The sequence below is a fragment of the Trichomycterus rosablanca genome, chromosome 9 (genome assembly GCF_030014385.1).
Source record: "Trichomycterus rosablanca isolate fTriRos1 chromosome 9, fTriRos1.hap1, whole genome shotgun sequence".
In the NCBI taxonomy this organism is placed as follows: domain Eukaryota; kingdom Metazoa; phylum Chordata; class Actinopteri; order Siluriformes; family Trichomycteridae; genus Trichomycterus; species Trichomycterus rosablanca.
Window position 1 is genome coordinate 27,546,871 of NC_085996.1, and position 144,179 is coordinate 27,691,049.

General features: G+C 39.7%; 3 protein-coding genes and 1 long non-coding RNA gene across 4 annotated transcripts in view; 1 reads left to right on the plus strand and 3 right to left on the minus strand.

Moving 5' to 3' along the window:
• Positions 1 to 9,988: 9,988 nt before the first annotated feature.
• LOC134320029 (desmoglein-2.1-like) lies at positions 9,989 to 50,312 on the minus strand. The gene is made up of 14 exons (XM_063001315.1): positions 50,256 to 50,312; positions 44,200 to 44,304; positions 33,668 to 33,826; positions 33,391 to 33,529; positions 32,934 to 33,103; positions 29,277 to 29,411; positions 25,827 to 26,012; positions 25,178 to 25,707; positions 21,875 to 22,017; positions 20,763 to 20,984; positions 14,919 to 15,158; positions 12,924 to 13,048; positions 11,126 to 11,458; positions 9,989 to 11,014 (listed from the first exon to the last, which is right to left on the minus strand). The coding sequence occupies exons 1-14, from the start codon at positions 50,310 to 50,312 to the stop codon at positions 9,989 to 9,991; spliced, it is 3,570 nt and encodes a 1,189-aa protein (XP_062857385.1).
• Positions 50,313 to 74,728: 24,416 nt separating this feature from the next.
• Positions 74,729 to 95,113, minus strand: dsg2.1 (desmoglein 2, tandem duplicate 1). The gene is made up of 14 exons (XM_063001317.1): positions 94,969 to 95,113; positions 91,221 to 91,349; positions 89,581 to 89,742; positions 89,322 to 89,463; positions 87,503 to 87,666; positions 86,838 to 86,972; positions 86,270 to 86,455; positions 82,491 to 82,924; positions 82,255 to 82,397; positions 80,092 to 80,313; positions 79,248 to 79,481; positions 78,089 to 78,213; positions 76,457 to 76,753; positions 74,729 to 76,345 (listed from the first exon to the last, which is right to left on the minus strand). The coding sequence occupies exons 1-14, from the start codon at positions 95,017 to 95,019 to the stop codon at positions 75,308 to 75,310; spliced, it is 3,462 nt and encodes a 1,153-aa protein (XP_062857387.1). The 5' UTR covers positions 95,020 to 95,113; the 3' UTR covers positions 74,729 to 75,307.
• Positions 95,114 to 107,656: 12,543 nt separating this feature from the next.
• On the minus strand, positions 107,657 to 131,049 carry LOC134320665 (uncharacterized). Its single transcript, XR_010013728.1, has 3 exons — positions 130,985 to 131,049; positions 130,787 to 130,880; positions 107,657 to 107,889 (listed from the first exon to the last, which is right to left on the minus strand). It is a non-coding gene; the product is annotated as an uncharacterized LOC134320665 (long non-coding RNA).
• The window catches only part of dsc2l (desmocollin 2 like), a 38,348-nt gene continuing 24,704 nt past the window's right edge, over positions 130,536 to 144,179 (plus strand). The window contains exons 1-2 of the mRNA XM_063002186.1: positions 130,536 to 130,729; positions 144,156 to 144,179. The exon at positions 144,156 to 144,179 is cut by the window's right edge and continues 67 nt beyond it. Of these exons, the coding sequence (XP_062858256.1) occupies positions 130,688 to 130,729; positions 144,156 to 144,179 (66 nt within the window). The 5' untranslated portion in view covers positions 130,536 to 130,687. The remainder of the gene's footprint in view (positions 130,730 to 144,155) is intronic.

Genomic DNA, 144,179 nt, shown 5'->3' on the forward strand with positions numbered 1-144,179 from the left:
AGAAAGTAGACCTATTTATATTCCACCTGCTTTAGAAAGCAATATATTTTTTTTTTACATTTTAAGCTGCCAAAATTTGTCCACCTGCCAAAGTGTGTTTTTCCCTGCCAATTTCCAACAAAATCTGCCCATCTGGCAACACTGATTGTGATACTGACCGCCCGTGAGTGCTTTGGGACGGCGGAAGGGCTCACGGCAGGACCCGCTGCTCGTTGAGGACAGTAACTGCAGAACAATATGTGTTTTCACAGTCTCCAATAACACCACAAAAAAGCCACTAGAGGGGTCTGAAAACTCACTACATATAGCAACAAAGTCACTAAGTTGGCAACACTGGGACGACTCACTTCACCTCACCTCGTCGGCTCCAGTTCGTGCTCCCAGAAACCCGGAGACACATTATCAATTTTCAAAATTAACCAGCTGTGTAGATCTCTCCAAAACCGACTGGTATAAATACAATGAAAAAACAGGTGTACAGTTGACTCCACAGCAGAAGTACAAAAGGCTCAGATTCAAATTTAAATCTCTTCTGAAATAACTTGTTAATGATATATGTTAAACATACTGTAACTTTGTAATGTGTCTCTTTAACCTTAGGAGCAACTGGCAAAGACTGATAAAAATAAAAAGCTTTGTCTCTCAATGTCACCTCAACTTCATAGGAAGTAGGAGAGTAAAAATCACCAAAAAAGAAACGTTTAAACTCTTTACTTATCAGTTTGTTATTACATTTTGTATCAAACAAATCAACATTAGAGACTTTTAAGGTAGGTAAATACATATTGGATTGCAGTAAGGAGTTTTGAAGATAACTTCTGCTCTGCAGATCTTCTCGAAGCCTTTACGAGTAGTTTTTACACCATATTTTACTACAAAACAGTTGTAAGATAAAAAACATCCATCTCTGTCCAGTAAGTCTTGGACAAAGAAGATACCTCTTTCGAACCATTCAGCTTTAAAAAGAGATTTACTATTTATTGTGATAAACCTGTTTTTCCAAAGTAAAGACTTATGTGGAGAGAAATTATGGGTAAATATCATTTTCCAGAAAAGGAGCATCTGCTTATGTGCTAATTTTAAAGGGACTCTTGACAATTGATAGTCACATTTAACAAGAAATTCAAGGCCACCCACCCACCTGAATATGTTCTACCAATCTGTTGTAGCCAGTGTTCTTTTTTATGCGGTGCTGTGCTGGGGTGGCAGCATTAAAAAGAAAGACGAAGCAAGACTGGACAAACTGATTAGACGAGCTGGTGCAGTGGTAGGCATTGAACTGGAACCACTGGTAACAGTGGCAGAAAAGAGGACACTGTGTAAACTCTATTCTATCATGGACAATGTCAGTCACCCACTGTATACAGTGATTATTAAACAGAGGAGCATGTTTAGTGACAGGCTGCTGTCTCAGAGCTGCTCCACGGACAGGCTTAGAAAGTCATTCGTACCCAGAGCCATTAGGCTCTACAACTCCACCAGGTAGGGACGGCTGACTGTAGCTAAAGACTGAGGGTTTCTAGTGTAGCCATGTTTGTACGTACTCGTATGCACTTGTATGCACTTGTGTGCATGTGCAGGTGTATATATATATATATATATATATATATATATGTATGTATATATGTGTGTAGGTATTTGCATATGTGTACATGAGTATATATGTGTATGTATTTGCATGTGTGAATATGTATGTATATGGGTGTATATGTGTATGTATATATTTGGCTATATTGGCCTCATTGTGCAATATTGTCACATGTCACTTTACTATTTAATAATTTAATAATTTAATTACTATTCAATTTTTACACTAGCAATATACCTCATGCATCATTACAGTTACCAGTTATTCATTTTATGTTAATCACAAGAAAGACTCTGTTCTATTTTTACTTTTCTGTTTGCTTTTGTTTTGTTTTGTACTGTTAATTATTTGTTGTATTATGCTACTGGGGCTTTAATTTCCTTCGGGATCAATAAAGTATCTATCTATCTATCTATCTATCTATCTATCTATCTATCTATCTATCTATCTATCTATCTATCTATCTATCTATCTATCTATCTATCTATCTATCTATCTATCTATCTATCTTTCAAACAATTTGTTTGGAATATGAAATCAAAGAGACTGTGGTTTAAGAATACAATCTTTCAGCCATTTAATCCTGAGCATCCTGAGAAAAGATTCAAACTCTAAGGCATTTAAACCTCCCTGCACATAATCTTTAATTATTTAAGATTTCCGCAAGTAATGAGTTTTATTCTTCCACAAAAAATTTAAGATAATAGAGTTGGCTGATTTAATTACTTTTAGAGAAATAAATAAGGAATGACATGTATAAATAAGTCTTGACATTCCCTCCATTTTAGACAAAAGAATACGACCAAAAATAGACAGGTCTCTAGTTAACCACTGATTCAGCAAACTTTTCATTTTTGCTAATCTGGGAATTAAATTTAACTCCTCTCTTTTATCAACATTTTTAGTTAAAATAACACCTAGATATTTAACCTCTGACCTTACTGGAATATTAGCAATTTCCTTTAATGTACAACTATGAATTACCAGTATTTCACATTTTTTCAGGTTTAGAGACAGTTTATTTTATCAATAACTAAGGGAACCATATCACTATTCTTCAAAAATAATGCTGTATCATCAGCAAACTGACTTATAACAAATTCTCTACCAAGGATGTCTATACCGTGAACAACTTCAGACTTTTTGATATGTATAGCCATTAACTCTACTGCTAAAATAAATAATAAAGGAGCGATAGGACACCCTTGACGAATTCCCCTATTAATTTTGAATTTTGGTGATGAACCCTGGGTAAGAGATATACTACTGTAAATGTCATTATAAAACATAAAAATTACTTTGCAAAAATGTACCGAGGACCGAATCCTAATAATTCCAGGGTTTTAAACAAGAACTTATGTTCCAACGTATCAAAAGCTTTAAAGAAGTCTAAGAATAAAATTAAACTTTGTTGAGGTATCAAAAAATCGTAGTCAAGCATATCAAGCGCTAGACGAATATGATTGTGAATATGTCTACCTTTATTGAAAGCAGACTGGGTTTCGTCAATTAACCTATTCAGCCCCCTTTTCAGTCTGTTTGCATATACATGTGAAAGCAACTTATAGTCGCAAGAAAGGAGTGTTATGGGTCTCCAGTTATCAAGATGTAATTTATCTTTGTTTGGCTTTGGGAGGAGAGTGATTAAACCATGTTTCATGGTAGGAGACATGGTAGAACTACCTATACAATCTTTAAAGGCTTCAAAAACTACGTATTTTATACCAGGCCAAAAGTGTTTTAAGAATTCTACTGTAATGCCATCAAGGCCAGGAGATTTTCCATTAGGCATCCTGGAAATCGCATCGTCAAGTTCAGGAATCGTAAGATCCGCCTCTGTAGTACCAATTATATCATCATCTACTTTAGAGATGTTATCCTTGAGTAAATTAAAGAATAAGTCACAATCAATTGAAGACACCCTTTCCCCCCTTCCCTGCTTTTTTCGCCTCCCATTAAAGTCCCTTTTAAATTAAAAAATCCCCGCACAGCACACGCCTCCCGTACGCTGATTGGATAATCACTAATGCAAGGCTTGATGTCATAGGCTATCCTGCAGCGGGTCATCAGACACTAATCCAAAACTAAAGATAACAGAAAAATATGGAGCTAATTTAGTGCCAAAACTTCGCAAACAAACAGAACGTATTCTGTAAATATGATTCGATTTGTAAACAAACACAACACGATCTACAAATAAAAACACGACTATCTAACGCACAGTGTGATTTACAAAAACAAAACACTACTGTTGCAAATGCATATGTGACTTTCAAATAAATGCACAGCTGTTTTTCTAATACACTGCACTTCACAAACAAATAGAACACGTTTTACAAATACAAACGCTGTTCCGCAAATGACGTTTGTGAATCACGTGACTTTTGGCACTGTTCTGGCGCCGTGTGTCATTTAAGCTGCGTCCGGAATCGCATACTTAGAGAGTATGTACTAGATTGGAGGAAGTATGCACTACTCTGCCGGTAAAAAAGTGCATACTTCCAGTACAGAAGTATGCAGTATGCACACAACACTGCTACGCACTACATCCGCCATCTTTCCAATGTCAAGTGATGACGTGGGACGTGATGACGTAATATCACCATGGTTACAGACTCATTACAAACCCCACTCGCCAAATTTTTGGATATTTATCGTGTTTTTGTTATTAATTCGTCTTTAAAATGTTTTATTTTATTTATCTTACTTACACTTGTAAACAGAGGACCGCTATCTTTCTTGTTTCTTATTACGCTTCGAACGCCTACGCAGCTCCAGTTGCATTATGGGATACATTAACGGACCGCAAGTGTGCATCGCTTGCATACTCAAATATGGCTGCCCAATAAGTAGGTCATCCGGGTACTGCTCGCGTACCTCTTTGTGTATACTATGTATTCGGACATACTAACCGCCCTCGCGTCCTCATTTCGCGTACTATTGAGTATGGAAGTATGCGAATCCGGACGCAGCCTTAGTGTCAGATTTTCTCGCAAATGCATCCCGACTCGTACAAATGCGTCGCACCTGAGCAGTAGGGGGCGCTGTGGTACACTTTTCAGCATTTACTGGAGCGGTCAAGCAAGCCTCCACTTCCAAATGCTCAATCAAATCAGCCCCCACATTGTTTGTGAAGATGTGCGCATACTAAACATTACGGTAAAGGCAAGGCAAGTTTATTTGTATAGCACCTTTCATACACAGTGGCAATTCAAAGTGTTTTACATAAGGAAAAAAAAATAAAAGCATTAAAACATTCCTGAGATCTAGAACCTCAGAAAGACTTCTAAAAGCGTCTGGCGATACTGGTTAAAAAAAATCACGACGTGAACGTGACTATATCAGTATCAGTATAAATATATCAGTTAAAATAATGTACATATATCAGTTAAAATAATATATAAATATATCAGTTAAAATAATATATAAATATATCAGTTAAAAAATGAATACATTAATAAACCCATATCTTCCTGCAAATTGTATTTGAGATACAACTTCAGACTTTGAAACAAAGGGTTGGTAATAACTGCATATAATGATTTTACTTTAAATTTAAAGTCAACTAAAGCTCTTCTGTTTTAATTTAGATTTTTATTAGTTATTAAATGGAATAATCTTGATTACATAAAGTGTTATTGTCATTAAAATGAATTCCACTTCATAATGATAGTACACCACCTGTAGTTTACACTCAGTATCAGGGCAGCATGCTGGCTAAGTGAGTAGCACTGTCGCCTCACAGCAAGAAGGTCCTGGGTTCGATCCCCAGGTGGGGCGGTCCGGGTCCTTTCTGTGTGGAGTTTGCATGTTCTCCCTGTGTCTGTGTGGGTTTCCTCCGGGTGCTCCGGTTTCCTCCCACAGTCCAAAAACATGCAAGTGAGATTAATTGGATACACTAAATTGTCCAAGACTGTTCGATATGACCTTGAGAACTGAAGAACTTTGTGTAATGAGTAACTACTGTTCCTGTCATGAATGTAACCAAAGTGTAAACCATAACATTAAAATCCTAATAAACAAACAAAAGAAAAAACACTCAGTATCAGACCATTCTGATGTATCATTTCTAAATAAAGACTTTTTTTGTCACATTTCTATTATTTTCACTCTAAACTGTTATTGAAATTCTCTCATTATTATTAGAGATTATATGCGCACATCTTCACAAACAATGTGGGGGCTGATTTGATTGAGCATTTGGAAGTGGAGGCTTGCTTGACCGCTCCAGTAAATGCTGAAAAGTGTACCACAGCGCCCCCTACTGCTCAGGTGCGACGCATTTGTACGAGTCGGGATGCATTTGCGAGAAAATCTGACACTAAATGACACACGGCGCCAGAACAGTGCCAAAAGTCACGTGATTCACAAACGTCATTTGCGGAACAGCGTTTGTATTTGTAAAACGTGTTCTATTTGTTTGTGAAGTGCAGTGTATTAGAAAACAGCTGTGCATTTATTTGAAAGTCACATATGCATTTGCAACAGTAGTGTTTTGTATTTGTAAATCACACTGTGTGCGTTAGATAGTCGTGTTTTTATTTGTAGATCGTGTTGTGTTTGTTTACAAATCGAATCATATTTACAGAATACGTTCTGTTTGTTTGCGAAGTTTTGGCACTAAATTAGTTCCATAAAACACCGCACCACAAAATAAATACACATCACAACAACCCATACACCAATAAAACTCAAAATACATAAATACATCGCACACCACAATGTACACTGCAAAAAAAAAATAAAACAATAAACCCAACCAATTTTTTTGACCCGTCTAACACTAACAGACACATTTAGCGTGCTGTTGTTCGCTGTGGCTTTTTCCATTCTAAGGTTGGTTATTCACTTTGTCTCTGTGAACTTTAAGGAAGCTTTTTTTTCTTAATGTGATTGTTACTTGTTACATAAATAATACCCAACAAATGATTTTTTCTTCGTATGACTTCTATATTAGTTTTATAATGCATTTTGCCCCAGTTCTTAAAAGCATTAATATCTTACTCAAAACTACTAAAAATCAGCACTATTTTTTTTTGTTTCCAAACTCCACCAGACCAAGTCTATAAGCCTAAAGGATTTAAATATACATTAAAACCACCTCCTTGTTTTTACACTCACTGTCCATTTTATCAACTCCACTTACCATACAGAAGCACTTTGTAATCCTACAATTACTGACTGTAGTCCATCTGTTTCTCTACATACTTTTTAAGCCTGCTTTCACCCAATTCTTCAATGGTCAGGACCCCCACAGGACCACTACAGAGTAGGTATTATTTGGGTGGTGGATCATTCTCAGCACTGCAGAGACACTGACATGGTGGTGGTGTGTTAGTGTGTGTTGTGCTGGTATGAGTGGATCAGACACAGCAGCGCTGATAGAGTTTTTAAACACCTCAGTGTCACTGCTGGACTGAGAATAGTCCACCAACCAAAAATATATTCAGCTACAGCGCCCCGTGGGCAGCGTCCTGTGACCACTGATGAAGGTCTAGAAGATGACCAACTCAAACAGCAGCAATAGATGAGCGATCATCTCTGACTTTACATCTACAAGGTGGACCAACTAGGTAGGAGTGTCTAATAGAGTGGACAGTGAGTGGACACGATATTTAAAAACTCCAGCAGCGCTGCTTTGTCTCATCCACTCATACCAGCACAACACACACTAACACACCACCACCATGTCAGTGTCACTGCAGTGCTAAGAATGATCCACCACCTAAATAATACCTACTCTGTAGTGGTCCTGTGGGGGTCCTGACCATTGAAGAACAGCTTGAAAGGGGGCTAACAAAGCATGCAGAGAAACAGATGGACTACAGTCAGTAATTGTAGAACTACAAAGTGCTTCTATATGATAAGTGGAGCTGATAAAATGAACAGTGAGTGTAGAAACAAGGAGGTGATTTTAATGTTATGGCTGATCGGTGTAAATTTATCATTATAATTTTATATTTAAAATTTAGGGTTATTTTACTAATTAAATATTTATTGTAAGCTTAATTGAAATGACCACAAAGACTTTTCCCATTACTATAGTGCCTTTTCCAGTCTTTAATTACAAATAAGACAGAATGCACACTTAGTATTCTTAGTAACCCAGGCCTCCCCACCTGGGGATCAAACCCAGGACCTTCTTGCTGTGAGGCAACAGTGCTACTCCATGAGTCAGATAAAACAACAAGATTCTGAATGAAAGGCTTTATAGTGACTTTATTTTCCTCAACATGTTGCTTATTTAAGTACATTTTATTGTTTTTGTATTACAAACTACAGAAAGTGAGACACCAATTTCTCAGTGGTTGCAGTTTAATACCTGGTAAAGAAAATGGAAGTTTCAGCAGAGCACTTCACCACAGTGTGTTTGCTACTCAACTCATTTTATCAGAAACAAGTACAGGTTATAGATTTAATAAAGACTCCGAGATATACATCTGTACAGCAATATACACTAATCATTCACACAGTGTATTTAACTCTTTCCAACTTCATACATTTGAGGTTTCTTAATCCCCAAAAATCCCCAAAAACCCTGTAAAGCCTCAAAGACATTGTGTTAGCGTTTCACAGTAAGCATCCCAGAAATTTAAGCTTGGTTATTAATCTTGCATTGATCATGATCTGACCTTGAGCTCTGCATTACTTTGATTTAAACAACAACGAACACAATGCAACAAAAATAATAAACAACTTAAAAAAGTTCTAAAAAAAAGAAATGTACATGAAAACAACTCAGTACTTCTACATGTTAAATGACTTAAAATGATTGTCTCATCAAGAATAAGACGTCAGATTAGTGATTGTACTTGTGGATTATGGTTCATGCATCATGTACTGTAGTAACAATGATAAAAAGGCAGACTGGCTGTGGGTTCCACAGATACACTAGAAATCAGCGTTTTAATTACATATGCTCAAAAATGGTAGAAAATGCACATCACAACGTTTGGGTAACAGGCTGAGTACTTATTGGCCTCAATAAAAGTAATTATCCTTTAAAGATTAACGTGATGCATTCAGACTCTCTTTAAAGCAATATTTATGAAAAACCTGCTTTTCCTACCTACCATTTCCTCCTTTTCTCCCAATCTAGTCTATGGGTGTGTTCGAAAAGCTAGTGTGCTGTCTACATAGGCAGCATTTTACGTCATCCTGTGCGCGCTCCCGAGAAGGAGGCTGTTCGAAATCCTAGATGCCTTAAAATCCTCACTTCTGAGGCATCTTATTATTTCAATGTTATTTTGGCTCAAGAACGAGTGAGCTCCGACGCTGCCTTAGTGATCAAGACAATCCCAGCATTCATGGCTGACGGGGCGGAGAAATGAATGGAGTTATTTTCAAACGTAAATAAAATTTTGATTTTTAACTTGTATAAACTTGTACCGAGTGTTTTTATTTGCAAGTTCGGGCTTGTCAGGAAATTTAACCGTTATCGGTACATGAAGGGAGATGTTATTGACGTTAGCGTGCTGTGCTACCTCAGTTTATTGGTTTTAATGGCGAGATGCTAAATGCTAAACGTGAAATGCTAAACCCGATGTTATCGCTATCTAAGTAGTGCGTTCGAATAACCTGCCTTTTAAGTCACTGACTTATTAGAATACTCTCTACTAAGTCAGCTGCCTATGTAGACAGTAAGACAGCAAGGCAGCTCCCTAGGTTTTCGAACACACCCTATATCTCTCCTCTACTGGTCCAGACCCCTACCCTGCTCGAGAAGGGCCGTACCTAGTACACGCCTTCAACACATGTGCAGTAGCCAACCACTTCTTTTTGCCTGTATGAGGTGGGTTCACACACCAATCACACACACACACTGCATCTCCATAATTCCTCATCTCAGAACTGTATGCAGTAAAACTGAGATAAAAAAAGGTTTTAAAACATTGGTAATGCATTGTTAGTGCTGTGAGGACGTTACCTCAGACTGCTGGTGTTGAATTCACTTTTAGGTGATCATTTATAAGAATCAAACTAATTTGTTTAAGTTTTATCATTAGTATAAAATTAGCTTCAAGATTCAGTGTAATGAGGACTGATTTACAGTAGTGCACTAGGAAAACAGGGGCGAGTGAAAAACATCAGGCTGTAGCAAAAGTCCTTTGTTAATCCACCGAGTTACATGAGCAAGTAGGTTCAAAGTCAAATACAAAAACTGCATTGTTTTTTTCCATATGACATCCATTTCATGTAGTATTTATTATATTATAGTTGCATAGTGATACTAAATTCCAAAGAAAAATGACCCCAACCAGCATTTTTTTAAATGTCCACATGCAGTAAAATTGAGATAAAAAAGGTTAAAAATCATTGGTAATGCATTGTTAATGCTGTGAGGACGTTACCTCAGACTGCTGGTGTTGAATTCAGTTTTAGGTGATTATTTACCCATCGTTACAGAGCTCTCTTCTGAGATGACACAACTTCCTTTTCCTGCATTACAACTTTTTGTGCGCTGGAATATTCATTTACAGAGCTCATGCTAATTCCAAAAGTGCCATTCTGAAACCCCGCACTGGGGACCATGCCCGGCGGCAAGGACCCATGGGTGATTACTGACGGGCCTCTCTGCTGCCTCTCTACAACATGCACAGACCCTGCGGGGGCAGTAATGCTGCTTTTCAGCGATCCGCCACCTTGCCCATCAATCAGAAACATGCCTTGAGATCCGGCGATGCCCCCTTTTGGCAGCGTTCCATGGAAGACCTGGCCGCCCTGGGCGCCTCTATCCACCAGCAACAGCTGCGATCCGGACAACTGAGTCGACTGAAGCATGCCTGTGTTTATAGCCTGGCCGGGTCCTCCATGTGTTTCCACCAACATCACTCTATCTCCTCCAGCGATCGTACTATGAGCAGGAACGGTACCCTGAACCAGAACGGTTTCAGCCATCGGAGCTCCGTTCAGCACGTACATCCCCCCCTGGGTGAGTCCCACCGCGGGCCTCTCGGCCAGAAGCACAGTGTTAGAGACCTGTGGCTCCAACATGTAATACATAGGCTGCTGTTGCTGCACCATCAGTGTCTGGGCAGGCATGACGTCGACACGAGTCTGAGCATGGTTGTTTGTAACTAGCATGTTCTCCTCTGTGTGCAGAGAGGTGGAGGACGATACAGCTTGGGCAGCATGGTTGACAACGTTGCTGGTGCTGGCTTGGATGGACATCGATTCAGAGTTCATGAGGAGTTCATCAGGTTTTGGAGGAGGAGGAAGAGGTGTCGAGGCAGCCGTGGTGATCCTTGTGCCACCGCAGATCTCAGCCAGGGTGGTAAACTTTGGCCCCAGGTCTTTGAGAAACTCCAGATCGTTTTCGGATTCCAGCATACTGCAGCAGCCCACAGATCCAGCAGGCGAGCCTTGGCCTTCATATTCATATTGCAAATTATAGTTATCGGCGGTGCCATCCACCATCTGGCTCTTCTGCAACAGACAAGAACAGTGTATTCAGAAGTATTCAGACCCCTTGACTTTTTGCCATTCTACCCAGAAATTCAAAAGACTTTGAGGCCCAGTCATTTAGACTCCACATACCTCTGAGTAGTAGTGATACAAGAAGTCATCTGAAAGGGCTATTCCGCTGTCATACTCCCCTCTCATCATTCCAAGGCCACCAGCCATCCCCTGATCCATAGAAATCATTTCCATTTGACCACCGCCCCAGGTTTGACCACCGCCCCAGGTTTGACCACCCCCGTTTATGCCGTTCATGGATGCCATGTAACTAGCGCCCATTCCAGCCATGGTACCTCCATAAGTAGCTGCCCCATAGCCAGCTCCTGCTTCATAGCCAGCTCCTGCCCCAAAGCCACCTCCTTTTGTACTATAGTTCATCATCCCATCCATATCAGAGAGCATGGGCACATCCTGTCAAAGCAATAACAAAAAACATTCAGGAAAGGAATTTTGTGCTAGAAGTTGATCTCAGAAAACCCAGTGCTCTAGTTTATCTTAGATTTGTGTTGCTCCAGTTAACCTTGGCTATGCAGTGTCACAGAATAAAGGTTTTACTGCAGAACGAGGCATATATACCGATCAGGCATAACATTGTGACCACCTCCTTGTTTCTACACTCACTGTCCATTTTATCAACTCCACTTACCATATAAAAGCACTTTGTAGTTCTACAATTACTGACTGTAGTTCATCTGTTTCTCTACATACTTTTTTAGCCTGCTTTTACCCTGTTCTTCAATAGTCAGACCCCCACAGTACCACTACAGGTATTATTTAGGTGGTGGATCATTCTTAGCACTGCAGTGACACTGACATGGTGGTGGTGTGTTAGTGTGTGTTGTGCTGGTATGAGTGGAAAAGACACAGCAGCGCTGCTGGAGTTTTTAAACACCTCACTGTCAGTGCTGGACTGAGAATAGTCCCCCAACCTAAAATATCCAGCCAACAGCGCTCCATGGGCAGCGTCCTGTGACCACAGCAGAAATAGATGAGCAATCGTCTCTGACTTTACATCTACAAGGTGGACCAGCTAGGTAGGGGTGTCTAATAGAATGGACAGTGAGTGGACAGCACTCCAGCAGCGCTGCTGTGTCTGATCCACTCACACCAGCACAACACACACTAACACACCACCACCATGTCAGTATCACTGCAGTGCTGAGAATGACCCACCACCTTAATAATACCTGCTCTGTGGTGGTCCTGTGGGGGTGCTGACCATTAAAGAACAGGGTGAAAGCAGGCTAAAAAAGTATGTAGGGAAATAGATGGACTACAGTCAGTAATTGTAGAACTACAAAGTTCTTCTATATGGTAAGTGGAGCTGATAAAATGACAGTGTGTAAAGAAACCAGGAGGTGGTTTTATTGTGATGGCTGATCGGTGTATAGCGGAACGATACTTTGGCACAGAATCAGGCAAAATTTCAGGCGTGAGTTTTGATTCATACGGAGCCCCTGAAGGGACATGATGTATTTTTTAAGTAAAAAAGTGGTGAGCACCAGTTACTATGTGGTTACATGCACCACTTTGTATCTGGTGCTCACCACTTTTTTACTTAAATTGTTTTTTACTTAAAAAAAAAAAAAACATGTCCCTTCAGGGGCTCCGTAGATTCAACTGTTCTTGTATTTTTATTTCTTTTTTTGGTCAGAAGAAACTGCACATTTTTCAAGTTATCCTTAACAAATATTTTAACACACACATGTCAAATACTGCATATATTTTGCCCTTAAGCCGGCCAACCTGTAGTTTAAAAAAATATTTCGCTACGTACAGTCCCTGTTACCATCACACAGCAGCTAAACGTTTTCATTAACTAAATAAAATGAAGCATTAAATGACAATAAATAAATGGAGAAGTTTTTGATTGTACCCGGTCTTCTCCCTGCCCTTCTGTATTATATGCCATCAGGTGCTCTTTAGTATCAACGTTCATCTCGGCAAAACCCCCCATGCCTCCAGCTCCACACGAACAGGCCATCAGCAAGAGTGGGATAACTGTGAAAACAAGTGGAATGATCATTTTATTCTAAAATGTAATGGGAAAAAAACAACTATGTTAGATATCTTCAAAATTATACATTGTATATACAGTATCTCACAAAAGTGAGTACACCCCTCACGTTAGTGGGACAACACTACAGAAATGAAACTTGGATGTAACTTAGAGTAGTCAGTGTACAGCTTGTATAGCAGTATAGATTTACTGTCTTATGAAAATAACTTAACACACAGCCATTAATGTCTAAATAGCTGGCAACATAAGTGAGTACACCCCATAGTGAACATGTCCAAATTGTGCCCAAATGTGTCGTTGTCCCTCCCTGGTGTCATGTGTCAAGATCCCAGGTGTGAATGGGGAGCAGGGCTGTTAAATTTGGTGTTTTGGGTACAATTCTCTCATACTGGCCACTGGATATTCAACATGGCACCTCATGGCAAAGAACTCTCTGAGGATCTGAAAAAGAAAATATCAGAAAATATCCCTGTCTATTTATCCTCAACTTGACTTATGAATTATTAATCATTCAGAGTTGCCTGTCTCCTGTAGGTGCGCAGCTGCTCTTTAAAACCCACAGTTTTTCCTGGTCGTTTTTCTCCTTGCTATTTTATTTGTCCAATCATCTCCCAGGCATATCTCTGTAATTGCTCCACTGGGCTTTCTACAGCGGTGCTCTTTTTGACATGAAAACCTTTTGCCTCCATACCCCTCTCGGCTTCTTCAATTGTGTTGTATAACCGTGTCCCATCTTTAAAAAGAAGTAGGGGATAGGGGGTCTGTAACCTTATTTTCCTGTCCTTTAGGACCCACTTCACCTCTGAGTATTCCTGTCTTTTTTTCATTACTTCCGGGGGGTAATCGTGATCAAAGTAAATTCTCTGTCCATTTACATGAATTTTTTTTTTTCAACCAAGCTTTTCGAATGACCTCTTCCTTCATTCTAAACGTAGCGAATCTCACTATGATAGATCTCGGCTTGTCGTGCCCCACCGGCTGCGACATAAGCGCTCTGTGTGCACGTTCAATCTTCAATTCAGCGATAGGAATGCTGAGTCTATAGTGTAAAAGTTGTTCCACAAAAGTGCAAACATTACCTGCCTCGGCGTTCTCAGTAATGTTATAGATTTGTATATTCTCCCTTCTTGAGCGTCCTTCCTAATCCATCATTTTTCTTTCCCGTTGAGGCTGTAGTTTAATCATTCGGTGTAACACATAGTCCATGTTTAGTACTTGTGTTTCTGAAGTTTTGATACGTTCCTCCGCTTTACCAATTCTCTGATTTGTTTTGTTTAACTCCGCTTTAATGTCACCCAGTTGGTGGTTGTTCTCCTTTCAAAAGCTTTGAATCTCTCCCAGGATCGTTTTTAAATTAACTTCACTATTTTCTGGCTCAGCTAGTTGTTGTTGGCCACCATGCTGTTCCTGTGCTGCCATGTCAGCCGCATCTTTCGGTTCCCCTTTAGACATCTCCGTGGAACCTTTATTTCTGGTTCTCTCTCTGGTCATTGTTGCCCCACTATTGCCGCTATTTTCATTCAAAATCTACTTTAATAATCAACTTTAAGTAGGGCAAAATGAAAAAAATGTTGGAATGTTCTTAAACAACATCGGCACCCAGCCATACAAATGCTCTTTCACCTGAATGTGCACAAATTCCCATAAACATATTTCAAAGTGTTGTGAGAATCCTCAAAAAAGTGGCTGTTGTTATAGCTAAAGGATCACATAAAGGTCATTCTATTGTAATACTATTTTTTTTAGAAATGGAATGCCCAACAAGCTCATGGTTAGGTGTCCAAATACTTTTGTCCATAATATGTATATAATCTTCTAGGGATTCACAAAAATAGACTTGGTTACACTCACATGTCAACAGAAGCAGGCCTCCTATCATTGCCCCAATTGCTGAAACCCCAAATCTAGCTGAAGATTTAGGTAGTTTGGCTGCTCTGACAGCACAAGTGCTACCATCCTGACAGGTGCACACCTCCACTTTAAGTTTCTGACTGTCCGTACAGCCCAAACCGTCCGCATCAAAAATCTCCATTGTTAGCTCATACACCCCTGGCCACAGAGGCTCCATGGCATGGAAGCTTACAGATGTTCCTTAAAAAGAGAAACAACAGGTTAATATGTAGAAATCAGAGGTGGAACGAGTACTAAAATAATGTACTCAAGTAAAAGTAATATTACTTTAATGATTTTTTACTTAAGTACAAGTAAAGTTACTAGTCTAAAAATCTAACTCATTAAAAGTAAAAAGTAACTCATTTAAAAATTTACTTAGAGTAAACATTACTTAGTTACTTTTTTAACAGAAGGAGGGTGTGTCTCTTCTGTGTAATGCAAACAGGACAAGTGGATATAAATCTCACAATAGTTGTTTTTCATTAAAATGTAATAGAAAAAAACATGTTGATACAACATTTAAAACATTTAGGGACGTGTAATGTGTCATTTTAGTACAGACCATCCCATAAAACGTCAAACTGATTCTATTGAACGGCTCTTTAAAATGAACAAAAGGAACAGAGTTGTGCCTCTGGGAGTCGTTATACTGTATATACAGTATCTCACAAAAGTGAGTACACCCCTCACATTTTCTTAAATATTTTATTATATATTTTCATGGGACAACACAGAAGATATGACACTTTGATACAATGTAAAATAGTCAGTGTACAGCTTGAATAACAGTGTAAATTTGCTGTGCCCTCAAAATAACTCAACACACAGCCATTAATGTCTAAATAGCTGGCAATGACAGTGAGTACACTCCTATGTGAAAATGGCCATTTTATTTATTTTATTAGGATTTTATTTATTTATTAGGATTTTATTTATTTATTAGGATTTTAATGTCATGTTTTACACACTTTGGTTACATTCATGACAGGACAGGTAGTTACTGGTTACACAAGGTTCATCAGTTCAAGTTTTTAATGTCAAACAGTCATGGACAATTTTGTATCTCCAATTCACCTCACTTGCACGTCTTTGGACTGTGGGAGGAAACCGGAGCTCCCGGAGGAAACCCACGCAGACACGGGGAGAACATGCAAACTCCACACAGAAAGGACCAGGACCGCTCCACCTAGGAATCGAACCCAGGACCTTTTGGCTGTGAGGCGACAGTGCTACCCACTGCGCCGTCATGCCGTCCATTATCCATTTAAAAAAGTTTAAATATACAATTAAAAATTATAAAATAATATTAAAACAGGAATGTACACACAATATTTCACATGCGATCTGTGAATTTACTTTAAACTGTATTTAAACACAAAACATACAAAAATGTACCTACTAACTTTAATAATTATAATTGTTTCATTTCTGTATATTTCTGTATTCTCCCAATTTAGTCATATCCAATGACCAAGTTGCATCTCTACTGCTGCAGACCGCTCCCCTGATCGAGGAGCGCTGTACCTAACATATGCCACCTCTGACCTATATGTAGTAGCCAGCCACTGCTTTTCACCTGCACGAGGCGGGTTCAGACAAGGATCAGTATCATGTACAGTGTATCACAAAAGTGAGTACACCCCTCACATTTCTGCAAATATTTTATTATATCTTTTCATGGGACAACACTATAGAAATAAAACTTGGATATAACTTAGAGTAGTCAGTGTACAACTTGTATAGCAGTGTAGATTTACTGTCTTCTGAAAATAACTCAACACACAGCCATTAATGTCTTAATGGCTGGCAACATAAGTGAGTACACCCCACAGTGAACATGTCCAAATTGTGCCCAAAGTGTCAATATTTTGTGTGACCACCATTATTATCCAGCACTGCCTTAACCCTCCTGGGCATGGAATTCACCAGCGCAGCACAGGTTGCTACTGGAATCCTCTTCCACTCCTCCATGATGACATCACGGAGCTGGTGGATGTTAGACACCTTGAACTCCTCCACCTTCCACTTTAGGATGCGCCACAGGTGCTCAATTGGGTTTAGTCCATCACCTTTACCTTCAGCTTCCTCAGCAAGGCAGTTGTCATCTTGGAGGTTGTGTTTGGGGTCGTTATCCTGTTGGAAAACTGCCATGAGGCCCAGTTTTCGAAGGGAGGGGATCATGCTCTGTTTCAGAATGTCACAGTACATGTTGGAATTCATGTTTCCCTCAATGAACTGCAGCTCCCCAGTGCCAGCAACACTCATGCAGCCCAAGACCATGATGCTACCACCACCATGCTTGACTGTAGGCAAGATACAGTTGTCTTGGTACTTCTTACCAGGGCGCCGCCACACATGCTGGACACCATCTGAGCCAAACAAGTTTATCTTGGTCTCGTCAGACCACAGGGCATTCCAGTAATCCATGTTCTTGGACTGCTTGTCTTCAGCAAACTGTTTGCGGGCTTTCTTGTGCGTCAGCTTCCTTCTGGGATGACGACCATGCAGACCGAGTTGATGCAGTGTGCGGCGTATGGTCTGAGCACTGACAGGCTGACCTCCCACGTCTTCAACCTCTGCAGCAATGCTGGCAGCACTCATGTGTCTATTTTTTAAAGCCAACCTCTGGATATGACGCCGAACACGTGGACTCAACTTCTTTGGTCGACCCTGGCGAAGCCTGTTCCGAGTGGAACCTGTCCTGGAAAACCGCTGTATGACCTTGGCCACCATGCTGTAGCTCAGTTTCAGGGTGTTAGCAATCTTCTTATAGCCCAGGCCATCTTTGTGGAGAGCAACAATTCTATTTCTCACATCCTCAGAGAGTTCTTTGCCATGAGGTGCCATGTTGAATATCCAGTGGCCAGTATGAGAGAATTGTACCCAAAACACCAAATTTAACACACCTGCTCCCCATTCACACCTGGGACCTTGACACATGACACCAGGGAGGGACAACGACACATTTGGGCACAATTTGGACATGTTCACTGTGGGGTGTACTCACTTATGTTGCCAGCTATTTAGACATTAATGGCTGTGTGTTGAGTTATTTTCAGAAGACAGTAAATCTACACTGCTATACAAGCTGTACACTGACTACTCTAAGTTATATCCAAGTTTCATGTCTATAGTGTTGTCCCATGAAAAGATATAATGAAATATTTGCAGAAATGTGAGGGGTGTACTCACTTTTGTGATACACTGTATGTGGAGTCATGCACTGATCTCTATTATCCTCCGTCTCCGTGCAGGTGCCATAAAAATCGCAAGGCAAAAAATGGGTTGCAAAAAAAATTATTATACTTACATTTTAACAGGCACACAAACACGAAATTACTCCTCACCAGGGCACCGCCACACATGCTGGACATCATCTGAGCCAAACAAGTTTATCTTGGTCTCGTCAGACCACAGGGCATTCCAGTAATCCATGTTCTTGGACTGCTTGTCTTCAGCAAACTGTTTGCGGGCTTTCTCGTGCGTCAGCTTCCTTCTGGGATAACGACCATGCAGACCGAGTTGATGCAGTGTTTGGCGTATGGTCTGAGCACTGACAGGCTGACCTCCCACTTCTTTAACCTCTGCAGCAATGCTGGCAGCACTCATGTGTCTATTTTTTGAAGCCAACCTCTGGATATGATGCTGAACACGTGGACTGAACTTCTTTGGTCAACCATGGCGAAGCCTGTTCTGAGTGGAACCTGTCCTGGAAAACCGCTGTATGACCTTGGCCACCATGCTGTAGCTCAGTTTCAGGGTGTTGGCAATCTTCTTATAGCCCAGGCCATCTTTGTGGAGAGCAACAATTCTATTTCTCACATCCTCAGAGAGTTCTTTGCCATGAGGTGCCATGTTGAATATCCAGTGGCCAGTATGAGAGAATTGTACCCAAAACACCAAATTTAACAGCCCTGCTCCCCATTCACACCTGGGATCTTGACACATGACACCAGGGAGGGACAACGACACAATTAGGCACAATTTGGACATGTTCACTGTGGGGTGTACTCACTTATGTTGCCAGCTATTTAGACATTAATGGCTGTGTTTTGAGTTATTTTCTGAAGATATTAAATCTATACTGCTATACAAGCTGTACACTGACTATGTGAGGGGTGTACTCACTTTTGTGAGATACTGTATATATATACCGAGCCAAAAGATCCGACTCCCCATCGCCGAATTCACTGCAGCAGTTTCTCAGACGCAATTTTTTAGCGTTTATTTTACCCAGTAACAGATGTTATTTAAAATGTAGCGAATTACAATTCCTAATACAAAACATACTTAAGTTAAAGTAAAATTACTGGTTGTAAAATCTACTTTAAAAAGTACAAGTACACAAAAAAAAACTACTCAATTACAGTAATATGAATAAATGTAATTCATTACTTTCCACCTCTGGTAGAAATGCAAACTAAAAGTGTACATTTGACAATAGAACAATTATAATGGGTAATATTGGATATAATTTGGGTAATATTGGGTATCATTTTATAGATTTCTGCATTAATTATTAATTAAAATGTAGACAGAAATGTTTTTAAAAACATTTAATGATTTTATTAAACACAATGATTGTCCACTGACATTCAATAGCTGGTAGAACCTTTATAGCATCATTATGTATATAAATATATACAAAATGCTTTTTTCCCATTTTCTCCCAGTTTAGCATAAACAGTTTGTCTTCCACTGCTGGGGGATCCTCGATTTTTTTGCAGTTGAGCAGGGTATATTGCTGCTCACGCCTCCTCCGACCTGCACACAGCCCTTAAAAGAAACCCTTTTCCACCCATGCTCAGATGCCTCTATCCATCAATCAGGGTCCTCACACAGCGTTTAAAGACCCTGCCCACATATTCCAATCAGCCCTCCCTGCAGGCACTGCCAATTATGCTTGCTAGATGGGGCCCAGTCGACCGGAGGCAATGCCGAGTTTCAAACCAAGGAGTTCAGAATCCCTTAATGAGATTACATCCTTCTCTTTGTCAAAGTACTTTACTCCATTTATGTTTTTTTTATAATGAGTAATACCCCAGTACTGTTTGATGATACAGTAGAAATTCCCTTAGCTAAATTGTTACCACCATTGTTCTGATCTGTCTAAATACTTGTGTGTACATTGAAGGCTTTCAGATGTGCTTCTTTCAGGTGTGATGTAGCGTATGATGAGTGGAGCAGTGTATGCTTATTCTTCACTGTAAAACTGTTGTTCCTACTCCTTTCATGTCATCCTTCAATTTAAATGACTCCTAGCTTCTCTATTATCTTCATTATTAGTAGTCTGAGGGCAAATTGTCTGGTGCACCTGTTTTATTTAAAAATATATTTTAAACATTTTTCTTTATCTATGTTTTATAATAATGAATACAAAGTCAAACAACAAAACTGGAAATCACTTGTGTTCTCCTTCACTGTATGTACATATGATGGGCAGCACAGTGGCTAAGTGGGTAGCACTGTCGCCTCAGAGCAAGAAGGTCCTGGGTTCAATCCCCAGGTGGGGCGGTCCGGGTCCTTTCTGTGTGGAGTTTGCATGTTCTCCCTGTGTCTGCGTGGGTTTCCTCCGGGTGCTCCAGTTTCCTCCCACAGTCCATGACTGTGTTCGATATAACCTTGTGTGAACTGATGAATCTTGTGTAATGAGTAACTACCAATCATGTCATGAATGTAACCATAGTGTAAAACATGACGTTAAAATCCTAATTAATAAACAAACATGTACATTATGATTGTATAATGGAAATGAATGAATATTGTACAGTAATAGTTGAAGTGTTATTCTGTTTGCTTTACCATTAACAGGAACCATTTCCCACTTTCCTTTACGCTTCTCCTCTATAAACTTAAATGTATAAGGGTCTCCAAACGGATGCATATCCACATCATGTGCAGTCACGTTTATCACTGTAACATCTGAACACACATTTTGATAGGTGCTGGTCAGTTCCGGACAGTGGTCATTTGCATCTTGCACCTTTATGGCTATCGTTCCAGTAGCTGTCTTGGGTGGCACATCTAAAAAAAATAATGAATTGAAATAGATTGCAAACCGTAGAACACCGATCAGCCATAACATTATGACCACCTCCTTGTTTCTACACTCACTGTCTATTTTATCAGCTCCACTAACCATATAGAAGCACTTTGTAGTCCTAAAATTACTGACTGTAGTCCATCTGTTTCTCTACATACTTTTTTAGCCTTCTTTCACCCTGTTCTTCAATGGTCAGGACCACTACAGAGTAGGTATTATTTGGGTGGTGGATGATTCTCAGTATTGCAGTGACACTGACATGGTGGTGGTGTGTTAGTGTGTGTTGTGGTGGTATGAGTGGATCAGACACAGCAGCGCTGCTGGAGTTTTTAAATACTGTGTCCACTCACTGTCCACTCGATTAGACACTCCTACCTAATTGCTCGTCTATTGCTGCTGTTTGTGTTGGTCATCTTCTAGACCTTCATCAGTGATCACAGGACGCTGCCCACGGGGTGCTGTTGGCTGGATAGTTTTGGTTGGTGGACTATTCTCAGTCCAGCAGTGACAGTGAGGTGTTTAAAAACTTTGATCCACTCATACCAGCACAATACACACTAACACACCACCACCATGTCAGTGTCACTGCAGTGCTGAGAATGATCCACCACCCAAATAATACCTGCTATGTGGTGGTCCTGTGGGGGTCCCGACCATTAAAAAGTGAAAGCAGGCTAAAAAAGTATGTAAGAAAACAGATGGACTACAGTCAGTAATTGTAGAACTACAAAGTGCTTCTATATGGTAAGTGGAGCTGATAAAATTGACAGTGAGTGTAGAAAAAAGGAGGTGGTCATAATGTTATGGTTGATCGGTGTATATTTCATTTAAGTTTATATGAAAAACCATGCAATAACTCAGGTTGTTTTACCCTTGTTTAAACAGAGTATTTTTGCTGTGTAAGTTCCATTGACCAGATATGGAGACTCTCGATCTGGAATCTTTGTCAGTTTAATTTCTGAAGTTTCCTCATCAATGGACAGCCAGTTGTCTGGATCAAATCCTTTGGCATACCTGTATTTGCAATTAAATTATAATATGTCATCATTATAAATTAATATATTGGATTAACTCTGTATGTACAGAAATATTACAAATATTTAAATGGATTACGTGCATTTAAGTCATTTTATACTGAAAAATGTCATATAGGTTAGTAAGTAATCAGATTTCTTTTATTAGCATTTCTAAAAAATTAAACTACACTACATGCAGTTAATTTTAAAGTTGTTTGAATGTTGTTTTTGACCTGTATTAAACTTGATGCAGATATTTTTTTAATTCCCAGCATTGCCCCCAAGATTTTGTCATTGCCACTTTTCTCAAGGCTATTTTTTTTATTATCTCTGAACCAATCATAAAAACGTGTTTTGCTGTTCAGTGTGAAGTTATTTCCTGGCTTATTTCTGATCGGCTCTTTGAGTCATATAAAAAAGGCAGACTTGCCTCGAGCAGCTCGGTAACGCAGACAGGTTCTGTCAGTGTGAACAGGAGAGGTGATTACATAGGGCAGTTTAAAACACTTTTTCAAGTTTAAACTCACTTCCACATGGTACCGTTTGCTTAACAGGGTGATTCATTGCTTAATATTACTTACTTTTAATATATTATATATAAATATATTTTGTGCAATTGCACCTACAAAATACAACGCTATTAAAATAAAGAAGGAAATAATAGAGATATATGAGAGTTATTGTTGTTTCTGCTAGATACATTTTTAAAAAAAGAAGGAAATGTATTATGGTGTTTGGTACAGAACACGTACTGTACTGAAATGTGATGTGTGTTTTATGTACAGTACTACTGTGTATTGTAATTTATTATTGTTTATTACAGGAATGTCTATTCTATTACTATTAAGATTTAAGGGAAAATATACTTGTATTTATAACAAAAAAGACCTTTTAAGACATTAGAAAGGTTAGGTAAGGGGTTTGGGAGGTCTGGCACAGATTAATTTTATTTACATTATTCCTTATGGGACAAATAGGTTTAACTCACGTACTTAAGAACAGCCCTTCGGAACCAATCAAATTCATAAGTCAAGGGTCTACTGTAGTTTGTTAGCAGTTAGCTGCTAATTAGTAGCAGCTAATCTGTCAGACTTTACTTGATACAAAGCAGTCCAGAACCTGATTCCCAGTATCTTTTGATAAAATGCACTGTTTGGGGTAAATACCTAAAATCCTTGCAACTGCTCGCTAAGAAACGTCTTCTTAAATTACTAGGTTATTTGCTAACACGTTTTTAGCTGTTACAAGTCTCATTAAATCTTGATAAATAAACATTAACATTCCACAATGCTACAAATCCTCAATTACCCTTGTCCAAGAATTTCTGAACAATGCAGCTGTTTAGTATGTATACAGCTATTAATTTTTAATGTGTATTTATTAGTTTATACCAGACCTGGGCATTGTACGGCCCAACCGGCCCGCATGAGGTTCGTGGCAATAAAAAATTAGATGTAAATAAATGTACATCAAACATGCAGTATAACAGGATTGATTTTGACGGGAGCGCTGTGTCTTTAAATATCCATACGTTTCGATTTGCGTATGCGCGTGTGTGCGCGAGTGTATCAGCTTCACTGTAATGCGAACAGAACTGAGAGTGATTGACGGTGAAGTTTTTAACAAGACACGAACTTCTGAATTGTTTATTTACTAAAGTCAGATGTAACGCTGGTTAAGGATCAGAATTTAGGCTCTAAATCGCTGTTGCGGTACTAAACAGAAATACAAGAACATGAACGATGCGGAGCGTCACACCTGAAGCTTCACTAACTAAACTGCACAAGCAACAAAGACTTTTTATAAAGTTTAACACATCCAGAACTGAAGCAGTCAGGACCAGCTCTGTGATTTTAAAAAGAATATTAAACAATAACAAAGGACTGAAAAACAAATGAGATAATTAGACTCCAAACAAAATAGTGTAAAGTTTAAAAACCTGCACATTTTGTTCACATTTGTTTTTTTGCATTTGTTTGTTTAAATAGTAAAATAATGTTGATGTTTTTACTCTGCATACTTCTAATTTTCTAAATGTAACATCAAAACATTAACAGCTTATTAGAACTGCACAATTTACTGCTTTTCATAAAGAGTGGACAGTCGTAGCCTAGTGGTTAAGGTACTGGACTAGTAATCAGAAGGTTGCTGGTTCAAGCCCCAACACTGCCAGGTTGCTGCTGTTGGGCTCTTGAGCAAGGCCCTTAACCCTCAATTGCTCAGACTGTATACTGTAATTGTATTGTAAATCGCTTTGGATAAAGGCTAAATGCTGAAAATGTAATGTAAATGTAAATGAAAAGATCAAATTAATATTGAGCAGAATTAAGTTCACCTTATTAGTCCGGCCCTCCACAACAGTCCGAGTTTCTTATGTGGCCGCTTGGAAAATTTAATTGCCCTCCCCTGGTTTATATGGTAAAACATTAAACCAAGTTTACTGTAAATACTTGTTAAAGTTACAAATCACTGCTTTGTTAATAAATATGATTGTGATCATTGCTAACACATGTAGCTTGCATTAATTTAAGTTATGATTGCTTGTGTAGCTTGTAATGTAGCAGCTAGATTTCATCAAAAATAAATAAATAATAAAGCTAAAAACAATATATCTTGTGGCTCAATTTTCTCCCCTAATCTAGTCGTATCCAATTACCCTGATTGCGTTACAGTACTCATCATCTCTAGCGATACAACCCTCCACTGCTAACTGAGGAGCTTTACAACTGACACACGCCCCCTCCGACATGTGGGCAGTACCGACTGCATCTTTTCACCTGCACGTGCACGAGTTCATATGCGGATCAGCTTTGTGCACAAAGAGCCACACCCTGATTAGCATTATTCCTTAACTCTGTGCAGGCGCCATCAATCAGCCAGCAAAGGTCGAAATTGCACCACTTATGAGGAACCCTGGTCCGGCTTGTCCCACCCTGTGAACAACAGCCAATCGTTGTTGTGTATGTATTCGAAATCCCAGCTCTGGTGTGCTAGCGCATTTTAACGCTGTGCCACCTGAGTGGCTTACCTGGCTGTGTTTTAATGTGCTTGCGTAAAACTGTTGTCATTGTTGAAAAATAAAAATAAAATTTGCATTTAAAGACAAATTAGTTAGTATTAGCCACCTTTGTATAAAATAAAATGTATTTACAACTTACCTTACATTTTCAGCAAGCTCTCCAGTATCACCATCCAAAGCAGGAAAGGACCCAATGACCACAGGAACTTTAACTTCCTTTGGGTTCTCTGACACAGGAAAGTCCTTCACTGGTGGTGAAAACACTGGACCTTCAGGTAAGTTGTTCACAGCTATTTTTACCGGATAGCTCTTTCCACCTGGAGGTGGCTTTTTGTTACCAGGTTTAGTCCCTGGTTTAGTTCCTGATTGAGAACTGACACCAGGGTTACCTCCGGCACCGGCACCAGCGCCTGCACCTGCACCAGCGCCTGCACCAGCGCCTGCACCAGCACCAGCACCTGCACCTGCACCTGCATATGCACTTGCATCCACCGCAGAATTCATACCTGTTCCCATCCCAGTTCCAGCTGCTGTCCCATCCGGGAATCCTGAAGCTCCAGGCTTGTTTAGATTAATGCCCAGTGCTAAAGCAGTTCCATTTATAAAAGGAGCTACGTTTGAAATGGATAAACCAAGGTCCAGATTTTTCACCTTTTCAAAATCCACAGGCTTCACACAGCAGTCATGGTTGGAGAGTCGACAAACAAAAGATAGAGAGAACAGAGAACATGAGTAAAAAATGCTGAGTAATAGTTAAAGTGTATGAGGAATTAACTGAGGTTATGTACCTTGACAAGCTTTAAAATGCCTTCGTTGGTTTTAGGGTCCGTCTCTATAGTAAACATTTCGTTTTCATTACCACTGATAATATCAAAGACAGCCAGCCAATTATCAGAGTTCTTCAAGTCTTTATCCGAAGCTTTGATTTTCATTACAACCACATCAACTGTATCTTCATCAACAGAACCGGTGAACTAATTTGGGGAATAGAAAGATCATTATTACAGATACTTCAAAAGCATTACCAAGTTTTAAAATAAACAAACACCTGTGTACGATTATATGTGTAAATAACAAAAAAAAAGGTTATTCTGAATAAATTACTCATAAAACATGGTTTAATATTCACAAATACACCGATCAGCCATAACATTAAAACCACCTCCTTGTTTCTACACTCACTGTCCATGTTATCAGCTCCGCTTACCATATAGAAGCACTTTGTAGTTCTACAATTACTGACTGTAGTCCATCTGTTTCTCTGCATGCTTTGTTAGCCCCCTTTCATGCTGTTCTTGAAAGGGACCACCAGAGAGAAGGTATTATTTAGGTGGTGGGTGATTCTCAGCACTGCAGTGACACTGACATGGTGGTGGTGTGTTAGTGTGTGTTGTGCTGGTATGAGTGGATCAGTCACAGCAATGCTGATGGAGTTTTTAAACACCTCACTGTCACTGCTGGACTGAGAATAGTCCACCAACCAAAAATATATCCAGCCAACAGCGCCCTGTGGGCATCGTCCTGTGACCACTGATGAAGGTCTAGAAGATGACCAACTCAAACAGCAGCAATAGATGAGAGATCGTCTCTGACTTTACATCTACAAGGTGGACCAATTAGGTAGGAGTGTCTAATAGAGTGGACAGTGAGTGGACACGGTATTTAAAAACTCCAGCAGCGCTGCTGTGTCTGATCCACTCATACCAGCACAACATACACTAACACACCACCACCATGTCAGTGCAGTGCTGAGAATGATCCACCAACTAAATAATACCTGCTCTGTGATGGTCCTGTGGGGCTGATCATTGAATAACAGAGTGAAAACAGGCTAAAAAAGCATGCAGAGAAACAGATGGACTACAGTCAGTAATTGTAGAACTTTAAAGTGCTTCTATATGGTAAGTGGAGCTGATAAAATGGACAGCGAGTGTAGAAACAGGGAGGTGTTTTTCATGTTATGGCTGATTCGTATCTATATATAAAGTATCTCACAAAAGTGACTACACCACTCACATTTTTGCAAATATTTTATCATATCTTTTTATGGGACAACACTATAGAAATGAAACTTGGATATAACTTAGAGTAGTCAGTGTACTGCTTGTTATTTTCAGTGTCTCCTGAAAATAACTCAACACACAGTCATTAATGTCTAAATGGTTGGCAACATAAGTGAGTACACCCCACAGTGAACATGTCCAAATTTACATTTACAGCATTTAGCAGACGCTTTCATCCAAAGCGACTTACACAGTGAGCGGAACACAATGAGCAATTGAGGGTTAAGGGCCTTGCTCGGGGACCCAACAGTGGCAACTTGGTGGTGGCGGGGCTTGGCCAGTACCTTAACCACTAAGCTATCACTGGCCCAAATTGTACCCAAATGTGTTGTTGTCCCTCCTTGGTGTCATGTGTCAAGGTCCCAGGTGTAAATGGGGAGCAGGGCTGTTAAATTTGGTGTTTTGGGTACAATTCTCTCATACTGGCCACTGGATATTCAACATGGCACCTCATGACAAGGAACTCTCTGAGGATGTAAGAAATAGAATTGTTGCTCTCCACAAAGGCTATAAGAAGATTGCCAACACCCTGAAACTAAGCTACAGCACAGTGGCCAAGGTCATACAGCGGTTTTCCAGGACAGGTTCCACTCGGAACAGGCCTCGCCAGGGTCGACCAAAGAAGTTAAGTCCACGTGTTCAGCGTCATATCCAGAGGTTAGCTTTAAAAAATAGACACATGAGTGCTGCCAGCATTGCTGCAAAGGTTGAAGACGTGGGAGGTCAGCCTGTCAGTGCTCAGACCATACGCCAAACACTGCATCAACTCGGTCTGCATGGTCGTCATCCCAGAAGGAAGCTGATGCACAAGAAAGCCAGCAAACAGTTTGCTGAAGACAAGCAGTCCAAGAACATGGATTACTGGAATGCCCTGTGGTCTGATGAGACCAAGATAAACTCATTTGGCTCAGATGATGTCCAACATGTGTGGCGGCGCCCTGGTGAGAAGTACCAAGACAACTGTCTCTTGCGTACAGTCAAGCATGGTGGTGGTAGCATCATGGTCTTGGGCTGCATGTGTGTTGCCGGCACTGGGGAGCTGCAGTTCATTGAGGGAAACATGAATTCCAACATGTACTGTGACATTCTGAAACAGAGCATGATCCCCTCCCTTCGGAAACTGGGCCGCATGGCGGTTTTCCAACATGATAACAACCCCAAACACAACCTCCAAGATGACAACTGCCTTGTTGAGGAAGCTGAAGGTAAAGGTGATGGACTAAACTCAATTGAGCACCTGTGGGGCATCCTCAAGTGGAAGGTGGAGGAGTTCAAGGTGTCTAACATCCACCATCTCTGTGATGTCATCATGGAGGAGTGGTAGAGGATTACAGTAACCTTTGCAGCTCTGGTGAATTCCATGCCCAGGAGGGTTAAGGCAGTGCTAGATAATCATGGTGGTCACACAAAATATTGACACTTTGGGCACAATTTGGACATGTTCACTGTGGGGTGTACTCACTTATGTTGCCAGCCATTTAGACATTATTGGCTGTGTGAGTTATTTCCAAGTTTCATTCCTATAGTGTTGTCCCATGAAAAGATATAATAAAATATTTGCAGAAATGTGAGGGGTGTACTCACTTTTGTGAGATACTGTATATCCACAAACAAAGAATCAAGCACCCCTCTCCATTATTCTTCCTCTATGTGCAGACCAGCCAGCAGAGGCTGCAATTGCAGCAGTAATGAGTCACTGCACCAACAGATTATTCCAATCGTGTCTGTGAACATGCCCTGCTGGTCAACAGCACAGGTGAATTTTAAACACAGATCTTATTAGTGGTGGGTGAGCCAACTGGCCACTGTGTCACCCAAATGTCTTACAAACATCTCTACCAACTGCAACTTAAAGCTTTTAAAACTTTTGTCTTATCTTTTTACTAAACCAATGCATTATGTTACATCCAGATGGTCTTTTGCAAACTTAAAATGTTTTAAGAAGAGTAGTACTGTGTGTGTATAGTAAATTATAGGGATTGCTACACCTATGTAACTGATGGATGTTTAGTATCACTGTGTTTAGTAGAGACATGAACACTACACTTGTTTATGTATTATTAGTTCAGGTATAATTAGTTTGTACAGTAATCAGATAAGGACAAAACAAGTTTTATGAGTAATTTATACAGAAATCTGAGTCATTCTGAACTTATTCACAAATTATTTTGTTACCTCGTCTTTTTCAAGAGTAGGAACATTGTCATTGATGTCCGTCACCGCAATCTCTACTGTACCAGTTCCTGTTTTGCCGTCTGGGGCACCAGCCATATCCACACCTTGTACTATTAAGGTGTAGTGATCGAGAGTCTGAACAAAATAAATAAGAAGAGATGACGTGTACTGCCGTCAGATCCTTTTTGTTTTAATAATAATGCATTTGTCATTTACATATACAGTGTATCACAAAAGTGAGTACACCCCTCACATTTCTGCAGATATTTAAGTATATCTTTTCATGGGACAACACTGACAAAATGACACTTTGACACAATGAAAAGTAGTCTGTGTGCAGCTTATATAACAGTGTCAATTTATTCTTCCCTCAAAATAACTCAATATACAGCCATTAATGTCTAAACCACCGGCAACAAAAGTGAGTACACCCCTAAGAGACTACACCCCTAAATGTCCAAATTGAGCACTGCTTGTCATTTTCCCTCCAAAATGTCATGTGATTTGTTAGTGTTACTAGGTCTCAGGTGTGCATAGGGAGCAGGTGTGTTCAATTTAGTAGTACAGCTCTCACACTCTCTCATACTGGTCACTGAAAGTTCCAACTTGACACCTCATGGCAAAGAACTCTCTGAGGATCTTAAAAGACGAATTGTTGCGCTACATGAAGATGGCCAAGGCTACAAGAAGATTGCCAACACCCTGAAACTGAGCTGCAGCACAGTGGCCAAGATCATCCAGCGTTTTAAAAGAGCAGGGTCCGCTCAGAACAGACCTCGCGTTGGTCGTCCAAAGAAGCTGAGTGCACGTGCTCAGCGTCACATCCAACTGCTGTCTTTGAAAGATAGGCGCAGGAGTGCTGTCAGCATTGCTGCAGAGATTGAAAAGGTTGGGGGTCAGCCTGTCAGTGCTCAGACCATACGCCGCACACTACATCAAATTGGTCTGCATGGCTGTCACCCCAGAAGGAAGCCTCTTCTGAAGTCTCTACACAAGAAAGCCCACAAACAGTTTGCTGAAGACATGTCAACAAAGGACATGGATTACTGGAACCATGTCCTATGGTCTGATGAGACCAAGATTAATTTGTTTGGTTCAGATGGTCTCAAGCATGTGTGGCGGCAATCAGGTGAGGAGTACAAAGATAAGTGTGTCATGCCTACAGTCAAGCATGGTGGTGGGAATGCCATGGTCTGGGGCTGCATGGGTGCAGCAGGTGTTGGGGAGTTACATTTCATTGAGGGACACATGAACTCCAATATGTACTGTGAAATACTGAAGCAGAGCATGATCCCCTCTCTCCGGAAACTGGGTCGCAGGGCAGTGTTCCAGCATGATAATGACCCCAAACACACCTCTAAGACGACCACTGCTTTATTGAAGAGGCTGAGGGTAAAGGTGATGGACTGGCCAAGCATGTCTCCAGACCTAAACCCAATAGAACATCTTTGGGGCATCCTCAAGCGGAAGGTGGAGGAGTGCAAAGTCTCAAATATCCGCCAGCTCCGTGATGTCGTCATGGAGGAGTGGAAAAGCATTCCAGTGGCAACCTGTGAAGCTCTGGTAAACTCCATGCCCAGGAGAGTTAAGGCAGTTCTGGGAAATAATGGTGGCCACACAAAATATTGACACTTCAGGAACTTTCACTAAGGGGTGTACTCACTTTTGTTGCCGGTGGTTTAGACATTAATGGCTGTATATTGAGTTATTTTGAGGGAAGAATAAATTGACACTGTTATATAAGCTGCACACAGACTACTTTTCATTGTGTCAAAGTGTCATTTTGTCAGTGTTGTCCCATGAAAAGATATACTTAAATATCTGCAGAAATGTGAGGGGTGTACTCACTTTTGTGATACACTGTATAATCCACACAATAACAGCATTTGCAATGCTGCTGAATTGGTTAAGTCTTTAAAGGGTTATGTTGCAGGCTTCCTTGATGCTTTCGAACATTTTTAAAGTGAGAGGTTTAGGACTACAGTTTTCATTCGTCATAGACCAACTCATTGCAGAAATGCAATCGGAGGGAGAGTCTAAAACTCTTAATGTAAAAAAAAGCTTAACGTAGCTTAATGTACACATCATCTGATCAAGTTCTTTACACCGTGTTCCAAAAAGAAAGAATACGTTTTACATTTAGCTTTTTTGTTACTAATTAAACATATTTCAGTGGTAGCTTGAAACTCAACGTCAATTGGAGGCGTTGAATTTAAAAGGTGTTGAGTTTCAAGATAATTTTTCCCCATAAGGATGTATGTGAAACCTGTTAATGCGTTCCATGGTCCTGTGGAACTGCATATATTTTAGGCATATGTAAAAAATAGAGTTGTTTTTGACACTTATACACTGAAAATAACACAAATATAACATAAAATCACTGAAATAAAAAGCTGATCTTTACCATTTCTCAGAACCCTGAGCTATAACACAAGTTTAAAAGTAAAACAGTAGGAAAATCCAGCTGAACACAGATACATGTGGAGCATTCAGAGTGAATTTGACTGTTTTTCCACGCAAATGCCGATTCATCTCATATCTGCACTTTGATGACGTTTTATTATGCATTTTCTCCCCTTTTTGTCCCCCTTTTAGCGTGTCCAATTGCCCAATTTGCATCATGCTTCCTCTCTGTCTATGCTGATCTTTGCCCTGAAGGAGATCGAAGGAGATCGAAGCTAACACGATCAACACGATCTACACGTGAGCAGCAAGCCATATGCATTTTGCTACCCATACATTGACGAGTGTTGCGCCACCTAAAGTTGCATGCGGAGAGACACACCCTAAGAGCACTCCTTTCTCATCTCTGTGTAGGCGCCTCAAGGCCAATCATTGTTCATATAGCCGCTCAGCCTCGGTCGGTAAGGCAGAGCTGGATTCGATACGACGTACTCGAGATCCAGCTCCGGTTACAGCGTGTGTTTTTACCGCTGCGCCACCTGAGCGGCCTTTGATGACGTTTTAATGCACTGCTCAAGCCGTGCGATGAACGACTGTTCATTGTTAATTTGAAATGAAATAAATACATTTTTAAAAACAAACTGAACACTTTGAGTTTAAGGGAAACGTTGAGTCTAAGGGTACAAGTTTCTCGACAAAGGGCGTTGAGATTCAAAGTACCACTGTATATGAAAAAGCTTAACATTACTTAATGTACTAAAGTTTGTTTGTTTTTTTGGATTTTAACGTCATGTTTTACACCCATGGGCCACATCCATGACAGAAACGGCAGTCACTCGTCACACAAGATTTACCTCACTTGCATGTCTTTGGGCTGTGGGAGAAAACCTGAGCACCCAGAGTAAACTCACTCAGACATGGAGAGAACATGCAAAATCTGCACAGAAAGGTCCCGGACCACCCCACCTGGCAATCAAACCCAGGACCTTCCTGCTGCCCGGCGACAGTGACACCCACCAAGCCACCATGCCTGACTGTGCTTTTTAAATAAGCATCAAAATGCGAAGTCTAAAAAATTGTGTATAGTAAATAATAGATTTTTACAAGTCATTGAAGAAATGAAACAAGAAGATTTTATAGAATCACACACCAAGATTATTTGAACGACTTGTAACTTGTTCGTTCATATAAATAAGGCTAGTTAGAAGGCAAACATTCAGAGCAAAAAGGCTTTAAAGCTTTACCAGCACTTACCTCTCTATCCAGTGAGCGCTGTTTAACATATATCATTCCACTGTCTTTGTCAATGCCAAACATGGGTTTGGAACCTTCTGGAAATTGCTTTACTATGCTATATGCAATTTTTGCATTGAGTGTTCCACTTTGGTCTGCATCATCAGCAGTTATCTTCATCACAGGGGTTCCTGCAGTTTCATTAGAGGCATATTAGTATTTAGATAGATAAATAGCTTATTTTACATTGTTTGTGAGCAATATTACTCTATATTATTAAATAATATTAAATTGTCCCTTCCCCGTCGGTCTGTAAAATTATATCTTATATGAAACCGGTCCGTGGTGCAAAAAAGGTTGGAACCAATGTGCTAGTGTGTTTAACCGCTGTGCCACCTGAGCACCCTTGTTTTTGCACTTTTTAATATTTAACAATAAGCTAAAATGTACAAACTGCATAATGGTTTATAGTTCATACCTGCTGGTCTACATTCTGGCACAGACCCTCTGAATCTTTTGAACGTTGGGGGATTGTCATTTTGATCCTCAACCACTATTTTTATCTCGATTTGTGTCTCGGCCATAGTTCCATCATTGTACCTCGCAATCCCGGTCAGCTACAAACAAACAGTACACATGTAATACAACAGTTTTGAGGATTAGACATGATGCTTAAAGACATGAATCACAAATCACATATACTGTAAGAGTGTACTGTAAAGCACTTGAAAAAGAGAATAATAATTGTAACTCACGTTGTACTCTGATATTTCCTCTCTGTCCAGAGGATGTGCGAGAGTGATAAAGCCAGTTTTGGGGTTGACAATAAAAACGTTGTACGGCTCCTTGTCAGCACCGTGCCCTTTAAGGTCATATGAAAATGGCTTGACTTCATCTTCTTTATCAGATCTAATCTGCAAGTGAGTAATTACTAAATCAAAACTTTGTTTTCCAGGATAGCCTTGTATAGATATATAAAGATATATACATTTACTGTAAATGAGTGCTGTTGTTTACACATATTTGTATGAAATCTGGAAAATGAGGCACTCAGGTGGTGCAGTGGTACAACATGCTAGCACACCAGGGCTGACATCTCAAACATCTCACTAGTCTCACTAATCTCAGCTCACCTACTTGCAGGCTGGGTGCCTATACAGACAGTGAATAGTAGAGGGAATTCCTTATAACTGCTGTAATTATCACCTCAGCTGGGTGACTGATGGCAATAATGCATATCGGTGTGTGAACCTGCCTAATGGAGGTGAATATATATATATAGTATATATATATATATATATATATATATATATATATATATATACATACAGTGTATCACAAAAGTGAGTACACCCCTCACATTTCTGCAAATATTTTATTATATATTTTCATGGGACAACACTATAGACATGAAACTTGGATATAACTTAGAGTAGTCAGTGTACAGTAGGGCTGAAACGATTCCTCGAGTAACTCGAGTAAATCGATTACTAAAAATCATCGATTCAAATTTTTTGCATCGAGGAATCGTTTAATCCGCACAACCATATACAGCTCACGGTGTTTTACACGGACGACTTTCACTTTTGCGCAGCGTGTTTAACGCTGTGTGCAGGTGACGTGAAGAATCTGAGGGCTGCGTCCCAAATATCTTAAACATAAACAGAACTTAACAGGACTTAATCCGGGTTCTTTTTGCGGACAGTTTAATGAACACTACGTATTTGGACACGTTCGCCGCTCCTGCGAACTGAACGTATCAGTTTAGGACGCAGCCGAGATTTGATAGCGCGGACTGCAAAATATAGAGAGAAAATAGCGAACAGGAGGAGACTGGACAGAGAAAACCACAGAAAGTTTGAGATCATTTTAAGCTGATAAAACTAAAACTCAGTATAACATCCACACCATCAGAGCGTCGTGTTTACTTTACTCATGTTTACTGACTTTACTTCGTTTCAACCACCACAGGCTTTTATGAAGATTTAGGCAAACACACACATACATACACACACACACACACCAGATCTACCTCATCTAGAGACACAATCCTGACAGATTTTTATCCCCCTACAAACACCACAAAACCTCCCAACAAAATATTAAAGCTCTATGTTCTGCGTGAGCTGTAGCTGAAACTTTGAGTTTTGAAAGTTGCACAAATTACAGGCTTATGTTTTTGTTTATTATTATTTATGACTTGATGACCTGATGTTTCAGGTTGCCTGTTTACATTTTAAAAGTAAATTGATTTATTTTTGATTTATTTATTTTTGCATTTAAAAAATGTTAAACTGTCCTGTATGCAATAAATACAAATGTACAGTTTGGTTTAAGAAACATGTCTTATTTAATCTAATATGTATTTGTTTTTGCTCTTTGTTAAAGCAAAAGTATTTCTTATCTGATTACTCGATTAATCGCTGGAATAATCGATAGAATACTCGATGACAAAAATAATCGATAGTTGCAGCCCTAGTGTACAGCTTGTATAGCAGTGTAGATTTACTGTCTTCTGAAAATAACTCAACACACAGCCATTAATGTCTAAATAGCTGGCAACATATGTGAGTACACCCCACAGTGAACATGTCCAAATTGTGCCCAAATGTGTCGTTGTCCCTCCCTGGTGTCATGTGTCAAGGTCCCAGGTGTAAATGGGGAGCAGGGATGTTAAATTTGGTGTTTTGGGTACAATTCTCTCATACTGGCCACTGGATATTCAACATGGCACCTCATGGCAAAAAACTCTCTGAGGATGTGAGAAATAGAATTGTTGCTCTCCACAAAGATGGCCTGGGCTATAAGAAGATTGCTAACACCCTGAAACTGAGCTACAGCATGGTGGCCAAGGTCATACAGCGGTTTTCCAGGACAGGTTCCACTCGGAACAGGCTTCGCCAGGGTCGACCAAAGAAGTTGAGTCCACGTGTTTGGCGTCATATCCAGAGGTTGGCTTTAAAAAATAGACACATGAGTGCTGCCAGCATTGCTGCAGAGGTTGAAGACGTGGGAGGTCAGCCTGTCAGTGCTCAGACCATACGCACACTGCATCAACTCGGTCTGAATGGTCGTCATCCCAGAAGGAAGCTGACGCACAAGAAAGCCCGCAAACAGTTTGCTGAAAACAAGCAGTCCAAGAACATGGATTACTGGAATGCCCTGTGGTCTGACGAGACCAAGATAAACTTGTTTGGCTCAGATGGTGTCCAGCATGTGTGGCGGCACCCTGGTGAGAAGTACCAAGACAACTGTATCTTGCCTACAGTCAAGCATGGTGGTGGTAGCATCATGGTCTTGGGCTGCATGAGTGTTGCTGGCACTGGGGAGCTGCAATTCATTGAGGGAAACATGAATTCCAACATATACTGTGACATTCTGAAACAGAGCATGATCCCCTCCCTTCGAAAACTGGGCCTCATGGCAGTTTTCCAACAGGATAACGACCCCAAACACAACCTCCAAGATGACAACTGCCTTGCTGAGGAAGCTGAAGGTAAAGGTGATGGACTAAACCCAATTGAGCACCTGTGGCGCATCCTCAAGTGGATGGTGGAGGAGTTCAAGGTGTCTAACATCCACCAGCTCCGTGATGTCATCATGGAGGAGTGGAAGAGGATTCCAGTAGCAACCTGTGCAGCTCTGGTGAATTCCATGCACAAGAGGGTTAAGGCAGTGCTGGATAATAATGGTGGTCACACAAAATATTGACACTTTGGGCACAATTTGGACATGTTCACTGTGGGGTGTACTCACTTATGTTGCCAGCCATTTAGACATTAATGGCTGTGTGTTGAGTTATTTTCAGAAGACAGTAAATCAACACTGCTATAGAAGTTGTACACTGACTACTCTAAGTTATATCCAAGTTTCATGTCTATAGTGTTGTCCCATGAAAAGATATAATAAAATATTTGCAGAAATGTGAGGGGTGTACTCACTTTTGTGATACACTGTATATAGGCATGTGCACAGACATTTTTGGGGGCAGGTGCTCAAGCTAAAAAAAAGGGCACCTATCGCCACAATTATTAATAAAAATACACATTTAATCAAATAACTCAATTATCAAATTGCATAAATAAATAAAAAACAGGCAAAACAAGGCCATATTGTGCTTTTTAATAACCAAACAACTGATACTGATACATCTCCCTCATTTGCTTTACTGGTAGATGGCCTAATCCAGGATAAAAGAGAGCTGCTACCCTGAGCTGCTTGCTGTAGTTCCTTTTCTTTCTGCTTTTGTAACCTTTCTTTTCTTGGCATTATGCTGCAAAATTTGTAAATAAGATAAATCACTGTTGTGCATAATAATCAAGAGTGACTTACTGAATCTCCATAAAGGGGAGAACACAGTATACATCATTATACTGTTTTCTGACAGAGTTGAAGCATATATAATAATATACCATTACTATTCTCAATGGGCCTATTATTATGCCAATAGAATCAAACAGACAGCTAAATTACATTTTCCTATTTATTCATCATTTTTTTGTATGCTGTTATTTTATTAATTATTCCTCATTTGTAAACCTCAACTGTTGAAGTATAAATGCTTGCATGAAAATAACTCCTTGACTAAAGGTGACTTTTCCTACACAGCGTTTTGGCCAGGATGCTGTAATTATAAAATATTGTATGTTTGTATCTATTTTCAACACTTTACTGTGAAAGCTACTTGACTTCCTTCTGCAAAATGTTTGTGCTCATGCTTTTTTTTTCAGGCTTTCACATCAAAATAAGTAAGATTTTAAATGAAACAAAACTAGTGAACTTGTTTAATTTGTAAAACAGTTAAACGGTCTTTAAATTCTCTGTCTGTCTGCTGCAGTTTGCCCCCCTCCCCCTTCAATAAACATGACAAACGTTGGCCTGGAGGAGGAGGGAGAGGCAAGGCGGGAGCTTGTGCGCGCCTCGGATCAGATCGGGGCAGAATTGTCACAAGAACTCAAATAAATACTCGACAGATATCAAAACACTTTTGGGGGGAATTGATGACAGAGGGGGTCATTTTTATTTTTAAATATTGATGAATGTAAAAAAAAATTGGGCTCCAGCTGAAAGGGCACTTTTCTCATCCAGGGCAAAAGGGCAGGTGCTTGAGCACCACTAGGGGTCTATCTGTGCACGTGCCATATACATGGGTATATACTGTATATATATATATATACACACACACACACTAATCAGCCATAACATTAAAACCACCTCCTTGTTTCTACACTCACTGTCAATTGTCCATTTTATCAGCTCCCCTTACCATATAGAAGCACTTTGTACAATTACTGACTGTAGTCCAACTGTTTCTCTCCATACCTTTTTAACCTGCTTTCATACATACCTGCTATCTCTCTCTCTCTGTGAGCGGAAGTGAGTGCGTGAGCGAGTGAAGCGAGCGGAGGAACGCGTGAGCGGCGTTTTGGCAAAAGTTTTGTGGTTGCGCTATTTTGTTTCGTTCCGTTTTAACATCTACGGATTTATTTGTTTTATTCCCCAGGTGTGAGCGCGGCGCTGCGGGTCTCTCCTACCCCGGAGGAGAGGAGCTGCTGATATAATGGCGGCTTCAAACAGCAGCGTGTTAAAGTTTGACACGCAGACATGGAGTGAAGGTGGCGAGCAGGTGCAGCGTGGAAGACAGCAGTCTGGCTGCCGGGAATGTCAGTCTGAATGCCGGGACATAGCAACATTGTTTCAGCATCACGTATGAACAATGCCATTGTACTCTTCCTAAACACTGTGGAAAGAGCTCATGAACTGATACAAACTGGGATCGTATTACACAACCAGTTTACACCTGTGTACCCCCTTGGTACCCCGACAAAAAAAATCATCTTGTCTAATGTCCCCCCGTTTATTACTGATGAACAATTAATTCAAGAACTCTCCCGATTTGGTAAACTGGTATCATCTATTAAGAAAATCCCCCTGGGGTGTAAGTCCCCCCTAGTGAAACACCTGGTGTCTTTTCGGAGGCTGGTGTACATGGTGCTGAGGGACGGAGCTGAGCACCTGGACCTGGCTTTGAAGCTCAGGGTGGAGGGGTTTGAATACATGATCTTCGCATCGTCGGATGCTGAAATGAAGTGTTTTGGGTGCGGGCAGACTGGTCACCTCGTCCGTGCCTGTCCTGAGAAAAGGTCCGAGGCCAACGTGAGTGACTGAGCCGGAAGACTGGAACCTGACGCGCCCCCAACCGCTGAAACTGGCACCCCTGCGGCTGAGGCGGATCCAGAGGGTGTGCCGGCTACCAGGACACCGGCCCCGGTCGTGGAAGCAGACCTGGAGCGAGGTGAGCTGACGGAGGCTAGATCTGATGGAGGAAGACAACCTACAGTGGACCTAAACCAGGAGGAACCCAGTGCTGTGGTGGAGGTGACAATCTTACAGGCTGAGATACCCGTGGAGGATGCGCAGACTGATGCGCAGCGCCGATACAACCCAAGCAAGATGATCACAGCCAGGAGGTACAGTGTGGCAACCCTGACTTAACACCTGTGGGAACACTAGAGCCGGAGGAGGGGGCTGACATGGATTTGGACCCTGTGTTTAAAACCCCTGCCAAAAGGAAGAAGAGAGCCCAAAGTACTGTAAGTAAGATAAAAAAGAATGTGCTGGCTGTAGACAATGATGCCTCTGATAGTGATGATGGTCACTCTGATTCAGGTTGGTCAGTAGGTTCACAGGAAGACCCCTCCCCCCGGTATACTCAGCTGGTGACATCCGAGTGTTCTTACAGCGTACTAAAGGGCACAGGAATGTCCAACTGACAAAGTTTTTTCCAGATGTAAAATATTTCAGAAGAGAAGGGGCTTTTACTGAAGTAGAGCTGTACCGGTTAAACAAATTACTGACCAAACTGAAAAAAGAATGTAATGATGATGATGGCAGTGTTGTGGTTTAGGTTGTTTTTACTCATCTTGGTCTCGTTTGGGGCTTGTTTTTGTTTTAACTATCATTTAATGGATGGTTTTAAGATTGCCACTTTAAATGTGAATGGTGCGAGGGACAGTGAAAAGAGAGCTAAACTATTTGAATTACTTAAACAAAAACAGCTGGATGTGACGTTTCTCCAGGAAACACACAGTGATGCTGGAAATGGGGTAGATTGGATAAAAGAGTATGATGGACTCATTATTATGAGCCATAAGAACAGTCTGAGTTCTGGTGTTGCTATTCTGTTCTCACCGGGTTTTATTCCTCACTCCTATGAAGTGGAGGAAATAGTCAGTGGAAGGCTTTTAAAAGTGAGAGCGTTTTTTGAGAATGAGGTGTTTGTTTTTATTTGTGTTTATGCAACGACTGTGGGTGTGGAGAGGATGTGTTTTTTTAGATAATTTAAATGAGGTGCTCGTACAATGTAACTCAAATGAGTTTTTAATTGTGGGTGGGGATTTTAACTGTACTGCTGACAGTATGGACAGAAACGTCTGTGCGAGATAGTGGAGACTCATGAACTGTGTGATGTCTGGAGGACTTTTCATAAAACACAGAGGCAGTACACTTGGACTCATGTGAAAGATAACATGCTCTCTTTGGCCAGGCTGGACCTGTTGGTTTTACAGATCATTTTATGGTTCAGTGCAACGTAAGAAAATCTCGTGTGAAGCCTCGGACTGCCTATTGGCATTTTAATACCGCACTTTTAGATGATGCTAATTTTAGAGAATCTTTTACCTTTTTTTTGGAATACTTTTAAAATGCAGAAATCCTCTTTTAATTCTATACAACAGTGGTGGGACATTGCTAAAATACAGATTAAGGTATTTTGCCAACAGTACACTTTCAATGTCACTAGGGATGTCACCAGATCACTTACAGCTCTGGAGGACGAAATAGTGGAGATGCAGAGTTTAGAAGCCTCCACAGGAGTTGGAGAGCATATTGAAGCTATTAAAAGAAAAAAAGCCACACTAGCTGACCTGCTGGGTGCTACGGTGCAGAGGGCGCTGGTCCGCTCACGCTTTATGGGTGTGACTGAAATGGATGCTCCGTCCAAGTTCTTTTGTGGTCTTGAGCAGAAGAATGGACAGAAAAGGTTTATGCATGCTGTGCGAACAGACTCGGGGGATCTCCTCTCGGAGCCTGGTGAAGTTCGTAAGCAGACAGTCAGCTTTTTCTCTAAACTGTATTGTAGTGAGCAAGCAGATGCACAACAGGTGGAGGAAAGTTTTATCCATCACTTGCCGAAACTGACACAACAGGTTGCAACCCTGTTGGACAGGGAACTGAAGCTGGGAGAACTGCACACGGCTCTCCAGGGCATGGACAACGGAAGGGCTCCTGGCATTGATGGTTTGCCTGTTGAGTTTTATAAGTCGTTCTGGTCAGTTTTGGGGGAGGATGTGCTGGATATGCTCAGGAGTAGCGTGACTGAGGGGAAGCTTCCTTTGAGCTGCCGACGAGCTGTCCTCACTCTTCTTCCTAAGAAGGGAGACCTCACTGAACTGAAGAACTGGCGTCCTGTGTCCCTGTTGTGCACTGACTGCAAATTGCTCTCAAAAGCATTAGCTGCAAGAATGAAAGAGGTGATGGAGCAGATCATTCATATTGACCAGACGTACTGTGTGCCTGGCAGGTCAATATTTGACAATATTCATCTAATTCGGGGTATTTTGGACGTCGCCAAGCTATTGGGACTGAAGACTGGTCTGTTAATTTTGGATCAGGAAAAAGCCTTTGACCGAGTTGAACATAGATACCTGTGGAAAGTTATGGAAAACTTTGGGTTCAACTCTGGTTTTATGGCTATGATCAGGGTGTTGTACAATGACATTGAGAGTGTGCTGAATTGTTCCCAAAATGTCCTACAGGGGTCGAGCTCTAGTTGTAAATAACCTGGCTGCCTCTTCATTGTGGCATAAACTGGCATGTGCTGATCCTCCACCGAATCTGCTTGCAAACATCCAAGCAATTCTGGTGAATTTTTTCTGGGATCAACTACACTGGGTTCCACAAGCAGTTCTGTATCTGCCCAAAGAGGAGGGTGGGCAAGGCCTAGTCCACCTGGCTAGCAGAACTGCGGCTTTTCGGCTACAGTTCATCCCATTTTTTAACAATTTAAAACTAATTTAATCATTTAAAACCAGCTTCAGACTGTGTTTTATGTCGTCATTTCGAAACACCTGTTTGCAGGTCATAGCCTAAGGCTTGAGGTTGTGCTGAAGAATTTTGGGTTAGTCTTTCTTCTTTATTACTCTGTAAACGTTCTTGAAATACAACCATTTCCAACTGTAGCAAAACAGCTCAGAACACAATACAACCATCAGCATTTTTGACAACAGGGACATCGTTGTTGGGTTTGCATGCCTCACCTTTGTACCACCAAGCATACCTCATTATGGTTAAATAACTTCATCTTTGTTTTATCTGATCACAATACTTTCTTTTAGTAAGATATTTCTTTGTCTGTGTCATTAGCAATAAACTTGATTCTAACTTTAAGGTGCATATTTGAAGAATGGACAACTTTTATAATCTTTTAAGCCCATGGTGGTGTTATTCCCTTTAATTCCCGAAGGGCAAGTCTTTGTCTTTAATCTTTAACGTATTCCAGCTGGGGTCTCTTAGACTCCAAACATATGTTTATGAATGATGGGGTGTTTGGAACACAATATCAATATAAAATTTTTGTTTATTTGCATTTTCCATAAAATTAGAAAAAATTAATAAGGAATCACGTTGATTGAAAAAGGCTAGGGATGTTTTGTGAGGGCTATGGGGTCTCAGGGACAGAATATCAGATTTAGGGTAATAGTAAAAATACCCTTACACTCTTACATTTAAATTGTACTTGACACTGGACATGATTTGTTTGTACAGATGATCTTGGGACCTGCAGATTTCAGATGCCTATAAATAGATTCTTGTATATAAAATATGAACGCTTCTGAAATCCGTTCAGCTCTTCCTTGACTTCCACATTTTAATGCCTATTGCATTCTACACCACCATATTAATAATGATTAAATTGCTGTATGTACATTATTCAACCATGCAGATTTTATAACATTTTCAAATAACAGTATACTAATACTAATCAATAAACACAATAAAGAGTTAAATGTAGTTGTGATCTAAATTGTACACACATCTTTGCTTTCAAAAATAGTATTTAAATTTTGTTCATACTGATTATTCACATTAATGTTAAAAATGTACACAGTCAAATAATATTTTATTGTATTTTTAATTATATTTTTAAAACTAAATTAAAAAAAATTAAGTCAACTTGAGTGCCTCATTTTAATTAAGTGCAAAAGAAACAATGACTATAATATATTAAGCTTCTGACAAGTTGATTAAATCCATTTGCTCAAAGTCGACTGAGCATGAGTTTTAATGGAAATAATAATCTGAATCAATGATTTGTTAAATAAAAAAATATACATTTAAAAAAAGGCAATAAAGCTGAACAAAGTTTTTACCTGTAGTGTCAAACTTTTATAAAACTTTTCTCTAATCATTTTTTTTTTATTTTTTAAAGTTTACTTGTTCTTATATGTAATTACAAATGCTATTATAAGTGTACATTTGAAAAAATATATATATGCACTGAAATCACAAATTTTAATTAAAAAAAGTTGAAACATTATGTGAATTAATAATTAATAAGAATAAAACATGAAGATATGATTTTAAACTTTTCCTATACAGCAACTGTTAATTTTACAAACATTTTAAAGATACTTTGAGCTGACTGTTTGTGTCCAGTAAGATACTACTAATTTCATGAGGTTCTTATACAGTGTTCTGCATACAAACACACACAACAATCCTTAAATCTGGGGAAACACTAGTTGTAAACATTGTGTAATGTGAGTAAGAAATGGGTTTGGTGTCTGAAACACAACACTATAATGCAGTGCTATAAATATGTGCAACTGATCTACAATATTAGACAGAATCCGGCTTTAACATTAATTTGAATTAAAACTAAAGTCATCAACCATTCCAACTTATACTTTCCCCCTAGAATGAATATATATTCAGTCTGTACATGTAGAATGTCCTTGAGAATGCTTTTGATTCACGACACACGAGCTGTTAAAATGTCTATGTTTTAAAACATGTAATTCAGGTTTACCCCCCTAATTTCTCAAGGCCAAGTTTGTATCTAATATATTTTCTCTGAAGTTTAATTTCACACTAAATGACAATTTTTAAGTAATTTATAAAATATTTCAGAGTAACTTAAAACTTAAGACTTCTTCTTGGAGAAATTTAAAATGTCAGTAATTACAAAACACAGGTGTAGTAAATGTATTAAATAAGGAGTGCTTACTTTTGAAATGGGAGAGGTTCCTAAATCAACGTTTTCTGATATTCTGACTGGTGGAATAATCCACTCGCGCTTTGGTCTCTTGGATCCATCTGCAGTTTTTATTGCCTAAGAAATGAGAACAAGTACCTTTAATGAAATACAGAATTAGTATAAACATCGTAGATGCTTATGATATGTTTATTGTTGTGTTTGGTCTATTGGACTATCTGTTGATAGTTCATAGTTAAAGTTATGCACTGATCTATCTATCTATCTATCTATCTATCTATCTATCTATCTATCTATCTATCTATCTATCTATCTATCTATCTATCTCTCTCTCTCTCTCTCTCTCTCTCTCTCTCTCTCTCTCTCTCTCTCTATCTATCTATCTATCTATCTATCTATCTATCTATCTATCTATCTATCTATCTATCTATCTATCTATCTATCTATCTATCTATCTATCTATCTATCTATCAGTGGCGGCTGCTGGTCTTTCAAAGAGGGGAAGCCCATTGTCGGCTTACATCATAAAATTTGTCAATTTATTTATATAAAAATGTATAAATTCTCCCCTTTGTTAGTTTTCAAGAAAATGGCATGAAATGGGTTGCAGTTTGTCTTCCGACTCTGAAGTTTGTCTTCACTCGCAAAATCCGCGATGGTACTGAAGCTCCCAGCGACAGCTGTCAATCAAAACGGGATTCAGCCTTTCGACTGATCCTCCAATCATCTTGCAGAAGCTCAGCGTCCAGACTTTCTAAAATCTATTCTTCGTTTTTTTCAGATCCTTTGAACTTTTTCTTTTAAGCACATATTAAATAAAACATTTCTTTAATAAACAAACGCAATTCCTCCCGTTTGAATTCAAACTTTACCTGTTTGTTTGGAGTAAAAGCTGCTGATCCCCGGACGGGGTGAGGATGGCGGCGGACCTGAGTAGTGGTGCCCAGCCACTCTCACTCCGTCCAGTGTTAATTTTGAGGGCACATTTTGATTTAGTCTTAGTCATAGTTTTTTGACTAAAATGTCATTTAGTTTTAGTCATAATTTAGTCATCTGAATTGTTTTAGTTTTAGTCTAGTTTTAGTCGACTAATTATCATAAGAATATAGTCGACTAAATCTACAGTCGATTCAGTCGACTAAAATATAAAGAGTGTAAAATGTAAATGCTTTTTCATCAGTTCCCTTGAATTATTTAAGTCATTATATACACTTACACAAAATTAAAAAAATTTTAACCAGTTATGGAATATTATTAATGTTTGAATGTGCAATACACACAAAAACAGATTTAACTTATTTCAAACATCTTTATTTACCTGGCCTTGCTTATTGAGCATAACAATAACAAAATATTAATGACCAGTAGGCCTGCTCTGCTCGAAAAATATATGCATTGTTTATAACAAATTGCATATTACATTCTTTATAAAACTGGGTACTGGCTTATCTGCATTGCCAATTTTACGCTGCTAATGTACAACATGTCACTACCTCATGAACCATTGTACCATCTATTCACCATCATGTACTAACACTTGTCTTTAGTCCTGTCTTCTAATTACTTGTTTAGATTAGGGATAATTAGGAATATCCTTTGTAGTTATTTATTATAGGATTTTTTGTATTATTGTTGTATTTGCACTGTTTTGTATTGTCTTGCACTTTTTGTACCGTGTTACACCGTGATCCTAGAGGAACGCTGTTTCGTTTCAATATGTACTTGTATGTAGCTGAAATGACAATAAAACCTCTCTGACTCTGACTCTCTCTGACTACTGTAAAAGCAGCAGTGCCATTATGTTGCCATTATACTGCCAGCAGAGCCAGATGTCGTTTCAGATTGGTGGTTTACACATCGTCTTGTTTTTCACGACGTCAAATGAGAAATGTGTCCATATATCGGCTCTCCTCTTTCTCCCTGTTGACATTGTCGAGTTAATCTAGTTCCAAGAGTTTACAGGCTAGTCTGGTCTTCCCGGGTTTAGATCAAATTTGTGCGAGTGTGGTCTTACTGCGGTACTGCAAAAGAGATTAGTACTGATTGGATGGCTACCCGGCTTGTCCCGCCTCTCCACATACGCTAAAGTAGTTATGATTGGATCTCTTTCTAACTTGTTCCTACCTTCCACAAAACTAAATCAGTTATTGGATGTCGTCCCTGCCAAACATTTTCGTCTCGTTTTTATTCGTTGACGAAAGTGTCAATTTATTTCGTCATGGTTTTTATCCTTTTATGTAGTTTCTATTTAGTTATCGTCTCGTTTTTGTCATGAAGAAAAGGTTAGTTGACGAAAACTATGACGAAAATCATTCGTCAACGAAATTAACACTGACTCCGTCACGGCATAAAATGCGAAACAAGCCCTGAGGTGTCGGTGGAGGATGTACTGCTGGCGGTAGGAGAACAAATAGGATGTGAAAACATCGTATCTGCATCCAGAATGAACAAGGCAGTAGTGGTATTTGTAAAGGAGAGGGAAATGATTACTCGTTTGATTGAAAGTGGAATTACGGTAGATGATCAGTTTTTCCAGGTTTTACCACTGGTGTCAGTAACAAATAGAGTAATAATATCAAATGTTCCGCCGTTCATACCTAATGAGGATATCGAGCGTGAACTATCGCGTTTTGGGAAAACAGCGAGCAGAATAAATATGATACCTTTAAATTGTAAAAACCCTGCCCTGAAACATGTGATGTCGTTCAGGAGGAGGGTTTTAATGTTTCTCAATTCACTGATGTTAAAGGTTGGAGGAGGGCTAAGCAGTCCTCTGAAAATGAAGAGAGGTATCCACGATTTTCCTGAACTTTGACCTTTCCCGTGATTCGTAGCTGAAGCCGGTTTTTGACTTCCGGTTACAGTGTTTACGTTCTGAACGACAGAAGTAGTGGTCATTCGTAACTGGTTTTTTTTAACAAACATGGCCAAAAGCACTCGGTGGTTGAATAGTAAGTGTAGAGCGACTGTCTATTTATGCATTTTGTTAGACGAGTGCACTGTGTACCCTTATTCCCTCCTCTCGGTATGTTGTTGGAACGCACTCTGCTCACTCGCATGTCCGTGTCTCTGCAAGCTGATGCTCCGAACAATAAAGCAGTTTTGTTTTAGTTAAAACTGAGTCCTTTCTTAATTCTTAGCACTCGACAGTAAGGACATTTTAAGAAGCTGTGATGACCGTGTTCTGACAGTGCCCCACCCTTCCACGCTTACAGAGTGGGTAGATGACATGAGGTTAGCTATATTGATGTACGTAAGTGAACCATTTCGTCTTTTCCGAAGCTGTAGACGGTGAGGAGCTACAGAACTATAAAAGCACAGAGGCTTACATGCGTAGGAATTGCTGAAGGTAAACATCAGGCGTGGGTAATGCTGAGGGAGAGTGGAGTAGTGGAGACGGTGGGTTGCTCGTGCATTGCAGGGTTAGGGAAGTTGTGGAAGGTAGGGATCAACCGAGGAACATTCTAACTGCTGTGAAACACTGGAAATAATAAACGATGTATAACGACTGATTTGTTGATTGTTTTTACTTCTACAACAGTGTATATTGTACTTGGTTCATGAGTGGATGTAAAGCAGGACAGGGGAGCTGAAGGGACAGAATAAAACGCGTTGCGTTGTTTAATTTACTAAAACAATGAACTGGGAACAACAAACAGGGTATTTACACCCGTTCAGTATTCACTTGCACAAGCCGTGTCTGTCTGGGTGTCCGGATTTAAATGTTATTTGTCCAATTTCTGCAACGCTCTCTAAAATTTTGGACTATACAAAGTGAAACTGCATTATACGATATTATAAATGTTTTATTATTATTTAATTAATAAATATTATATTATTGATATAATTAATATGATTATTATTATATTATTATGGAATGTAACGCGTAAGGCGCAGCGCACCGACAATGTTTACAAATCCGCTGCTGTTAAAAGCTCGTACTTTCCAATAACAGCTTCAATTTCTTTGAGTTGTTGTGGCACCCGAGAGCGGCACACGTCGAGCCCGAGCTCATATTTAAACCATGCAGTCCTTACCAAAAGTAGTTTAATAATGTTGTAGTTAGTACTACAGCAAATCTAACGCGACCGGAAACGAAAAACCGGCAAACGGAAATAGGGAGGTGTCATGGCAGCCCCCATTGTGTTGCCAGGAAAATCGTGGATAAGACAGGGATGCCCACTATCTGGACAGATGTACAGTGTAGCAATAGAGCCACTCCTGTGCAAACTGAGAGCTGAGTTAAATGGATTATCAATAGATGGTGGGCTAACAAAGGTGACCCTGTCAGCTTACGCTGATGACGTGACTATTTTTATAAAAAATGATGAAGATGTCCAAATACTTCAACGTAACCTCGCCACTTACGAGAAAGCTTCATCAGCTCGGGTGAACTGGAGGAAGAGTGAGAGCCTCCTGGTGGGCGAGTGGAAGAAAAAGAAGCCCCCTTCCTTACCAGCAGATCTACAGTGGGGCACAAATGGAATAAAATATCTTGGTGTATTCCTTGGAACCCCTGAATACCAAAATAAAAACTGGGATGGACTTTTGGAAAAGGTATGTATTGATTTGGCAAGGTGGAAATGGGTCCTCCCCAAAATTTCTTACAGGGGAAGAGTCCTTGTTGCTAATTACCTAATAGCCTCCAGGTTATGGCACAAAGTCACTGTACTGGATCCATCGAGTAGACTGGTTTTAGAAATACAGAAGAGAATTGTCGACTTTTTTTGGTCAGGACAACACTGGACCTGAGCTTCTATACTCTATCTGCCAGTCTCTGAGGGGGGTCAAGGACTCATTGAGTTGAACTGTAGGATAAAGACCTTTCGTCTTCAGTCAGCTAAAAGACTTTTATATCGAGAAGGACTGGTGTGGAGAGACACAGCCTCTATTAAACAGAGTGGAAAGGCTCGGTTATGGCAAGCAGCTTTTTGTTTTAAATTTAAAACTAATGGACCTGTCTGGGACAACCCCTTTTTATCAGACTGTTTTAAGAGCGTGGTGTTCTACTTTCTGTTTTAACAGAAGTGGAAACAGATCTGACTTTTTAAATGAGGAACCTTTGTTTTTTAATCCACTTTTTAAGTCCAGATTTTTGGAATCAAAATGCATTCAACAACGTTTCCACTTAGCAGGAATTTTAAATATTGGAGGACTAAGAGCTGACAGGGTTTGGAAATCTGCGGAAATCCTCAAAGCTGAGACTGGAGTCCAATCTGCTCGTCTAATGCAGAAAATTCTGGAAGAGGTGACATCACTACTGCCTACTAGATTAAGATTATCAGCCAGAAATATCAAGACTATTAACCAGCCCTATGATCATTACATTACAGGGGAAAATGCCTTAGCTTGCCTAAGCAAAGCAACAATGCTTGGTTGTAACTCAGCCAGCTACTTGGTCCACCAGTATGTTACAAACCAAATGCTCACCAGAGAAAGAGAAGAAAAAAAGGGGGGAAAAAATGGTAGCGACTAAATAACTTGAGAAGCTGCTGCAGCACCTGTATAAAGACTTAGGAGTAAAAAAAAAAAAAAAAGGTAAAAATGAGTTAGATAAAAAGGTACTGGTGGGCCCAAACAGTTGGGTGGATTTTTTTTTCAAACACATTGTGATTAGCTTATTTCTAAAAATTACAATAACATTAGACATCAATTTACAGAGATTGACTTATTGAATGCCTTTGAAATCAGTATTTCGTCAGTCATTGATATTCAGAATGTTTACATCATTACTTTTTTAGATTACAGTGATGGTAAAATTATAAATATTGTTAAACATTTGTGGCAACCTTTCCGTTTTCCAGCATGACCTGTGCACCTGTACACAAATGGGCTGAAAATAGCCCTGACCTTAACCCAGTTAAACACTATTGACTATTGAGATGAATTGGAACATTAAACATGGTCAGTACTATTTAATTTTAGTTGTAACTTCTTTTTTTGAAAAACACCCTACATAAGCATGCAAATCTACAAGGAGATATTCTGAATCCTCACAATGATAAAAAAAAAATGAGTTAAAAATAAATAAATAAGTAGAAATCATCCAGTGAATAAAGTTCACTCACCACAATTATAAACACTATCAGAAACAGAGTAAGTCGTTCAAGCCTTAAGGAAGCCATGGTCACACCAGTCCTGCATTTACAGATAAACCAATCTTCACTTGCTCCTCGTCTCTGGTTTCTCTGATGTTTGTGAGTAACAGTAAGAAGGCGATGCTAACCATCTCATGGTTGTTTTTGCACTTTTGCTTTAGACACACCCACAAGTACAGTGGAATTCATGTCTATATGCTCTTGATGTCCTTCCCTCCGCCTCTAAGCTGTGATCAAATACTATATAGCTCTATATTATTATTATTTAATCTGCTGCATCACTTTATTTTCAGTCATTAAGGTTGGTATATTACTGTTATTTCTGAACAAATCGTGTAGCTATTATATTAATAATAATATAATTATATTCTGTTATTTTTTACATTCGCATTAAATGTCTTGAGGATTTGAAATCTGTAAATAATATTTTATAGGTTAATTACGGTGGCCAAGAAGTGCAAAACAAATTAACATTTTAGAAAACAAAATTACAAAAAAACAAAAACAAATTTACAACAAAACAAAAACAAATTTACAAGAGCTGAAACAATTTTACCAATAGCAAAACAAATTTACAAACGGCGGATCAGACGGAAAGGGTAGGTACAATACACAGGAAGTGCTTGTTGCTTACATGCTGTCAATCAAACAGGGGTATCAGGGGTGAAGTGAACGGAGTTTGTGATGGTAACGCTAAACAATAGTGATGTGCAGATAAAGCCTCGTTAAAGCTTTTGAAGCTTTTTCCTGATTGTGCTGAAAATATACTTGAAATTGAAATCATATGGACCTGATCACCAGTTCCATTGTTATGCAATAGCAGGGATCAGTCGTTATGCAAATCAACTGCATATAAGATCGGGGTATTCACCACCAGCTCAGACTGAAGAACTCATTCGGATTGAGTGACGAAACGTATCTCTACAACAATCTTGTGTCCAGATGAACTGATTCAACTTTGTGGATTTGTGTACCTGGATTATTGAGCATGCATCAATAGACAAAACATTGTTTAGCGTTACCATCACAAACTCCGTTCACTTTACCCCAGAGAAACAGTTTGATTGACAGCTTGTAAGCAACAAGCACTTCCTGTCTATTGTAACTACCCTTTCCGTCTGATCCGCCGTTTGTAAATTTGTTTAAGCATTGGTAAAAGTGTTTCAGCTCTTGTAAATTTGTTTTTGTTGTAAATTTGTTGTAAAAAGGTGCACTGGGGCCCATGGCAGGGATGGGGGTGGGAGGTATACAGTGCCTTGCAAAAGTATTCAGCCCCCTTGAACTTTTCAACCTTTTGCCACATTTCAGGCTTCAAACATAACGATATGAAATTGTAATTTTTTGTGAAGAATCAACAGCAAGTGGGACACAATCGTGAAGTGGAACGAAATTTATTGGATATTTTGAACTTTTTTTAGAAATAAAAAACTAAAAAGTGGGGCGTGCAATATTATTCAGCCCCTTTACTTTCAGTGCAGCAAACTCACTCCAGAAGTTCAGTGAGGATCTCTGAATGATCCAATGTTGACCTAAATGACTGATGGTGATAAATAGAATCCACCTGTGTGTAATCAAGTCTCCGTATAAATGCACCTGCTCTGTGACAGTCTCAGAGTTCTGTTTAAAGCGCAGAGAGCATCATGAAGACCAAGGAACACACCAGGCAGGTCCGAGATACTGTTGTGGAGAAGTTTAAAGCCGGATTTGGATACAAAAAGATTTCCCAAGCTTTAAACATCTCAAGGAGCACTGTGCAAGCGATCATATTGAAATGGAAGGAGTATCAGACCACTGCAAATCTACCAAGACCCGGCCGTCCCTCTAAACTTTCAGCTCAAACAAGGAGAAGACTGATCAGGGATGCAGCCAAGAGGCCCATGATCACTCTGAATGAACTGCAGAGATCTACAGCTGAGGTGGGAGACTCTGTCCATAGGACACAATCAGTCGTACACTGCACAAATCTGGCCTTTATGGAAGAGTGGCAAGAAGAAAGCCATTTCTCAAAGATATCCATAAAAAGTCACCTGGGAGACACACCAAACATGTGGAAGAAGGTGCTCTGGTCAGATGAAACCAAAATCTAACTTTTTGGCCACAATGCAAAACGTTATGTTTGGCGTAAAAGCAACACAGCTCATCACCCTGAACACACCATCCCCACTGTCAAACATGGTGGTGGCAGCATCATGGTTTGGGCCTGCTTTTCTTCAGCAGGGACAGGGAAGATGGTTAAAATTGATGGGAAGATGGATGGAGCCAAATACAGGACTATTCTGGAAGAAAACCTGTTGCAGTCTGCAAAAGACCTGAGACTGGGACGGAGATTTATCTTCCAACAAGACAATGATCCAAAACATAAAGCAAAATCTACAATGGAATGGTTCACAAAGAAACGTATCCAGGTGTTAGAATGGCCAAGTCAAAGTCCAGACCTGAATCCCATCGAGAATCTGTGGAAAGAGTTGAAAACTGCTGTTCACAAACGCTCTCCATCCAACCTCACTGAGCTCGAGCTGTTTTGCAAGGAAGAATGGGCAAAAATTTCTGTCTCTCGATGTGCAAAACTGATAGAGACATACCCCAAGCGACTTGCAGCTGTAATCGCAGCAAAAGGTGGCGCTACAAAGTATTAACGCAAGGGGGCTGAATAATATTGCACGCCCCACTTTTGAGTTTTTTATTTCTAAAAAAAGTTTAAAATATCCAATAAATTTCGTTCCACTTCACGATTGTGTCCCACTTGTTGTTGATTCTTCACAAAAAATTACAATTTCATATCGTTATGTTTGAAGCCTGAAATGTGGCAAAAGGTTGAAAAGTTCAAGGGGGCTGAATACTTTTGCAAGGCACTGTATATGAATCAAAAACAATTTACTATAAATAAAAATGCTTCCTTCATAACTACCTGAAATAAAATGACAAAACGATACAATAAAAATGAATACAAACATTAAAATTAAATACACCATTAAACCTAAACTAACAAAAACAAAATTGATTTTCAAGTAAAAACTGAATATAATTATGACTTATTTTTAAAATATGCTTACATAACACCTTCAAATGAATTTCCAGAGTATTACATTACAAATAATTTCCTTTCTGTTTAATTTGGGTGGTGCTATTCTTAAGTAACGCTGACATTTTTTATATCATAGTCAGCTCAAGAATTATTTACACTCTTGGCGTGGAGGATGGGTAAACAAATAATTAAGAAATGTCTTTATGTTCTGTTAGCTTTATCTTACATTTAATTATATGAAATTTATTCAAATACATGAAAACCCTTTTCAAACATTGCTTTATTAAAGTTCACCTGAGCGTATAAGAGTAAAACTATTTTATTTATTTATTAGGATTTTAACATCATGTTTTACACACTTTAGTTACATTTATGACAGGACAGGTAGTTACTGGTTACACAAGATTCATCAGTTCACAAGATTAACGACAAACACAGTCAAGTCAAATTTATTTATATAGCTCTTTTTACAATGGACACTGTCTCAAAGAAACTTTACCGAATCCAGGACCAACAGACCAAAAACCCCTATTGAGCAAGCCAAGGGCAACAGTGGCACAGAAAAACTCCCTTAAAATACAGGAAAAAACCTTTAGAGGAACCAGACATGGACAATTTTGTATCTCCAATTCACCTCACTTGCATGTCTTTGGACTGTGGGAGGAAACCGGAGCAGAGATTCGACTCTTCACCGCTGACTGAGGACGCCTCTCCACTGACATACGCCTCCTCCGGCACGTACAGTCAGTACAGACTGCATTTTTCATCTGCACGAGTCAAGTTCATACACCGATGGGCACTGTGTACGGAGGGCCACACTCCCATCAGCATTATTCCTCAGCCCTGTGCAGGCACCATCAGTCAGCCAGCATGGGCTGCAGTTGCACCAGTTATGAGGACCTATGATCCGAGTTTTTACCCTCTAACCCTGAACAACAGCCAGTCGTTGTTCGTGCAGCCCCCCAGCCCAGTCGGAAGGCAGAGCTGAGATTCGATACGATGTGTTCGAAACCCCAACTCTGGTGCGCTAGCGTAAATTACCGTTGCGCCACCTGAGCAGCTACCCAGGACCTTCTTGCTGTGAGGTGACAGCTATACCCACCGAGCCACCGTGCCGCCTGTAAAACTCTTTTAAAACTCTAAAACTCGACTGTCCCTTACTTGACCTGTTAGGATATAAATATGAGACAGAAGTCATATTCTCTTATTTATTTATCCACATGCAGAAAATGAAAGAATACAAAATGTGTTGGTCTTCCCAAAAATTTATTTTAAATGTATTTAGAATATACATTACTGAAAACATTCAGCCAGTTTTCTCCAATAAATGAAGCCTCTGATATACAGGATGCTGAATCCTGGGATAAAATAAATCTCTCAATTAACTTGATTAACTGTAATAAATTAGTTACAAAGGATTTCTGCCATCAAAGAGAAATGGGTGACAAAACTTTGTGGTCCTAATTGTGAAGATTATGTAGCTTAAGCTAGTACATGATCTAAATATAAACAGACGCATGTAAAACTTAACCCTGCTCAACCAGCTCCACTGCTGCCTTGCCTTAACACATCCTTAACATTGCTGAAGCCCGGAGGCATTCCCTCTGCTCTGTAGTAACTTGCTTTATACAACCACACTCAAATATAGACTAGGGTTTGGCCTAGTTTTTAAGAATAAAACCCTTTTAAAAGTATTTGCCCCTCAGTGGATCTCTTTTATTTTTGTTAATTTGTCACATTTAAATGTTTCAGATATTCCAGCTCATTTTAATATAAGATAAAAAAAACTTGAGTAAAAACTAAATGCAGCTCTTAAATGATCATTCTGCTTATTAAAGAGAAATGTATTCAATACCTACAGTATATTACACAAGTAACCAATTAGTTGCCCACCTAAACCTAAACTATATGTGCCACTTTTGGCAATAACAACTACAATCAAATGTTGCAATATGAGACTTTTACATCACTGTGGAGGAATGTTGGCCCACTCTTCCTTGCAGAATTACTATAATTTGACTACATTTATTTAAATAATTCCCCTCCAGGCGGCACAGTGGCTCAGTGGGTAGCACTGTCGCCTCACAGCAAGAAGGTCCTGGGTTCGATCCCCAGGCGGGGCGGTCCGGGTTCTTTCTGTGTGGAGTTTGCATGTTCTCCCCGTGTCTGCGTGGGTTTCCTCTGGGAGCTCCGGTTTCCTCCCACAGTCCAAAAACATGCAGTCAAGTTAATTGGAGACACTGAATTGCCCTACAAGTGAGTATGGGTGTGTGTCTGCCCTGGGTGTGTGTATGGGTGTGTGCCTGCCCTGCAATGGACTGGCACCCCATTCAGGGTGTTACTGTGTGCCTTGCACCCATTGAAAAGCTGGGATAGGCTCCAGCAACCCTGATTGGATAAGAGGTTTCCCCTCCGGAAAAATTAAGTACCCACCTACCTACATTGGAGGGGTTGAACATGAACTGCCCATTTAAGGTCTTGCCACAGCATCTCATCAGGATTTAAGTCAGTACTTTGACTCGGCCAGTCCAAAACCTTTATTTTGCTTCATTTGAGCCAGAGATGGACTTGCTTCGGATTATAAATGTCCTGCTGTATAACCCAACTGTGCTTCAGCTTTAGGTATAAATCTTGGTCTAAAGAACTTGAACGGCTTTGACCTCAATCATATCCGGCATTTTGGTTGGAATTGGAAACATTGTCTGCCATCAGAGTTTGAATAGATGTTCTTGTGTCTGAATTCCAGTGTTTTGAATTTAGATGGACTGTGATTGTGGATTGAAAGTGAAATTAAAAGACCTTATTGTGCAATGCATATGACTTTAAATTCTTTACATCTTTTTTGGCAGGAACAAACTGCTCTTGTTTGTTGTAGGCGCTTTGAGCACTCCTGAGACAATGCTGTCTGTGTTAATCAGCAGCCAAGATATTAAAGAAGATAAAGACAGCTAAATTATTTTTGTTTAAAAAAACTATTATGTCTAACATGTGTAAAGGTGTCAAAATACACTTTGTGGTTTTAGAAGAACATGGTAGTGCTGCCAGTCTCACTTGATTTACTTGAAGCCTAAAGAAAAGGAAAAAAGTCTGGTATTGAGTAAACATAGCATAGATTGTGGCATGTCATATATACAGTATACACCAGTCAGCCATAACATTAAAACCACCTCCTTGTCTACACTTATTGTCCATTTTATCAGCTCCACTTACCATATAAAAGCACTTTGTAGCTTTTAGCTTGCTTTCACCCTGTTCTTCAATGGTCAGGACCACCACAGAGCAGGTACTATTTAAGTGGTGGATCATTCTCAGCACTGCAGTGACACTGACATGGTGGTGTTGTGTTAGTGTGTGTTGTGCTGGTATGAGTGGATCAGACACAGCAGCTCTGCTGGAGTTTTTAAATACTGTGTCCACTCACTGTCCACTCTATTAGACACTCCTACCTAGTTGGTCCACCTTGTAGATGTAAAGTCAGAGACGATCGCTCATCTATTGCTGCTGTTTGAGTTGGTCATCTTCTAGACCTTCATCAGTGGTCACAGGATGCTGCCCATGGGGTGCTGTTGACTGGATATATTTTTGGTTGGTGGACTATTCTCAGTCCAGCAGTGACAGTGAGGTGTTTAAAAACTCTATCAGCGCTGCTGTGTCTTATCCACTCATACCAGCACAACACACACTAACACACCACCACCATGTCAGTGTCACTGCAGTGCTGAGAATGATCCACCACCCAAATAATACCTACTCTGTAGTGGTCCTGTGGGGGTCCTGGCCATTGAAGAACAGGGTGAAAACAGATGGACTACAGTCAGTAATTGTACAACTACAGCACAAAGCCGATAAAATAGACAATGTGTGTAGAAACAAGGAGGTGGTTTTAATGTTATGGCTGATCAGTGTATATGTAGTGGATTCAGAAAGTATTTACACCTATTGATGTTGGTGCACTTTTCTGTGTGATGCAGTTGCAGATATAAGAACAAATATATTTTTTACACAAGTTCACACTACACTTTAAAAGTCATCAGATAGCTGTACAGTTCACACTACATGACTGGATCTCTTGCAATAGAGAGTCTTTTAAGTCATTGTGTATTTCACACTACATGTTGAGTTGCTTCCGAGCTGCTAAATCTAGCAGTGACCAGTCGGTGTAATCAGAGGCGATTTAATCTGCCTGTGGGCCCAGGGGCTACAGCTGGTTGTGGGCCCCCACATATAGTTTTCATAAAATCAGTACACAACGCAAGACAACAGAGTTCAGTGGCAGCTCATGGGCCCCAGTACAAATATATATATAGTCTAGTAACGTTAAGCAGGTTACACAGATTCCCAAAATCCCTTGCTGTGCACTCACTGTGTAGTGTGATTACATGCATTCTGATATTTTATTGTCTTTTAGTTATTTTTATATTTTACTTAACGAAAACATTGCCGTGTTTTTTTTTTAGGGTTTTTCAGAGGGTCGGCTCACCTAGCCGCTGTCCGGTGGGGATGTTAAGGGTCTTTTGCTGTGCGGTGGTGGAGGTGTGGAAATAAACACACACGACAGGGTCGAGTCACTTTAACTGTTTAGTCAGGACTTCAGTGAGGGTTACAGCACTTTAGATCGCCTAGTTCCAGAACCCGAACTTCAATGCTGGGACCATAAGGCGAGACTCATATACAAAACTAACTGCAGAACGTCCGAACGCACATGTATAAACCTGGTGCTGCATTCTGATTGGCTGAGCTGAATGTCACTCACATACTAGCTCTAACGTTCACGTTGCTTAACTGAAACCACCAATCAGAATTACGGCAGCTCGTTTATCTGGCCAATCAACAGTCAGAAATATGAATAACGCGTAAATGATTTTGTAAGCTTCCCCATTCTTATTAACCAAAATAACTAACAAAATAAATACAAAATAAAACAGCCAATCCGGGGCCCTCAATTATTCGGGGCCCCTGGTAAGCCCAGGTAAGCCCGTGCATTAAATCGCCCCTGGGTGTAATGTGAACTAGGCATTAGGTTCCACTTTTTACACTGCATTGCCAGAACAACCATGTTGCATTGCCAGCCAAACCAAACCATGGCATCCAAGAAACTGTCAGTGTCTCTCTACCACAACTTCCTGCCAAACTGGGCCTCTGGAGAGACTGACCACATAGTCTGTGGAGAAATCTGAAGATGTGAGTTAACAGACCTCTGCATTCAATCTCATGCTTGAGAGGATTCACTATGAGGATTGGAATAAACTGCCCAAATCCAGTTTAACAAAGCTTGAGACGTATCCAAGAAAACTTACTGCTGTAAGTGCTGCCAAAAGGATCTCCACAAGGATCTCCATCATTTTGATTATTTTAATTCATTTTCTCATGTTTCTCATTTCTCGCGAATTTGTGACGAACAAGTTGACTCAGAGCGTCTCTCTGTATATATACCGTATATATATATATATAGTGAGCGAACATTCGGGCAGCGGACGGTGTTTTTTCGGTGTTGTCTTTATATTTTGTAAAATTCAATATTAAAATGGCCCCAAATAAGGTGCAGAGAAAGCTTAGTGGTGAGAAAATCAACAAATCTATTACATTTGTTGTTGTATAATTACTCCTGCCAGTAGCTGTCACTGTGTTTCAGACAGCGGGGACAGTTAGTGAGAGAGAAGAAGGAAGTCCGCTGAGTAAAGTATTCTTTCTTTCGTGCAATTACACCTACAAAATACAACACTTTTGAAATAAAGAATGAAATAATAGAGACATATGAGAGTTATTGTTGTTTCTGGTAGATACAATGTATTATGGTGTATGGTACAGCACATTCTGTACTGAAATGTGATGTGTGTGTTTTTTATGTACAGTACTACTGTGTATTGTTTATTATTATTTATTACAGTATTATCTATTCTATAATTTAAGATTAAGGGAAAATATACTTGTATTTATAACAAAAAATGCCAATACCATTGAAGACATTAGAAAGGTTAGGTAAGGGGGTGGTTTTGGAGGTCTGGCACGGATTAATTCTAGTTACATTATATTACATTACAATCTTATGGGAAAAATAGGTTTAACTAATGAACATTTTGACTTTAGAACAGCCCTTCGGAACCAATTAAATTGAAGTCATGGGTCTACTGTATATGTATTTAAAATCAAATCCAAATTTTTGAAACAGCAACCATAAATAATTAATATAGGCTTTAAGACAGTGATCAAGTGGTTAGAAATGCTAGCACTTGCTAGAAACATGTGTTAGGAAGTATGTAGGACAGATGCAAAATGCATGTGTTTACATGTCTTGTATGGCACAGAATGTACTCATGTGTAACATCACTTCAGAGCAAAATCTGATCATTATTTTAGGGTTATTTATTTTATCCCAAACGTATTGTTTTGTAGGTAAAAGTGCACCAGTTACTACAACAGATTAGTCATAGTTTCTTATTTAGTGAAACAGCTTCAGGGTTAGAAGTCACTGAAGTATCATTTTCAACAATACTACCATAGCTAAACCACATTCCAAACGACAGTCATTTGCATATCACTTTTTGATATATAAAAGTATGCAACTTACAAAAACAGCACAATTCAGTATCAAGGTTTTAAAAGTTTAAAGTTTAGAATAGTAATTCTTCAATTACTGACTGTAGTCCATTTGTTTCTCTGCATGCTTTGTTAGCCCCCTTTCATGCTGTTCTTCAATGGTCAGAACCCCCACAGAACCACCACAGGACCACTATAGGTATAGGTGGTGGATCATTCTCAGCACTGCAGTGACACTGACATGGTGGTGGTGTGTTAGTGTGTGTTGTGCTGGTATGAGTGGATAAGACACAGCAGCGCTGATGGAGTTTTTAAACACCTCACTGTCACTGCTGGACTGAGAATAGTCCACCAACCAAAAATATCCAGCCAACAGCGCCCCATGAGCAGCGTCCTGTGACCACTGATAAAGGTCTAGAAGATGACCAACTCAAACAGCAGCAATAGGTGAGCGGTCGTTTCTGACGTTACATCTACAAAGGGAACCAACTAGGTAGGAGTGTCTAAATGAGTGGACAGTGAGTGGACACGGTATTTGAAAACTCCACTCATACCAGCACAACACACACTAACACACCACCCCCATGTCAATGTCACTGCAGTGCTGAGAATGATCCAACACCTAAATAATACCTACTCTGTGGTGGTCCTGACCATTGAAGAACAGGGAGAAAGCAGGTTAAAACAGTATGTAGAGAAACGGATGGACTACATATTTTAATTGTAGAATTACAAAGTGCTTCTATATGGTGAGTGGAGCTGATAAAATGGACAGAGAGTGTAGCAACGAGGAGGTGGTTTTAATGTTATGGCTGATCAGTGTATGTACATATGACATACTTTAGCATTCTATTCCATTCTAAAAAAAAATTTCCCTGGATCATCAGTGTCACATGTTTGTTGATGTTGTCTTATTAAAGATACAGATCAAGTAGCCTCATTTCTTCTGAACTTCAATTCTAAAACCTGAAAGACCTGAAAAGTCTTCATTGGAACTAAGAGGCCATGCACAAACAACCCAAGATCATTATTTACACAACAATTAATTTTACAGTAGGCATATCTGTAGTGGGAGAGTCCTTTTAGAAACTACCAAACACAGGTTTGCCAATGTGATGTCTAGTAGGGGTTTTTACTGCTCCAGACTCTGTGTGGTGTGTGCTTTATACTGTTTTAACTAACCTAAGTTTGTGTTCTGCTTTGCCCCAAAATTAGCATGACAACGTTTCTCTCCTAACAACAGTGCCTGTCATGATTAGGGTAATATATTAAAATCTAGGCTGATAGGTAGTTACATTCAAGCCGAAAAGTCTGCCCACCCCTGTCATTTTCTCTACGTTTTATCACATTACAGACTCATTCTACGTATAATAGACTGAGTTAATTTTTTGTCATAAAATTCGACACAAAATAGCCCACAATGACAAAGTGAAAGCAGGTTTTTAGACATTTGTGCTAATTTGTTAAATTAGGGAGGTGAGCAGGAACCCGAGGGTCACTCTGACAGAGCTCCAGTGTATCCTTGTGGAGATGGGAGAACCAATCAGAAGATCAACCATCCAGGCAGCACTCCACAAAGCAGCACTCCTTAGTGAAATGCACATGACAGCCACTTGGAGTTTGCCAAAAGGCACCTAAAGGGCTCTCAAACCATGAGACCTGACCAACATGACAATGACCCGAAGCATACAGCCACGAGAACAAAGAAGTGGTTTAGAGAAAGTCTGTGAATGTCCTTGAGTGGCCCAGACCTGAATCCAATCCAACATCTGTGGAAGGAGCTGAAAATGTCTGTGTACCGACACTCCCCATCCAACCTGACGGAGCTTGCAAGGATATGCCAAGAGGAATGGGCAAAAATGTCCAGGAACCAAGTGTACCAAGCTCGTAGCTTCATTCCCAAAATGCCTTGAAGCTGTAATTGCTGCCAAAGGAGCATCAACCAAGTATTAGGCTAAGGGTGTGTACAGATATGTAACCCCTAAATAACAGATTTTTGTCAGTACAATAAAATTGCATATTTTGTAAACCCTGTTTTCACTTCGTAATTATTGGTGATTGTGTGTAGATGTTTTTTTTTCTCCCCCTTTAGTGCATCCAATTGCCCAATTGCATCATGCTTCCTCTCTGCCTATGCCGATCTCTGCTCTGACCGAGGAGATTGAAGCTAATCCACGCCCACTCCGACACATGGGCAGCAAGCCGCATGCATCTTATCACCCACACATTGACAAGTGTTGTGCCACCTAGCATTGTGTACGGAGAGACACACCCTAAGAGCGCTCCTTCCACATCTCTTTGCAGGCACCTCTAATCAGCCAGCAGAGGTCGTAATTGCACCAGTCTGACAGAGAGAGACTCATGTCCGGCTTAGTCCAGTCGTTGTTCATGTGGCCGCTCAGCCTTCAGCAGGTAAGGCAGAGGCGAGATTCGATACGATGTATTCGAGATCCCAGTCTGGTTGCAGCGTTTGTTTTTACCACTGCGCCACCTGAGCGGCCGTGTGTAGATGTTTGATGCAAAAAAGAACTCAATCTATTATAGAATGAGTCTGTAACGTAATAAAACGTGGAGAAGGTAAAAGGTGTGTGCAGACTTTAAAGCTTGACTGTACTTTTAATACACAAGTTGAATGCTGCAGACAGGGGCGATTTAATGCACGGGCTTCAGCCCAGGGGCCCCGAATAATTGAGGGCCCCGGATTGGCTGTTTTATTTTTTATTTATTTTGTTAGTTATTTTGGTTAATAAGAATGGGGAAGCTTACAAACCAATGATTTTGTAAATCATTTACACGTTATTCATATTTCTGACTGTTGATTGGCCAGATAAACTCTAACGAGCTGCTGTAATTCTGATTGGTGGTTTTAGCAACGTGAACGTTAGAGCTAGTATGTGAGTGACATTCAGCTCAGCCAATCAGAATGCAGCACCAGGTTTATACACGTGTTTGGACGTTCTGCGGTTAGTTTTGTATATGAGACTCACCTTATGGTCCCAGCATTGAAGTTCGAGTTCTGGAGCTAGGCAGTCTACTAAAGTGCTGTAACGCTCATTGAAGTCCTGACTAAACAGGTAAAGTGACTCTTCCCTGTCATGTACCTTTATTCCCACACCTTCACCACCGCACAGCAACAGACCCATGCATCCCCACCGGACAGCGGCTAGATCTATCTATCTATCTATCTATCTATCTATCTATCTATCTATCTATCTATCTATCTATCTATCTATCTATCTACAGTATATGTTTTAATATATATATATATATATATATATGTATATATATACTGTATATATACTGGTGCTGGTCATAAAATTAGAATATCATGAAAAAGTTGATTTATTTCAGTAATTCCATTCAAAAAATGAAACTTGTATATTATAATCATTCATTACAAACAGACTGATATATTTCAAATGTTTATTTCTTTTAATGTTGATTATAACTGACAACTAATGAAAACCCCAAATTCAGTATCTCAGAAAATTAGAATATTACTTAAGACTACGGCTGTCAAACGATTAAAATTTTTAATCGCGATTAATCTCAGAATTTCATATAGTTAATTGCGATTAATCGCATTAAAAAAAATCTGTGTAAATGTTATAGAAAACAAGGATTTTTTTTATTTATTTTTTTTAAACAAAATTTATTTTATTTTATTTTATTTTTACCCCTTTTTCTCCCCTTTTTAGCGCATCCAATTGTTCAATTAGCATCGTGCTTCCTCTCTGTCTATGCCGAACCCTGCCCTGACGGAGGTGATTGAAGCTAACCCATATCCCCTCCGAAACACGAGCAGCAGCCAGATGCATCTTTGCCACTCACACATTGATGAGTTTTGGCGCCACCCAGCGTTGCATGCGGAGAGACACACCCCAAGGGCACCCTCTCCCATCTCTGTGTAAGCGCCTCCAATCAGCCGGCAGAGAACGCAATCGCATTCTGACAGAGAGAGACGCACATCCGGTTCTTTGTCCCACCCCCCATATGAGCAACCGGCCAATCGTTGCTCATATAGCCACTCAGCTTCGAACCGGTAAAGCAAGGCTGGATTCGATACCACGTTCTCAGAATCCAGCCCTGGTTGCAGCGCGTCTTTTTTTACCGCTGCGCCACCTGAGCGGCGAAAACAAGGATTTTTAAGTGAAATGTTACAATTAAAATGGTGAACTCATTTTATGCTAAATGTACTTATGTTAAAAACTGCTGGGACAAGAGAAAACTGTAAGGGAGTTTTATTCACTCACATACTAGGCAGTAATACTATCCAGCAGAGACCCTTGACTTCGTATATATGTCAGATTGTAGGTTAAAATTTCTTCATCAGCAAACATTGTAGATCAGCGGTGCTTTAGGTGGGACAAGGCGTAGTTATTGTAACAGACTTTTCTGTGGTTGTATCGTGACAATGGTTTGATGGATGTTTCTACACGAAGTGAGTGTGTTTTGACCCTTTGGGGCTTCCATAGTTCATGGAATAGCATGCTTGGCTAACGACACTAGCTGTCCGCTATTCGGTACCGTAACAGAAGAAGTAATAAAAGTGTTCTGCTCCCGACAACTTGTGAATATACCGTGTATTTATTTCTTTATTAAGAAAGTGCTACAACGCTACGATGCTCGGTTGCATTTGAGAAACGCTGTCTTAATGAGAGATGCCGTGCACGGTCAAGTCTCAACATGAACTACGGATGACTCGCAGAGCCAAATAGAATTTGCGTTAACGGCACTATTTTTTAAAAATCGTGTTAAATTGAGATCGCGTTAATACGTTATTATCACGTTAACTTCGACAGCCCTACTTAAGACCAATACAAAAAAAGGATTTTTAGAAATGTTGGCCAACTGAAAAGTATGAACATGAAAAGTATGAGCATGTACAGCACTCAATACTTAGTTGGGGCTCCTTTTGCCTGGATTACTGCAGCAATGCGGCGTGGCATGGAGTCCATCAGTCTGTGGCACTGCTCAGGTGTTATGAGAGCCCAGGTTGCTCTGATAGTGGCCTTCAGCTCTTCTGAATTGTTGGGTCTGGCGTATCGCATCTTTCTCTTCACAAGATTTTCTATGGGGTTAAGGTCAGGCGAGTTTGCTGGCCAATTAAGAACAGGGATACCATGGTCCTTAAACCAGGTACTGGTAGCTTTGGCACTGTGTGCAGGTGCCAAGTCCTGTTGGAAAATGAAATCTGCATCTCCATAAAGTTGGTCAGCAGCAGGAAGCATGAAGTGCTCTAAAACTTCCTGGTAGACGACTGCGTTGAAATTGGACCTCAGAAAACACAAGGAATGTGACAGCTGAAACCCATGTCTTGCATACGTCTGTGCGTGGTGGTTCTTGAAGCACTGACTCCAGCTGCAGTCCACTCTTTGTGAATCTCCCCCACGTTTGAATGGGTTTTGTTTCACAATCCTCTCCAGGGTGCGGTTATCCCTATTGTTTGTACACTTTTTTTTCTACCACATCTTTTCCTTCCCTTCGCCTCTCTATTAATGTGCTTGGACACAGAGCTCTGTGAACAGCTAGCATCTCTAGCAATGACCTTTTGTGTCTTGCCCTCCTTGTGCAAGGTGTCAGTGGTCGTCTTTTGGACAACTGTCAAGTCAGCAGTCTTCCCCATGATTGTGTAGCCTACAGAACTAGACTGAGAGACCATTTAAAGGCCTTTGCAGGTGTTTTGAGTTAATTAGCTGATTAGAGTGTGGCCCATGAGATCCTAGTTACGCCACTGAACTCTGTTGTCTTGCGTTGTGTACTGATTTTATGAAAACTATACATGGGGGCCCACAGGCAGGTTAAATCACCTCTGGCTGCAGGTATGAGTAGCATTAAAACGTGAGTGACTTTGATCCTGCCCACACCACTGAATAATTAAAACCACATTCCAAACAACATACAGTTGCATATCGTTTTCTGATAAATAACTTCTTTAAATACCATAAGTAATACCCTAATAATAAAAACATCACTATTTTTTCGGAAGTTCAGTATCAAGGTTTCAAAGTTTTGGAAATTGTGCATGACTAAACACTGCATGTTTTTTTGTTTGTTTTTAGCATTTATTAGCAAGATCATTTAATAAAATGCATTTTTGTTAACTTGAATCTATATTTACACAGACAAACTACAATAGCAAGTCTTAAGGACTAAATTTCTACAAATCCTCAGTTTACACATACATTTTCAGTTTACACATAAAACACTACTGTTCTTTATCTCTACCTTGGAAATTCCCCTGAATAATCACTGTCACCTGTGAGTTGTTGTGATGTGTTATTATAATTTCAGAATAAGTGGCCGCATTTCCTCTGAACTTCAGATCTAAAATCTTGCATGATTAATATGGTGCCTGAAAGACCTGAAAAGTAGGATTTGTCTTCACTGGAATTAAGAGGCCATGCACAAACAACCCAAGGTCATTATTTACACAACAATAAAATAATCACAGGAAGCATTTCTGGAGTGGGAGAGTCCGCTTAGAAACTATCAACCAACAGGTTCGCCAACTTGATGTTTAGTTAGCGTAACATTAAAACCACCTCCTTGTTCCTACACTCACTGTCCATTTGATCAGCTCCACTTACCATATAGAAGCACTTTGTTGTACAATTACTGACTGTAGTCCATCTGTTTCTCTGCATGCTTTGTTAGCCCCCTTTCATGCTGTTCTTCAATGGTCCGGACCACCACAGAGCAGGTATTATTCAGGTGGTTATTCATTCTCATCACTTCTCGCATGTGTTTTCGTGACAGAACGTAGTTTGGGAGACCAGATAGACTCGCTTGAGATTCCTTCCGGTGATAGATTGTGTAATCCCTTATCGCAGATCAGTATTGTGAACAACACAACGACTTAAAAGACTCCCGATTGCGAGAGATCCAGACGTGTAGTGTGAACTGTGCAGCAATCTGAACTTGGCATAAGACATTCGTCTATTTGCATTAATGGCACTATGGGCAATTAAAAATTGGTAAAAGTAAATACTAAATTTGGATCTGGGCTTTGTAGTTCTAGTCTGTGAGCATGTGTGGCCTACTTTTTTTCAGCTGAGCTGTTGTTGAGCTTAGATTCCAGTTCACAACAACAGAACATACACTGATCAACCATAACATTAAAACCACCTCCTTGTTTCTACACTCACTGTCTATTTTATCAGTCCACTTACCATATAGAAGCACTTTGTAGTTCTACAATTACTGACTGTAGTCCATATATTTCTCTACATATTTTTTGGGCCTGCTTTCGCCCTGTTCTTCAATGGTCAGTATCCCCACAGGACCACCACAGAGCAGGTATTATTTAGGAGGTGGATCATTCTCAGCACTGCAGTTACAGTGACATGGTGGCCAGCTGTAACCTAGTGGTTAAGGTACTAGGCCAGTGACCAGAGGGTCGCTGGTTCAAGCCCCACCACTGCCAGGTTGTCACTGTTTGGCCCTTAAACAAGGCCCTTAACTCTCTATTGCTCAGACTGTATACTGTAACTGTAATGTAAGTCGCTTTGGATAAAGGCATCTGCTAAATGCTGAAAATGTAAATGGTGGTGGTGTGTTAGTGTGTGTTGTGCTGAGTGGATCAGGCACAGCAGCGCTGCTGGAGTTTTTAAATACTGTGTCCACTTACTGTCCACTCTGTTAGACACTCCTACCTAGTTGGTTTACCTTGTAGATGTAAAGTCAGAGACGATCGCTCATCTATTGCTGCTGATGGAGTTGGTCATCTTCTAGACCAGGGTTTTTCAAACTTTTTTTCTGGTGACCCACATTTTGTCCATGATTTTTTCACGCAACCTAAACAACATAAATATATACACATATATATATATATATATATATATATATATATATATATATATATATATATATATATATATATATATATATATGTGTGTGTGTTTACTAAATCACAAAACAAAATTCACTAACTTAATGAGAAGGATGGGCCTGTTTGCTATGCATGATCTGGTCCCATTGTGATTCACAACAAGAGAGGGCAACACTTTTAGAGCAGAGGATTTGTTTGTTTATTAGAATTTTAATGTCATGTTTTACACTTTTGGTTACATTCATGACAGGAACAGTAGTAACTTATTACACAAGGTTAATCACTTCTCAAGATTATGGACAATTTAGTGTCTCCAATTCACCTCCATAGCATGTCTTTGGACTGTGGGAGGAAACCGGAGCACCCGGAGGAAACTCACGCAGGCACGGGGAGAACATGCAAACTCCACACAGAAAGAACACGGACCACCCCATGATGTTGGGGACGAACCCAGGACCTTCTTGCTGTGAGGCGACCGTGCCGCCCTTAAAGCAGGGGAACAGTTTACAAATCCAAACTATCTTTATAGACCCTGGCACTCGTTTTTTGTTTTTTCTTGACTGGCTCAGTAGCAACGCGATTAGCTTGTAGCTCACTGCCTTCTTCTCTTGAACTTTCTCCCGTTTGCTATTGAAGATTGCACACCATTTCAGTTGTTTCTGTAGCCACTGTCTCAGTCTGTCATTGTTTCTTGGCAGTTGACCTATTCATTTTTCAGCTCCAATATATATATTATTCTGGATAAAAGGTTTGAACAGCAGCAACTAGGCTCAACACAGATCTGAGCTGCAGCACTACTGTAGCATTACTGTATGTGTATAGGTATAGAAAACAATTTAAAGTATGCACATAGCCACAATAACACAGACACTAACATGTCTCCAAGTAGAAAACATCGACCCACAACAACCGTGTGAATTATGAAACGTAAGAAAAAAACAACAGTGGTGCGCTAGTGTAATACATCGCTGCCCCACCCCAGCGCCTACAATCCAACATACAGAGTAGAATCAATGCAAATCTGTTTTAGTTGTCACAGTTTAATTCATTAAGCATAAAAGTGATATTTAGTGATCACTGCGTGTCTAAACACGAGTGTTCTTCAAAAAAATTCTGCACTTTTTAAAACTCTATTTATTAAGAATTTTAAAAACAAATGACATCACTTTTCTACACAGTCACTTTCCGATGCATTTTTCCCAGTGTCGTACCAACTTTTTAATGCCATCAGCAAAAATAGTTTTTGGTTGAGCACGCGCGTAGCCACTGATGCTTTCACATCATCATCACATGCCAACCAAAATATTAGTGCAGAAACTTTTTGAAGATTCCTTGTACATATTAGAGAAGAACAGGCATTAACTGATGTACACTTTGCACTAAGGACACAGTAGCTGGCAAGTACCAGACTATAAAAAAGAAGAACATGTTCATGTTTATTTTTAATTTAAAGACAACTGTTGTTTTGGCCTAAAGTTTGGGGTTATTGTCTTGATGTAATGTCATCTTATTGTCATGACTCTCACTCAGATTTGCTGTCCATATGTGCTGTATTCAAATCATATAATATAAATAACTACCATATTTTAATGTATAATAATATTATTTAATTATTTAATATACTTTATATATTATACTATATATACTGATCAGCCATAACATTAAAACCACCTCCTGGTTTCTACTCTCTCTGTCTATTTTATCAGCTCCACTTACCATATAGAAGCACTTTGTGGTTCTACAATTACTGACTGTAGTCCATCGTTTCTCTCCATACTTTTTTAGCCTGCTTTCACCCTGCAGTGACACTGACATGGTGGTGGTGTGTTAGTGTGTGTTGTGCTGGTATGAGTGTATAAGACACAGCTGCTCTGCTGGACTCACTGTCCACTCTATTAGACACTCCTACCTAGTTGGTCCGTTACGTAAAGTCAGAGACGATCGCTCATCTGTTGCTGCTGTTTGAGTTGGTCATCTTCTAGACCTTCATCAGTGTTCACAAGACGCTGCCTACGGGGGCGCTGTTGGATGGATATTTTTGGTTGGTGGACTATTCCCAGACCAGCACTGATAGTGAGGTGTTTAAAAACTCGATCAGCGCTTCTGTGTCTTATCCACTCATACCAGCACCACACACACTAACACACCACCACCATGTCAGTGTCACTGCAGTGCTGAGAATGACCCACCACCCAAATAATACCTACTCTGTAGTGGTCCTGTGGGGGGTCCTGTCCATTAAAGAACAGCATGAAAGGCAGCTAACAAAGCATGTAGAGAAACAGATTGACTACAATCAGTAATTGTAGAACTACAAAGTGTTTCTATATGGTAAGTGGATCTGATAAAATGGACAGTGTGTTGAAACAAGAAGGTGGTTTTAATGTTATGGCTGATTGGTGTATGTATCCCTAATTGTGACATGCCCATTGTTAGAGGCCGTGGTTAATTGATGTATGTGCAGTGTTTCTTGATGTAAATATGATTATTCACAAAGGTTCTAAACATTTAAACATTTTTCTAATTTGTCTAAATGCTACATGCACATTTCTCGGCTTCCTTTTAAGCAAAGGGCTTTCGCGAGGGTGTAGAAGTGAAAGTAATGTCAGTGAATCACTTAGGGTGTGTCAGGACCAAAGAAGAAAATGATACGCTGAGATGAAACTTCAAAAAGTTTCCACACTTATTATTTTCCTTGGAAACAGTGAGGGCAGGAGGAGTGGTAATTGGCCGTGTGAGAAAGAGCTTATACCCCGAATTTAGCGGCATCAGATTTCCACATTTTTAGACCACTCAGAGAGGCTTTAAGGGGAAGAAGATTTTCATGTGATGATGATGTGAAAGCACAGTGCATCAGTGGTTATGCACTCAACCAAAAACATTTTTGCTGATGGAATTAAATAGTTGGTACAATGCTGGGAAAAATGCATGTGTAAAAAAGTGATGTAATTTGTTTTAAATTTTTTTATTAAAGAGTAAAAATATGCTGAAACTTTTTTGAAGACCCCTTGTATGTTGTATATTTTGAGCCAGTAGTCAGAACACACCACACTGGGCTTAATGCACTTAATGCACAGGGTCGTGTTTACCTGGTGGTATTTTCCCAGGTGGAAACACAGCAAGAGGTGATAAAATGGATAATGGTGTCAAAACAGCATCAGAAATTCCACCGCTGCTCTTACCAAAGAGGTACTTCTTAGTTAGTTCTGTCACGGAGTGTTTGTGTCCCATCTTGTGACATCATGTCCAGTGTTTGGCTTGTATTGTGTTTATGTGTTAAATGTATTGCACCAGAATTTGTTTAGAAATAAACTGAGACCAAGACCCTTACTCATGAGCTTTCAGTCTGCTTAATTGTTGTGGTATAAGTACTGGTATAAGTAGATCAGACACAGCAGCACTGATGGAGTTTTTAAACACCTCACTGCTGGACTGACAATAGTCCACCAACCAAAAATATATCCAGCCAACAGCACCCCATGGGCAGTGTCATGTGACCACTGATGAAGGTCTACAAGATAACCAACTCAAACAGCAGCAATAGATGAGCGATCATCTCTGACTTTACATCTACAAGGTGGACCAACTAGGTAGGAGTGTCTAATAGAGTGGACAGTGAGTGGACATGGTATTTAAAAACTCCAGCAGCGCTGCTGTGTCTGATCCACTCATACCACCATCATGTCATTGTCACTGCAGTGCTGAGAATGATCAACCACCTAAATATTACCTGCTCTGTGGTGGTCCTGACGATTGAGGAACAGCATGAAAGGGGGCTAACAAAGCATGCAGAGAAACAGATGGACTACAGTCAGTAATTGTAGAACTACAAAGTGCTTCTATATGGTAAGTGGAGCTGATAAATGGACAGTGAGTGTAGAAACGAGGATTTAATGTTATGGCTGATCGGTGTAAATTTATCATTATAATTTTATATTTCGAATGTATGGTTATTTTACTAATTATATCCTTATTGTAAGCTTAATTGAAATTACCACAAAGATTTTTCCCATTACTATAGTGACTTTTCCAGTCTTTAATTACAAATAAGACAGAATGGCACTCTTAGTATTCTTAGTAACCCAGGCCTCCCCACCTGGGGATCAAACCCAGGACCTTCTTGCTGTGAGGCAACAGTGCTACCCCATGAGTCAGATAAAACAACCAGATTCTGAATGAAAGGCTTTATAGTGACTTTATTTCCCTCAACATGTTGCTTATTTAAGTACATTTTATTGTTTTTGTATTACAAACTACAGAAAGTGAGACACCAGTTTCTCGGTGGTTGCAGTTTAATACCTAGTAGAAAAATGGAAGTTTCAGCAGAGCACTTCACCACAGTGTGTTTGCTACTCAACTCATTTGATCAGAAACAAGTACAGGTTATAGATTTAATAAAGACTCAGAGATATACATCTGTACAGCAATATACACTAATCATTCACACAGTGTATTTAACTCTTTCCAACTTCATACATTTGAGGTTTCTTAATCCCCCAAAATCCCCAAAAACCCTGTAAAGCCTCAAAGACATTGTGTTAGCGTTTCACAGTAAGCATCCCAGAAATTCAAGCTTGGTTATTAACCTAGCATTCATCATGATCTGACCTTGTGCTCTGCATTACTTTGATTTGAACAACAAACACAATGCAACAAACATAATAAACAACTTACAAAAGTTATAAAAAAGAAATGTACATGAAAACAACTCAGTACTTCTACATGTTAAATGACTTAACATGATTGTCTCATCAAGAATGAGACGTCAGATTAGTGATTGTACTTGTGGATTATGGTTCATGCATCATGTAGTAACAATGATAAAAAGGCAGACTGGCTGTGGGTTCCACAGATACACTAGAAATCAGCGTTTTAATTACATATGCTCAAAAATGGTAGAAAATGCACATCACAACTTTTGGGTAACAGGCTGAGTACTTATTGGCCTCAATAAAAGTGATTATCCTTTAAAGATTACCGTGATGCATTCAGACTCTCTTTAAAGCAATATTTATGAAAAACCTGCTTTTCCTACCTACCAGATTCCTCTGTATCTCTACTCTACTGGTCCAGAACCCTACCCTGTTCGAGAAGGGCCGTACCTAATACACGCCTCCAACACGTGCAGTAGCCAACCACTTCTTTTCGCCTACATGAGGTGGGTTCACACACCATAATTCTCCATAATTCTTCATCTCTGTGCACGCACCATCGACCAGCCAGCAGAGGCCATAATGGTTAAGGTATTGAACTACTGAATGGATGGATGAGGGGTTAAAACTCCAACACCAAGCCGCCACAGGTGGTCCCATAAGTAAAGCCCTAAACCAGGGGTGGGCAAACTTTTGGCTCATGGGCCACACTGGGTTTTAAAAATTGACAGATGGGCCGAGCAGGTGCAGGGGTGGGGGTTTGAAACTAATATTCACATTCAAACCTTTAGTTTCGTGAATAAATAATGAATTTTTGAATATAAATGAAATGCCAGACACATCCCATTGTGTGCACGTTTACACAAATGCGTGAATGTGATTTTTTTAATGTATTTATTATTGTTTTTATAAGTTAATGGTTTTTGTGTGACGTTTTAAACCAGCCAAGTGGTTAGATCACACTGGTGCGATAGGCGACTCCAGAGGAGTAGTAGGGCTCAGTGAGATTAAACATGTGACAAATGAATATCTGTGTGTAGACCAGATAGACTCGGCTTTAGCAAAGGTCAGTAGTGTTTGGCGTGCGCTATCTAGTGGAATCAACTGAAACGCAGAGTATTGCAAGAAAATGGTGAAATGAATGCGGTTTTAGGACAATTTAGTAAATACTCAGCAGGCCGGATTAAGTAGTTTGCACACCACTGCCCTAAACCCTTCATTGCTTGGATATCCTCAACTGTAATAAAAAACATACGCTTGAATTAATTACAACCATAAAACAAGTAGCATTTATTACATTCCAAAACATTAGCCTACAATCACCAAATACTTCGACCTTAGGGTTAAGAAGAAAAGGGTCACAAAACATATAAAACACAACCTTAATATTAATTAAACATTTCAATGTCTAAACAGCTCATTTCACACGCAAGAACATATCAGCTATGTGAAACGCAGCGTAACTAACAGTACATGTCAACTCCTTTAGCTGTATGATGCTGCACCATTTCTCTCTGAAATTTCCAGGTAATTTGGACAAGCTTGAGCAATGATCAACCTAATGTGCATAAGAACACACCTACATGTGTAAAAAAAAAAAAAAAACCAAGGTGCAAACTCATTCTCTTTGATAGTAGTCATTAGATCAATAAATGTTTAGAATAGTATTTTTAAAGTGCAAAAATAGGAATAAAACTAATTACTAAAACAAAAAACCAACAAACTAAAAATAGCTTTCAAGATTCGGTGTAATGAGAAGTGATTTACAGTAGTGCACTAGGAAAAAAAAGAGTATGAAAAACATCAGGCTGTAGCTGTAACAAAGTCCTTTGTTAATACATCAAGTTACAACGGCAGGTAGGTTCAAAGTTAAATACAAAAACTGCATTGTTTTTTTCCCATTTAAAATCCATCTCGTAGTATTTTTTGTTTTATTTTGGCTATACGATATTTGCATAGAGATACTAAATTCTAAATGTCCACATGCAGCAGAACTGTATGCAGTAAAATTAAGATTAAAAAAGGTTGTTAATTCTGTGAGGATGTTACCTCAGACTGCTGGTGTTGAATTCACTTTTAGGTGATCATTTATAAGAACGAACTAATTTGTTTAAGTTTTATCATTAATATAAAAATAGCTTCAAAATTCGGTGTAATGAGGACTGATATACAGTAGTGCACTAGGAAAACAAGGGAGAGTGATAAACATCAGGCTGTAGCAAAAGTCCTTTGTTAATACGTCAGGTTACATGAGCAAGTAGGTTCAAAGTCAAATACAAAAACTGCATTGTTGTTTTTTCCCATTTAAAATCCATTTCATGTGGTATTATTTTTTTTATTATTGCTATATGATATTTACATAGTGATACTAAATTCTAAAAAATAATTACCCCAGCCAGCATTTTTTTTTACAATGTTCACATGCAGTAGAACTGTATGCAGTAAAATTGAGATAAAAAAAAAAAAGATAAAAAAAAATTGGTAATGCATTGTTAGTGCTGTGAGGACGTTACCTCAGACTGCTGGTGTTGAATTCACTTTTAGGTGATCATTTATAAGAATCAAACTAATTTGTTTAAGTTTTATCATTAGTATAAAAATAGCTTCAAGATTCAGTATAATGAGGACTGATTTACAGTAGTGCACTAGGAAAACAAGGGAGAGTGAAAAACATCAGGCTGTAGCAAAAGTCCTTTGTTAATCCACCGAGTTACATGAGCAAGTAGGTTCAAAGTCAAATACAAAAACTGCATTGTTTTTTCTATATGAAATCCATTTCATGTAGTATTATTTGTTATATTATAGTTGCATAGTGATACTAAATTCCAAAGAAAAATGACCCCAACCAGCATTTTTTTTTTAAATGTCCACATGCAGTAAAATTGAGATAAAAAAGGTTAAAAATCATTGGTAATGCATTGTTAATGCTATGAGGACGTTACCTCAGACTGCTGGTGTTGAATTCAGTTTTAGGTGATTATTTACCCATCGTTACAGAGCTCTTCTGAGATGACACAACTTTCTTTTCCTGCCTTACGACTTTTTGTGCGCTGGGATATTCGTTTACAGAGCTCATGCTAATTCCAAAAGTGCCATTCTGTAACCCTGCACTGGGGACCATGCCCGGCGGCAAGGACCCATGGGTGATTACTGACGGGCCTCTCTGCTGCCTCTCTACAACATGCACAGACCCTGCGGGGGCAGTAATGCTGCTTTTCAGCGATCCGCCTCCTTGCCCATCAATCAGAAACATGCCTTGAGATCCGGCGATGCCCCCATTTGGCAGCGTTCCATGGAAGACCTGGCCGCCCTGGGCGCCTCTATCCACCAGCAACAGCTGCGATCCGGACAACTGAGTCGACTGAAGCATGCCTGTGTTTATAGCCTGGCCGGGTCCTCCATGTGTTTCCACCAACATCACTCTATCTCCTCCAGCGATCGTACTATGAGCAGGAACGGTACCCTGAACCAGAACGGTTTCAGCCATCGGAGCTCCGTTCAGCACGTACATCCCCCCCTGGGTGAGTCCCATCGCGGGCCTCTCGGCCAGAAGCACAGTGTTAGAGACCTGTGGCTCCAACATGTAATACATAGGCTGCTGTTGCTGCACCATCAGTGTCTGGGCGGGCATGACGTCGACACGAGTCTGAGCATGGTTGTTTGTAACTAGCATGTTCTCCTCTGTATGCAGAGAGGTGGAGGAGGATACAGCTTGGGCAGCATGGTTGACAACGTTGCTGGTGCTGGCTTGGATGGACATCGATTCGGAGTTCATGAGGAGTTCATCAGGTTTTGGAGGAGGAGGAAGAGGTGTCGAGGCAGCCGTGGTGATCCTTGTGCCACCGCAGATCTCAGCCAGGGTGGTAAACTTTGGCCCCAGGTCTTTGAGAAACTCCAGATCGTTTTCGGATTCCAGCATACTGCAGCAGCCCACAGATCCAGCAGGCGAGCCTTGGCCTTCATATTCATATTGCAAATTATAGTTATCGGCGGTGCCATCCACCATCTGGCTCTTCTGCAACAGACAAGAACAGTGTATTCAGAAGTATTCAGACCCCTTGACTTTTTGCCATTCTACCCAGAAATTCAAAAGACTTTGAGGCCCAGTCATTTAGACTCCACATACCTCTGAGTAGTAGTGATACAAGAAGTCATCTGAAAGGGCTATTCCGCTGTCATACTCCCCTCTCATCATTCCAAGGCCACCAGCCATCCCCTGATCCATAGAAATCATTTCCATTTGACCACCCCTGTTTATGCCGTTCATGGATGCCATGTAAGTAGCGCCCATTCCAGCCATGGTACCTCCATAAGTAGCTGCCCCATAGCCAGCTCCTGCTTCATAGCCAGCTCCTGCCCCAAAGCCACCTCCTTTTGTACTATAGTTCATCATCCCATCCATATCAGAGAGCATGGGCACATCCTGTCAAAGCAATAACAAAAAACATTCAGGAAAGGAATTCTGTGCAAGAAGTTGATCTCAGAAAACCCAGGGCTCTTGTTTATCTTAGATTTGTGTTGCTCCAGTTAACCTTGGCTATGCAGTTTCACAGAATAAAGGTTTTACTGCAGAACGAGGCATATATACCGATCAGGCATAACATTGTGACCACCTCCTTGTTTCTACACTCACTGTCCATTTTATCAACTCCACTTACCATATAAAAGCACTTTGTAGTTCTACAATTACTGACTGTAGTTCATCTGTTTCTCTACATACTTTTTTAGCCTGCTTTCACTCTGTTCTTCAATGGGCAGACCCCCACAGTACCACTACAGGTATTATTTAGGTGGTGGATCATTCTCAGCACTGCAGTGACAATGACATGGTGGTGGTGTGTTAGTGTGTGTTGTGCTGGTTTGAGTGGATAAGACACAGCAGCGCTGCTGGAGTTTTTAAACACGTCACTGTCAGTGCTGGACTGAGAATAATTGGACCAACTAGGTAGGAGTGTCTAATAGAGTGGACAGTGAGTGGACACGGTATTTAAAAACTCCAGCAGCGCTGCTGTGTCTGATCCACTCACACCAGCACAACACAATAACACACCACCACCATGTCAGTGTCACTGCAGTGCTGAGAATGATCCACAACCTAAATAATACCTGCTCTGTGGTGGTCCTTTGGGGGTGCTGACCATTAAAGAACAGGGTGAAAGCAGGCTAAAAAAGTATGTAGTGAAATATGAACTATAGTCAGTAATTGTAGAACTACAAAGTTCTTGTATATGGTAAGTGGAGCTGATAAAATGGACAGTGTGTGTAGAAACCAGGAGGTGGTTTTATTGTTATGGCTGATCGGTGTATAGCGGAATGATACTTTGGCACAGAATCAGGCAAAATTTCAGGCAGGAGTTTTGATTCATACGGAGCCCCTGAAGGGACATGATGTATTTTTTAAGTAAGAAAGTGGTGAGCACCAGTTACTATGTGGTTTTTTACTTTAAAAAAAAAAATACACCATGTCCCTTCAGGGGCTCCGTAGATTCAACTGTTCTTGTATTTGTTATTTCTTTTTTTGGTCAGAAGACCTCTAGTGGCAAAGCAATGAAACTGCATGTTTTTAAAATTATCTTTAAATATTTTAACACACACATACTGCATATCTTTTGCCTTTAAGCCGTCCAACCTGTAGTTTAAAAAATATTTCGCTACGTACATTCCCTGTTACCATCACATAGCAGCTAGACGTTTTCATTAACTAAATAACATGAAGCATTAAATGACAATAAATAAATGGAGAAGTTTTTGATTGTACCCGGTCTTCTCCCTGCCCTTCTGTATTATATGACATCAGGTGCTCTTTAGTATCAACGTTCATCTCGGCAAAACCCCCCATGCCTCCAGCTCCACACGAACAGGCCATCAGCAAGAGTGGGATAACTGTGAAAACAAGTGGAATGATCATTTTATTCTAAAATGTAATAGGAAAAAAACTGTCAAACTTCTTCAAAATTATTATCCCTAATAAATCATTTGTTCCCATCGTTTTTGGGGTACTGAATTCTGTCTCTTTTTATAGTAGGATGGATCTCTTAGATGTTGTTTGTGGTAAACATTTCTCATACTTTTTGCCGAGCTTCTGCAGTGTATGCTTTTATGGCCGGTCTGAGATCAGATGGTGGGTAAGGACATTGTTGGAGCGGGTTGTTACGGCTTGCTTTGCTCATTTGTCACGGGTAGAAACAAATGGAATTTTAGTCTCCGAGTCCTGAGTTACATAATTTACTAGAAACCAGACTTGTTGAAATGCTAGACAAATCAGTTTGTCAGTTATCAGGACACTACTTATTGGGTTCATTCTGGCTCTGTAACATGTACAACACAATGTGCTAAATCTGCAAAATCACATTAGATATGAAGAAATTAAGGTCTTTACATCATGTTCCAGTTAATTAGAAATTCCAGTTGATTTATTTAAAAGTCACTGGGCATGTCAAAATACATTATTATAACTGTAATTGTTCATAGCTAAGGCTGGCATGACTAACAAACTAGCTAGTTAAGGCAAATAAGCAAAATTGCATTAGCTTTAGGTAAAAGAAAATCAGATGTTTAAACTACAAAATAAAATTGACAGAGATTTATATTACAGAACCAGAACAGAACATAAGCAGGTAACATTGTAGATAGTATAAGGTAATATTTAATAAAATAGGTCATTTTTGCGCATAGCTAACAGGCCGGCTATCTTTTTTATAAATAAGGTCTAAATAATATAATAAACCCTCCCCAGTTTTCAGGGATCCTATCATCCTTAAATATATTAATTGATTTTGGATGTTATTGGCTTACCCACACAAAATAACATGTAATTCTAACCTCCTCCCCCAAGTCAGGCATTAATAAATGCTTCTGAAATTACTAACTTAAAAGTAACACTTTACAAAGATGAGGTCAAACAAACGTAAGCTTACGTAAAAGCATGAGAAGTCCCAGAAGAAGCAGGCCAATCCCAGCAGCTCCTAGTGTTGCGCCCTTCTGGTGAACCCCTCGGTTTCCGCACACTCCCTGCTTTTCACATGTGCACACATCCAGGTTTACCACCTGGTGGTCTGGACATGCCTGCCCCTGCTGGTCCTGCACCTCCACTGTCACCTTGTAAGGGCCCGGCCATATAGGTGAGAGAGCCTTTAAAACGGCTGTGGTATCTGCAAGGTTATAAAAGATGCACTCAGCATTGATAAATAATTTCTTTTTTTTATTTTATTCTATTAATAGATTTTCTCTAATCCTCTCTACTCTTTAAATAAGTTGTGTTTTAGTTTCATTATATTTCATTTGTCCCATCAACCCCAGAACTGACGTCAGATCTCAGTGGTGCTGTGCTACCATGGTAAGACTGCAGCACCACCTGAGCACCTGAAAACTGTATGTTACATACAGTTACTCAATAACCTCACTTCTTCCCTTAATAATCATTATCTTCTTACCTAACTTTTTAGGCAGTGGGAACTCAGAAGGCTAGTAATCAAAGGGCTGTCGGTTCAACCCTAAAACTGCCAAATTGCCACTGTTGGGCTCTGAAGTAAGGCCCTTAATTATCAATTGCTGGAATTGTATTCAGTCACAACTGCATGTCACTTTGGATAAAAGTGTATGCTTACTGCTGTGAATGTGTTCTGTTTAGGCAGCACTTCTTCTGGCTGTCATTAAGTTAACCCTTTTCACTACTGTATTATCACCCTGTATAAAATTTACATTTAATTTATTACTATATTTCTTTTACAGCATATTAGTTCCATAGCTTCCACTGCATACCATTAAAGTGCTCCAATTCCCATTTTCCTGTACTCTCCTCATGAATGATGTTAAACTTAAAAGGAGCCGAGTTTGGAAAGAAGTCGTGGTCCACAGCAGTGACGTATATTGCTTCCTGATCAGTGCACATGATCTGCTTCTGACTGGTCAGAGTGGGGCAGTGGTCATTAAAGTCTTCCACCTGGATTGCAATGGTGCCTGTAGCCGTCTTAGTGGGCATGTCTGCAATGAAACAATATATATTTAAGAAGAATGCATTAAATCCAAGAATATAAAAGATATATAAAACACATTTAAGGCATCAAATAGGATTTTTTGTACATTTACTACTACCTGTTAAATGTATACATTTTTGTCATATGATTTAAAACAAAAAGTTCTTTTTTATATAGGATTCATTTCACCGCAATTGCTGCAATTGCATTTCCCATTATAACATGACATAATAATGAGCAAGGCCCATAACCCTCACTTGCTTACACAATATACTGTCAGAGTATTGTAAGTCGCTTTGGATAAAAAATGTAAATGTAAATGATTCCATCACGCACCTTAAACTTCTAGACATGACAATACAAAATTATATAAATATTTTTTGATGCATTAAAATCTGGCATGGGCACAAAAATGCATATCATGTCATTGACTGATTTCTGCATTTGTATGTATTTCAATATCTATTTGCCACATTTGTGCTTTTCTACAGTTTGGCTACAATTGAATCTACAATAACTGTTTGTGTTATTTAGCAACTATGGAGCTTTAGCTCCCCCTAGTGATTACAATGTTTATCTACAATCTGCCTGTGCAATGCAGAGTAAACTGGCAGGTGTTACATAATGCTGTGTGCAATGTTACACTAATACACATTTAAACGTTCCAAGAAAAACTCAAAACTACAAAATGTTTTATACACTTATTTATAGATGTTTACGCCACACATATGCAGTGGTTAGGTAGGTAATTCTTATATTTCAGTTTAGAGTCCTTATTAAGTGTTGCCCTTTAGATTTACATTACATTTTCTGCATTTAGCAGACGCTCTTATCTAGAGCGACTTACAGAAGTGCTTCCATAGTAAACATTTCATTTCTCAAGTTTTAGTAAACAACAGTCAAAGAATTCTGTCGAATCAGCTGAAACCTGTTAGAACCAAAGTGGTTTTTTTTGTTGTTGTTTTTTTTTAGATGTGCTTTACTTTTCCAAAAAATTAAGGACTGTTTTCATTGTCTTTTTTTTTCTTTTCATTTTTCTTATTTTGTCATAGATTTTTTTTCATAGTCTTTGATATTGCAATATATTGTCACTGCTGTAAGTATTTGGAACATTCAGTTAGTATATGTTTGATAGACATGGGTTTATGGCCTCAAGACTCTTAAAAGATAATACATAAATGACAATTATTGGCACCCCTGGTAAAGATGAGAAAGATAAAAAAAAACTTTATTTGGTGAATTAGCTTAATCTCACACTGTCTCACACTAGGGACAGTGGTAGCCTAGTGCAGTGCTCCCCAACCTTTTTTGCACCACGAACCGGTTTCATATAAAATAAAATTTTACGGACCGGCGGGGAGGAGGGATTTAAAATAGAATAACTATACTGCTCACAAATGAGCTTTTTTCGCTGCAACGAGATGCTGCTTCCATCTGGGGGTGATACGAGATGATAAACACCCGTGTGCTGGAAATGGAAGCAGTGTTTTCATTGCTGATGTAGCAATCTCTAATTATTCTTTCTGTGCGGCCCGGTAATAAATGACCCATGGACCATGGTTGGGGACCACTGGCCTAGTGGGTAGAGCTTTGGGCTATTAATCAAAAGCTTGAGGGTTCAAATCTTCTATAATGTTGCCACTGTTGGGCCCTTGAGCAAGGCCCTTAACCCTGTCTGCTCCAGGGGAGCCGTACAATGGCTGACCCTGCGCTCTGACCCCAGCTTCCAAACAAGCTGGGATACACAGAGAAAGAATTTCATTGTACTGTACACATGTATCTGTATATATGACAAATAAAGGCTTTCTATTCAATTCTATTCTAAATATGAGAAAAAGTCAACCTTAAAGTAAATCTATTCTGGAAAATAATAAATCCTCACTGCAGTCATACTGGTGCTTCACATAAACAACAATGTATGTTCTTGTTTGGTTTGCTACTGTGATACCTTGACTGATGCAGAGGATCTCAGCCATGTAAGTTCCATTGACCAGGTATGGAGACTCTCGATCTGGAATCTTGTTCAATTTAATGTCACCGGTTTTCTCATCAATGGTCAGCCAGCTGTCTTTGTCAGAACCTTTAACATATCTAAGAAATGAAGACAAAGGTCAGCATTGTTTGAAAATAATTTATATCTTCTAATATATGTGTGGAAAAAACAAAAAACAAACATTGACTTACGTGACCCTCTCAGCAGGCAATCCGGTATCTCCATCAATAGCATTGTACCTTGTGAGTACTTTTGTTATGTCCACCATCTTGCCATCTTCAGAAATGGGAATTGCTTTCACTTTGGGATTGAAGCGAGGGCCCTCCGGCTGGTTTTTTACTTTGATGTTCATATTGTAGACTTTACCACCTTTTAATCCGGCGCCACCTGCTCCTCCGATCGAATAGCCTGATCCGCTGGACGATGATGTTCCAGTTCCAGTTCCAGCACCTGCACCAGCACCTGCACCTGCACCTGCACCAGCACCAGCACCAGCCCCTGCACCAGCTCCTCCAATATTCACGCCCACTTCCTGTCCAGCCCCAGACACTGAAGGGTGATATGCAGCTTCATTGTTTACAACAATGCCCAGATTCATGTCTTTAACCTCCTCATAATCCACAGCCTGAAATAAAAGAACACTGCTTATTATTCAGGGAAAAACAAAATTTTTGTTGATAAGCCATAAAACAGGAAATATAAATAAGGTGGCCAAAATAACAGAAACCAAGTAACAAATGAAACACAACACATCTGCAGACCCAACAGAAAAGCTGTATGTTTTTTATATAGTTGTTTTGTTTTGCAATTCCGCTGCTCCCACTTGACCAGATAATTAAATTCTTTTTGAGATTTTATTTATGCATTTTCTCTATTTTTCTCCCAGTCTTTTGCTGCTGGGACCTCGATTTTGTCCGAGGAGGGTATATTCACTAGACACACGTTCCCTCCGAAGCATGCGCAGCCCACCAACCTCTTCTTATTCGCCCATACTCATTCGCACGTAAGTCAATCTTGTGCACAAAGAGTCATGCACTGATCTCAGCATTCCTTCACTTTTGTACAAGCACCTTGGGCTACTAACCAGCATCTTTACACAGTGTTAAAAACTTCACCTCCCTTTTTAGTCCGGTCTTTTCCCACACAGCAGACCAATTTTGTCTGCCGATTGTGCCTGCTAGGGGGCGCCTATCCTACCGGTAGCAGAGCTGAGATTGGCTGATTAGGTATTTACATGAGGTGTATATGTGTTACTAGTTAAGTGACCTGTGAGTAAGCAGGCATTTTATGTCAGGGTTTAGGATAATAAAAAAAAAACGCCTTCAAGATAGCAGTGCTCATGGCACCAGACAACAAGATTAAAATTAGGGTGATGAGCATTTAATATGTGATAAGCTTTTAATACACAAACACTGATTTTAGTGACATCTGGTGGAGGTAAAAAATATTAAGCTGTAAAGTACGGTGGCCGAGAAGTGCAAAACAAATTTACATTTCAGAAAACAAAATTACAAAAAAACAAAAACAAATTTACAACAAAAGCAAAAACAAATTTACAAGTGCTCGGGTACCCAGTGTTTGTAAATATGTTTTGGCATATGTAAGTGTTTCAGCACTTGTAAATTTATTTTCGGCATATGTAATTTTGTTTTCTAAAATGTATATTTGTTTTGCACTTCCCGGCCGCACATTTCTGACGGAAAAGGTAGGTACAATAAACCGGAAGTGCGTGTTGCTTACCTGCTGTCAATCAAACTGTTTCTCAGCGATAAAGTGAACGGAGTTTGTGATGGTGACGATAAACAAGGTTTTGTCTAGTTTGTGGAAATCATTTTATCCAGTTGACCCGCTATTGTTTTTCTTGTGGAAAGTTATTAGATTGTGCAGATGTTTAGACGTGGTGTGTGCATCTCTATCTACCGTCCGCTCTTCTAAACATCTAAGGAATTCCCACAAGAACAACAAAAGCGAAATAATGAAAATAATTAACACAAAATGGACAAAACATTGTTTATTAGAGACGGAACATTTGATACCGAGGCTTTAAAGCTTGTTTCACTTTTGTAACACTGGACTCAGTGTATCGGAGCTTATATTAAAGCAGCATGTGCGGGACTGATGAAGCTTTGTGCTGTGTTTTATCTCACTCACTATATAAGAGACAATCAAACCAGGGTTACCCACCGTCCTGTAACATACACAATCCTGCTTTATCTGGAGACTAAACGCCACGTTCAGTATTGAACTGATACAGGACGCTTTGTTCCGTATTTTTATCAATGGGAGACAGTGTGGTGTATAAAACAGAAGGAAACTGCGGCTACTGTGGGAATTAAGTAGTGTTCACTTTTATTCTTAGTAACGTGACATAACCTGTTTAATACACCGCTGTATGAGTAGCACAGTGGGCGGAGTGCGTTGTTTTGCCTAAAATATGGTTCTGACTTATTATAAAGAATGAAAATAATAAATTTTAAACACCATAAATAAAACCTTTGTTCTCATGACTGCTATAACCAGCGCACACACACCGTTACTAAGAATAAAAGTGAACACTACTTAATATAATTCCCTCAGTCTCCCACTGATAAAAATACGGAACAAAGCGTCCTGTATCAGTTCAGTACTGAACGCGGCGTTTAGTCTCCAGATAAAGCAGGATTGTGTATGTTACAGGACGGTGGGTAACCCTGGTTTGATTGTCTCTTATATAGTGAGTGAGATAAAACACAGCACCAAAGCTTCATCAGTCCCGCACATGCTGCTTTAATATAAGCTCCGATACACTGAGTCCAGTGTTACAAAAGTGAAACAAGCTTTAAAGCCTCGGTATCAAATGTTCCGTCCCTAATAAACAATGTTTTGTCCATTTTGTGTTAATTATTTTCATTATTTCGCTTTTGTTGTTCTTGTGGGAATTCCTTAGATGTTTAGAAGAGCGGACGGTAAATAGAGATGCACACACCACGTCTAAACATCTGCACAAAACTTTCCACAAGAAAAACAATAGCGGGTCAACTGGATAAAATGATTTCCACAAACTAGACAAAACCTTGTTTATCGTCACCATCACAAACTCCGTTCACTTTATCGCTGAGAAACAGTTTGATTGACAGCAGGTAAGCAACACGCACTTCCGGTTTATTGTCCCTGCCTTTTCCGTCAGAAATGTGCGGCCGGGAAGTGCAAAACAAATATACATTTTAGAAAACAAAATTACATATGCCGAAAATAAATTTACAAGTGCTGAAACACTTTTACATATGCCAAAACATATTTACAAACACTGGGTACCCGAGCACTTGTAAATTTGTTTTTGCTTTTGTTGTAAATTTGTTTTTGTTTTTTTGTAATTTTGTTTTCTGAAATGTAAATTTGTTTTGCACTTCTCGGCCACCGTAGTAAAGAGACGCTTTATCCTCTTCAATGCTTCGCAACCGTATTACCGTAAAACGGGGTGTAGGCGCACAGTAAAACTTGTAGCGCAGATAGTGACTGCAGTCGGACTTTAAAACTAAGAGTACAGTTTACAAATCCATGGGTACGGATTACTAAACCGAGGGTACGGATTACTAAAACGAGGGTACGGATTTTGCTCTTCACATATTGTTTTTCCTTAGTGACCCTTAAGGGGCTCCGCAGTACTTTGATAGGTTTACATTATATCATACCGTATATCGCTACTTTTTTTTGTGTGTGTGTGTGTGTGTGTTGAGAATATAAAGCCTCCACAAGGAGGCGTTCATGTACAAGTTTGTTTAATTGTTATTATTTTACCACTTTATGTGTCACCATGACCCTGACCAAGATTAAGCGGTTGATGGAAATACATTAGATCAATATATGTTATATGAATATATGTTATATGTTATCAATATATGTTATACTTTTTAGTCATATTGCCCAGCCCTAGCTTGAACTATATAGAAATAACTTCAGTGATCAGTGTAGTAAAAACATGTCTATTAACCTTGGTGAGCACCAAGACTCCCTCATTGGTCTTCGGATCGGTGTAAATCCTGAAATGTCCACCTGAATTGCCGGAGATAATTTCAAACTTAGCCAGAGAGTTGTTAGTGTTCGCCTCGTCCAGATCGTTGGCTTTGAGTCTCATCACCTCGACGTCCGCGGTGTTTTCCTCAATACTGCCCTCATACTGCACACGAAGAAAGAAAGAAAACTTAGGTACAACAGTCTGTTTGGTGCTATTTCATGCAGTCGGTGATATTGGCTTGCATTTCTGTCTACTGTCTACTCTACTTCTTCATTATACAGAACCACTTGCTAAGCTTAGCTGAACAGAAATGAGATTTACAAACCCCATTTTCAAGAAAGTTGGAAAGTTTTGTGGTTTGTTCATTCTCTAATTTTTTCATTGATCATTGAATTTTGTAAAAACTAGAGTTTAATCCCTGAAACAAACTCAAAAAAGCTGGAAAGGGGAATTTTTCTATTTAAAACATTTATAAAACATTTTACTAAATGGCCCAACTTTTCTGGAAATTGGGTTTGTAATAAAACATATTAAACTTTCTTACAGAGTCTTTCTCCAGTGTTGGAACGTTATCGTTGACATCCGAGACCAGAACCTTGAATGTTGCCGTCCCTGTGTTGCAACCTGCCGCTCCATTGAGGTCTGAGGCTTTCACGGTGAGTATGTACTGATCAATTGTCTGCAGAGAGATGAAAACTGTAATAAGTCTCACATGCTATTAAATCTATAAACATATGATATGTGCATTTGTTAATTTATTTTATATAACTGATTCCACATGATTAATGTCGTGGTGGGCCTGTTGCCATCCAGAAACTCTGACCTACACACCTGACACACCCAGAACAGGACACCAGCCTGTTGCAGGGAACCAAACAATCACCTGATTGTGCACTAACTCACACCTACGGGTATATAAATGTAGCCAATACACCTTAAAAAGTATCTGGAGAAAACCCATGTGGACAAAACAAACTCCTTACAGACAGTGACTGGACACAAGGGTGAAAGTTTGGTCTCCAAGACCCTGGTGTCATGAGGTACCCAAACTATCTGTTGGACCCCTGATTATGCGCATGCTTACATATAATTAATATATAGCTTAATTTATGGTTGTTTGCTTATTTTGCACATTAAAAATGTAGACATAAAGCTTTAGGCACTTGAGATTTGAACTTGACTATGACATTATCTGTATGGGCGACTCACCTCTCTGTCTAGGTTAGGATCATTAACCAGGACTTCTCCTTTCGAATTGACCGTAAACATCCTTTTTCCTGGAGGCTGCTGGTCTATAATCTCATAAAAGATCTGAGAATTGGGGTTGCCGGGTTCGTCAGCATCGGTGGCCGCAATTTTCATCACCACGGTACCTGGACATTCATTAGCATTATTAGATAATTAGATGGCAACTACAACAATTAGGCAATGATTATAATTGCTATCAACTACTCAAACATGTTAGCCAGAAGAATGGGTGAATTTTTCATGTTTTCTGGTGAATTGTGGGTGTGCATTCTCAGAAATGTGCATTGTGCATGAGCTGCAGTGCAAGTGTTTATCACTGCGGTGGTAAAAGTCAGGGTGTTTTAAACCCTGGGCCGTGACCCTTAGGTGGGTCACAAGCCAAAAAAAATGGCTCACAAAAAGAAATACAAATGAAACAAACGGATTTTAACAGGCACATAAACTGAAACTTGTCTGCGATCGCCCCCTTGTGGAGAGAATAGGATGCACACGCGCACACACATAACATTATCACCACTGACAGGTGAAGTGAATGACACTGATTATCTCTTCATCACGGCACCTGTTAGTGGGTGGGATATATTAAGCAGCAAGTGAACATTTTATCCTCAATGTTGTTGTGTTAAAAGCAGGAAAAATGGGCAAGCGTAAGGATTTGAGTGAGTTCAAGCAAGGGCCAAATTGTGATGGCTAGACGACTGGACCAGAGCATCTCCAAAACTGCAGCTCTTGTGGGGTGTTCCCGGTTTGCAGGGGTCAGTATCTATCAACAGTGGTCCAAGAAAAGAACAGTGGTAAACCGGCGGCAAGGTCATGGGTGGCCAAGGCTCATTGATGCACGTGGGAAGCGAAGGCCCCACCTCGCAACTTACAGGAGTTAAAAGATTTGCTGCTAACATCTTGGTGCCAGATACCACAGCACACCTTCAAGGGTCTAGTGGAGTCCATGCATCGATGGGTCAGGGCTGTTTTGGTAGCAAAAGGGGGACCATAATGTTATGCCTGATTGGTGTATGTATATCAGGAGCAGTCTGAACAAACCATGTTTACGTTAGATCACTTTCATATAACATATATTAGGAATGTAACGATACACTCTACCCACGATACGATACGATTCACGGTACTGGGTTCACCATACGATTTTTTACGAACAAAATTAAATTGAAGACAAGTTATGACAAAGTTTCCTTTTATTACTTCTATTTAAAATAAAATACTGGATTTGTGCTTATATTTAATTTATCTACATAATGATGTCATTTTATTTCCGAGGTAGGTACAAACTATGCATAATAATGCTGCACATTTCCCTTTTCGTGTAAAAAAAAATAGCGCCAGCGCCCTCTGCTGTTTAAAGAGAATATCGATTCATCTTAAATGAATAACCGATTCAAATCATGGCACATGCGCACCGATTTTTAACTGTCTTCCGGTGAATCGTTACATCCCTAACATATATTGATCTAATGTATTTCCATCAACCGCTTAATCCTGGTCAGGGTCATGGGGACACAAAGTGGTAAAATAATAATAATTAAACAAACTTGTACATGAACGCCTCCTTGTGGAGGATTTATGTTACATCTTGTGTAAAGAGCATAAGATGCATTGTGTTGCCTGGGTGTAGAGGCTGATTAAGTGCTGTTCTGCCATCTAGTGGTAGTTTCCAAGAACACACACACAATAAAATCCCAACCTTACTCTCAACTTACTACTGAGTTCCATGTACATGCTATATTTAGACCAAGTAGTGATTATGAAGATGTTAAGGACTTGCCTACACCACTGAGTTCAGGTACAGTGCCGGGGCTGATGGAAGAAAAGATTGGCGCGTTATCATTCTGATCTTTAACCTTTATCCTCAGCTGGATATCTGTCTCTGCAAGTGTGCCATTATAAAAAGTAGCAGCTCCAGAAAGCTGTCAGAATAAATAAGAGTATTATCCCAATGATTTTTTTGCAGCGTTAATCAAATGCTTTAGATTAGCAGCTTTATATCAAGTGTACTGTGATTCAGTATACATTCCATTACTTACATTGTACTGGGCAATTTGCTCTCTGTCCAGGATCTGAGTTACTCGAACGTTGCCAGTGAAATGGTCCACCACAAACAAGTTGTACGGGGGTTGGTCCACACCGACACCCTTTAAGGAATATTTCACTAAGCCCTTCATCTCATCTTCCTTGTCTGAGCGGATCTGGAACGAAGACATTCATAAACATATTAATACGTAATAAATTGTAATGAAATATTATAAATCAGTTCAGAGAAACAATTAACGAAAGCATAAAGCAATCAACGACATTGACCAAAACATTGACAACATTTAATAAAATACACTATATGGCCAAAAATATGTGTGCATCTGACCATGAGCTTTTTAGACATCCCATTCCACACCTGTGGACAGTAATACTGAGTTGACATCCTGTTTATGCCTATAAAATCCTTCTACCTTTCTGGGAAAACTTTCCAGAAAATTTTAAAGTGTACCAGCTTTTTTAAGGTCACTGATGCTGGACGAAAAGGTGTGGTTTAATCCCAGTAGTGATCAGTGGGTTTGAGGTCAGGTCTTTGTACAGGACACACCACAAAAAAACTTATCAAATCATGTCTTTATATGCTTTGTGCACAGCCATGCTGAAACATAATAAGGCCTTTCCTAGACTGTTGCTACAAAGTTAAAAATATTTGATTTATGTAATCAATATTAAACACCTACAATGGGTGTGGCTGAAACACCTGAACACAATACTTAGTGGGTGTCTTAACACTTTTGGCCATATGCCTTATGTATGACGACCTATAATCCACTTCTAAATGTGATTCACTTTTATGTATTTAAATATAAAAAATGATTCATTTTTGACTCTGTTTTGGTCAGGGTTGTGGCAGTATTGGTACCACCCTACAGCTTTTTGGTACACATAAGAGACATTTCGAGTAGCCAATTCACTTTCTACAAGTTGCTGGGAAATAGGAGAAAACCCCTGTGGACAGTGAACATGTGAAACTCAATAAAGAACCCATTCACAGAACACTTGTTGGTAAAATTACAGTTTCCCAACCAAGCAGAGGTAAAATCATTTTAAAGGAGGTGAGTGATAAAGGAGCTTTAAGTGACAGTAGTGGTTATAGTGACTAACATATAACTGTAAATAATTCAGATTATTTTTTTATTGATGATGTCTGTGGAACAAACCCTAACCAGCAATTCTTGGGGATTCTAGGGGATTTTCTTAACTAACTTTAAAGTAATTTAATTAGAGTTAATTGACAAAAAAACTAAATCCTAATTGACAGGATGATCACAATTAATGAATTAATAATAAATCATTATTATCTTTTTGAGATAAAATACCGATAATATAAAGTGTGAGTGATGGGACTGCACTTTCTGAAGTCACATAGTTTGTGTAAAACTAGTAGAACCATTAAACTATACATGTTTCTACATTTTATTAGCATATGACTAGAATAGTTCACTTGTAAACTGATCAGGGTTGCTGTAAGATCAGAGCCTACCTGGAAACACTGGATGCAAGATGGGAATTGTATAGACTATTAATTACCAATTAGGATGTCTGAGAAAACTGAAAAGACACAGTGAGAACACTTCACGGACAGTGACCACAAGGATCAGAAAATCTAGGAGATGAAAAAGTCCACTCTTACTCTTGCAATAAAGGGCTCTTTGGTATAGTCCACATTCTCTTCCAGAACTCTCGGTGGGACGATCCATTCTCTTTTGTGCCTTCGAAGGGAAACAGACTGGCCTGTGCTGGCCCCAGTTTCATACACACACTAGGGAAGAAAACAGAGAAAGTTGTATTGCAGCTTTTTTATTCATCATTGAAAATAATCACCTGGTTATACTGCTTTACATTTGTCAGATACACAGTTCAACCAAATCAGTATGACATGCCCCTTAATGCATTCTGGTCAAAGCACATAGGCAGTGCTTCCTCTTGCTGTTTATACAACAGGGTGGATAAAAAAGGTATTGCCTCAGGTCTGTGGAGCAACTGTCTATATGACAGGTATTACCTATCACAACATTGTTATTGTGCTCCTCTCATTCAAATACCATTCTCAAAAAGTAAAGTACTGCAAGTGGACAAGCCACATTCTTTGGTGCTTAAATTCCTATTGGAAAACTGCTCAAACAGCAGCATGGTGCTCCAACTTTTCTAACACTGGGCATGGTAAACTCTCAGAACAGAAAGGTGAAATGGGGAGGTATTCTTAAGGTTTGTAGTTTAATCATGTACTTGTACTATGGTATGGGCCTGTGAAAAACGAAAGGACTGAATAAGAGATGCATGAGTACCGATACTGGTATACTGCGCTCGTTAACTTGTACTCGTACTCGCAAACGAGGCTCCGATACTAAACATCCGATACCGTGTGCCTAGTGCACATTGCTGCATTATGCCTGGTTCACACTACACGATTTCTGCCCTGATTTTCGCTCGGCGACTGGTCGGCGCTAGATTTGCCGGCTCGGGAGCAACTCGGCGTTCGCTCGGCGATCAAAACTCGGCTCTCGATCACTAAGTGTGAACTATCCAACAACTCGGCGACCGGATCGAGTTTTCTAGCACGTCAGATATCTGAGATGAGAACGCAGGATACAGTGTGAGGGGAAACGCAGGAGAGGAGTGTAAACAGGTGGGACAGGGGGATAATATAGTTTCTATCAGAATACACCGGCATACACACGTTTTACAGTATTTCTGACCTGATCGTTCTCTACAAAACACCAACACTGCATTGCAAAAATATTTATTAACCTCCATCTCACTACAGAACAATCCATGCTATTCTTGTTGCCAAATCCACTCAGATTAATTTATTTTTCCTCCTTGATTTCATCACATCAGCGCACAGACACTTTGATCACTCACTACTCGTTGACGTGCATTTTTGGACGTGATATCATTAAACTTCTCGTCACTTCTCGTGTTTTTGTTTAAAAAAAAAAACGGTATTCTAAATAGGTATCGTATCGGCGAGTACAAAAATACATGTACTTGTACTCGTACTCGGTTGGGAAAAAATGGTATTGATGCATCCCTAGACTGAATATGTTCTTAAAAAAAAAATACTGCATACACCTTTTACAAGGGTGGCACCCTCAAGCTTTGTACCTATTGTCTATTCGTACTAAAGAAAATATAACAGTGCTTACCTGTGGAATAAAAACTACATATACTGAAGGCATACTACATGCATTACTACCCCCCCCCCTTCCCCCCCAATCAATACTATGATACATACTATGACATACTATGATCCAAAAGATTAGCCCCTGAGAGTAGCACCCCAGTGACATTAAAGAAGACTTAAAAGGGAATGGGGGTTAATGCAGTGCAAAATAATCGAGAACTGTAATCTGATTGTTAGTTACTGAATGAGTTCTTTATCTGTGGTTTTGAGCAAACAACCTACTTAATACACAGATACACAATTTAGCTCCACAATATACATTTGCACAGCAGGGCTGCACCGCTGATATGATTAACATCAGTAATACACCTTCCTTTTTTTTAATTAAGCAGCAAAAAGACAAATTTCTGACATTTAGTAGTACAGAGTTTAAGAATCTAACATGAAAGTTATTCCTTGTGTGATTACTGTTCACATAAAATGTTACATGGTGTCTTTACAGTCCCCAGAAATCTCATATGTATGTTTTACTCTCTGAAACACATTTGCATAATTTAATATGGAGGGGATCCCAATCCGAGCACCCACACTGTACACATAGTACAATATATACTCCCCAAGCAGTTTATTACATACACTTATCTGGAGGCACATGCATCGATTATGCATTGAAGCTACACCTACCATTCAGATTGACTTTTTGGGTATACAATTACTGACTATAGCCCACTTTATCACCCCTTCTGTACACCATTTATGAATAGCAAGGGACCTTAATAGGATTCTCTATTGACCAGATGATGTTTGGGTGATGGGCCATTCTCAGTAATGACACAGTAGTATGTGTAGTACTGTTGTATGAGTCTGGATTTTTAAATAATGTTTAAACTAAATGGTCTCTTTAGTAATAACCCAACCCCTGTTAGTACTTGTGGTAGGTGAACGGTTAAAAAACTACATCTATTTTTTCTTAAACAGTGTGTGTGTAGTTTTTATCAATGGGCTCCTGATTTTATTGTTTTGAATGAGGCACTCTTTTGCTTCCAGCATTGAAAGTGAGCTTTTTAAATGATCAATGAATTCAAGTAACATATAGGTGTACCTCAGAGATTGTACTGTTTTATATGTTACCTTGTTGCTGTGAAGCTACTGAACTAAACAAACAACTAACTGTAAGCATAAATAATGCCACCTCAATTAAACGCCTTTGGGTACACTGGCAAAACCACCCAAACTGGGTTACTAAAACTGCTGAACAACACACATAAGCCTACCTCAGCAAAAAGCCACCGTAGACTACTATTTAATGTACGGTCAAAGTATTAATTTCATGATTTACAGGTTGGTGTTTATAACATTTGGCATTAAATATAAAGTTATCTGAAGAGATGACGCATGAGAAACAGATGCCTTTGCTCGACTAAATACAAAGTCAATGCTCACTTGTACAGTACATTGTTCTTTACATAAGGGGACATGGTTTAAATCCAATTAATAGGTCTACAAACTCTATGTTAAAGATCAGATGAATGAAACAGTGCACATTATTCAGAAAGGAAAAGCAAAACTCAAATTCAGATGTATGGAACAATGCAAACTGTATATAGTGTACAAAAAAAAGCAAGAATCAAATTACTTGAATTAAAACAAAGCATAATCATAGAAATCTGCTAAATAGAATTATGTAAGGTGCATGTCATGTATGGCACATTGTTATAAAAAGAATAAACAAAACCAGGGCTAATAATTGGAAGGTCCCTGGTTTAAACCCCACCACTACCAGATTACTACTGTGGGCCCCTTAATCTGTAATCGTTTAATTTATATTTAGTTACAGCTGTAAATTTAAATGGATAATGGATGTGTGTAGTACGGAACACTGTTAAGGCAAAAACACTGTTTTCTTCTAGTTAATACAAAAGTCAGTAATGGTCACCTGTCCTTCAAAAGAGTAAACACATACATTTCAGCTCATACAAAACGCTATACAACAACTATATTACAGTTTTCATCAAAAAAACAGCTGTTTACACAGTTCTTTAAAAAGAAACAACGGCATGTTGTGTGTCAGTCGTATATTACGCTGTGAAAGATGCACGGAACACTGTTACATACGGCTTAATAGCGACACAAGCAAAAAAGCAAAATGTTCTCGCATAACAAACTCAATGGTTAAAACTGAAACTTTAAAATGTATGTAACACGATAACGAACTGTTGGTAAGGTTATAAACCGCTAAAGAGTGGAAACTTACCCATAAAATGAAGCAAAAAAGAAAACCAAGCGGCGCAAAACGCCGGGCCATGACCGTCGTGGCTAGTTCGGTTTTGTAAACTTAAGCTCGAAGTGAATCCTCAGTCGGTGTAATATTCGTCTAAATGGTGTTTATCGTATTCAAATAGTAAAAGACGTGCAGTCAGATTCTGTGAGATAATAAAAGTCTGAGGCTAGGTAGGACAGACCGGGACTTTCGATGGCGCTACACACCCTAACCTAGGGCTTAGAGGAGGACCTTAACGTCAGAGCCAGGTAGGTTGCCAGGTTGCCAGGTAAGTGTTTGTGTGTTTGTGTGTGTGTGTGTTTGTGTGTGTGTGTTTGTGTGTGTGTGTGTGTGTGTGTGTGTGTGAGAGAGAGAGAGAGAGAGAGAGAGAGAGGTAAGTCCTTGTTATTGGTCCAGTTTTTAAACATGTCCGCCTCTGGTTTCGTTTGGCTGCTGGTCAATGTTTGTTTACTACACCTGGTCAGGTTTTGGGTAGTCCCAGTCCAACAGTAAAACGCTGTAAAAGTACTCTGGTTGTTCCCACCTTTCAAAAACATGCAGTAGTTACATTTACATTTTCAGCATTTAGCAGATGCTTTTATCCAAGGCGACTTACAGTACTGTGACAGTATATTATTTAAGCAATTGAGGGTTAAGGGCCTTGCTCAAGGACCCACCAGTGGCAACCTGGCAGTGGTGGGGCTTGAACCAGCAACCTTTTGATAGATAGATAGATAGATAGATAGATGGATAGATGGATAGATGGATAGATGGATAGATGGATGGATGGATGGATGGATGGACAGACAGACAGACACTTTATTTATTCTGAAGGAAATTATTGGTCTCCAGTAGTTTAACAAGCAAAAGAAGAGAAACTAATACAAATTAGGGGACATAAGGTGCATTTATACAGCATATGGTAAGCAACAGAAAAACAGTATGTGCAAATTGTGCATCTGGTACATGTAGTAGAAGCAGTAGTGTATCTATTCTAACGTTATATACAGATATATAAGAACAAATATAGAAATAAGTATATTGTCATAGTTATAAATATATATATATATATATATATATATATATATATATAATAGAATATGACTATAGACTGTGTATCAGATATAGAATATATCAGACATAGGTATGGATGAGTATAGTAGTGGTAATATACGGATAATAATAATATCAATATATGTAGATAAAATGTAGACTATAACTGATATATACATACAGGTATGAATACAAGAGTTTAAATATCAAGAAGGAATATGTAGTCTTGGAAATGGCGGTGCTTCAAGCTTAGGTGTGAGTGAGCAATTAAATCTGTAGGAGTTTTACCCTGCAATGAATTAAAGCACCGATTAGGGTGTATTTTTGCTCAACACCTAGTGTGTTTTGTTAAAAATGAACAAACATTCATTCATTGTGGGTGGATTAGTGGGTAGCAGCAAGAAGGTCCTGGGTTCGATCCCCAGATGGGGCGGTCTGGGTCCTTTCTGTGCAGAGTTTGCGTGTTCGCCCCGTGTCCGCATGGGTTTCCTCTGGGTGCTCCGGTTTCCTCTCACAGTCCAAAAACATGCCAACAGGCTAATTGGAAACACTGAATTGTCCTATAGAGACCTAGCCACTAGATGCACAAACCCAGATAAAATAGGGAGGGTTGTGTCAGGAAGGGCATCCAGCGTAAAAATTGTGCCAAATCAATGCGGATCATGATCCACCGAGAGCCGACCCCGCAACCGAACGGGACAAGAAACATTCATTCATTGTCTATTTTACCACCACGTTATTTTGGTCAGGGACACAGTGGGTACAATTTACCATGCAAAAGGTAGGAAATACCTAGGACAGGTTGCCAGTCCATCACAGGGCAAACACACAAAGACACAAAAGGCAATTTAATTGACTTATTAGGTTATTACTTTAACATCATGTTTTGGGGCGGCACGGTGGCTAAGTGGGTAGCACTGTCGCCTCACAGCAAGAAGGTCCTTTCTGTCTGGAGTTTGCATGTTCTCCCTGTGTCCGTGTGGGTTTCCTCTGGGTGCTCCGGTTTCCTCCCACAGTCCAAAAACATGCAAGTGAGGTGAACTGGAGACACTAAATTTTCCAAGACTGTGTTTGATATTAAACTTGTGAACTGATGAATCTTAAAACTAAAAACTTTGTGTTGTGGATGTAACCGAAGGGTGTGAAACATGACGTAAAAATCGAAATAAACAAACAAACAAACAAACAAACATGACAGAGCAGCTAATTACTCATTACACAAGATTAATCAGCTCACAAGTTTTTTATGTCAATAACAGTCATGGACAATTTTGTATCTCCAGTCTACCTCACTTGCATGTTTTTGGACTGTGGGAGGAAACCCACGCAGACACAGGGAGAACATGCAAGCTCCACACAGAAAGGATCCGGACCGCCACACCTTGGGATCGAACCCATGACCTTCCTGCTATGAGGCCACCGTGCCGCCCCAAGGCAATTTTAGTATCTCCAATTAACCTGACTGTAGGTCATTGAACTACAGAAGGAAACCAACACAGACACAAGAAGAACATGTGAACTCCAAAAAGCAATGACTCTGACTGCTCCACCTGGGAATCAAACCCAGGACCCAGACCTTCTTGCCATAAGGCAACAATGCTACCCACCAAGCCACCGTGCCACCCTGGTGTTAATGCAGTGTTTTAAAGGGTTCATCACCAAGAAAAATTTGGTTAGTGGAGGTCCTGTTCGAAATTGGGTGCGGGTGGGAGGAGCAGAGTGTAGAGAGCAACAGTTGGGCTATAGTCAGCAATTGTACACCCACAAAGTTCATCTGTATGGTAAGTGTAGCTTTATAAAAAATTCAATAAGGTGTGCAATAGCATAAGCTGTACCTAATTGAGTGCTGGATATAAACACAAATATTATATTATTTTACAATTATTATACTAAGATCTGAATGTAATATACAAAAATAATATATCAACTTATAATTATTAATAAATTATTATATATAATATTATATTGTATACATTATGTACATCGATCAGCCATAACATTAAAACCACCTTTTTGTTTCTACACACATTTTCTCAGCTCCACTTACCATATAGGAGCACTTTGTAGTTCTACAATTACTGACTGTAGTCAATATTTCTTTATGGGGGCGGCACGGTGGCTAAGTGGGTAGCACTGTCGCCTCACAGCAAGAAGGTCCTGGGTTCAATCCCCAGGTGGGGCGGTCCGGGTCCTTTCTGTGCGGAGTTTGCATGTTCTCCCCGTGTCTGCGTGGGTTTCCTCTGGGTGCTCCGGTTTCCTCCCACAGTCCAAAAACATGCCACCGGGCTAACTGGAAACACTGAATTGTCCTATAGATACCTAGCTGCTAGATGCACAAACCAGTGCATTGTAGTGCCAGTCCCAAGCCCGGATAAAATAGAGAGGGTTGTGTCAGGAAGGGCATCCGGCGTAAAAATTGTGCCAAATCGGTGCAGATCATGATCCGCAGAGAGCCGACCCCGCAACCGAACGGGACAAAGGCCGAGGAAAAGAAAAAGAAAAAGTCAATATTTCTCTACATACTTTTTTAGCCTGCTTTTACCTTGTTCTTCAATGGTCAGGACCCCCACAGGACCACCACCTGCTGTATTATTTAGGTGGTGAATCATTCTCAGCACTGCAGTGACACTGACATGGTGGTGGTGTGTTAGTGTGTGTTGTGCTGGTATGAGTGGATCAGACACAGCAATGCTGATGGAGTTTTTAAACACCTCACTGTCACTGCTGGACTGAGAATAGTCCACCAACCGAAAACATCCAGCCAACAACGGCCCTCGGGCAGCGTCATATGACCTCTGATAAAGGTCAAACAGCAGCAATAGATGAGCGATCGTCTCTGACTTTATATCTACAAGGTGGACCAACTAGGTAGGAGTGTCTAATAGGGTGGACAGTGAGTGGACACGGTATTTTAAAACTCCAGCAGCGCTGCTGTGTCTGATCCACTTATACAAGCACAACACACACTAACACAACACCACCATGTCAGTGTCACTGCAGTGCTGAGAATGATCCACCACCTAAATAATACCTGCTTTGTGGTGGTCCTGTGGGGCTGATCATTGAAGAACAGGGTGAAAGCAGGCTAAAACAGTATGTAGAGAAACAGATGGACTACAGTCAGTAATTGTAGAGCTACAAAGTGCTTCTATATGGTAAGTGGGGCTGATAAAACGGACAGTGAGAGTAGAAACAAGGAGGTGGTTTTAATGTTATGGCTGATCAGTGTATTATATTATAATTATTATAATATTATAATATATTGTAATATTAACACAATAATACGAGTATACATATTAACATTTTGTTTATAGTAAAATAATTGCAAAATAAAATGTTTGTTAAATCATTCAAAAGTAAAACAAAAGCAACATAAATTTGTCATGTGTAACTGAAATTATGAGTACATGATTTCTGTAAGCTGTAGTGACCTGTCACCTGCAATGACATATGAAGCGTGTTAAGTAAGGAGGGCTGGTATTGTATATGCATAATGAACATGTGCAGGTTTACGAGGGTCGGACATGCTTAAACTTTACAGTGTGGCATGCAGGTAATTTAAGGACAGGAACCCCCCTGTTTAAATGCAGTATGGAGCAGCAAGAAGGTCCTGGGTTCGAACCCCAGGTGGGGCGGTCCAGGTCCTATCTGTGTGGAGTTTGCATGTTCTCCCCGTGTCTGCGTGGGTTTACTCCGGGTGCTCCGGTTTCCACCCACAGTCCAAAGACGTGCAAGTGAGGTGAATTGAAGATACTAAATTGTCCAAGACTGTGCCTGATAGAAACTTGTGAACTGATGAACCTTGTGTAATGAATAACTACCATTCCTGTCATGAATGTAACCAAAGTGTAAAAACATGACGTTAAAATCCAAATAAACAAACAAACAAACAAACATAAAGAGCCTCTTCCAGCTTCGGATACTGAAACTGTACATGCTGTTATAATTTTTGTTAAACTATTGTTATATACCGTCATAGATAAAAACAAAAAAATTTAGTCAACGTTTGTGACTCGATGTTTCGAAAGGACATTGGGTGTGTATGTGTGAGTGACAATTATGAGAGAGAGCATGTGAGGAAAAGGGTGAGGCTTTGGGTGTGTCCCTTGTCTGCTTGCTAGAGGGTATTGGTGTGAACCAGAGAAAAAGCCCAACAGAGAAGATAAAGGGAGGAGTGGAAGAGGGAATGTGCTATCCATTTTTCTTGCCCTGCCTTTGGGCATGCTGAGACAATTCTTTTCTTTTGGTATTCCCTTTTTTTCCACTCCATCCGTCTCACTCTGACTTGAATATAACAAGCCTTGGCATTTTTTGTTTACCAATGACATTTCTCTTCCCCTTTTTAGAGCTTTGCATACTAAACAATACTGTAGATCACATTTTATTCATGCACGTTAACCAGACATACAACGCATACTTATCCAGCACTAGACCCTTATACACACTTAAATAAAACGGTAATTAGAGAAGAAAAAAACAGCACACAAAGAGGCGATGCAGAGTGAAAAACCAGTCCAGCCAGAAACTCCCTGTTCGAGCGGTAAACAGTTTTTGCTGTCAGTGTACGGACATGCCACAAGTGTTGAAAATGCAGAGATGACTCACACAGAGATTAGAGGTGGAAAGAATTAAATGAAAGAAAGGGAGGGAGGGAGGTAGGGTGTGGGAGATTTTCGGCTGGGTGTGCAGGGTGTAGCTAGGATCACACACTGGACTACGTACTGCTAGCCATGCCAGTTAGTTAGATTCACAAATCCTCATGTATTATACCACTCCACAAGAGCTTACAAAATTGGGATTTATTCATGTCTCCACACAGCAAAACCTACATCATTGTTGGGATTATTTAAGAGGCTTGTCTGAACAAGAATCTTTGTCATTTAGCAATGATGATTAGCATTTGAATAAAGGGCTTAATCAGCACACAACTTGACAAAAGAAACTGGTACTTATGTCCCGATTAGATTAATTGTATTAGTATCGATACAGACAACAATACTACTATATGGCCAAGGGTATGTGGACACCTGACCAAAAGCTTGTTGGACATCCATTTACATTTACATTTTCGGCATTTAGAAGACACTTTTATCAAAAGCGACTTACAGTACTGTGACAGTATACAATGTAAGCAATTGAGGGTTAAGGACCTCGGTCAAGTGCCCAACAGTGGCATCATGGCAGTGGTGAGGCTTGAACCAGCTTGAATCTTCTAATTACTGGACCAGTACCTTAACCACTAGGCTACAACTGCCCTACATCCCATTCTAAAACCATAGGCATCTGTATAAAAATTCAGCTATTATAGCCTTTAGATTTTGGATTGTCTGTTTGTGCTTATTCCATCAAAAGACCATTTGTGAGGTCGGACACTAATGTTGGATCTCAACTGACATTCCAGTTTATCCCAAATGTTTTTACTGGGGTTGAGCTCAGGTCTCTGTAGGCCACTGGAATTCCATAACACCAGATTCGCCCAGCCATGTCTCTTGGGACCTCGGGCACAGTCTTGCTGGAACAAGAAAGGACCTTCCCCAAACTGTTGCCACATAAAGGGAAGAATATCATTTAATTTGCATAACTGATTTTACATTCCTTTTAGCAATGGGTTCGGCTAAAACACCTGAACTCAATTTCTAATCCAAATCCTAATTACAAGGGGTGTCCTCATACTTTACCATACTTTACATACCATATAGTATAGTCTTTTTATTTGAAATTGACCGGTCCTATACCGAGAACTGGCCTGAAAGCCAAATACTGACCCATTATGTTAGAGCTAATTTAACTTAATGTGTTAACTTGTCTTGTGTTGATTGGTGCTACACCATGTCCTTTCATGACCTACCATGATTTATCCTGGTCAGGGTTGCAATGGGCCCGGTTTCTCTGGAATCACTTGCTGCAATGGCTCCAACAAGACTCCATCACGGGGTCTTGTCCAACCCCCTACCCAAACACCCGACCGGCCTAGAGCACAGCTGGGATTTAAATCCTGGATCCCAGCGGTAGTGGGCTTGTGTAATTTACCACTGTGCTACCTCAGTGCCACTTCCAAATGAACATATGACACAAAAAATGTTAAAGCACCTTAGTGTTGGACTGTGATCCAGTATTGGACCAAAACTGAATCAGCTGATCTTTGATATCTATATCTTATTGAAGACATCAATAGAAAGGACAGGTTATAGTATGATTAAAAGTAGAAGAAGCAAAATAGAAACATTTTTATAGCTTCTATTAGAGATGTATTAGGAATGTTTTGATCAAATGCTGCATATCTGTAATAAATAAATGTAATAAATCAAGAATTGGTTATTGGATGTCATGTTTTTTAATACATATTTTTTTATATTTTGTACTAACCATTTGGTTAGTACCTGGTACAAGGAGGGTCTGGTACTACCTGAAAAAGTGGAACCACACCCTGAATATGATGCCATTCTGTCACAGGGTAACACTTAGTCACACACACACACTTGAGTGGAATTTACACACCTGAGTGCGATTTGAACACAGAGGAACAAGAGACTAGATGAGAGAATTGAATTCAGTTGCTGTGCACACCCTTATTTTACCATATGTGCCAGTGTCTCGCTCATGTCAATATTATTTTCTTTTGCACAACCTGGCTGCAGTGAGTCAGTGTTGGGCCACTATCAGTATCCATTGTTACATAATTGCCTAAGCACAATTACTGTAAGGGGATAAAGTACTACAGTAATATTTAGACTTAATTTGTTGTGGTTTTTATATGTTTTGAAAAAATTGTAATCGTACGTGAGACCTCAAGCTACTAAGGGTCTTTACACACTGTCAAAGACCCCACCCTCTTATTAGTCTGTCTTTTCCTACCCAGCAGACTAATGCCTAGTTCTTACTACACAATTTTTGCCCTGATTTTCGCTCGCAGACTGGTCGGTGCCAGATTTGCTGGCTTGGGAGCAACTCGGCGTTCGCTCGACGATCGAAACTCGGTTCTCAATCACTATGTGTGAACTAGCTTGCCAAGCACTCGGCGACTGAAGTTTTATATCTAGCTTGTCAAATATCTGGATATGAGTCGGCCAACTGGCAATGAGTGCTATGTCGAACAGCCAATGAGAACGCAACATACGGTGTGAGGGGAAATGCAAAGGAGGAGTTGTAAAAAGGTGGGACAGGGGCATGATATAGTTTATATCAGAATACATCGGCACATCAGCGCACAAACTTTGATCGCTCGCTACTTGTTGACGTGCATTTTTGAACATTGTATCATTAAACTTCTCGTCACTTCTCACGTTTGTTTTCGTGACAAAATGTAGTTTGGGAGACCAGAGAAGCTTGCCTACGATTCCACCTGGTGATAGATGGTGTAGTATGAAACCCCCTATCGCCGATCAGTCGTGTAGTGTGAAACCCCCACCGACTTGAAAGACTCCTGATTACAAGAGATCCAGTTGTGTAGTGTGCACTGTACAGCGACCTTGTGAACTTGGCATAAGTGGTCAATTTTGTCTGCTGTGAGCACTGTTGATTGTGCCTGCTAGGGGGCACCCAGCCGACCAGTAGCAGAACTGAGATTCAGGGATTTAGAATCTCAGCACTGGTGTGCTAGCAGAAAATCCTGGCTGTCTGGCCAAATTAGGCATCTGGGCAAAAAGGAAAGGACTTGGTCAGGGAGGTAAGAAAGAACCCAAGTGGGAAAACTATCTCTTCAGCAATCCATAAAGTGTCAAAAAAGGAAGTCACTTAGGGTATATGAGAGGCTGGAGGAATCTAATGGACACTGGCAACATGAGGAAAACTCTGGTTTTTGATCAGAACAGCAAGCACAAGGTTGGTGCAAAACAGGCATTGTATATCACCGGTCTAATACCATTTCTACTGTGAAATATGGTGGTGGCAGCATCATGCTGTGGAAGTGCTTCGAAGTGACAGGGATGGAGAAAATTAATGGACAAATGAATGTATCCAAATACAGTACAACAGCTTATCTTTCAACAATTTCCTAAAGCACATGGCAAATAAAACTCTGGAGTGGTTATGGGAGAAGTGTTTTAACGTCATTGAAGGCACAGACTTAAACCCCATCAAACATTTGTGGAGAGACCCATAGATGGCAGTTCACAGACACTCAGCATCCGATCTGATGGCTCTTTTTTGAAGACTGGAATGAACAGCGTAATTCCAGGTGTGCAAAGCTTGTACAGACGGATCCACGAACACCTGCCAATGTAATGGGCTTTTACAAAGTATTAAATAAACAGTCTGAATACTTTTGTGAATAGGAGATTTTCTTTTGTAATTTAATTTTGTGTGTTTAATTGCCAGCCTGAAAACAAGCTGGAACAACAACTACACAGTAAACCACACGCAGATTCATTCAAAAAAGATTCATTTTAGATCTTTAATGGATTGTATACACCACCCCCTTGTTTCTACACTCACTGTCCATTTATCAGCTTCAGAAGCACTTTGTAGTTCTACAATTACTGACTGTAGTCCATCTGTTTCTCTGCATGCTTTGTTATCCCCCTTTCATGCTGTTCTTCAATGTTCAGGACTCTCCCAGGACCACTACAGAGCAGGTATTATTTGGGTGGTGGATAATTCTCAGCACTGCAGTGACACTGACATGGTGGTGGTGTGTTAGTGTGTGTTGTGCTGGTATGAGTGGGTCAGACACAGCAGCACTGATGGAGTTTTTAAACACCTCACTGTCACTGCTGGACTGAGAATAGTCCACCAACCAAAAAAATATCCAGCCAACAGCGCCCCGCGGGCAGCGTCCTGTGACCACTGATGAAGGTCTAGAAGATGACCAACTCAAACAGCAGCAATAGATGAGCGATCGTCTCTGACTTTACGTCTACAAGGTGGACCAACTAGGTAGGTGTGTCTAATAGAGTGGACAGTGAGTGGACACGGTATTTTAAAACTCCAGCAGCGCTGCTGTGTCTGATCCACTCATACCAGTACAACACACACTAACACACCACCACCATGTCATTATCACTGCAGTGCTGAGAATGACCCACCACCCCAATAATACCTGACCACTGAAGAACAGCATTAAAGGGGGCTAACAAAACATGCAGAGAAACAGATGGACTACAGTCAGTAATTGTAGAACTTCAAAGTGCTTCTATATGGTAAGTGGAGCTGATTAAATGGACAGTGAGTGTAGAAACAAGGAGGTGGTTTTAATGTTATGGCTGATCGGATACATATAATTGTCACACGTAACTAATGTTAACACATGCTGAGGCTAGGGACTCTTGTTGTTTACGAGTCATGAGTCGAGTCCGAGTCATTTGAAACAAGATTCTGAAGTCAATGTGTGTGCGACTAACAACTCGAGTCCACATCTCTGGCTCATGGTGATGTAAAGTGGACAGCGTCACCCATGTCACAGCAGCTAGTAATTCATGAAAGATCACTGTTCCGTATAATTTTTAATAGGTGCAGCCAAACTAGCCCTATTTATATAAGCTCCAGATATAGTCAGTTATGCTTATTAGCAAGTAATTGTAGCCCATGTCACAAAAGTTCAATGACATTATACAACACCAATTCTACACACCTCTTATCAACTGCCATGACATGACCTTATTTCTAAGTTCATCTAACTCTTCCCTGTGTATCTATGCACATTACTGCCATCTGCTGTATCATGTCTTTAGATATTACCAATAAAAAATACAGGCTGGATTTCTTTTCTTCTTTAGTTATATTTATCCCTTTCAAATCAGCGCAGAAACACCCCAACAGATAGTAACCATGCAGCCCCTAGGCAGTTCCCTCTTTGTGCTGTGACGTTTGGTTTTAAATCAGCCTGAGCACAATTACCTGTTGTCTGAGAGACCCAAGTTGAAGCTAAAGCTGTAAATTGCTGGCTGGTTTATGGCTTTCTTTGACCTCCTAGGTTACGCCCACTTTGGGAAAGTACTACACATTTTGTGGCCTACTTTTTCCTCCTTTTCCCCCTCTATAAACAGCCTTTCTCTTTTACTCTCACTTTTTGATTCTAGATCATTTCGGGTTAGGCAAGTGTTGTTGTTTTTGTAGTGAGTTCAGTGAGTATGGATTGAATTTACAGGTTTTTCAAGTTGCATTGGGAATCAAGATGAGGGAAAGTTGGTTTTGGATCACAAAGAACATTTTTAGACTTATTCTTACAGAGAAATCACATAAAATATTTTGCTTGTTCGATTATAGTTAATAAATACATATTTATTTATAATATTTTGTTATTCATACATGTTTTAAGCATAGCATTGAAAGCTTTGCTTCATAGTTTCCAATTGATTTATTCATTGATATACACACCACCCTTTGTTTATGCCTCTGATCCTGCCATCACCATTATAAACATACCTTATATAGACAAAAGTATTGGGTCACCCCTTTTATTTATTGAATTCATGTATTTTAGCCACAGGTGTAATAAATCAATTATATAAATCTTCTTTTTCCTCGGCCTTTGTCCCGTTCGGTTGCGGGGTCGGCTCTTGGCGGATCATGATCCGCATTGATCTGGCACAATATTACGCCGGATGCCCTTCCTGACACAACCCTCCCTATTTTATCCGGGCTTGGGACCGGCACTACAATGCACTGGTTTGTAGGACAATTCAGTGTTTCCAATTAACCTGGTGGCATGCTTTTGGACTGTGGAAGGAAACTGGAGCACCCGGAGGAAACCCACGCAGACACAGGGAGAACATGCAAACTCCGCACAGAAAGGACCCGGACCGCCCCACCTGGGGATCGAACCCAGGACCAATAAATCAATCATATAAATAAAAAGTAAAATTATAGTTTTAAGGGGGTCGTTATGTTCCAGCATGACTGTAGATCTATAAAGACATGAAGTAAAGATTGGTTTAAAATAAAGGTAGTTGGCGCCCAGGTGGCACAGCTGGATATTCCACAGTAACTCCACAGTTCGAAACTCGGTTGTCCACCGGCCGGCTGGGTGCCATCTAGCGGACATAATTGGCAGTGCCTGCAGCAGATACTAATTGGCCACTGTATCTGCAGGGTGGGGGCCGGACTATGTGTGGGCGGGTGGGTCTTCATCAGTGGCGGCTGCTGGTCTTTCAAAGAGGGGAAGCTCATTGTCGGCTTACATCATAAAATTTGTCAATTTATTTATACATAAGTTCTGCCCTCCGTTCCTTTTCAAGAAAATGGCCTGAAATGGGTTACAGTTTTTGTCTTTCTCAAAATCCGCGATGGGACTGAAGCTCCCAGTGATTAAGTGACGTGTAGATCTCAAAATAGCTGTCAATCAAAACGGGATTCAGCCTTTCGACTGATCCTCCAATCATCTTGCAGAAGTTCAGCGTCCAGACCCGCCCACAGCTCCATTCACCCCCAGAGACGCTCAGCGTCCGGGGGCGGGACAAAATCGTGGCATTTATCCAATGACCGGCGAGTTTTGAAGCAAGGAAAAAAACCCTTCCACGCAGTCCCATTGAAGTGAAGAGACAGGCAAATGCAATGACGCTCCGGGAGTTAACAAAATCGACAGTCGATTTGTGATAAGTAGCTGATTCTGAACGAACTCATCTTCGAGATGAACGTGTTCTAACGCATTTGTAGTCATTGAAATGTTAACACAACTGTACATATTTCACCATTTAATTTTTTACATTTTAGGGGAAGCTGAGCTTCCCTTGCAGTCTTAGAGAAATCGCCACTGGTCTTCATACGCTGTATAAGGACCCTGATTGGCGGAAGAGACGCCTGTGCAGAGTGCAGGGGCGAGAAGAGGGGGGCTGTGCATGTTTAGGAAGAGACGTGTACAGCGACGGGCTCTCCTCGAATACAATCTGGTACCTCTGGTAGCAGCTGAAGACAATATTGAGTGTGCTGAATCAGGAGGAAAATGGGGAGAAAATGCAAAAAAAATAAAAAATAAAATCAAGGTAGTTTATAATATATCATAGATGTTCAACCTTTTTTAATATAATGGCATCAGACTACCTAACATAGTAAACAGTGCAGACCCAAACCTAAACATGACTCTATTCTATTCTATGTATTTTGGAAGTAATGTTGCACCGCAATGCTCATTTGGACTAGTTTCTGATCCGACATCATGTCTACTTCTTTCCTTAGCATTATTAAAAGATGTTCATATTTCATAAAGGCACATTTGTAGAATATTGTATCTGTAATCTATTATATTCACTATTTGATAACTACCTGGGATAATGTGCTTGTAACAGAACAAAAAGCTCTCTGTCAAACGCAGCCAGTGACTTCAAAAAGCTTTTGAAGACATATAGCACTATTTATTCCTAGTGCTGGTTCTCTGCCTGCCTGATCCTGACATCCCTTTTGTGGTGAACGTTGATGCCTTTGATATAGGTGTAGGGTTGATCCTGCCTCAAATCTCAAACAATTCCTTTGATAATTTCCTTCAGGATAAATCTATCTATCTGTCTGTCTGTCTGTCTGCCCGTCCGTCCGTCCGTCCATCGCCTTATACTCCCATGACCGACCAGCTCTTGGGTCGGTTGGTTAATTCCCAGTCCAGTGGTCAAATGGAGAAAGTAAACTTGGGAGCCCATAACACGTCACCCTGACTGTCACTTTTTGAGTGCCAGTTTAGGTTTCAAGTGCCTCCACTTATACTATACAATCAAAATTGTTGGGACACCCCTTGTAATTATTGAATCCATGTGTTTTAGCCACAACAGACACACAAAAGAGTGTAATAAATCATTACATACAGGAAATTATATAATACCAACTTTGCAGTAACAGCTTAGGGAAACCTGTCCCAGCATGACTAAGCAAGGTCTATAAAGACTCAAAGAAAACTTGGTTTAAAGAAACTGACCTCAGCCCTGCTGAACAGCTTTAAAATGAAGAGGAACATCAATTAAAGCGTTCTTGATTGAGCCATAGAAATGCTCTTTCGATTGAATGGGCACAGAATACCACAGGCATACGAGGTGTGGACGAAAAGTTTGGTGAATGTTACAATAAAAACCACAAAACAGAATATACATAGAAAATATTTGACCTTGTTGACATTCAAAATAATGTCCATCAAACACAACACACTTCAGACAACGTACAGCTTCTAAAAACTGTTGTAAAAGTCTTTTTTTTTAGAATCGCCTTCAGAGTTGCCGTCACATGGGTCTGAATCTCTGAGACATCTACATACGATTCCTTCATGACCTCCTTAAGGTGAGTAAAGAAAAAAAAGTCAGCAGGTGCTTTCATCACTTTCATCAGTATTTTGTGCGTCTCCGTTGCCTTTTTTCCCCAATATTAAACCGAATTTAACATTCCATTCCTGTTTGACGCCACCTTTTCAACAGAGGTTCAGATGACTGTGCCACGCCCACCGGATGCTAGGTGTCACTAGACATTTACATTTACATTTACATTTTCAGCATTTAGCAGATGCCTTTATCCAAAGCGACTTACATTATAGTTACAGTATACAGTCTGAGCAACTGAGTCCTGTACCTTAACCACTAGGCCACTAGGCTACGGCTTGCCCGTTAAACATAGTTCCTAAAATGTAGGTGCCTAAGATAGTCCCACATATCATCCACTAACTACTTTAACCAATCCTGGTCTGGATAGACTGGGCACAGGGCAAGAAAACACCTTGGACACAAGGACGGATTGAGGATAGTCTGGGCCCCTGGGCAAAGAGTTGCCCAAAGGCATGGCTAGGGGCCCCAAAAGCATGGCTAGGGCCCCCAAGAGGCCCTGGGGTCAAAGTCCCTAATAGTCAGAGGATCCTTAAAATGGAGGGCCCTCGGAAATAAAAATATATTGTATCATAAATGTTGATAGGCATCGCAAAATGTTTTTTTGCAGACATGTCCTTTGATGTCTGTTTGCATTCTTGAACTTGTTACGTGTGTTTCATTCGCGATATCAGACTATTCACCAAACTTTTTGTCCACACCTCGTACTTCAAAGTCTTGTGAAAATCCTTCTCAAAAGAGCTGAAATATCTGAAAAGATCATATGAAGGTCACTTTTTAGAAATGGAATGTCCAACAAGCTCATGGTCAGGTGTCTACACACTTTTGGTTATGTAGTGTATGTTTCTTTTGCAGGGGGGCAAATTTGGTGTCACCTTGTAAATTTGTTTTGCACTTCTCGGCCGCACATTTCTGACGGAAAGGGTAGGTACAATAAACCGGAAGTGCGTGTTGCTTACCTGCTGCAATCAAACTGTTTCTCAGCGGTAAAGTGAACGGAGCTTGTGATGGTAACGATAAACAAGGTTTTGTCTAGTTTGTGGAAATCATTTTATCCAGTTGACCCGCTATTGTTTTTCTTGTGGAAAGGTATTAGATAGTTTGTGCAGATGTTTAGACGTGGTGTGTGCATCTCTATCTACCGTCCGCTCTTCTAAACATCTAAGGAATTCCACAAGAACAACAAAAGCGAAATAATGAAAATAATTAACACAAAATGGACAAAACATTGTTCATTATAGACATTTGATACCGAGGCTTTGAAGCTTGTTTCACTTTTGTAACACTGGACTCAGTGTATCGGAGGGAGGGGGGGCACCTTACACAGTCATGAGAACAAAGCTTTTATTTATGGTGTTTAACATTTATTATTTTCATTCTTTATAATAATAAGTCAGAACCATATTTTAGGCAAAACAACGCACTCTGCCCACGGTGCTACTCATACAGCGGTGTATTACCCACACACACACACACCGCGTTACTAAGAATAAAAGTGAACACTACTTAATTCCCACAGTAGCCGCAGTTTCCTTCTGTTTTATACACATCACACTGTCTCCCATTGATAAAAATACGGAACAAAGCGCGTCCTGTATCAGTTCAATACTGAACGCGGCGTTTAGTTTCCAAATAAAGAAGGATTCTGTATGTTACAGGACGGTGGGTAACCCTGGTTTGATTGTCTCTTATATAGTGAGTGAGATAAAACACAGCACAAAGCTTCATCAGTCCCGCACATGCTGCTTTAATATAAGCTGAGTCCAGTGTTACAAAAGTGAAACAAGCTTCAAATCCTCGGTATCAAATGTTCCGTCTCTAATGAACAATGTTTTGTCCATTTTGTGTTAATTATTTTCATTATTTCGCTTTTGTTGTTCTTGTGGAATTCCTTAGATGTTTAGAAGAGCGGACGGTAGATAGAGATGCACACACCACGTCTAAACATCTGCACAAACTATCTAATACCTTTCCACAAGAAAAACAATAGCGGGTCAACTGGATAAATAAATGATTTCCACAAACTACTGTAGACAAAACCTTGTTTATCGTTACCATCACAAACTCCGTTCACTTTACCGCTGAGAAACAGTTTGATTGCAGCAGGTAAGCAACACGCACTTCCGGTTTATTGTACCTACCCTTTCCGTCAGAAATGTGCGGCCGAGAAGTGCAAAACAAATTTACATTTTAGAAAACAAAATTACATATGCCGAAAACAAATTTACAAGTGCTGAAACACTTTTACATATGCCAAAACAAATTTACAAACACTGGGTACCCAAGCACTTGTAAATTTGTTTTTGCTTTCGTTGTAAATTTGTTTTTGTTTTTTTGTAATTTTGTTTTCTGAAATGTAAATTTGTTTTGCACTTCTTGGCCACCGTACTTATCCATCCAATAAAGAATTTACGCCCAGCCACAGAAATCCCAGTTAATTACCGAAAGCAGTCTAAAAAGCTACAGAGAGGACACACTTCAGTAGACGTCCTTTGCATTATTGATTGGTCACAGGCCAGCCGTACTGGCCAAAAGATTGCAACGACATTTCGGTAAAGGGCGAAATATAGGGAATGGTTAATGCTCAGAAATATAAAGAAAAACCCAAAAGCTATAACACATGGCTTACAGGTAGGGTGGCCAGCCGTCCGGCTTTAGGTCGGACAGTCCGGTTTTTCAGCTGCCAGTCCTCTGCCCATGCAACGCTAGGACGGACACTTAAAAATCCTCTTTTTGGAGTGAACTGGTTACACTTTTGATCAATATTAACTGTCATTGGCTCAGGTACATGTCAAAACAAATGCTTTGTATTTCATTGGTTTAACAGCCTCATTTGACTGCTTATAGTGCTACCTATCGTGGGCGGACCTTCTGGCTCGCCCACCACTGGCCAATCGCAGAAGGTCCGCACTCTAAATGCTAGTCTGTGATTGGGTGGTTGAATTTCGCCCGCTCGCTCTGTTCTGCATATACCTCTACTTGAGTCAATTAGTCAGCTCTCATGCTCAGAAAAAACGAGGTAGAGTTCTGAGTGGTCAGTTTGGTCAGTGGTCAATTTGTTATATAATTCTTGCTTAAATTGGTCAAAAACTCTGTTATATAGGTTATGGTTTCATTCTGTGTGTTGCAGTATCATGTCCCCCCGTTTCTGGTATGACGTCCTCCTTTTGGGGGTGTAATGTCCTCCTTTTTGTGACTATGAATGTGGCCACCCTAATTACAGGTCTACCAAGTAAGGGTGTCTAGAAAAAAAAAAGGCAGCACAGCTTGGGTCTGCAAAATTAATACTGACCAAACAATAAAGTTGAAGACGTCTGTCATCATGTACGGCGCCATAAACACACTGTTTTGTCGCCAAAACCTCATACCAACTGTCAAGCATTGTGGTGGAAAGGTGATGATTTGGGCTTGTTTTGCACAAACAGGAACTGCTGTTATGCAAACAACAGTTAACTCCACAGTATACCAGAATATTATTAAGATAAATGTAAAGCCATCTGTCCAGCACACTGTGAGCCACTCCTGTCAGAGGAAATGTTTCAATTATTGTTGCTAATGGTGGTTCCACATGTTAATATTGGGAATTAATTTAGAAATTAACGTGTAAAAATAACTCTAAGTAATATTATTTACTATATGATACAATATATATATGATGGGGGACAGTGGTAGCCTAGTGGGTAGAGCTTTGGGCTATCAACCGGAAATTTGGCGGTTCAAATCCAGGCTCTGCTATGCAGCCACTGTTGGGTCCTTGAGCAAGGCCCTTAACCCTGTCTGCTCCAGGGGCACCATATGATGGCTGACCCTGTGCTCTGACCCCAGCTTCCAAACATGCTGGGATATGCGAAGAAAGAATTTCATTGTACTGTACATCTGTACTGTATATGTACTGTATATATGACAAATAAAGTATATCTTCTGCAGAATGGCTGCTGCAAGTTACATGGGTCCTAAAAATCTGGGTTTGATACTTAACTCGTTCACTGTCTGCATGTGTTTACTCTAGGTTTCACTGCATTTTTCCATCCTCCAAAAACAAGCTTTAAGACGACTGACTACTCTAAATTGCTCCTGGGTACAAGTGATAAAGTAAACAAGTGTGTATCACCTTACCCTGGTCAGGGTGTATACCTGCCTGGATGGTGGCAGAGACGCTTGTAGCTTATCTAATTACAAATAAAAGTAATAAGTGTATGACAAAATAATGAAATTAGATAAAAAAAGGAAACGAATGTCATTGAACAATGTACACCAATCAGGCATAACATTATGACCGTCCTAATATTGTGTTGGTCCCCCTTTTTGCTGCCAAAACAGCCCTGACCCATTGAGGTATGGACTCCACTAGACCCCTGAAGGTGTGCTGTGGTATCTGGCACCAAGATGTTAGCAGCAGATCCTTTAACTTCTGTAAGTTGTGAGGTGGGGCCTCCATTGATCGGATGTGTTTGTCCAGCACATCCCACAGATGCTCGATTAAACTGAGGTCTGGGAAAGTCAACACCTCAAACTCGTTGTTGTGCTCCTCAAACCATTCCTGAAGCATTTTTGCTCTGTGGCAGGGCGCATTATCCTGCTATCAGGGAATACCGTTTCCATGAAAGGGTGTACATGGTCTGCAACAATGCTTAGGTAGGTGATACGTGTCAAAGTCACATCCACATGGATGGCAGGACCAATGAGGATCAATGAGCCTTCACTGCCCATGATCCTTTCGCCAGTTTATCACTGTTCCTTCCTTAGAAAACTTTTGATAGATACTGACCTCTGAAAACTGGGAACACCACACAAGAACTGCAGTTTTGGAAATGCTCTGACCCAGTCGTCTAGCCATCACAATTTGGCCCTCGCTCGCTCAAATCCTTACGCTTGCCCATTTTTCCTGCTTCTAACACATCAACTTTGAGGTTAAAATGTTCACTTGCTGCTTAATATATCCCACCCACTAACAGGTGCCGTGATGAAGAGATAATCAGTGTTATTCGCTTTACCTCTCAGTGGTCACAATGTTATGCCTGTCAATGTTATGTTGACAGTCACTTCATAACACTGAATAATATTTAATAACATTTATAATACAGAAAAAGTTCAATCTTTCTCTATACACACCTCTTCCTGTACACACCTACACTTTCACTCGTCCACATTTTTCTCTGTCACACAGTGTGTGTGGGTGTGTGTGTGTCAGCATTCAATACAAAACAAATGCAGCTCTCCATAGCAACCACTGTGAGAGAAACCTGAGCAGGGTGATAACAGATGGACAATCAGAGTGAGAGAGAGAGAACACGTGAGACAAAAAGTGAGAGTGAATAAGTGTGAGAGAGTCAAATAGTTCTGTTTTACAAAGTAAACAATAAAAACTGTAAACCTACATTCAATGCCCTTAAATGACCTTCATTTTTGCCAGTCTGGTAGCTAGAATAGATATCTACACCGATCAGCCATAACATTAAAACCACCTCCTTGTTTCTACACTCACTGTCCATTTTATCAGCTCCACTTACCATATACAAGCACTTTGTAGTTCTACAATTACTGACTGTAGTCCATCTGTTTCTCTACATACTTTTTTAGCCTGCTTTCACCCTGTTCTTTAATGGTCAGGACCCCCACAGTACCACCACAGAGCAGGTATTATTTAGGTGGTGGATCATTATCAGCACAGCAGTGACACTGACATGGTGGTGGTGTGTTAGTGTTTGTTGTGCTGGTATGAGTGGATCAGACACAGCAGCGCTGCTGGAGTTTTTAAATAGCGTGTCCACTCACTGTCCACTATATTAGAAACTCCTACCTAGTTGGTCAGAAACGATCGCTCATCTATTGCTGCTGTTTGAGTTGGTCATCTTCTAGACCTTCATCAGTGGTCACAGGACGCTGCCCATGGGGCGCTGTTGGCTGGATATATTTTTGGTTGGTGGAGTATTATCAGTCCAGCAGTGACAGTGAGGTGTTTAAAAACTCCATCAGTGCTGCTGTGTCTGATCCACTCATACAAGCACAACACACACTAACACACCACCACCAAGTCAGTGTCACTGCAGTGCTGAGATTGACCCACCACCCAAATAATACCTGATCTGTAGTGGTCCTGGGAGAGTCCTGACCATTCAAGAACAGGGTGAAATAAGGCTAACAAAGCATGCAGAGAAACAGATGGACTACAGTCAGTAATTGTAGAACTACAAAGTGCTTCTGTATGGTAAGTGGAGCTGATAAAATGGACAGTGAGTGTAGAAACAAGGAGGTGGTTTTAATGTTATGGTTGATTGGTGTCAAAGTTAAGCTGACTAAAAAAGCAACAAAACTCCACAGAACCACAGTGTCAGTCATTATCTCAGAATGGACGAAACTTGAAACAGTGGTGAAACTATTACTCGAATGTGTAAGATATATTTAGTTTTGTTATTTCTACTCCATAAACATGGTAGGAATTCGGCATCTGTAATTAAAACTATGTTCTGACAAGCCCAGGAGAACCAAAAGGGGGTAGTACGTCTGGGTCAGGAGGCATACTGGCGACAAGAACTTGGCAGCGAATCAGTAACTAAACTTTGAGAACACTTTTCAGACTGTGTGTCACATAAATAAGAAGAAAATGCGTTTTTGCAAGAGTGAGTGTTTAATGTGATGTGATATTTGTCATATACCTGGAAGCGATGCCAGTCAGTGATCACACCTGTTCATGTTCTCTCTCACTCTCACGCCCTTATGCATGTTTACATAGATTCATAGACTCAGTAGGCTCAGTACTGCCACACCCAGAATTTTTGCACAATATGTTTGTGTTCAGTGTGTGCACACATAACCCCAGTACACTCGCTCACTTGCTCGCTCACTCACTCACTCACTCTCTTAACCGTTATCCACTTAGGGTTGCGTGTATGCTGGAGCCTGTATCAGCTTTTCAATGGGCGCAAGGCACACAGTAACACCCTGGACGGGGCGCTAGTCCATCGCAGAGCAGACACACACACACACACACACACACACACACACACACACACACACACACACCCATTCACCTATAGGGCACCTATTCAGTGTGTCCAATTAACCTGACTGCATGTTTTTGGACTGTGGGAGGAAACCGGAGCTCCTCACGCAGACACAGGGAGAACATGCAAAGTCCACACAGAAAGGACCTGGACTGCCCCGCCTGGGGATCGAACCCAGGACCTTCTTGCTGTGAGGGGACAGTGCTACCCTCCGAGCCAACGTGCCACCCAACCTCAGTACAGTGCTTCTCAAACTTTTTTTGGACCAAATACTCATTTGTAGTATAACACGTGGGGCAGTGATTGCTCAGTGGTTAAGGTACTAGACTAGTGAACAGAAGGTTGCCGGTTCAAGCCCCGCCACCACCAAGTTGCCACTGTTGGGTCCCTGAGCAAGGCCCTTAACCCTCAATAGCTCATTGTGTAAGTCGCTTTGGATAAAAGCGTCTGCTAAATGCTGAAAATGTAAATGTAACACTGAAGAACACATACTAATGTACTAACACATACTATCACCGTAGATCTATATGTACTGTATGCACCTTCCAGTTTAGTGGAAAGGTTAAGTGGGTTTGTTAGTATGTTCCTTGTTCTTTCTCCGTACCGGAATAAGAACATTCCAAACATAACTTGCTTGCTAACACTAGCCTTGCTGTCTCCATCTAAAAATATTTGTTACCATTTTTTTTTTAAGTATGACGGAAGCAGGGCACAGAGGTGGATCCAGGGTTTGAATATACACGATATTGCCAAAAGTATTCACTCACCCATCCAAAACATTAAATTCAGGTGTTCCAATCACGTCCATGATCACATGTGTATAAAACCAAGCACCTCAGCATGCAGACTTCTACAAACATTAGTGAAAGAATGGGTCACTCTCAGGAGCTCAGTGAATTCCAGTGTGGTACCGTGATAGGATGCCACCTGTGCAACATTCCAGTCGTGAAATTTCCTCACTACTAAATATTCCTCAGTCAACTGTCAGTGTCTAACCTCACAAATGCGCTTCTGAAAGAATGGTCAAAAATTCCCATAAACACACTCTTAAACCTTGTGGAAATCCTTCCCAGAAGAGTTGAAGCTGTTCTTTCATTATTATTTCATTATTATATTTCATCTTTTTATTTACTTGAAATCTGATTTACTTTTTTAAGCAGACCAACAGTGGTGTGTCATTTGTGAGTCATCATCTCAACGTTACAAGTCAAGCAGAACCACTTAAGTCTGGAGTAACCAGTTCCATATCAGTCAGCGAGGCACGAGACTGGAAAGCAAAGTGAAAGGCAGAGAAACAGATAGGGGCATTGATCCAGATGGTCATGTGATCAAGCCCAGTTACCTGAGCTCAGGAAGAGGGGCTGAGAGAATACGTACTAACACTAGGTGCATTGTGGTCACAGCTCTAGAATTACCACCACACACCAGTGCTTCAAAGGCACAAAAGCACAGAGGGAAGTCCATAATAAAAGTCTCTTTTAGGACATCTGAAACTCCTGTGCCTTGTACATTCAAAACATCTGTGGAATTCACAGTTTCATTAACAACACTAGGTAATAAACTTATAAATAATTTTCATAAATAATTTCATATATATATACTGTAGTATATAGTATAGTATATATACTGATCAGCCATAATATTAAAACCACCTCCTTGTTTCTACACTCACTATTTTATCAGCTCCACTTACCATACTGAAGCACTTTGTAGTTCTACAATTACTGACTGTAGTCTATTTCTCTACATACCTTTTTTTTACCTGCTTTCACCCTGTTCTTTAATGGTCAGACCCCCACAGGACCCTCACAGAGTAGGTATTATTTAGGTGGTGGATCATTCTCAGCACTGCAGTGACAATGACATGGTGGTGGTGTGTTAGTGTGTGTTGTTCTGGTATGAGTGGATCAGACACAGCAGCGCTGCTGGAGTCCACTTATTGTACACTCTATTAGACACTACTACCTAGTTGGTCCACCTTGTAGATGTAAAGTCAGAGACGATCACTCATCTATTGCTGTTGTTTGAGTTGGTCATCTTCTAGACTTTCATCAGTGGTCACAGGACGCTGCCCATGGGGCGCTGTTGGCTGGATATTTTTGGTTGGTGGACTATTCTCAGTCCAGCAGTGACAGTGAGGTGTTTAAAAACTGCTTTGTCTTATCCACTCATACCAGCACAACACACACTAACACACCACCACCATGTCAGTGTCACTGCAGTGCTGAGAATGATCAACCACCCAAATAATACCTGCTCTGTAGTGGTCCTGGGAGAGTCCTGACCATTGAAGAACAGCATGAAAAGGGGGCTAACAAAGCATGCAGAGAAACAGATGGACTACAGTCAGTAATTGTAGAACTATAGTATATATATACAGTATATATACAGCGGGGAAAATAAGTATTGAACGCATCAACATTTTTCTCAGTAAATATATTTCTGATGGGACTATTGACATGAAATTTTCACCAGATGTTGGTAACAACCCAAGTAATCCACACATATAAAGCAGTCAAAACAAATAAGTCCAAAAATTAAGTTATGTGAAATAAAGTGAAATGACACAGGGAAAAAGTATTGAACACGCTTACTGAAATGTATTTAATATTCAGTAGAAAAGCCTTTGTTGGTAATGACGGCTTCAAGACGCCTTCTGTATGGAGAAACTAGTCGCATGCATTGTTCAGGTGTAATTTTGGCCCATTCTTCCACACAAACTGTCTTCAGATCATGAAGGTTCCGGGGGCCTCTTCTCTGAACTCTGATCTTCAGTTCTTTCCATAGATTTTCAATTGGATTCAAGTCGGGTGATTGACTGGGCCATTCTAGCAGCTTTATTTTCTTTCTCTGAAACCACTTGAGAGTTTCCTTGGCTGTGTGTTTGGGATCATTGTCTTGCTGAAATGTCCACCCTCGTTTCATCTTCAGCATCCTGGTAGATGGCAGCAGATTCTTATCAAGAATGTCTCGGTACATTTCTCCATTCATCCTTTCTTCAATTATATAAAGTCTGCCAGCACCATATGCTGAGAAACAGCCCCACACCATGATGTTCCCACCTCCAAACTTCACTGTTTTTGGTGTGATGTGCTGGGCCTTTTCTCCTCCAAACATGGTGTGTGCTATGACATCCAAAGAGTTCAATTTTGGTCTCATCTGACCAGACTATATTCTCCCAGTATTTTATAGGCTTGTTCAAATGTTGTGCAGCAAACTTTAAACGAGCTTCAACATGCTTTTTCTTCAGAAATGGAGTCTTGCGTGGTGAGCGTGCATTACTTATAGTTTTCTTTGAAACAACTGTACCTGCTAATTCCAGGTCTTTCTGAAGCTCTCCGCGAGTGGTCCTTGGCTCTTGGACAACTCTTCTGATTATTCTTTTGACTCCTCTGTCAGAAATCTTGCGAGGAGCACCTGGTCGTGGCCGGTTAATGGTGAAATGATGTTCTTTCCACTTCCGGATAATGGCCCCAATGGTGCTCACTGGAACATTTAGAAGTTTAGAAATACGTCTGTAACCAATACCATCAGTATGTTTTGCAACAATAAGGTTGCGAAGGTCTTGAGAGAGCTTATTGCTTTTACCCATCATGAGATTCTTCTTGTGTGACACCTTGGTAATGAAAAACCTTTTTATAGGCCATCAATTAGGACTAAACCAGCTGATATTAATTTGCACTGACAGGGGCAGGATTGCTTTCTAAATACTGACAGATTTCATCTGGTGTTTTGGCTTTCCATGCCTTTTTGCACCTCCTTTTCTTCATGTGTTCAATACTTTTTCCCTGTGTCATTTCACTTTATTACACATAACTTAATTTTTGGACTTATTTGTTTTGACTGCTTTATATGTGTGGATTACTTGGGTTGTTACCAACATCTGGTGAAAATTTTATGTCAATATTCATATTAGAAATACATTTACTGAGAAACGGGTTTATGTGTTCAATACTTATTTCCCCTGCTGTATATACAGTATATATATATATATATATATATATATATATATAGCATGGGCAAGCTGACTGGTCGCCGGCTATGCTACCCCATACGCAACAAACAGTGATGCACTGTGTATTCTGACATCTTTCTATCAGAACCAGCATTAACGTCTTCAGCAATCTGAGCTACAGTAGCTCGTTTGTTGGATCGGACCACACGGGCCAGCTTTCGCTCCCCATGTGCATCACTGAGCCTTGGCATCCCATGACCCTGTCACCGGTTTACCACGGTTCCTTCCTTGGACCACTTTTGATAGATACTGACCACTGCAGAGCTGCAGTTTTGGAGATGCTCTTACCCAGTCATCTAGGCATCACAATGTGGTCCTTGTCAAACTCGCTCAAATCCTTACACTTACCCATTTTTCCTGCTTCTAACACATCAACTTTGAGGATAAAATGTCTTTGAGATAATCAGTGTTATTCACTTCACCTGTCACTGGTCATAATGTTATGCTTTTCGGTGTATATACTCTTTCTATATAGAAAAAGAGAGAGAGAAAGACTTTATGGGTGTGTGAGATCTATAGGTTTTTCATAGGTTTTCCATTGTCATGCCAGGCCATACATGGCCAGGATTAAAGCCGGATCCTTTCATTCAGTACTGAATGATGTACATTATAATACATCACATACCTAATACTCATGAGAACAGATCCCAACTGAAAACAAGTCAATCAGTGCAGTAATTATGACGCACCATGCCGTGTTGCGCAAGTCACACATACCCTCTTAATTTCAGACATACACACATTGTCTCCTAGTGATAAGCAGCCATCACCCTGGGTTTGGGTGTAACCAGGTGTAGCTGACACACCCAGACCTGAGTTTCAGTACTGTTTACTGCAGTAAATCATGCCACAATTAAACACGGCATCTTCAAAAACTACAATAAAATAAATGACAGTAAAAAACAAAAGTGTGTGGTTGACATCAGTTGCCAATAAAAGTGTTCCCATTACGTCACAAAAATGATTGTCACTATCTGGGATTCGTCTCAATTTGACCACAAAATCAATTTTTTTTAATTCATACACTTATTTTTTCACACATACACACAGGCCTATGAACTACACAATAGATCATTAATAGACCAAATAATTGAAATTAAATATCATTTTACTACAGCATGTTGTTTTTTGGAACATATATTTTTAAGGTTCACAATTAACGTATAAAAGAACTCAGAACTCAGATTTACACTCATGTAGCACAGTAGTCTATTAGGCTGGCCCATCACCTCTCATGGATCTCAGTGGTGCTATCAGCAGGCTGGGTGTCAAAACAGACACATTCAGTTTTGCCTTGGTAGGGTGGGGTTGTCAAAGCCCTGTGATTGATTGTCATATATGGTGTGTTCATGTCTTGCAACCAAAAAATCTGGATGGCACAGGACACACCTCAACCCCCACTTGGCCGAAAGCTATTGCTGTAAGTGAAAGTGAAAGTAAAGTGTTCAGATTTGTGGGGGGTCCCCAAACTTGGACAAAGAAGTATGCAATCCAGTCATTCAGTTACAGAAGCCACTGAAATCCCAAAACTGCCATGACATACATTTACATTTTCGGCGGGCGGCACGGTGGCTAAGTGGGTAACACTGTCGCCTCACAGCAAGAAGATCCTGGGTTCGATCCGGGTCCTTTCTGTGTGGAGTTTGCATGTTCTCCCCATGTCTGGTTGGGTTTCCTGCGGGAGCTTCAGTTTCCTCCCACAGTCCATAAACATGCAGTCAGGTTAATTGGAGGTTAATTGGAGACACTGAATTGCCCTATAGGTGAATGGGTGTGTGTGTGTGTGTGTGTGTGTGTGTCTACACTGCAATGGACTGGCGCCCTGTCCAGGGTGTTACTGTGTGCCTTGCACCCATTGAAAAGCTGGGAAAGGCTCCAGCACCCCCCTGCGACCGTGATTGGATAAGCGGTTAAGAAAGTGAGTGAGTGATTGACATTTTCGGCATTTAGTAGACGCTTTTATTCAAAGCGACTTACAGTTCTGTGATAATATACAATCTAAGCAACTGAGGGTTAAGGGCCTTGCTCAAGGGCCCGACAGTGACAACCTGGCATTGGTAGAGCTTAAACCAGCAACCTTTCAATTACTAGTCCAGTACCTTAACCACTAGGCTACAAACTAGTGTAAACCTATCACTTCAACTGACTGATTAGTTAATGTCATTTGGTTGTTGTTATCCCCTAATGAAGACTCAGCATGTCAGATGACAGACATCAAACAAAATGTTGTTCTTTTTATAATATTATTTTATTTGTTATAAGTTCAGTCAGGTTAATAAGGGGGCATTGGTGTAAAGCAATTTAATGTCTCACTAAAACTGTTTAACAAGAGTAAATATTGGGACACTGGGCACTTACACTTAGACTGTCTTTATTTTAAACCACTCTAGTGCTGCTTTGGCAGTGGGTTATTGTCTAGGTTCACCTTCGTCTCCCCATTATGTCTGTCCAAATAGCATATTCCTGCTTCTAAAAAGCTGCTAAGATGCTAATCTAATTACATCAGGATAGAAATATCTGCTTTACTTCATTAAATAGTGTTCAAATCATAGTGTTACGATTTGCTAAATCCTAAAGTAAAGCCTTTGCCCTCAGAAATCTTGTACAGACTGTCAGGAAATGCATTTGCTTTGTCTGGCTGCATTACTGTCATGCAAATTCTATCTTTCTACGTGGGCGGCACAGTGGCTCAGTGGGTAGCACTGTCGCCTCACAGCAAGAAGGACCTGGGTTTGATTCCCAGGTGGAGCGGTCTGGGTTTATTTCCCAGATGAACCCGGCTTTCTGTGTGGACTTTGCATGTTCTCCCTTTGTCTGCGTGGGTTTCCCAGGAGCTCCAGTTTCCTGCCACAGTCCAAAGACATGCAAGTGAGGTGAACTGGAGATACAAAATTGTCCATGACTGTGGTTGACATTAAACTTGTGAACTGATGAATCTTGTGTAACCAGTAACTACCGTTTCTGTCATGAATGTAACCAAAGTGTGTAACACATGACATTAACATTGTAAAAAATAAATAAATCTTTGTGTATATATATATATATATATATATATATATATATATATATTTTTTTTTTTTTTTTCCAAACACCTCACTGTCAGTGCTGGACTGAGAATAGTCCATTAACCAAAATTAGCGCCCCGTGGGCAGCATCCTGTGACCACTGCTGAAGGTCTAGCAGATGATCAACTCAAACAGCAGCAATAGATGAGTGATCATCTCTGACTTAACATCTACAAGGTGGACCAACTAGTTAGGAGTGTCTAATATAGTGGACAGTGAGTGGACACGAAATTTAAAAACTCCAGCAGCGCTGCTGTGTCTGATCCACTCATACCAGCACAACACACACTAACACACCACCACAATGTCAGTGTCACTGCAGTGCTGAGAATGATCCACCACCTAAATAATACCTGCTTTGTGGAGGTCCTGACCATTGAAGAACAGGGTGAAAGCAGGCTAAAAAAGTATGTAGAGAAACAGATGGACTACAGACGGTAATTGTAGAACTACAAAGTGCTTGTATATGGTAAGTGGAGCTGATAAAATGGACAGTGAGTGTATAAACAAGGAGGTGGTTTTAATGTTATTGGTTGATCGGTGTATATATATATATATATACTCTATATCTATATACCTTCCAAAGATGTATCTATCTAACTATCTTGATTTCAATAATCATCCTTAAACTCATTGACTCATAGTAATCCTACACAAACAAAAATAATAAAACCATTATTAGTGACCTAATTAATAATGTATTTAACGTTAATTTACTTCCCCTCCCTTACTTGCAAAAAATTATGACACATTGTTTTTTGTCTCTGCTACTTTCTACTTTTTTGTCTTTAGCAATTTTTCAGTTAATTGTTCTTTAATCCCTTAAGCTCTGCACAGAAGCCTTAGTGATACTCACACTGACATCCCAAATTCCTCAGCTTCACATTCAAATCTCATTCCATCAGACTAACCGAGCACAACTCTGTGTCACATTCCCACCATGCTAACACCTTCCTTCCTCCACCTTGCACGCTTCTGTAAACACTGTTAGGTCATATTTATTCTTATCAGCTTTTTATTATAGGAATAATGATTACATCACATGTGTAACTCTATTTTACTCTTATTTTGTGGGGTATTCTTTTTAATCAAACACTAATAAGTCACTGAATTGGTTATTTTAATTTAGTGTAATTGAGTGTCAAGGACTGCAGGTCCTGAAATAAAAAAGTATGAAAGTAAGAAAATATACAACCCCAAAACCCCAACAAGTTGGGACAGTATGGAAAATGCAAGTAAAATAAAAATGCAACGTTCCTTACATTTATTTTGATTTTTATTTGATTGCAGACAGGATGAACCTGAGATATTTCATGTTTTATCTGCTCAACTTCATTTCATTTGTTAATAAACATCCATTCCTGCATTTCAGGTCTGCAACACATTCAGTCTTTGATGAGTAAAGATGATCAGAAAATCTCCAGTTTGTCAACAAATGTGTGAGAAAATGATTGAAATGTTTAAAAACAATGTAGCTCAAAGAAAGATTGGAAGGGATTTGCATATTTCTCCCTCTACAGTGCATAATATCATTAAACCATTCAAGGAATCAAGAGGAATTTCAGTATGTAAAGGCCAGAAGCGCAATCTTAAGCTGAATGCCCGTGATCTTCAATCTATCAAATGGCACTGCATCAAGAACCGCCACTCGACAATAGCTGATATAATCACATGAGTGAGGGATTACTTTGGCAAACCTTTGTCAAGCACTACAATACTGAGTTACATATTCAAATGGCACTTAAAGCTTTACTGTGCAAAAAAGAAGACTTACGTTAACCATGTCCAGAAGCGGCATCGACTTCTCTGGGCTCAAAGGCAGGCTCAAAAGTCCTTCTTGCTGTGAGGCGACAGTGCTACCCACTTAGCCACCGTGCCACCCCCCCCTATAAAATTGAATACCTATTGTACTATTTTAAATTCAAACTCGACTCAGTGATGATTAATAACACCCACACACCCACAGGACAAGACAGAACATCTGTCAAGTACAATAATAAATGAATAAAATAAATTATAAAATTATTATTAATAATAAAACTATTAAAAACATAATAATAACAATAATTGTAAACATGATTAATGGCTAATAAAATATGTATATTTTTATTATTATGAATAATATGAATACATTTATTTCTTTATTTGTAAAATAATTTTTAGAACATATCTAAAGACAAATAAAATAATAAAATGTTAAGATTGAAATAGAACTATACTCTATTTTTTATTTTAACACCTAATTAATTCAGATCTTTACACAAATTTTCATATATATCTTCAGTCTTATAATCTTAACTTTATATTGGTGAATTTATTTTTTTACGTTTCGTGATCTTCAGTATCATGTTAAGCCTTAACTGGCCCAGTTTCTTTACAAGTTTAAAAGACACTTTGACCAAAATATACAGCATGTATGATGCATAAGAGCTACGACAACAAAACAACAACACAGTTACTAGGTTTGGAATGTGTATCTAAAAGTAAACAGGCATGTATGGAACATAACATGCTTTCATGCTGTTCTTCAATGGTCAGAACCCCCACAGGACCACAACAGAGCAGGTATTATTTGGGTGGTGGATAATTCTCAGCACTACAGTGACACTGACATGGTGGTGGTGTGTTAGTGTGTGTTGTGCTGGTATGAGTCTATAAGACAGCAATGCTGATGGGGTTTTTAAACATCTCACTGTCACTGCTGGACTGAGAATAGTCCATAGTCAATAGTCCAAATATCCAGCCAACAGCGCCCTGTGGGCAGCGTCCTGTGACCACTGCTGAAGGTCTAGAAGATGACCAACTCAAACAGCAGCAGAAGATGAGCGATCGTCTCTGACTTTACATCTACAAGATGGACCAACAAGGTAGGAGTGTGTAATAGAGTGGACAGTGAGTGGACACGGTATTTAAAAACTCCAGCAGCGCCACCATTACACCACCACCATGTCATTGTCACTGCAGTGCTGAGAATGATCCACCACCTAAATAATACCTGCTCTGTGGTGGTCCTGACCATTGAAGAACAGGGTAAAAGCAGGTTAAAAAGATATGTAGAGAAACAGATGGACTACAGTCATCACAGTAATACAGTCAGTAATTGTAGAACTACAAAGTGCTCCTATATGGTAAGTGGAGCTGATAAAATGGACTGTGAATGTACAAACACGGAGGTGGTTTTAATGTTATGGCTGATCAGTGTATTTTGGGAAGACATGCACACAAACACATTCCACTCACTAGCTTTGCATAATGTTATGATCTGTTAGTGTTCCTATCAGTTGTTGATATGGCAGGAATGTTTAAGAATGGCAGAAATGATCCACCCCCCCCCCCATCCTGGTAGATTTCATCCCTTGAAAAATGCACAGTATTGGTCCTGATCTGTAGTAGTGGGAGAGTCCTGACCATTGAAGAACAGCATGAAAGGGGGCTAACAAAGCATGCAGAGAAACAGATGGACTACAGTCAGTAATTGTAGAACTATAACGTACTCCTATATGGTAAGTGAAGCTGATAAAGTGGACAGTCAGTGTAGAAACAAGGAGGGGGTTTTAATGTTATGGCTGATCTGTGGATATTGCAATTTTGGCATTGCCTTTATAGTTTTGTTGCTTTATTAAGACATGAAATATTCCATACTATGATTTTAATTAGAAAACATTAGCATAGGACCCTATAGGACGTCCAATAGCCAGATGTTTCAAAGGTGGATTTATAGGTTAATTTTATTACATCATCAACACTAGTAATACATAGCTTAAAATGACTCTCAGCTAAAGTAGCAGTTTCTGGCAAAACAAGGTACATTGTACAACTAAAATGACTCTTTTATTTTACGTGGGTGTTAGACAAAGGTCTTCCAGTCCTTTCTCAGAAAGTGAAAACATGTAAAACTTGTAGCACTCACAGACATGTAGCACTGGTATTCCTTTAAGCTGCCGTTATTCTAATACTGTAGAGAGTTACAGCAATAAACTAACTGCTTATGTAAATGATTCCTGCTGTCTGTGGCTGCAAGTCATAATTCACAAGTTGTGTTGAATTGGCACTTGTATTACTCTTGTACAAAACCCCACCCATGTGCGGTGTGTACTTCAGTATGTTGTATGGGAAAAAAGAATATTTCCTCAAAGATACTTGGCATGAAGTTCATGGTGCAGTTTCTTTTTAAAAAAATGCAACAGTTTTAGAAAAGTATAAAAATGCTCTTTATTATTTTGTATAACAACAAAACACATTGTGAAGCCTCTTGCTTTTTCCTCATGTCTTTTATTTTTGCAACGCAATTAATTGTCCTAGAGTTTTAGATTTTATTACAGTTTTAACAACTTTAATACATTTTATTTCATCTTAAAAAAAGACCAACACCAACTGGCTCTAAGTGAAAAGGTAATTGTCCACCTTTAGTCAGTAAGTCAATCATTTAACCAAGCTCATTGATAAGTAGCTTTAATTATACTAGACACATCCAGGTTTTATTACTGCAGCCATGATAAACGTAAACAAAAAATGTGAAGTGGGCTGAAAGGTCTCTGCAAGCAGCACACTAAGCCACAGTCAAAAGTAAAAGGATACAAAAAAGGTTATTAAAGTATATCAGTTTAAAAAGGCATACAAATCTATCGGCTTTGGGACTTATGTGAATCACAGTAAAAACAAGTTAATCTTTTCAGAAGTGCCCAGCCTATAAAAAGCATGTCAATTAAGAAATATCATGATAGCTTCTTATTGCATGAATTTGCATATTTTAAAATAAAATCAGTTGCCTTTTTCATGTATTTTTTTACATTGATTGATTTTTCTGCAACAATTACATGTTTATATTTTATCAGTTACTGAATGTTCTTCTCCCAAAATAGTTTTTTTGTCTTAATGCATATGTTTTTTATTTTTCATCTCAAAGACATTAAGTATGTAAATCAGAATAGAATGTACACACTGCAACAGTATTAAATAAGATAAACAAAAGTTGTTAAATACATGTACCTTCAGTATATAATCTATATTTATTATTATTATTGTTATTATTATGTCTACTATTAATTGAAAAATAAATTATTAAAATGTAAAAAATTCTACTGGGCACCAGTTTGCATGTTCTTTCAGTGTCAATCAGGTTAACTGGTTCGAAACACTCAGGACAGGTCACCAGACACACAGATACGGTAAAGAACATTTAAGATACGGTCAAGAACTCCACCTTGGAATCGAACCCAGGACCTTCTTACTGTGAAGCAGCAGTGCTACCCACCGAACCATCATGGCATTCAGATCAAGTTTAATTGCCAGCTAAACAATAGGACCGGGAGCTTGTCTGACAGCATTAGAAATTCATTTGACTCCCAAAAATTGGAGCTAATTAAACATACTAGTATAGTAATATGTGGATGCTGTTTCTGAACAGCGGATAAACACTAACCTAGTTATATTTCTACTAATTATTGTAATGGTTTAAATGACCTATTTGGAGATAGTTTTAAAAACATGTACTTCTGCCATCTCTGTGTCCATTGCATGTAATTGCATAGTTTAAAATAAAACCAGTTGCTGTTCGCACAAAATGTGAAGTATTACTATTTTTACATTGATTATTTTTGTAACACTAACATATTTAAATGTCAGTAGTTACTAAACGTTCTTGCTCCATCAATGTTTTGTTTCTAATAATATATCTGTTAATTCTTTCCTACTATATATTAATATGTATTAATACACAATCAAAGGACATCATGACCTTGGAAACCTTATGTTTAATAAAAAAAATGATACAATGTAATTTCCTACCTGTTAGTTTATTTGTTGTTTTAGTGCTACATTTGGTTCTCCATTTGTTTTAATTGGCATGACTATAAGATTACCCATTTTGAGATACCATACTACCCATTTTGAGACACAAATGATGATTTTTAATTGGCATCTAAACAACAGGACCAGGTGTTAAGAATTAATTTGACTCCAGAGATTAGGAGCTAATTAAACATAGCAGTACATTAGTACTAGTACTAGTAGTAGTGGTAGTAATAATAATAATGATGATAACATTAACCTAGTTATATGTCTACAGATTATTGTAATGGTTTAAAAGGACCCATTTGAAAATACTTTAAAAAACTTTGCTTCTGCCATCTCTGTGTCCAACTTAAACACAGCTCTTCATTTTCAGACAGAATTCTGAAGACCTGCTCCTCAGGTGGATGTATTTGGTGTGATGATGTTTGGTAAGTATTTGTACCCGGTGTACTACACGTTTAGTAGGGGGTTACAGCAGCGGTGTAATACGTCATTCCTGGAGCCACCACCCTGTATTGAGAAGGGACCAGGTGTTGCTTGGGTAACAGCATTAAGAATTAATTTGACTCCAGAGATCTGGAGCTAATTAAACATAGTACTACATTAGTACTACTACTAGTAGTAGTGGTTGTAATAATAATAATGATGATAACACTAACCTAGGTGTATTTGTACAGATTATTGTAATGGTTTAAAATGACCCATTTGGAGATACTTTTAAAAACTTTGCTTCTGCCATCTCTGTGTCCAACTTAAACACAGCTCTTCATTTTCAGGTGGATGTACTCAGTGTGAGGGTGTATGTATGTATTTATACCCGGTGTACTACACGTTCAGTAGGGGGTTACAGCAGCGGTGTAATACGTCGTTCCGGAGCCACCGCCCTGCATTGAAAAGGGAAAAGCTGTTCCTCCCTCCACACACGTTTGCTACATTTGGTTCTCCAGTTGTTTTAATTGGCATGACTATAACCTAGTTATAGGCCACATCGTTGTAATGGTTTAATTGAGATACCATACTACCCATTTGAGACACAAATTATGAGTTTTAATTGGCATCTAAACAATAGGACCAGGTGTTGCTTGGGTAACAGCATTAAGAATTTATTTGACTCCAGAGATCTGGAGCTAATTAAACATAGTAGTATATTAGTACTACTACTAGTGGTAGTGGTAGTAATATTAATAATGATGATAACACTAACCTAGTTATATGTCTACAGATTATTGTAATGGTTTAAAATGACCCATTTGGAGATACTTTTAAAAACTTTGCTTCTGCCATCTCTGTGTCCAACTTAAACACAGCTCTTCATTTTCAGGTGGATGTACTGAGAATGGGGGTGTATGATATGTATTTATACCCGGTGTACTAAACGTTCAGTAGGGGGTTACAGCAGCGGTGTAATACGCTGTTCCGGAGCCACCGCCCTGCATTGAGAAGGGAAAAGCTGTTCCTCCCTCCACACACACCCTCTGTAATCTAGCCGCCGAAGTTAACCATTTACCTTAATGCCCTGCGCCATTCTTTCTGGCTCTTAGCTTAGTGTTCAACATGTCCGCGGACGCTATTTTCTCCGCCGGCTTTCTGCTTTTGGTAAGTTTTATTTCTTTATTTATGTATTTTTCCCTGAAAATGTCTGCTTTCCTTTACCGTCTGTGTCCTGTTGCTTGCGGTACTGGCTATAATGTCCAGACATCCTGTTAACGCTAATTCTACCTGACGACGACCGATACTTGTTGCTGTCCTTTAAAAATAAACACAATGTGTAGAGTTTTGTCAGAACCTGTTTAGTAAACAATATTAAAGTATTTTAAAAGAATAATTCAATTGAAGAGAATATAAACTTACATTTTGGTCAGTTTAGGAATGTGGCGGCTCGCTAGCCACACAACAAAATTCCCTTCAAGTTTTTGTTAACTCTTACACTGCTGAATTTATCTTCACTTTTTGCTACTGGTTATGGTGGGATTTTAATGGTTTATTATGGTTTTTGAATGTTTCTGTTACAGTTTTCAGAATATCAATGGTTTGAACTCTTTAACAAGTGTTCATTTATCGTGTTTCCGTAACGGCTTGCTGTGGTATTTACCTTTAAATCCACACAGATCGATATCACAATGTAAATCGCTCCAGTTGTTTAACAAACGTTGTTTATTTAATAATTTTATACCTTTATAACTTTATACCACATCGTAAATTGTCAAAATGGTTTGTCAATTGTTCATTTGTTCATTTGTTCATTTCTGGCGTGTTTTAATGGTTTTGGTTGTAGTTAAAGCTGTACAGTGTACACAACAACATAGTGTTCTAATGGTTCGACAGGTTTTGTGTACTGGTGCTCTTATAATGGTTCAAAATATCAATTTAGTCAGTGGTCCTAATGGTTTAACAAATGTTTGTTTCTGGTACTGAATTGGGATTGTATGTGTGTGATAAGACAGCAATGGATCTTGGGAATTATACCATAGAGGTGTTAAACACATTACAGTATTATTATGGAATCTAATCAGTATTGTGTATGTTCTTGTTATATTGATCAGGTAAATGTTTGTGACAGACCTGAGTAAAACACTTAATTAAATATTTAATTAAAAGACAGTTCAATGAGCGGCAAGCAGAAGGAATCCTGAAATAGAATAATTGGACCCTAGAATACACAGTCAAACATCTGTTAAGATTCTATATACACATCTCCAATGAATACCACAAATCCATAGGCACAAAATACACCTAAACTTCATATATCCATATCACCATATTTTCTGTATATGTACAAAGTAGTAAATTATATAGCAAGGTTTTGCCTGGTGTCTAATTTTCAAAAATCTAACCATGTCTTATTTATAATTTTCTATGAATGAACTCTCCTGTTTTGCAATGCTTTGTCATTTGTCATACATAGCTTTTATATTAAGCAGATTGAAAATCCGAATAATTTACCTACAGTGGATATAAAAAGTGTACATGTACACCTATACATTTACATATAAAGGACTAGAGCTTTTCCCGGATGCTCAGGCATTATCCAGTTGCCTGTTTAAAACCATGTTTACACTGTACTATTTCAGTGGTCCAGTATAGTGTATCAAGGTAATGATCTGATGAGATTATTTTAATACATCTTTGATATGTTACACTGTGCGACACTGTGCGTACTTAGTGTTACATACATACTACACTCAGATTATCGTGTAAAACAGACCTGTACATTTACTGTCATGTCATTAAACCTAAAAACACATTGGCATAATTAGGGTACGGAAGTTTGAACCCAAAAAGTCAATTTTTCAAATTGAACATGCGGTAGAAAGAGAATCTTTTAATGTAATCCAGTGCAATGCCATTATTAAAAAGGGTGTGGCTAACCTTTGTACAGTGAATATAAAATGTCTACACACCCCTGTTACAATGCCAGGTTTTTGTATTGTAGATGAATCCGTTCACAACGTTTACACCTTTAAACTAATATCCTGCTGAAGCACCTTTTGATTTTATGATGGCATTCATTCTTTTTCTGTAGGAGTCTATCAGCGTGGTGTATCTTGGCAGTCTTTGCCCACTCTTCCTTGCATATGTGCTTCAAATCTGTCAGATTGTGAGGGCATCTCCTGTGCACACCCCTCTTCAGGTCACCCCACTGATTTTCAATTGGATTTAAGTCTGGGCTCTAGCTGGGCTACTTAAAAACTTTGATACTCTTCTGGTAAAGCCATTTTTTTGTTGATTTAAATGTATACTTTGGGTTATTGTCATGCTGAAAGGTGAAATTCCTCCTGAAATTTTTTAGGTTTTGTGCCAGGTTTTGTGCCAAAAATGGTTCATAATTCCCTCCCTCATGACTAAAGCCTCAATTCCAGTCAAATAAAGTCAGACCCTAAGCATAAAGCTCCCACCACCATGCTTCACTGTGTGCATGGTGTACATTTGCTGATATGCAATGTTTTTGTGCCAAACATACCTCATGGAATTATGTTTAAAAAATTCAACGTGCTTTTGGTCGACTCGATATAGGTTTTTGTGAAATGTAGCAAGGCTTGGATGTTTTTCTTTGTAAGAAAAGGCTTCCATCCTGCCACCGTACCCCACAGCCCAGAATAGAAGACACTTTTGTCACATGTAGTACACAACCAGTACTTGCCAGGAATTCTTGCAGCTCTTTTAATGTTGCTCTAGGCCTCTTGGCAGCCTTCCAGACTAGTTGTCTTCTTGTCTTTTAAATTAAATTTGGAGGGACGTCCTGTTCTTTGTAACGTCACTGTTGTTCTTTATTTTTTATATGGAGTTCCATGGTATATGTAATGCCTCAATTATTTCGTACTCTTCTCCTGACATGTTCCTTTCAACAATGAGAACTCTTAAATACTTTGTAAGCTCCTTGTGAATCGTGGCTTTTGCTGTAAAATCGGGCAAATCCTACTAGAACGACTGAACATTATATGGGGTTAACCAAAGTCACTTTATTTGATGGCAGGTGTCAATGACTACTATTTGAAAGTGAATGGTTAATTCTGATTCTGATTGATTATCTTGGTCAGGGTTCCATTAGGAACACTGGACATTACATTTTCAGCATTTCGCAGACACTTTTATCCAAAGCGACTTACAGTACTGTGACTGTATATTGTCTAAGCAATTGAGGGTTAAGGGCCTTGCTCAAGGGCCCAACAGTGACAGACTGGTAGTGGTGGGGCTTGAATGCCACAAAACCCTGGTACTTTAACAGGGGGTGTATATCCACTTTATATAGCGGTATAAATAGTAACATACAATCTTAGTTAGTACTTACTGATAATCAGACAGCATATTTTGCCCTAGAGATCAGCCTTTTTAAGGTGTGAATGAGAAAAATGTGCATATATTACCTCCAAATATTAATGTTAAATTGCATCTAACACTTTTTGCTATTTCTCCCCAGCAGCTTCCCAAACACCCAAGGAATCTATAGCACATTCAGTTTAAACAAATGGGACACTTATCATAATGAGTTAAAATTTTGAATGAAACCAATTGTGTTGACTTTGTATCATTTGTACAATGAGTACTCGGTGGGTAGCACTGTGTGGAGTTTTCATGTTCTCCCCGTGTCTGCATGGGTTTCCTTTGGAATCTCCGGTTTCCTCCCACAGTCCAAAAACGGGCAAGTGAAATGAATTGGTGGTACAAAATTGTCCATGACTGTGTTTGACATTAAGACTTGAACTGATTCCTGAGTAACTGGTAACTACTTGTCCTGTCATGAATGTAATCAAAGAGTGGAAAAACATGACGTTAAAATACTAAACAATAAATTTTTAAGATGATTTACTTCACCTGTCTGAACATCACTGACAGCCTTTTTTTAGCAACCTTGCTAGAAACCAGTTTATTAATTACTGAAGGTGAATGCATAGTTTTGACCTGTTATAGGCCTTGCAACTAAAGTAAACAATAATGAATAGTAGTATATATTGCCAGATTTGAAGGTTGCATTAAACACGCAGTACACGCAGATGCCTTTATATACTTAATAAATACAGAGGTTTGATCGGTGGCTTGCAAACAAGAGGAGGCTTGTAAACATTTCATTCACACAAGTGAAAACAGGTCAACAGTCGTAACAGTCGCTTTGTTGATGACTGTTATAACAATCTCTTGGTAGCACACATGTTAATGTACAATGGACATTTTAAACAATACTTATCTAAAAAAAATCAATAAATAAAAACTGAAAAAAAGTTGCTCCTTAAAGTCTACTATTTTGAGATACAATCTAATACAGTGAAATGAACTTTTGAACAATGTAAATACTAGTTACCTTATATCAAACAGACATATTTAAGGGGTACCTAAAAAAAAGTGAAAAATTTTCACATATACAAATAATTTGAGTGGTTTTTCCATTTTGTAATATTACTTTGTATTTTTGTTTGGCTAAGTAATATTCAATATCCACTCAATATTTAACACTATTAGCTTCCCAAATGTTGATTACTTACAGGGGTTGGACAAAATAACTGAAACACCTGGTTTTAGACCACAATAATTTATTAGTATGGTGTAGGGCCTCCTTTTGCGGCCAATACAGCGTCAATTCGTCTTGGAAATGACATATACAAGTCCTGCACAGTGGTCAGAGGGATTTTAAGCCATTCTTCTTGCAGGATGGTGGCCAGGTCACTACGTGATGCTGGTGGAGGAAAACGTTTCCTGACTCGCTTCTCCAAAACACCCCAAAGTGGCTCAATAATATTTAGATCTGGTGACTGTGCAGGCCATGGGAGATGTTCAACTTCACTTTCATGTTCATCAAACCAATCTTTCACCAGTCTTGCTGTGTGTATTGGTGCATTGTCATCCTGATACATGGCACCACCATTGGATGCACATGGTCCTCCAGAATGGTTCGGTAGTCCTTGGCAGTGACGCGCCCATCTAGCACAAGTATTGGGCCAAGGGAATGCCATGATATGGCAGCCCAAACCATCACTGATCCACCCCCATGCTTCACTCTGGGCATGCAACAGTCTGGGTGGTACGCTTCTTTGGGGCTTCTCCACACCGTAACTCTCCCGGATGTGGGGAAAACAGTAAAGGTGGACTCATCAGAGAACAATACACAGGGCTCTAGACTAACTTTTTGCACTGGTTGCACTGGTGCGCCTAACTTTTTTTCTTAGGTGCACCAGCACAAAAGTTAGGTGCACCCAAATTTTCGACTGCATCGCATTTAACACCGCAGTTTTACAGGTTCACTTTTTTTTTTTTTTTTTTTTTTTTTTTAAATCACTGTCCATACAGGCAATATTGACTTGTAATTAACTAACAATCTGGTCAACATGGCCTTGTCTGATGATCTGTTTGCTACTGCCTGCCGCTGAAAGGCAGTGGGGAGAGGGGACACTTGGACAGTGCATTTATCGCCGCATGTAATGTGTTTTATAGATGCCTTTGGTTTTTTCAGCCTTTCAATTCAAAATGTATTAGAACCAGTCACAAATACACTATTGCCGGCCATGGTCTTCCCATGCTCTTTACAGTTAATTATAGTATAATATTCTAATTATAGCAATTATTTTTTATAAAATAATAGAGTAAATGTGTATGTATGTGTGTATATCTATTTATGTGTGTGTGTATATTTAAAATTATATGTATATATATGTGTGGGTTTGTGTGTGTGTGTGTGTGTGTGTGTGTGTATGGGGCTCTAGAGTGTTAGAGTGTAATCTTAAATGCAGTGCATTATATTATCTGCTTTACTGAATCTTTTACACAGATTTCCAAAATCGCTTGCAGTGCACTCACTGTGTATTTTGACTACATGTATTCTAATATATTATGGTCTTTTAGTTATTTTTATATTTTATTAACGAAAATATTGTGTTTTTACTTTTACTCGCTAGCATTAGCCACTTGCTACTAGAGGGTCGGCTCACCTAGCCGCTGTCCGGTGGGGATGCTGCGGGTCTTTTGCTGTGCGGTGGTGGAGGTGTGGGAATAAAGGCACACGACAGGGTCGAGTCACTTTAACTGTTTAGTCAGGACTTCGGTGAGCGTTACAACACTTTAGACTGCCTAGCTCCAGAACCTGAACTTCCATTCTGGGGACATCCGGCAAGTCTCATATACAAAACTAAACTAACTGCAGAACATCCGAACGCACATGTAGAAACCTGGTGCTGCATTCTGATTGGCTGAGCTGAATGTTGCTTACATATCGCCGCTACAATATTGTCCCGCCCTTCACCATCTCTGATTGGTTTAGACCATGTTATTGGCCTAATGTGTGTCTTGTTTTTTTTTTTCCTTCGGAAGCCTGGTTGCACCGGTGCGACCTGAGATTTTTTTTTAGTCGCACCATTGACAAATTAGGTCGCATGTGCGATTAAATTGGTCGCACTCTAGAGCCCTGATACATGTTTCACATTGTCCACAGCCCAAGATTTGCGCTCCTTGCACCATTGAAACCGACGTTTGGCATTGGCACGAGTGACCAAAGGTTTGGCTATAGCAGCCCGGCCGTGTATATCGACCCTGTGGAGCTCCCGACGGACAGTTCTGGTGGAAACAGGAGAGTTGAGGTGCACATTTAATTCTGCCGTGATTTGGGCAGCCGTGGTTTTATGTTTTTTGGATACAATCCGGGTTAGCACCAGAACATCCCTTTCAGACAGCTTCCTCTTGCGTCCACAGTTAATCCTGTTGGATGTGGTTTGTCCTTCTTGGTGGTATGCTGACATTACCCTGGATACCGTGGCTCTTGATACATCACAAAGACTTGCTGTCTTGGTCACAGATGCACCAGCAAGACGTGCACCAACAATTTGTCCTCTTTTGAACTCTGGTATGTCACCCATAATGTTGTGTGCATTGCAATATTTTGAGCAAAACTGTGCTCTTACCCTGCTAATTGAACCTTCACACTCTGCTCTTACTGGTGCAATGTGCAATTAATGAAGATTGGCCACCAGACTGGTCCAATTTAGCCATGAAACCTCCCACACTAAAATGACAGGTGTTTCAGTTATTTTGTCCAACCCCTGTATGAGATGTTAATTTGCTGTAAATGTTATGCACAAAAACATTTAAAAATAAAAACAAAAAACTATTTGTTGGTTTATCCTGAATAATTTGTAGAAAATTCTATTATTCTATTATTCGCATATCGCATAGGTCAGAGCGGAGGGTCAGCAATTGTACAGCGCCTCTGGAGCAGGGTTAAGGGTCCTGCTTAAGGGCCCAACACTGGCAGCATGGCAGAGCTGGGATTCAAACTCTCACCCTTTTGATTGACTTCTTTTATAATACTATAGTATCTATTAAAAAGTAAAGTTGTCCAATGGCATTGCACAGTTTAAAATCCAACAGGAGGATGTCAAAGGACACAAAACTCATAATGTACTGCAACTTGGTTCTACAAAATATTAGCAGTTAGCACCTAGCAGTTGATTAGATTAAATTTTAATTGCTTAAATTGTAATTAGATTAAAATGATTAGATTATGTCGAATGTTCCATTTGAAGAATGGGCTTTTTTTAAACCAATAAATGGCTCCAATTTCCTTTCATTTATGCATAACATTGACCCAATTATGCCAATGTATTGTTGGGATGGATGACATGGTGGTAAATAAACAAGTCTGTTGTTAAACAATAATATGTGTGTAATCTGTATGAGATTTATTAAAATAATCTCATTGGATCATTAACTTTATACACTATATTGGACCACTGAAATCACAGTCTGACATGGCTTAAACAGGCATTAAACAGGATTGGATAATGTTTGGGTATTCAGAAAAGGTCTAGTCCTTTACATGTAAGTACACCCCTCAGTCAACCAATCATTCACGAATATAAAACTGAGGACTCGCATATGAAGATAAATAAAACAAAAATGAAACAAAAACTATGACTAAATAAATAAATAAAAAACGTCAGTGTTCCTGCCATGAATGTAACCAATGTGTTAACATGGCGTTAAACAATAAAATAAACAAACAAAACAAACAAACATGTAAGTACAGGTGGAGGCTTACACTTCACAAGTAGCTAAATAAAATAGTTTACAACAGTCCTAATTAAACAGCTTTGAAATGATTTGAATACACTTGCAAGTGCTTTGCTGTAATGTGCATGTGTGTACAGAATCTGTGATCAATCTGTGAAAATATTTTTTAAATGTTTTGCATGTGAACATGTTTATCGACTTGTATAGACCCCTCAAATATTATTTTATTAGTTTCGCATATTTGGGAATTTTCTCGCAGATCCAAATTGCTTGCTATGGTTTTAATGTAGGTGTCCCTTGCTGAATATTGTCATGCAGGAGAAAAAATGAGAAAACTTAAAAATAATCCTTCCCCATAATATCTAATAAACAAGCTGCAGCCTCTCTGTAAACAGTCTGTAAAAACCCTGTTTTCTAGCGAATTTTTGCTTCTACTGACATGTCTTTCCACACATTAGTACTTAAGAGATGTATATACAGGGGTTGGACAAAATAACTGAAACACCTGGTTTTAGACCACAATAATTTATTAGTATGGTGTAGGGCCTCCTTTTGCGGCCAATACAGCGTCAGTTCGTCTTGGAAATGACATATACAAGTCCTGCACAGTGGTCAGAGGGATTTTAAGCCATTCTTCTTGCAGGATAGTGGCCAGGTCACTACGTGATGCTGGTGGAGGAAAACGTTTCCTGACTCGCTTCTCCAAAACACCCCAAAGTGGCTCAATAATATTTAGATCTGGTGACTGTGCAGGCCATGGGAGATGTTCAACTTCACTTTCATGTTCATCAAACCAATCTTTCACCAGTCTTGCTGTGTGTATTGGTGCATTGTCATCCTGATACACGGCACCGCCATTGGATGCACATGGTCCTCCAGAATGGTTCGGTAGTCCTTGGCAGTGACGCGCCCATCTAGCACAAGTATTGGGCCAAGGGAATGCCATGATATGGCAGCCCAAACCATCACTGATCCACCCCCATGCTTCACTCTGGGCATGCAACAGTCTGGGTGGTACGCTTCTTTGGGGCTTCTCCACACCGTAACTCTCCCGGATGTGGGGAAAACAGTAAAGGTGGACTCATCAGAGAACAATACATGTTTCACATTGTCCACAGCCCAAGATTTGCGCTCCTTGCACCATTGAAACCGACGTTTGGCATTGGCACGAGTGACCAAAGGTTTGGCTATAGCAGCCCGGCCGTGTATATTGACCCTGTGGAGCTCCCGACGGACAGTTCTGGTGGAAACAGGAGAGTTGAGGTGCACATTTAATTCTGCCGTGATTTGGGCAGCCGTGGTTTTATGTTTTTTGGATACAATCCGGGTTAGCACCCGAACATCCCTTTCAGACAGCTTCCTCTTGCACACTTTGGTTCTAACAGGTTTCAGCAGATTTGTGTTCTTCGACTTGTTTACTACAACTTGAGAAATGAAATGTTTACTATGGAAGCACTTCTGTAAGTCGCTCTGGATAAGAGCGTCTGCTAAATGCAGAAAATGTAGATGTAAAGTCAGAGACGATCGCTCATCTATTGCTGCTGTTTGAGATGGTCATCTTCTAGACCTTCATCAGAGGTCACAGGACACTGCCCACAGGGCGTTGTTGGCTGGATTGTTTTGGTAGGTGGTAGGGCTGGGCGATTTTGCAAAAAAAAAAAAAAAATCTCAATTATTTTTTAATTATTACCGATTCTCGATTACGATTTAGATTTTTTTTGTTATTGTATAATGCAATTGAAAAAAGACTCAAATTTTTTTTTTTTTTTTTTTTTTTTTTTACATTTTAATTTAAAAGACGCAGAAGTGCAAAAATATTAACAGCACCACCGATAATTATCCTTTCAAGGAACTCAAACTTTTATAACAATAACTGACATTACAAAAAAATTAACAATAATTAAAACAAAATATAAATCTTAATTAGCTATATCCTTTATAAGAATAACTCACAAACAACTCACTTTAAATAAAGTGCTGCATAACCTCCTTACATTAAGAAAAGTGCAAAACCACACAAGTTCTTTACAGGTTTCTTAAAAGGAACACGAGCCTGTTTAATGTTTCCACCACTGAAGTAAATCTGTATCAGTATCTACACTGGGGGGCATCAAGTAATCACTCAGCTCAGCTTTGATTTTGTCCTCTTGTGATTGGGGGGTGGATGGAGGTCTTAAGATCTGCTTCTAACAATATAGACTACAATTCCCATGCTCTCACAGACTGTCACGTGATTATCACATGTCCCCGGTCAGCCAATCCTGATCGCGTTCATCGGCTCCGGAGTTTTGATTCAGTTCAGCTGTGTTCAATTCAGTGAATCTTAATTAAACTCCTCTGTTCGTGTGTCTCATTTTTCCGATTGTGTTTGCGCTCCTTTTTACTGAATCTAACCGTTACCGTGTATGACACTTGTTGTCTTCCATTTACTGTTTTAGTTTAATTATTTTAATTAAAATTAAAAGTATGTAAACAATCGCGATTGTCACATTTCTAACATTGGGTGAAAACGTTCATTCGAATTAACCGAATTAATTGTGAAAATCACCCAGCCCTAGTTGGTGGACTATTCTCAGTCCAGCAGTGACAGTGAGGTGTTTAAAAACTCCATCAGCGCTGCTGTGTCTGATCCACTCATACCAGCACAACACACACTAACACACCACCACCATGTCAGTGTCACTGCAGTGCTGAGAATCATCCACCACCCAAATAATACCTGCTCTGTAGTGGTCCTGATCTCTTTAAATACCATGTTCCAAAACCATGGGCATTAAATTGAAGGTACCTACTTCACTTTTGTGTTGTAACAGCTTTATTCCAGTTCAGTCAAAAGAATATTTGTGATGTTAGGCACTGATGTTGGACAAGAAGGCCTGGTTTTGCAATCGGCATTCCAATCTTAAGTGTTCAATAAAGTTGAGGTCAGGGCTCTGAGTAGGCCTCTGGCCATGTATCTCGACACCAAATCTGTTTAACCATGTCTTTAGACACAGCCACTTACATGCTAATATTTGAAAGGCCACAAATTTGGAAGCATAAAATGTGTTTTATCTAATTGATTTTTCAATTACATTTATTTCAGCCATTAATTGACCAAGTTTTCTACACATTCTTATATTCATGTTTTAAAGAAATGAGACTACCCTGTATTAGCAATCTGCCCTGAATAGTGTGGCCAATAAGTGAACAAAACATCAATAAAAATGTTTATACATGTTCATCTAATGCTTCATCTGGGTCGTTTACTTGTTAAATTGCACTATGAGGCGGTCCTAGCAATCCTATGGCAATTAAGTTAGCAATCGCTTAGTCAAAGTGTCCAAGATGTCGAAGTGTAAAGCAGCTAAAAACACTACTCGGGTAACTGAATTCGGAAAACTCCCAACCTATTATGAACCTATTCAACCTACAGAAAGGGTGTGTCAAAACATGGATGATAATTTTCATCTTCAAGACTGTCGCTGATTGTTCTAGGTTTACATTCAGCCTTTAAGGTAGGCTGTGCTGTGTATTGTAGCTACCAATTCATGAGTGTTATTTAACAACTGATGTGAAATGTGGCACTTTTCTTTAAAAATCTGGGATTTTTAATAAAGGAGGTCTGTGAAATTAAGTACATTTTCTTGTGAATTTAGTAGGGCCCTAAGTATAGTGCACCAGTCTGTCTCTGCATTACACATTAGGGAGGAAATCTACGTCAACACAGAGAGGACTGGGAAACCATGTTTCTGTGTGTCACACTGCTAGCCTCGGTGTGCTCCTATGTGCCACACCCCTCTTCTCTGTGTGCACACTCACTCCCCTGCCATGCCTCACAGGTGATTGGCTCCCTGAGCTAATCAGCCCCAGCTGCTCCTCATCAAGGAGCATTTATAAGGAGAGCTGGGGCAATGGGCAGGTTGGAGACTATTTCATTGTAACTCTGTTTGCTCTGGTGACTGTTTGCTCCTTGCTCCTTGCTCCTTGCTCCTTGCTCCTTGCTCCTTGCTCCTTGCTCCTTGCTCCTTGCTCCTTGCTCCTTGCTCCTTGCTCCTTGCCGTTTCATCCGGTCTGTTTAGTCCTGTTAGTCTGTTTAGTCCTGTTTAGTCTTTGTTTAGCCTGTCCGTTAGCCCTGTTAGTCTGTTTAGTCTGTTTAGTCCTGTTTAGTCTTGTTTAGCCTGTTTAGCCTGTCCGTTAGCCTGTTTAGTCCTGTTTAGTCTTTGTTTAGCCTGTCCGTTAGCCCTGTTAGTCTGTTTAGTCTGTTTAGTCCTGTTTAGTCTTTGTTTAGCCTGTCCGTTAGCCTGTTTAGTCTGTTTAGCCTGTTTAGTCTTGTTTAGCCTGTTTAGTCTTGGTTTAGCCTGTTCGTTAGCCTGTTTAGTCTGTGTAGCCTGTTTAGTCTTGGTTTAGCCCGTCCATTAGCCTTTTGTTTGTTTAACCTCCATGTGTTAGCTCTGTGTTATCTTGTCTTGGTGTGCCTGTCTTTTGTTTATTAATAAATATAGTTTAGTTTATTACATCTCTGCGTGTGTGTCCGCCCCTCCTGTCCGTCTAGCCCACATAACCGTTACACTGTGTGGCACCTACTTCACCAGCTGTGCCACTTCCGCAGCCCCCCCCCCCACACGTTAAGTTTTAATGAATCATAAATTTTACATGACTTTAAAAATTTACAAATGGATTAATTTGGCTGTACTCAGTCTAATGCTGCACCAAAGAACTTATTTAGGAACACAGATTTTTTTATGCTGCATAATAGAATAAATGGTTGTATGTTGTGTGTGGTTTAAATGTCATATTTTATCGTGAACTTGGAGTGTATCTTATTTTTACCTCCTATTTAGCATATAGTCCACTACCACCCACCACTGGGATCCAGGGTTAGAACCCCAGCACTGTTATTGTCCAATCAGGCGTTTACATACAGATGTGATTGGTTAGGTCTGAGGGAAGAACGCCTCATAAGTTACCGTTCTGTCCGGGGGGTGTTACTGCATTACTCCCAATGATTCCAGACGAAAATGGACCCAGCATGACCCTAACCAGGATAAAGCAATAGTATAACAAAAATGAAATGAGTTTATCAATTCTTCAGAACTTGAGTCATAAGTATAGCATTCGAATGTCTTTACAGAAATAGTTTGGATAAGATGCAAGTGGTGTTTCATGGACACTGATAGATGCATTCCAGCACAGTCATCACATTTCACATAAAACCCGAAAGAACTAGTTTAACAACAAAAGATGGAAAGTACCTCCCTTTATTACAATACCTGCTCTCTTAAGTCATGCACCTTAATTATTCTAACCTCAAACCAGTTGCTTTTTGACTAGCCTTGATTTTAACATAATAGAGTCACAGCTTGTTTTGTGCTAAATAAGCTCTGTGTCATTATAATGAGCAACCAACACACCCATTGTTATGAGCTGGATGCAGAATCGTTCTACCAGTTATACACGCATAGTTTGCAGATGCACAGTGGGATTAAGGCTAAATACAAGTCTTTGCAGGATGTGAGCCAAAACTGAACCTAGCGCTTCTGTCTTTCAGCTGCTGTGTTATTCTGGAGAGTCG

Bases quoted from the DNA above. Each gene is read 5' to 3' on its own strand.
- LOC134320029 (XM_063001315.1), bottom strand. From the start codon at position 50,312: ATGGCTTCCTTAAGGCTTGAACGACTTACTCTGTTTCTGATAGTGTTT. The intron at 25,708-25,826 runs GTACATAACCTC...TGCTGTGTGAAG, and splicing joins GCATTTTAAAGCTTGTCAAG to CCTGTGGATTTTGAAAAGGT. The intron at 11,015-11,125 runs GTATGTGGAGTC...TGTCTGTTGCAG, and splicing joins TGTATCACTACTACTCAGAG to AAGAGCCAGATGGTGGATGG.
- dsg2.1 (XM_063001317.1), bottom strand. From the start codon at position 95,019: ATGGCCCGGCGTTTTGCGCCGCTTGGTTTTCTTTTTTGCTTCATTTTA. The intron at 91,350-94,968 runs GTAAGTTTCCAC...TTTCTTCCCTAG, and splicing joins TTTTTTGCTTCATTTTATGG to TGTGTGTATGAAACTGGGGC. The intron at 89,464-89,580 runs GTAAGTAATGGA...TTATTCTGACAG, and splicing joins AGCAAATTGCCCAGTACAAT to CTTTCTGGAGCTGCTACTTT.